The 144179-nt window shown below is 39.0% G+C and overlaps 2 protein-coding genes across 2 annotated transcripts in view; both read right to left on the bottom strand.

Moving 5' to 3' along the window:
- ARID2 (AT-rich interaction domain 2) overlaps positions 1 to 16942 on the bottom strand; it is a 93614-nt gene extending 76672 nt beyond the window's left edge. Inside the window, exons 1-3 of the mRNA XM_062491950.1 lie at positions 16318 to 16942; positions 16064 to 16157; positions 14843 to 14940 (exon numbers count right to left, since the gene is read on the bottom strand). Coding sequence (XP_062347934.1) covers positions 14843 to 14940; positions 16064 to 16157; positions 16318 to 16409 — 284 coding nt within the window. The 5' untranslated portion in view covers positions 16410 to 16942. The remainder of the gene's footprint in view (positions 1 to 14842; positions 14941 to 16063; positions 16158 to 16317) is intronic.
- An 82908-nt stretch (positions 16943 to 99850) lies between these two features.
- Positions 99851 to 140691, bottom strand: ANO6 (anoctamin 6). The gene is made up of 19 exons (XM_062491155.1): positions 140291 to 140691; positions 131537 to 131665; positions 123570 to 123635; positions 121622 to 121900; positions 121152 to 121265; positions 119196 to 119311; positions 118639 to 118773; positions 117225 to 117330; positions 116002 to 116062; positions 112574 to 112719; positions 111047 to 111124; positions 109332 to 109557; positions 108281 to 108450; positions 107634 to 107731; positions 106887 to 107017; positions 105787 to 105992; positions 101514 to 101713; positions 100996 to 101101; positions 99851 to 100057 (listed from the first exon to the last, which is right to left on the bottom strand). The coding sequence occupies exons 1-19, from the start codon at positions 140402 to 140404 to the stop codon at positions 99851 to 99853; spliced, it is 2688 nt and encodes an 895-aa protein (XP_062347139.1). The 5' UTR covers positions 140405 to 140691.
- Between the last annotated feature and the right edge of the window lie 3488 nt (positions 140692 to 144179).

Below are 144179 nucleotides of genomic sequence, written 5' to 3'. Positions count from 1 at the left end.
TCCTTTTTGGCACTTCAGTTCCCACAGTAAGAAAGATCCACCTATCCAGGATTTGAGCCTTGGCAGCATCTAATTGAACAGTATTTGTTTTCAGATGCTTCTCTATTCCCTTTCTGACAAAAGGTCGAAAACTCAGTACTAAGGATTCTCCTGTTCCCTGTCCTGGGGCGACTGTATGGTCTGGTATTGTCTCAAACCAGGAGATTCCCTTACTGATGGTACATTACAAAATTTCCAAACAATTCCACATTTTACACTTGATTTCTTATGCTCTATTTTCAATCTTAGCTGTTTTATATTGTATATTCCTCATAATAACCTACACAACTCTACTGTAATTATTATTAACTCCATGCTATTTGCACTCTTTTTACCAAATACCCCCATGCTACTAAAATTATTTTCTTTGATTATGTGCCTTGATTACACAAGAATTTCTCATGGTCAAGGATGATGTTTTCAAGCATAATTCTTCTGCACTCATCCTACTCCATAAACCGACCCATCTCCCCACCTGCAACTTTTTGTAATCACCCTTTCCTTGATTAACTCTACTGTTTTACTTTCCTACTATAATCTAGCCTTGTCTCCTTGATCACCAGCACATAACATTCTCTCAATTATTATGGGTTTTGCGTATAAAATCTATATACACACACAACACTGTACAGGACAACCTGTGACTACAAAAGCTAGTGCCTACAAATTCCAGGATGAGTCCCAACAAAATGTTCCTACTCGGCTTTCTTGAAAATACCAGAGAAATAACAGCCTCTGTCATCATAATGTAACTCCATTTTAAAACTCACTAAGATCCTCTGATCTTTCTCTCTCTTCCTCATTTAGTATCCGCATACATACTACTGTGATGTTTTCTGAAGGTTTTACTAATTTAATCCATCATTCTCATCACACTGATGCCAACCCCCCTATTTATCTCCATTTGTAAAAAAAAATCCAAGGAGACAACAAAACTCGTAAGCCCTGAAAGTTATTTGACATGACCAGATCTCCTTCAGTAAAATCTAGTTTAAATGGTGTGAAGAATATACATTTCATTAACACATGTATAAATACATGTCCTTTCCTCTATATTCTCTGTGTTGTACCTCCTGCTTAGTCTGCAATGGGACTTCCCTGCACAAGAGTGGCAGCCTCCAGAAATGTAAAAGGCAGCAAACAAAAAACCCCTTTCTTTACAAAAGATTAACCACAAGGCCACATAAACAACTTAAAACACTTGATTAAAAATAAACAAATAAATAAGCAACAGCAGTAATAAACAATTCAAGACTAGAATCTGCTAGCTTGTCTCTCTAGCAGCAATGCAACCCTGATGCAGGTCTTCATGAAAGTAGACCTTTACAATTAAAAACAACACCAGTCCTCACCACTACTACAACCCTAAAAGCAGAGCTTTTATCACAAGCCATAGCCATATCACTACTGGGAGCCAACACCAGCAGCATAGCAGCCACTCAAGTGACAGCAGGACTGTCTGCTTGAAAAGGGATACCACAAGCTGCTATTTAAGATAACAGCAATAATTTCTGATATACATAAGCAAACAAGAATGATGACCTATGCTCTTTTTACCCTTCTCTATGCACTGAGGTAGGACAAGGGGTAGAAAAAGGAGATTATGTACTCCTTTTAAACAATTCTCTGGAAATATCAGGGTGGCTGACAACTCAAAACAGAGTGGCAATAAGGACTACTGTAAACACAAATTTACATTATCTTTGGCAAAAAAAATAGAAATTAATAGCTATTCCTATCCAATCCCAAAGAAATTCCAATCATAGCAGAATCAAAATCTATACAGCTGGATGACAGTATCTGTCTAGTATAGCAGAAATTGTAGAGTTGCATGAAAAATAGTTTGTCTACATCTTTGACTAATTCACCTGCCCTCTATTCACTTACTGTTTTGATCAGAGCAACTTACATTCCATAACTTGGAGTAGTTTTAAACAACAGACATTTTATATATATATTTTTAGAGAAGGTTGAATTTAAAAGCTGTCCTTACAAATTGCCTAAGTCTAAGGCCCAGGACAGGCAACCGTTTTCTATCACGTATGATCAGGAGATGTCACAAAGAAACAGTACTTTGCACCTGCTTCCACCTGTGAGATCCAAACTTGGTATCTAAACCTTTGTGTTGGTAGGTATAAAAATATTATTAGAGTTTTGGAATGTTTGTGCCATTAAATCTTCTTCTCTAGTTGAAAATTCATTCTTAACATATATGCAGGATTAGAAGTGGGACAGGAAATCTGTGCAATCTATCCCAAACTTAAGCTGACATCCAGACTCATAGATGTTCTCTCTATACACATATACAAAAAAATGTATTCACTTCTTATATAATCAATATATGAAATGAAGTATACATATACATTACTAATTTTCTCAAAGCGACAATGGCATTTGAAGAAATTCTCGCTGTTCCACAACAGTTTTCTTAGCTTTCTTAAGTGCAGCAGTGTCCATGAAAAACTATTTTCCAATAAGAGAATTCTCCCTGCCAGCTATTTAAGGAACAGGTAAAATCCTTTATTTGATTATATGTGACATTATGCCTTTATGACATTTTAATATAAGGACAAAAGTAACCGTAATTGTGATAATGGCAGATTTTTTTAAAACCAAAATGAAAAAGGTAAATTCAGTGTTAATGAAAAAATATAAACTAACAGAACAGAAATGAATTCTGCACATGCAGTACTGGTAGTGCAAGCAATGACACAGAAGAACCACTCTAAGGTTTGTACCAGTAAATCAGAACCTCACTGCAGGAAAGCAGATGGTGCAATTCAGTACTTTACAAATGACAGCCTTCACTCAGCAGCAACGCAGCATCTGGGCAATAAGTCAATTAATATCCAGTGAACAATTTAAATGAGGGAGTTGGCTATTAGCTTATCAGCATTTAATTACATAACCCCTCCTTTTCCTTCTATAGTATCTACACCATCCACCCTTCCAAAGTGTTCTCTCCAAAATTCCTGTCTTGTGACCCACTGCATGAATGCATCCAACTCACTCAACATTCGTATTTCTTCCATTTGCTATTCAACTACCTAGGCACTAAAGGTCTCCTCTCCTCAAAATGCCTCCAAACAGCTTGTCTTTCCTCTCCCTTGGCCTACAGGTGACTGAGAAGGAGCAGTGTTTTATCTGGCCCAGCTGGCGGCAGAGTTGGCATGTGCCTCCAGCTGGATACCTGACTATTCAGAGTACAAGTGTCTCCTGCCAGGCCAGCAACCCCGCAGTACCTGTGCACCTCACATCCTCCAAGCTGCACATCTGGATCAGCTGGCTGCCTGCTCAGGAGATGTGTGTCTTTGCAATTGGCAGCTGCTAAGTCAAGAAATATATGAAGTCTCTGAAGCCACAAACTACAGCAAACACATACCATCTGAGACAAAAAGAGCATGAGGAAAAAGACAAGGGAGTCACTTCCCCCTTGTACAGTAGAATCTTGTATTCGGCACCTTTTAAAGACTCATCCAGTAATGCAATCAGGTCCACAATCCTACATATTTATACAGTTACTGTATGTTACATGATATGTAAGCAATGATATTTATCTTGTGTCCATTACACTATAACTTTCCACCATTATTTCCACAATATAATAAATGTTTTATTCATATTTATTTTGATACTGTGAATACCAGAACTCAGCAATACCGGGGATTACACTATACCAGTGAAAACAAGACAAATAAGTAAACTCTTGGGTAAGTTTCTGAAAACAAGAAATAATGAAAATAGCCTTTTGTTTTTCTTATTTAAGTTATGCAGCTCACTTTCCCCACCAAGGAAAACAAGCTACTATTATTTTATGCATATAAAGAACAAAACCTGTAACTTTCATAAACCCTTTAAAATGGTAACAACTGCCAAAGTTGCAACTTTTCCTTATATGGAAAGACCTCCAGAAAATAACCAATAAACAGTATTTGCAACAATTTCAGTATCCTAAGTTTTGAATGTATCTTTATTGACTTCACTGGTTTACTTTCTACCCTTGCTAAGGCAGGCACATTCTGTGTTAATATACATGGTCCAGATGTAATACACCTGATCTTTATTATAAGTGCACTGCAGGACTGACACAGGATGCCACCAATTTCAGCCCAACTCCAAAGAGGCACAAATTCTACCTTAGTAAATCTAGAGGTAATTCAACATGGCCAAAAGCCTACAAACACAGCTCTTACAGCAAACCTAGAGAAGCATCAAATCACCATAAAACTAGGAAAATATTTTTGCTTTCTAACAGGCACATAAATTTATGGCACACAAATAGCCATATAGAAAAGTATCAGTATGCAAAGGAAAGCTGGGTGTTTGCTTAGTGTTAAGTGCAAAACAGTGTATCATTTTTAAGTCACCTTTTTCTTTGATCTTAAGAAGTACTTTCTTCAACAGCTGGACTAATCCTACTTACAATAGAATTAAACTGCTTATTAGGAGAATGAATGCTACTAGAGAAAAATTATATTTGCATACTGGTGGGATAAAATTCTAAGTAGGAAAAAACGTTTTATTTATCTACCACAAAACCTAACTTTCATAGGAACGTAACTGCATTTTACTAACAACAGCATATTGACTTCAAGACATATTAATGAAAAACCACTTAACATTATTAAATCATTGGCACTAAGTATTGTATTTTGATTTTCTAACCTTTTACATTTTTACTATACCATATGCATTGACTAACGTAACACCTTTCTAATGAATAACTTCATGCTACATAAACAGAAAAGCACACGGCATTAAACAAGATAACAAGCTGAGTAAAGTTGTAAGGAAATAAAATAATTTGAAGCATTTTGGCGGGAAAAAATACTCAAAAACCCTACTTACTAAAAGTTTTCCAAGCTGTATGGTAGGAAGGGTCCTGTATATTCTTCAAATCCAACTACATAGAGTATTTCACTACAGGGGTCAGCCTTTGCACATACCACTGCCCAGAAACAATATTTTCACTAAAAAAAAATTCGTATTTCTATGCCTTAGAATTACAAAAATGACCTTGGAAGAACAAGCAGAATGTACCCAACGCTGCAATGCCTGACTAGGTCCTGCAGAGCACCTGAAAACACATTTTTCAGGTGTGTGAAATACCCTTTATACATTCATCTGGATCCTGTGAATGAAGCATGCCCACAGCTGCAGAATTTGTTTTTCAGGTACCACAGAATCTATTAGTGTTTTGCTGTAAAATTCACTATTTTACTGTTGCTAGGCACCTGACATTTAGTGCTTTGTCCTCTTGCCCTTTTACTCGCATACATCCTTTTTTTCTTTCAATCTTCTTACAATTAGAAATTTGTTTGATTACAGTAAATACCCCATGTGCAGACAGTGGGTACAGGCATCAAGGTGATAAGGAACAGAGAATTAATCATGGCCAGTAGTCAAAAGATTGAGATGATGATGATTAGAAGAGAATGAGAGACAGAAAGACAGAAAGAAGTACACTGCCAGGATAAACAGTATCTCAACAGTGAATCCCCCTTAGTCCACAAGCAAAGGAAAATGATTTCTCAGTTGGTAACACCAACATGGTAACACCACAGAAGGCAGGATAGTGGAGAACAGATGCCCAGAAAGCAAACTCAAAACCTTTTTAGAAATAACTAATATTAATCAATTACCACATTAAATGATGAGTCAGAATTATGTGTACATTGATACAACAGATTAATACTGCCCTGGAATTTATTCCCATTTCTCACAGAGAGCACAAGGCTGTACTGTAAAGAATACGCTCTAGAAACACAAATGCAGTTGCACATTCATACTTAAATTAAGGCAGTTCCTGATTTTTTCAGGTATTTACTGTATACCTGTAGTATTATATGAACATGTACTGTTATAATTATTTTCCTGGGGTTTCATGGATGGTATTGGGGAGTGAAAAGCAGCCAAGAAGCAGCTCCATAATCTACAACATTTCAGAGCTATACTATCACCCCAAAATTAGAGCACATCTGTGAATTCTGTAATATGGCACTGTTTACCTGGCCAGTGCCTGGATTTCATGGAGGTCACTAGAAAATGGATACTCCTGATGAAAAAAATCAGGTAAGGAAAGAACTGCTCCTAAGAGCATTTCCACAAGTTTTCATCTAACATATAGATTTGAAATCCAAATGAACACACACACATAGTTCTACATCTATCCTACATAATAATAATTATTAATATACTCAAAACATGCTGGATTTATCTCCAGAGTAAACTATTTTAATTTTAGCTTAATTAAGCCCCTGGGATGCACCCCAAACAGAAAGATCCTCCCATACATTATGCTCCAGTAACACAGGTTGTTATTGCACTTGGAAGAAACTGAACAGAGCTACCCTAAGTTAGTCATACGATTTGGTGATCTACGGACCTGAGAATCTCTGCACATGGTTTGTCGCAGAAACATAGCAACCCTTGGACTGGGAGGCAGAGGCCAACCAGCAGACGCCACAGCACGCAACAATGAAGAAACATACGCAACCAGAAGTATGGTCCATCTAAACTTCAGCAGCCACGTCAGAAGTCCACCAAACTCTGAGAGAAAAGGTTTCTGAAACAGCACGACTGCCTTACTTTACAAAATTTTTATGTATCTTAAGCAGCGACAGATTGGCAAGTAATAATGTAAATTGTTCTGAGAGACTAACAATCTCAACAGTTGCTCCTTCCGCACCAACAGAAAATAGTTGAATAGTATGAAGAAAGTTCAGTCTTACAGACAAACATGCTCCAGTGCATCATTCAACAAAACTACATTCTATTATAACTCTATTACATATGAACCTTCTTGCAGCACTAGCTGCCTTGGTACAATTTATCTGGAGTTAAAATAAGTGCATGCACATTCAGTTTAAAGACAGGAAAACAAAAAGTGGAGTACTCAGCTTCACTACCTTACTGCTTAAAATGCAATTCAGGTCTGGTTAAGACTTGAACTTGTTGCTTCAAAGAAACAGTACTTGAGATGTGATACCTAGCTCACTAATCTAGTACTTCAGGCAAAGCCTAAGCTCACTGTTCTGGGTACCATCTTGCTGTTTTCTTATCCTTCCTCAAGATAAGCTTCTTTCTTTCAACTGTTTCAATATTTCTCTTTTTAGGTATCCTGAGTTTATTTATTCCCTAAGGAATAAAGACTGTTCTTCCTCTCATCTGTGCTGTATTTGCTGCTTCTCAACACTGTAGAGGGCAAACAACCTTATGAATAGTTGTACTTTTTTCATATATTCCTAATTTATATTCATTTTCAAATATTTAAGATCTGACATAGAATCATGAAGAGACACAAATCTGCATTAAAGAGCTTACAGCCTCATACTTCTCTTTGAGATAGGTAAACAAACATCAGTATAGCCACTTCATAAATATGAATAAAGAGATGGCAAATGATTTAACTAAGGCCATAGAATCAATATGTATCAGACTGGTAACCAGAAACACGATCATGTGATGGGATCTCCAGCCTATACCCAATTCCCTCTGTGAACTGTGTTGACCTGTAATAATATAGACTAATTCTACAGTAACTCCAAGCAGTCCCATTTAAGCGGTAAAACACCACTCCAACACTCAGAACAGCATTTTAAAACAAAACACAGCAAAACAGAATACAAACAGCTCATTCTCATGATCTTACATATTTAGTTCTCAGTTCTCCAATTCACAGAATGTAACATTAGCACCATTCGAAAAATAAAACAGGATTTCTCAGCTATTGATGAAACAGGAATTTTTTAAAAAGTACAGTAATAGTAGCCTCTTTTTATGGATAGTTTAACTAACACTCAAAATGAAGACATATTCCTGTCAGAACTGAGTCTATAAAAAAAATTATTAAAAATTAGAACTGGATTATTATAAAAACAACTGGCTTTAATGTATTTGGGTTTCATCATATTTGACATGCACTCTCAAAGTAATAACATAAATCTCTGTGTATGTCTGGTACCTCATCTGTAAAAACTAACTAATTGTATTTCTCCATTTCACTACTGGGAGAAGTGGGGAAAGGGTTAAGAAAGAAAGAAAAAAATTAGTATAAAAGTCTTATCTATTGAGGTTTAACTGCAAATAAGCAAGGTAATTAAAGCCTACTAGCTCCAGAATAAAATTAAACAAACAAAGAAACAAAACCAAAAAACTTTTCTTAGCCCAGGCTTATTCCATCTCACAAGGAAAGAAGTAATACCCCTGCATTCCATATGTATTCTTGATCATAATGTAATTAAGCTTAGCATTCATTCAAATTTAAGACATTACAACAGATACTAATAATTTTAAGGCATAAATTCATTTAAATACTGTTTCAGTTAAAGAATAGAAAACAGTCTTAAATAAAAGTTTCCACCCATTCTTAGAAGATTTAGCAGGTCCTAAAAGTCACCACAATTATTACAGTGTTGCCAGAAACTTGCTCTTTGTAGATTATTAGTTCTGACATATACCCAGATAAGCTTTCACGTTAAACAATCAAAATTTTGAACTAAAACTGAAGAACAACATTCGCCCCTCCCCAAATAAACCAGTGTAGCTCAGCGTAACAGCAGCAACTTAGGTAATTTCTAGAAAAAGCCTGCAGAAAATAATCAAGATATGTTACTGTTCATCGCATTAATTTTTCACTACATTTTCCAGCAATAAAAAGGAGTCAACCCTCTGAAAGAAAAGCTGAGAAACTTTGATAAAGGCTCATCTGCACAGTAAACTGGTATCACAATGTAATTCTAGCAAAGAGCAATTTTAAGGTAGCTATGTCCCCTTTCACCTACTGCTTGCTCCCCTCAGATGAGTCCTAATGCAAATGTTACTATAGAACAAAATTTCTGTTTTCCTTTGAGCAGATTCCCAGCAACCATGACAAGACCACATCCATCCAAATAAGTAACTTCTATTGAGAGACATTCTGAGATTTTAACAACCAGCATATTTAATTTCCCTAAATAAAGCTTTATTGCATGAACAGTAACTAGTCTTGATTTATGTTTGCTGTATCATTCAGTATAACTAAAACAAATTTCCCCCTTCAACTAAGTAAAATATTCACTTCAGACTTCAAAAGAAAGGCCTTAGACATCTGACTGAAACATGCATTACAATTTTTGTCTTGAGAAGGGAAAAGCAAATTTTAAGAAGAAATCATGAAAATGTCATCCATGTATTTGTTTCCTGTCTTGCCAGTTACTGCATTATTCGGGACAAAATTAAGTGCAAAAGATTCCACAGAGTCAAGTCCATAGGTATGCAAGATGAAAGCCTTCATTAAGGTATTATTCAAGGATGGACAAAACCTGTAAGATCAGCTGCTCTCTTTCTCTATGCCATTCCTGGCTCATTACCTGATGCACATGTATTGATGTCTTGGCCAGGCTAGTGTCTGGTGTGGGGGTTCCCCTGTACTCTGCTTGGCCCCCTATTCCTACCAGAAGGTATTCAGGTATATCTTGGGGGTTTTGGGCTGCTTTCTGCTCTGAATACTCTCCTTCAGTTTTATCTCAGCTAACACATTAACACCAACTCTTATTTAAAATTACCTCCCTTTTAACTGTTTAGACCCTTCAAAATGCTTGGAAGATATAATTTCTCCTTCTCACACAAACTGTTAATTGAGCCAAGCAAAATATATTTATCTTTTTTTTAATCAATTAGTCCCTTCAGTTTTCTTAACATTTTGTTTCTCTTCTCTAAGTTTCTCTTAAGTTACCTCACCTGTTGCAAAGGCTCTGAAGTAAAACAATACTTCAAACACAGTCCCATAATCCTGTACAAAAATCCATCTCCTATTTGTCTAATGTTTGCTCAATGCCACTGCGGATACAACCTAAAGTCGTTCTGAATTTTACAAAGCCTATATATCATATTGCAAACTGGGGCCTGTCCTTCCTGTCAGAAGCATGCACAAATTCCTTTCATATGAAAAGGAATTGGGTTCACACAACTGACAGGATTATCAGGCCCATGGTATCACTCCTATCCCTTTTTCAGCAATACTGCTTTCCAGGTTATTCCCTCCCAATGAATACCTGTTTTGGATTACGGGCCCTCAACTGTTTTATCTTGCATTTTTCAAACTAAATTTCACTTGTACTTTCCAACAATGTGCCTAATTTCTTTAGATTACCTTTGCTTTTCTGCGCTGACTTGTGTTTATCTTCTTGTCTTCTATCATTGCCTGCTAATTCTGCAAGTGTAGTATTCAACCTCTCATAAAGTTAAGCAAAGCAGACACTAAATATACCAAAATGGCTAAACTTGTATTACTACGTGCATATGTAAGCACTGATGATACTCTTTTAGCACCTAAAACTGCTGTGACTCACCGCATCTATTCTTGTTCATGGTCCTTCATCCAATCTTTCATTAAGATAACTATCCATATACATACATAATTTCTTAACAAGAGATTTTGAGATGTATTTGAATTTCAGAAAACACATAAAATTTTACTATAGCTACAACTTTCTATTCATGTACTGGGGCCTTGAATCAGATTTGGCAAACAAGCCAATCCTGTCCTTCACCATACTCACTGAACTGTGTGCAGATGCTGTTGCAGTATCAGATCCTAATTTTAAACACTAAGCAAGAATAACAAAAAAACCTCTCTTAAAGTAATTTTTGCTTAGAAAATTCCAGGCTTCTTATTATTGTTTCCCTGATATTTTTGCCAGTATATTACTAAGAACAGAATCCCTTTTATCTAGTTCTTAAGCTCAAGCTTTTTTTTTTCCCTTTTTAATTATTTTTTAAGAAATCAGTACTATTGCTTAATTTCTTAGAGGCATCTTGAAGATCAAATGATTTATAAATATCTTCAGATCTTTCAAGAACCCCCTCTATTTGTCATCAATAACTACTTCATATGGTTCTGATTTTTAACTGCTCACTGTTTTTCATCCTACTATATATGGAATTTCAGGAAAATCAGCATAATGGCTTAATAACCCTATGCAACTTCTCATTCATGAACTGACCACTTTCCTCTCTATCTAACTTCCCCACAATTTACAACAGCAAATTTTTATTCACCTTAAACTATTATTAGCTAATTACTACTGCCTTTGCCAAAAGCTTACAATATGCACATGCTGTCCATCTTTCAGGAATTCTCTGCACAACTAAGACAAACTTATTTTACTTTACAACTAATTCTTTCACATAATTTATCTTAATGTAGATAAGTAACTTTGCTTTTCAAAGTGATTTTCACTTCAGTTAGGCATACTTCATTCACACATGTAAGCTTACAAGATCTCTCACTCCCCCAAAATAGATGAAGATCCACATCAGAAATAAATGTATAGCTTGCACTCACATGAAAACCAGCAGAACCTTATACCAACACATGAGGTCACATCAGCCCAATTTTTTGTAGGACTGTAATGTAAATCAACCAATAAGATATAGAACAGGCTACATTCCATGTTAGCTGTCTTTTTACCTACTGGGTGTTTACCAACAAAAACATAAATGTACGTCCACATTACTGATGTTTACATGCATTACCCCATACTAAAATATTTTCATTAATATTATAAAATAATTTTTCAAGAAGCATTGACAAAATGCTTTACTAATTCACTTCAATTGAAACGAAACATCCAATTTGCACTACATCCAAGGGAATTACACTCTCTGTTGCTGTAAAGTCTTACAGAACTACATTAACAAGTACAGTCTATCAATGGTTATCGGCACTGTGGCTTTTGACTGCTCACTAAGAACCACAGTGCATAAATTACTTCACCTGTCAAACAGCTCAAAGCAACAGAGAGACTAAGTTGGAATGGTTCAGACTTTGCCTATTATAAATTACTTCCAGCAAGATGAAAAGGGAGGGCAGTGCAAGGTAGAAGGGGTAGATAGTTGAATACATGATAACCTATCCCCTATCATAAAATCTATGGGAATTGTATCACAAGTTTACACACTTCACTTCTTTAATGAAGCCTAGCATAGATTCCCAAAGACACAGAGCAAAATTCCAGGACAGTCAAATGAAAAAGTTATTTAACCAAAAATATATACCTCAAGAAATACCACAACTCAATGACTGTTTTGCAAAACATCAGCTTAATCAAGCCAACAGGGTTACTGACCTCACACAAATAAATCAGTTTTCTAATTTGGTTACATAGTAACTTTAAGTAAAAAATAGCAGCATTATTAGTGGCAACACAGCAAAATGAGCAAATGGTCCATGTAGCTTGAGATCTTATCTCAGTCAACACACTATGACAGATGTTCCATAGAAAGAAGCAACTTTTATCACAAACCATCCCAAATACAAATCTGCAAACATATTCATGTAGGTGCACACCACTGAATCCCTCTGAATTCAACAGGATCTCCATCTGCCATTCAGATCCCTCACTTTACAGTACACATGACATACAATTGGATAAAAATTGAAATAAAAGTTGATAGGCCTCAATTTGTCTGGCTTTGCTTGGAAAGTCATTACAGTAGTGAGCCCAAGATTATAGTCATACTTGAGGTTCACAAGACACACTTTTTGTTTTCCAAAGGTAATTGCTCAGCAGTTCATGCAAATCTAGCCTTGTAAGAAACCTCAGATTATGTTCTTCAACACAGACAAGCTAGACCCTTTTAAGAAATTTATCATTAAAGCATTTTTTTCTTTCCCTAGAACCAAATACTGTCCCCCTTACACCTTCTAGGTTAAAGCTAAATTAATGCTAACCTAACACAGAGATGAGTACATACAGTCTTATTACTGCACATGGAAGACGGTGACCTCAGCTGGGAGATAGTTCACATCCAACTTACATTATGTGAGAAGCAACAGTGAGTAAAGCAGTAATTCAGAAGAAACAAAACCAAACAAAACCCGAAATGATCACTAAAAATCAATCTACCCCAAAACCAACAACCTTGCCAGTTTATTTCAGTATGGCTTAATCACAGAGATTATAATAAAGACATTTTTATAGAACCTTCATCTTAACCATTTATCAACTTTTCTCCTGAATTCCAAATAAACAAAAACTCTTCAAATTATTTGTATGCAATCAGTTATATATGTATTCAACAACTATATTTTAAATAATGTCAATACCAGTATGCCAATAATAAAAAATAACATTTTTGTATGTCAGATTCTAATTTTAAAATACCTTATTAAAAATTAATAGTCATTAGAAGGCTAAATTAACATTAATTGTGTTAATTGTCACAGCATATAATGGCTCTTGAAATACACATGAAAACAGAAATGATATACAATCTTCTACTGCAAAAAGTTAGGCCATTCAAACACTTACAAAATATGAAAATAGAAATAAAAGGGTAAAAACAAAAAAACTACCATTTTGCAAATTATATGTAAAATCCAGACAACTAACAAATGACATGGTCCAAAAGAAAAACTCGAGAAGCAAAAAACAGCCTTCCATGATGTGACAAATGTTCAGCAACACTATCGCAATACTATGTTGAAGGGAAAAAAAGGAAAAAAATAAAAAAAAAAAGGGAAGGATATCCTAAAGCCAGCTTCCCACTTAATGTCTAGGCCTGCCACCAATCATAAACTCTACTAATGCTATTAACAATGGTAGTTTCTTTTCTTAATGTGGATCTTAAAGCAATCACAGGCCATCACCAAAAAAAAAAAAAAAAATTTCAATAACTACAAATATCTGACTAAGGTTTTCCAGACATCACTGTAATTCAGTAACTGCTCCACTGTGCTATGAACTCTACAGCTTCAAGCTGGAAGTCAATCTAGGACAACCAATAGAAAGTGCACCTGTACAATTACTGCATTTCCTAATTCAGAAGGCCAAACTAGAGACAGTAAAGCTTGTGTGTACTCAGCTCATCAAAACAGAAATACAAAAGCTCATATTTATTTTGTACATACTGCACATCTATGTTATCATTAACTGCAATGAAAAAATATAATATTTATAATTCAGAAACAGAAAATTACATTTCTTAACCAACATACATATAACTTTATTCTAAATGAAATATAAGTATACATATATATAGCATCTAAAACAACTATATACACAATCATTTAAAGATCTTTCCACAAAGAATCATAACCCAAACTTAATAAAAATTAATTTTAAAAAAGTAATCTAGTAGGTGAATAGTGCCATACATAGTAATTTAAAATATTCAGCATGAACTCTATGCTACAATGAAAAATAACCTGTATCAAAAAAATAATATGTACTATTTCCAAGGAATGCAATCTTATTTTTAAAGCCTGAAAAAATTTACTATTTTACAAGTAATAAAAATATTATTTAGCTCTTTTTACCCTAAAAAAGAAGAGAATATAATATGCTGCTAGCAACTGATAACAATATAATTTGTGCAAAACAGTCTACCTTCCTGCAGATGTATTTTTATTCAACATCTGACCCCACTAAGCAGTAAACAAATTTACATATATCAACACATTTCAGTACTCCAAATATTAACCTAAGTTTCTACAACTACAATGACATGATCTCTTAGTAACAGTCCTTCAGTACCGTCATTCTACAACAATCAAAAAAAAATGGCCTCTGACATATATTGTTTGTATACTTGAGATCCCTTCAAAGTTTAAGGCTTGTAGATGTAAAATAAAAAAAACTACAGAACAGAATCACCTTTAACTGATCACTAGACCAGACGAGAAAGGAATTACAAGTTTTTTTCTGCTTTATTTTATAGCATTTTAAAAGAGTAGGAATATTTTTATTATTGCACACACTGAAAACTAAATATAACCCTTCACTCAAAAATACTACTGCAACAGCTTGATAGCACTCACCGCAAGTAATACTGTTTTAAAGCGAAGGCAGCGTTAGAACAACTTCTGGGAAAGTTAAACTCTTCTACAATTTCTCCCCACTGATTCTTCTCTGATACCTGTCAAAAACAACACACAAGCCGAGATACACAACGTACACGTAAACATGTTGCTGACAGCAAACATCACATAAAATCCACAGGCTGCCATGAAGAAAATAGATAAATATGTAAAAAGAAACAAACATGAATGTATATGGGATTTAGGATTATGTATTTTATTGACAGTCGGTAGTATTCCCCTTCCGGGAATAATCCCGCTTCTCAGGGGTCTTTTACTACATTTATTTTTTAACATACACATTATTTTTTTCGGGGGAAACGGCCGGGAGTGGTGGTATTGTTTTGGGGTTTGTTTGTTTTTGTTTTTACTGCCTGGACAATAACCAATCGGGAGTCCCTCTGTCGCCCCCTTTTAAATCCTAACGCGGTCCGTTAAAAACCCAAAGAAGTTTAAAATAATGCAGGGAAGTGCTGGCGGGGGGCGCCCCCTGGGCTGCGGGGCGCGGGGGCCCCTGCCCGGGGGGTCCCCCCAACACAGATCCGCAGACACAGAGAGGCCTTTCTTTTGAGGCCTACATTTCTGTCCCCAGCCTTGAAGCCTAAAGATGGCTATTTGATTACACACCGTCTTGGGTGCCCCTTTTGTTATTTTTCCCCGGGAAGGGCTCGGAGGGCAGCGCCCGGCCCCCCCCCGGCTTCGAGGATCGTTCCCTAGCCCATGCTCCGTGCCGATTATCGATGTTAAACATGCCCGCTAATTTTGAGTTGCACTAAAACTGCACTCAGACTCTCTCCTCTCTGTCTCTTCCTCTGCAAGAGAGACGTACAGAGCTGCCTCCACAGCCGAAAGAAGGCTGCTCTCGCCGCCCAGCAGCTCCCTGCTCCCCCCCTCGCCTTCCCTCGGGAGGGGGACATAGGCGAATGGGTCCAGCGGAGGCGGAGGAGGCAGGAGTGGGGTGCGCGCCGTACCCCCGGGTCCCCCTCCATCGCTCCGCCGACAAGGCCGAGCCACCAACCTGCCTATCTGCTAGCTTCCTCCTTCCACCCCCCACCTTCGCTAACCGGCTTTAAATAGGACGGTTCCCGGCCATCCCGGCTCCCCCCGCCACCCCCGGGGGTCAGAGGAGACTTTTGGGAAGAGGTTAGTGGGAGGGAAACCCAAATTAAAACTTCCACTCACCTTCCCAAATCCGCCTAAAGTGGTGACTCTGGTATAGAGAGCGTGAAGATCCAGCTCCTTCCCACCCACCACGGGGATCTTCTTAAAAGGAGACCTGCCAAAGGAGATACACACAAAACACCACAACTTGTCAGCTCTGCCCCCTTTTCTCCCCTCGCTGGGGCTGCCGTGTCCTTCAGGGAAGGGGCTGGAAGTTGGATCTGGTCGATTTAAAAGCCTCCCCCCCTCCCGTTCCATCTCCCCATTTTCCTCACCCTCTGCTGTGGTGAAACTGCCGCAGCTCGTCCAGGAAAGCGAGTCCCTTTCTCCGCTGGTCTGCGTGGTTTTTACCCGTCGAATTTGCCATTTTTGTAATAAAAAAGGTTCTCGTAAAAAAAAAAAATCCAATTAAAAAAAAAAAAAACGGCCGACAACAACAACAATCCCCGGCTCCTCCTTGTCTTTTAAGAGACCCAGGTGCCCGTGCTCGGCCGGGGATCAGCCATGGAGAGGGGCTTGTTTAAAAAAAAGTTTAAAAGGAATAAGGGAGCCCCGAGAGTGTGGTAATTGCGAGTCCTGTCTCCACACAACACACGGGCGAAGAGGCAGGGAGGGAGAGGGGCACCTCTCAGTAATTCCTCCTCCCGCGGCTGCTGCCTCTCTCAGCACCACAAACCCAGCCGATCCAGCCTGCACATGAGACTCAACATGGTGCTGCTGGATCACACAATGAATTGGGTTACTGTTGTGGTGGGGCGGGGGGGGAGCCGGAGTGAGGTATTGACAGTGTGTGTGTGTTACAGCCGCGGCTCCATGCGATCTCCCTCCCTCGCTCGCTCGCTCCCTCGCTCGCTCCCTTACACACACACACTGTACAGCTACGGCGGCGGCGGCGGCGGTGGCGGCGGCAGCGGGATTCACTTCTCTTCTCGCTCAGACAAAAAGATCTGAGGCCGCCGTGCTTCTGCCTGGACGAGAGCGCGACACAGCGGGCCCCGGAGGCCGGTTCCGGTACTGCAGGAGGCAGCTCCAAAGGCAAAAGCCAGCACAGCCCCAGCAAGCAGTTCCTGGCGGGGAACAATAGGCTCCTCTCGCCGCTAAGGGCTCATCTGCAATGTGCCGCAAACTTCACACAAAGCCGGGCGGAAAGAGGCGAGGGAGAGGGAGAAGAGGGAGGAAAAAAACGGCTACTACCGGCTGTTCCGGGGCGCGGGGCCGGTGCGGGGCCCTCCCGTGCCAGGCTCGCGCCGACCGGCCTCTCTCCGCTGGCTGCCGGCGGGGGGGGGGGGGGGGGAGGTGGGGGGGGGCGGGGGGGGCGGGAAAGGTGGATTTGGAAAGCGGGGACGAATTTTTTAATTGGACTAAACCCAACGCCCTGAGTTCAAGGGGAGAGAAAACAACAACCGAAGGGGGCACTGGTGGGATTGTGGACTTTAGGAAAACTTTCCGAGTCCCCCAGGCCGAGGTGTTTCCAAGGGCAGGAAGTCGCCCCGGATGGCACGGCGGGGGCGGGGAGGGCAGCAGGAACCCCCCATTTCGAGGCATGAGGGCTTTAAAACTCCCCAAAGGAGATTGCCGGGTGCTCCCCCGAGTAGGAGGTGTCCTGGAGAGGTTTGTCAGCAGGAGCGTAGGCTCTCAGGGTCACTCCATGAATATTTCTTTTTTCTTCTTGAGATACTATGGCCTGTAATCTAAGTGCCTCAAGACTGCTGTATACAATATAAACAGCTCGTATCTTTCTGTACATTGACAAATGGAACACGCGGCACTAGTAATGGGGGAGGAAGGTCTTGGCCCTCGCCCTGGGTGGGCAGCAGCCCCCAGTGGCACTGCAAGCCGCTTCCCCTCTGCCTGTAGTGTGCGCAGTGTTTGTAAACACTAACCTCCTGACGTGTTTCCACATGGGAAACCAGGAGAAGACCTGCATGCCGACCATGGTGGAGCTTGGTGCCACTTGCACTAAACGGGAAAGGGCCCATGGGGTGAAGCGTGCCTTCCACCAAACCTGAGCTACTCAGGTAAAGCAAGCGGTGCCTGGGCAGACATTTGTCCTTCCCTGGCATGCAAACAGCTGCAGGTGAGTGCTTGCTCCAGTTTAATAGACTCTGAAGGAATATTTGCCCCTCACAACCCTATATTGAAATCCAAAGCTAGATCAGGCCTACAGGGTTGGGTTTTTTTAAGCAGAACTCAATAAAGTCAGTAAGGAGCTGTGTTTTAGAATCAATGGCACATGATGGCCTCCAGTGAGCAGTTAAAGAAGGAAATCTGTAATTCCTTTCTACTCCGTGCCCTAACTTCAGATAACGTTTTTTTTTTTGCAAAGAATATTTTTTCCCTTTTGACTTGTGTGATGTTTCAGCTTGAACATAGAGACAGATTGAATAATGCTTGGTAAGATTTGCCCTGGGCTCATGATTTTTTGGGGGGAAGGATGGAGAAATACCTGTGTTTCAAATTAATACTCTGTACTGAAAGTTGGTGGTGTGTGGATTGCAGAGTATGAAATGCACAGTGTCTTATTCACTGTAGCATTAAGAGCCTTCCCCTAAAATTAGACCAGATCTTGGTTTGCAGCTCCTGTCTCTGACACTCTGAGCTTCTGCTATTTCAGCTACATATGCGTAAGACTGGCAAAGCCAGGATAATACAAATCAGAGAGGTTTAAAACAAGCGACTGGGGGCCTAAATCGCTGTTTCAGACACACAGTCAAACCTCCCCTCACGGGAGGGCGGTGTTTTTTAATCATGCCTTAAAAATTCCTTAAAAGCAGGGGGTCTCCCCTCCGCGAGGGGCGGTCGGCAGAGGTGAGTCACCGCTCGCCCGGGCGCTCTGTGAGGGGAGCGGGAGGCAGAGAGGAGGACAGGCAAGTTGCGTAGCAGGGCTAGGTGGGTTTCCATGCTAAGCACAGCAATTGCGCACGGTCCCTTACGTAACTGTCAGCCGGGGATTCCCTAGACGGGGTCACTTTATTCAACCATTACACGGACCCCGGCCGCCGCTCCGGCGCGCCTGGGACGCCGCGACTGAGGCTGCGGCTGCTGCAAGGGAGCGCGGCGGCTCCTCACAAAATGGCGGCGCCCATGGAAGCGGCAGCCCCATTTTGTGCCCGGCAGAGCCTGTCAACAAACGCCGACTTGGCCGAGGCTGAAGAACAGAAGGCGGCGGCTCGTTCGCGTTGCGGAGCGCGGAGGGAGGAGAGCGGAGGATTTCACCGCCCTCCTGCCGCCGAGAGGAGACTCTCGAGCGCGCGGGTTGGGGGAGGGAGAAGAGGGAGGTGAAGGGGGACGCGAGCCGTGAGCGAGTCAGAGGCTGCGTTATCCCAGCGCGGAGCTGCCGGAGCTGCGGCGCGGGGGAGGGGAAGGCGAAGGCCAAGGCAGGCGGCCTTGACGCTGCCCTCGCCGGGGCGTAGCTCCCGGAGATCCGGGGGCTGCGGAGATCGGGCGGCTGCAGGAGCGGCTGCCGACGCCGGGCCGGAGCCCGGGGCTGCCCGCACGGGGGGCGCTGCGCGCCGCTCCCGCGCTGCCCGAGTGGACGGGACCGTTCCTGTCGGATTCCGGCGAACCTGTAATGAATGGCAGGACGATCTAGCTCCTTGTAGCTAACTAGGTCACTGTCAGCACTTAATTACTGTTTGTTTCATTTTAGTGCGTGCCTTATGAATAAACCGGCTATTAGGCTGATGCTTCAAGTAACATTATCCAGCACCAAGGTACAAAATGTCTGTATTGGTCTCTGATCTTGCGATGCCAGCTTGGTAATAATTACTATTTTACATTAACGATGTCTTGGTTCTTAGAGCTTGGTTATTCGGCTTATAGCTGAAACAGGTGGAGATCCCTTACGATAAGGTCGTGAAGCTGATTCTAGTATGACAACACCGGGTTTGTTTGCTTCATGTTTGTAAACGGGGTTCCTCCGTTTTTAGAGGTAGAAAAGGGGCTTGTGCATTAAGACCTTTTTTTTTTCTGATCTGTCTTAATATGCATGCTTTTTAATAGTATTAAATAAAGAAAATTACCTGTTTCTGGTGGAAGTTATGCTTTTTAAATGTACAAAAATTACCTTGATGTTAAGGAATTATGAAATATCTTGTTGCATATTAAAGAGTCAAAGATTAAAAGTAGGGAAAACGAAAAAAATCTTGCTATATAGAAAAATGTCCTTTTATTCATCTCTGTATAGTATTTGTCAGTGCATTTTGAGTTTATTTGTGAAATAAAACCTGTACTGTTTTTAAATGTTATCATATAGAGTGAATTTCAATGTATAAATGTTACGCAATTCTTGCAGACAGACATGATAGGTCCAGTACCTGAATTGTCACTATTCAGTGCTGTTAGCGTGGGTTTTCAGCCTCTCTGTTGGCTGGGGTTTTTTAAGTACAGCTATGTTAAGGTAATGTTCTAGTGGCTGTATCCTGTGTTACACATTCAATTTTTTTTAAAATCTTTTATGCTAAATTTTGTGCTTATTAGTTATCTGCATTATTGCTGTTTTACAGAGAGCAGGCCACAGTTGCTTTTGTCAGTGTGCCACTAGCTCTGCATTTGCTTTCTGGTGGTTGAAATATTCTCACTCATTTCCATTTTTGCTTGTGCTGCTCTTGAATTGTGGCAACATCATGTTCTGATGAGTGTAACTAGTATCACTAGCTATATGCTACTTGTATTAAACAGTAAACAGTAAATTCTTAGAAACAGAAGTTAATTTTGGATGTATGTGCTATATACATGGTTTTTGAAAATGCAGCCTGTTGGAGTAGATGAGTAGATGGAGTAGAGAATCCAGTAAATTTCCTCTCAAGACTGCAGTCAGTATATATATAATAGAGGTGCAATGTAAAAATAAGCACAAGAATTACAGGATTAACTTCTGGTAGAGGAGAGGGTCAGAAAGACAAAATTGTCAAATTTTAGTAACATGTAGCTCAACCATATTCAATAAAAAATGTTCAAGTGTTGGAGGAACTGCATATGCTGGGCTAAAGACTTCACTGTTTGCTTAACTTTCTGTGGCAAATGTGCACGTGAACAAGGGGCGTTTACTCAGTAAGCCCTACCCCTGCTTACTGAATAATACTTTAAATTTCTTTATTACGTTTTACTGTGCTAGTTTCTTTTAAAGATTCTGCTGCTTACTGTAGACCATAAGTGACTATTCTTCAATAGTACACCATTAAATCATAAGTAAAAGGTCTTATGTGTGAAATTAAATGCTAAACAGCATAACAATGGTGGAAAAGTGGAGGTCCAGCATTGCAGGCTACTTCTTCACGATTGTTCACAATTTTCAGTAGTTACTGGAACTTAACTACATCAGGAGGCTTGGGTTAGATAATCTTTAAAAAAAAATTAAGAACACTTTTACATAGAAAAGACCTACCTTCTCAAGCTGTTTATTTAAATAATTTATTACACCCTCCTAAATCTTCCAACAGCATGTGCACCTTCCTCATTTCAACCTTATGGTATTACCATTCAGGAAATAAAACAGGGAAATTTTGACTACATAAGCACTATAGAAAAATACCCAACCAAATTGATTAAACACTTTAAAAATGTTATCTGTAATTATTGCAATTTTTTAATACTTGCTGTTCTTCACAAAGGTCCACCTCTTGGAATTAGTGAATTTTATGGTCATCTAAACTCTTAAATTATAAGCACTTCAAAGTTGATGGCTTTTCAGTTGTGCAATGAAGTATGAAACACAAAGCAGGAAAACCCTAAACGCAACTGAAGGAGAAGTAAAAATGAATACATAAATGCATTCCCACTTCATTTTAAAACTGTCATACCTCTGAAATCCTAATTCTTTTGTGGGTCCTGACTTAGGTGTTTTGAACACTCTGGGTTGGCAATACTTCAGCAGTAAATTTAGTAAGATTGTCAAATTCATATTGTTTTCTTGCAGGCAAAAAATATTAAATTTCTGCTTTAAGTTATCATAACTGTAATGCGGATTAGGGCCTCAATAGCAAAAAATGTTTTGATGTTCTAGCAAGCATTGGTCTGTAGCACAGAAGTCATGAATGTCCTCACATCAAATGGGTGCAGGTTTTTTCTTTAAAAAAAATAAAGTATTTGGTCTTAGTAAATTACCTTTACCTTTAATCTCACACATTAGTCTATGATGACCTCTGTGTCAGTATGATCTGGTAGATGGCACACTTCCCCCTGCCACTATAGCTATACACTGTTCCCTGAAATAGCACTAGTGTGATTCATGTTTCTGGTTGAATGTGTGAAAGTTTGATTGAGATGCAAAACAGAGAGTTCTTCTGAATTTTAAAAAGGAACCATGCTCAGAAATACAGAAATGATCAGATTAAATTTGGCAAAGGTTTTCTGTAGATTAAGAATTACAATGTCATACTTGGATGGGGAAGGTCCAGTTAACCTAAAGCAAAAACAAACCTAATAACTTCATGGTGTTTGTTATAAGTAAAATTGGTGAAATTCTACTAGTAGGAGAGTTCTCAGTATTGTAGATTTGCCAGCAATATTTCCTTGTCACGTAGCACTGTCTCATCTTTATATTTTTACCAATTCAAATGACAGTCAACAGTAACTAAAATTATGTTGAAATTTCTCTGAGTAAGCAGTTGCCTTACCTAACTTTTATATGGGCATAAATGAAAAGAGAAGTAATTTGTGCAGTTGTGAACATGTGGACAGACAATACTCGTGGCAATTTATGCATTTCAAGATATGTGCTGGAAGAACACTTCAGAAGACTTTAGTAGTAAATAAAAGAAATACTGGCCAAATAACATATAAACTAAGTAATCTATTAAAACTGCCCAAGCAAATCAAGAACTTAAAGCAGTGAAAACACATGAATACCCACAAGTAATTTAAAAGGAATAAATTTGTCATTGTTTAATTATGATTCTCAATGTATCTGTTTGTGATATGTTTAATCTGGATATGGCCTTGCAGACTGCTGATAGAGAGGTGCATTGCATTGAGTGCTGTTGTGATGACCAGATAAAAGGAAGTATATTTATTTTCAGAATAACTGGAAAACAAATCCCCTCAAACTTAGTGCATTGTTCAAATGCTGATATGATAGCTAATTTGAATATCACACTTTAAAAAATGTAGGACTTAAATTTTTAACTACAGTTGTGTCTAATATAACTGTGAAAAAAAGCTAATGAGAAATAGTTTTTGAAGTTGTTTACTACAAAGGGTTATCAAATGTAGTCGAGTATCAGTTCCTGTTCCTTGCAGAAATAGGATAGCATTTAAAGCTCTGAGGGGAATCTATGACTGTTAATCTCCAGATATTATAAAAATGTTTATTGGGCTGAACTGCTACTACTTCTGAATTTCGAACCTCAACGTGAGATCTGTCTTACCCAGAATCTCACTGTAAACTCTCTTTATAAAGGAAAATGCAGAAATGGTGTGCATATACATGCTCCTGTATCTGCTATCAGTTCTTGATTTTGGGGCTTCTGAGGGTCTTTACGTTTCAGAGCAGCTGATGCACAGAGCAGGGTCAGTGTCTGGTTCTGAGCTGCGGTGCACTTAATTGTGTTCGGAGAAGAGTGACCATAGTCCCCTAACTCTTTACCAAAAGGCAAAAGTGCAGTCTGGGTATTTGGGGTGTAGCCGTGTTCAAATGTGTTACGCAAGTCAGTCTGCTTAGCCTTGTCCTTATCTAGCTTACTTGCGGGGCGGGGAACCGCCACACTGGGGAAAGGTCTCTTCCCTCCGTGAAATTCCCTCACATGTAACAGAAAACAGTCAAGAAGCTGGAAAAATTCTAACAGTCCTGCTGAAGAACAAAACAGGGAGATGAAAGAAAATGAGGACCTGAGCGAGAGAGTGAGGAAAATCTGATCTTTTTGAGCAGGACATCTCCCTCTCTGTGCTTTCAAGCAGTGCCACAAGTGACTTTAGATACAGATCTCCTTAGGTGTTTTTACCCTAAAGTTTGTTTCTATCTTTTGCTGATTCTGGAATTTTAAGTACTATTCACACTTTATTCCAAATCGAGAAATGAGACTTCTTTATTGTTCTAAGTATTTTATTCCAGTTTGTTGAACACTAACTTCCCAGTGGCGTGAGTCACATGCTGCACCACAGACTGCTTGTAGTAAATTCCCCAGCATAAACAGGAGTGGCCTGAATTTACAGAGTGGTCTCTCAGAATGAAACTTCTTCCTGTCTTTTATTCTTCACACAGCTACTCTTGTGATACTTTACAAAGTCAAAATAGATTATTTTTTTCATTAATGCTGCAAGTTTGGCTAGATTTATAAGATAATAAAAGTGAAGTAAGCCTATCTGTGAATGAAACCCTGAGAATACTGTGTTTCATCTGTTACCTCTATTTTAATAAGTCCGGGCTCATTCTTCACTTTGCTTTAGGAAAATTAAATAATGTCACAGCTTTTCCTTTGAGAGGTTGCCAAGCTATTACAGAGCCTCCATGGTGTTCCATTGGAATTAATTGTGCTTAGAAGTTATGAAAATGAAGTTGTGTATCCTTGAGCCAGGTGTTTGTGTCATGTTTGCAGTAATATACAGATATTATAGTATGTGTTTGATAATGTGAATTTCCCCATGTAATTTAATTTTTGTTCTAAGGACTCATCTCCTTTTGCCAAAATATGCTAATTTGCAAAGATGTTTTTATTTTTTTTTAATATTTGGGTAACTAGCTGCAGCCAAATTAATCTCAGGATCAATTTATTTATTTATAGAAGAAAACACGTAGACTATTCAATTTACTAATTTTTTATCTGCCAGAGTGTTCTTGACATTAAATACAAGTCTAATAGTTTCTGTTGGCATCTGAACATAAAATTATGTATAATTGCACGCAAACCTTAACATATATGAAAATTAAGTTGAAGAATTCAATGCTCATTGCTTAAGTTTTCCATCTGTGACATCATGCATGTGTACCATGATAATCCTTAATTATATTACCATTTTTAATGCATGCATGATACCTCAGTTTGAGATGGAAACTTCTCACTTAATTAAAAAACCCAGAAAAGTTATTTCTCTGTATCTGCATGATGTTAAGTGTTTATCTGAGTACAGGTGGTTTTTTTTTTTCTTTTCCTGCAGGCTTTTCTAGAGTAATCATTAGGAGAGTATCTGAATGCTCATACTAATGAGTTCCCAAAATTCTGAACCAGTAGCATTATCATTACTATATTGCTGAGAAAGCTAAGGCATAAAGTGATTCAATAAAAGAATGGCTGCTAAATTGGGTTGTTTTTTATTTAATCAGAGCATAGTTTCACTGAATATAATGTACAGGTTATTGGAGGGTAGAGGTTGTTCAGCAGGTAGGAGTTACAGCCATAATTTTAAAGCTGTGTTAAATTCAACAATAGGCTTTTTCTTGAACTTGAGAGTATATGCTGTGGTCCTATCTTCATTATTAGGGCTTTTCCTGGTGCAGCAGTTATTGGGATGCTCTATTCCTCAGAGGGTTTGCAGTGCTGAGAAGGCTGTATTAATACTGTAGATTCTGCTTGTTATTTCTGCATTTATTTTCCAGTGACTTGAATTTAGAACTCCGAAAATGGGAAGCACTTCGTTAGAGGCCACCAGTTTGATACAAGAAACTCACTGTTCTGTAAATCCCTGATAAAGACAGAAATAGAAGTGGTGTGTGGCCAACAGGATGCATTTGCGGTAGTCTCCCAACATCCCCTATCCCTCCCTCCCCCCGAGGCTGCTGCTGGCTTTTGGCGGGGTCTGGGTACCAGAAGAGGGAGCACGGAACACAGCAGAACCCCAGCCTGAATGTCCCTGCTTGCTGCCTCAGGTAGGAGGAACTCTGCAAGGACCATCAGTCAAAGAATGGAATAGTTTTGTTAACTAGCTAAATGGCATGGGAGAATTCCCAAAAGGTTACTTAGTTTGCTAATCTCTGCTCAAGAGGTTCTGGTGGCTTCATTGTTACCAAAGGCTTAGCCTCCTAAGTACTGTCTGCCTTTTTAATTTTTATTTATTTAAGTTTTTAAGGAAGGACTGACTGATGAATGGCTAGCATTTATAATGTTGAAGGGGTTTTTTGTTCTCACTTTGGTAGTACTAGCTTCAGTTAGGTCTGAGAATGATAGAAGAGCTTTACACAGCTGCTTGCTTTCTTTCTCCTTACCCCCTCCACATATCATTGTCACAAAATGTTTGAGACAGGTCCTGTGATTAGAACATCAAGGGTTACTCCATGGTCACATGCCTCTTTCTTGAGGGGAGGGGAAAACATAAAAAACCTCAAAAAAAACAACCAACCAAAAAAAAAATAATTAAACCAACCCCACCCCCCAAAAAAAAAAAAAACAACAAAAAAAAAGAAAAACACAACAAATAAAAAACCCTAAACCCCAAAAACCACAGACCCAACCTATAGTTGGGGGGGAGGTAAGAGTTTCCAATGCCAGTATATGATCTTCATAAGCACAATTACTGTAGAATTAAGAGGTATATGGCTTGAATTCAATAACACTGTCCTGTAAAAAAAGTTTTTCGGTAAATACTCCACTCAGTATTTGGATGATATACTGAATATCTGTTGTTATGAAGAGTAACCAAAAGACTGCTTTTTGGTGCTCTTCTGGTTCCGGGGAAGTGGCAGAAAGAAAGAGATGCTTTCTGTTTGTTCTTGCTGGTTTCAATGGCCAGTTGTGGTTCCTAAGTATAGAGGTCAGTGAAGCTGACTTTTATGCCTACAACTGCTTCACTGCTGGCTGGAGAGAAACAGGCACTTCTGAAATTGTTGAAGTAACTTCAGTATCCTTCACCATCTTTTAATGGAAAGTGAGGGGATGTGATGTTAGCAAATTTTCGAAGTAAATACTGGCAGGCAGGATTTTATATGGCCTTTTAGGTAGCTCAGCACATCTCCCCCTGCCTTGGTGCATGACAAAACTCCACCAGAAAACAAGCTGTGCAGTCACCAGCATTTTATAAAGCTGTCATGCACTTTGAAACACTGAAGCTTTTTTTTTAAAGTGTGTGTCCTGTGTGATGGAGTTTTGTCCATTGCCATAACAGCACACTGTGCACTGAATTTTAGGAACAAATTTTTAAATTAGCTAAAGCAAAGCCACTGATCTTCTAACTGGGTTGTTATTGCCTTAGTAAAGCTTGCTGTTCTTAATATGGAGTAGCTGTAAATATTAACACCAGCAGCTTTGTAAATGCAAATAAAGTTATAGGAAGTTTAACATTTGGAAAGGAAGTAGTGAATAGGCATGTGCAGGAGCCTGGGTGTGTCAGGAGGAGAGGCCACTGCAGGCCAGCTATCTCGGGTGGCACGTTTGGAGCACAAACTATCAAATGCAGCACTGTACCAGCCTTGCTTGTGCACTGTTCTTTGTGCTGGTGCCCCCACCTATCAGCCGGAGAACAGGAGCTCTGTAAGTCACAGCTGCCAGCATTGCTCCCAAACCTGAACTCAACTACCTAAAAGGGGTTTGTACATACATGTATAACTGATGGAACTGGACTCCAGGAGTTGAGCACTGTTTCTCAGAAAGTGTTGGATCATCTCTTAAAACTTGAGTACTAGTATTCTGTGTAATGTCTTATGGATGTTTAAAAGTACTGTTTAAGCACTGATGTTTAAGCACTGATTAATCAGTTTGCTTTATCATCTTTCATTCATGTCAAAATTAATTGGACAAAACTGCTGCCAATTCACTACTCAAAGATGGTAAGTAGAGATACTTGCAAAGAAGCTCACCAGTTGAGTTCATATTCTGCAGCAGTTTTGCCAATTAACTTTTACTAAGGGTTTGCAACTTCATATCTATCTTGATCTCTAAAAAACGAGTTTTCAGTGGTTGTGTGAAGTTGGAAGAGAGAAATAGATTGTTAACATATTTTTGTCTGAATATAAGATACAAAGCACAGTTTGAATGTATGTGTATTTGTCATGTTTGATATGAGAGCATATCAATATCCATATTAAGCTCTTTCTCATATACTCCACGATGACCCACTTAGACAAGAAATAAGGGGTGTGTGGAGAGGAGATGGGAGACTTGCAAGCAGATGGTACTTGTGTTACTCCTTTGCACATCAGTCACTTCTGAAAGTACACTGTAATTTCAGTAGAACTTAGCAGCGTTTTGCACATTGTTACATTGATTTAAAAATGTTTTCTTCTTTGCAGTTGTTATTTAACTTACAGACATGAACAATAAAGTTTTGTTGTTTGAACTTCTGCCTGATTGTAATGAAAGGAGAAGTACAAGCTCTGCAAACAGATTTTATTGAAGTATGAAAACAGCCAGCAGTTTACACAATCTACAAAAATGACATGTCATTACCACAAACTAGCTACTACAGGAAGTAACTCTTGAATTGTGCGCCAGATTATGTATTAACTTAAGACTATGCATACATAAAATTATCTGGGAACAAATATTCCATGTTCTTTAAGAGCCCCTTAAACCTCTGGGGAAGAAAGATCTTAACAGACAACTCCTAACTTTTATTGGATGTGTTTTGATAGAAAAGTTCACATCACCTCAAAATACGGGATGTAATGTAACTAAGTTGTTTCATGGAATCACCTCTGAGACATGAAAATATATGTGCACAGTACCCACATCTTCTCTTGACCAACATGGGTCTCTCATGGTGCTGTTTCCTTATAGGAGTAACTGAGATTTTGGGTAAATCCCTGGTGCTGAAAATCTGCAGGTAAATAATATAAATAATGAAGTTGCTAACTTAATGCAGTAGTTGACTTGCTAAACTAGTAGCTCATGAATTTGCAGCATTTGTAGTCAGAGTAGCCAGCTTCTGAATGTTAGTGATAGTTTTTCCCTCCCAACAGAGTGGCTTTCTACAGTTATGCACTACATACTCAAAACTGATGGCAAGTTCTGGAACCACTCCTCGTAGTTAGGTAACAACAAGTTGTTCCACAATTTCTTAATAGCTTAAACTAGGTGCTGCCTCCAAAAAGAAGCATATCATACCTCCTCATCCTTTTCTCCTCTGTTCCTCTTGGCATTAGCATTTCACACACCTGAACTGTGACATAGTTAAAGATTAATTCGGCTGAAAATTTACAGGACAAAAAATTGTCTTTTAAGTGGACTTGCTACCTCTGTGTGAAGGACAGCATTAGTACAAGAGAATGTAGAAATAAGAATCAGAGGAAGACAGGACTCCTTCTTCCTCTAGTCCTCCAAAGGCTCCAGCATCCACACTATTCAGATAACAGCAGGAGAGAACATTGTTCCCCTTGTTATCACTGGTGAGGGAGTAGAAGAAATCTGAAGCCCAGGCAATTAGGTGCTGTTAGCACTTCCTTGTTGCTCTTTAAAAGGATGGTAATGTGGTGACTCTTGATAAATATTTCCTCTAGTTTACTTAGCCCAGTTGCCACTTTGTGGCATTTTGAAAGAAGTGCACCTGGCTGAATTGTTAACTGTGATGTTACTTATTTTTCAGGGGAGGTGGGGTATGACTGTTATCTTGTGGTGTTTTTAAGAAAAAAGGAATAGAAAATTGACTTTCATTTTATTTGCAGCATGTCCATGTGGGATGGACACAGATGATACAAAAATGAGTTAGAAAAGGCTTTTTGGCTGATAACAGTCATGTTACATTTTCCTTCTGTTTCCAGCTTTCCATCTGTTTGCCCCCAAACTTTGCACTGTATCCAAACACCTAAAATTTGGACTCTGCAGGCCTTGGAGAAAGTTGAGGAAGTGAGGTTGATGGAGGGAAGTGGAGCATAAAGAGAGCCTGCTGGATATTTTCAAGACTGAGGTTTGGAAATAAATTTCTCTCCTCCACTTATGAAGAATCTAATATAGGACCTTTTGGACCATAGCATATCTATATTTAGATTTTTTTTACCTATATGCTTTTTTTTCCCCCCACTTTATTTTTATGTTTTAAAATCAATGCATATATGAAATAAGTTCCACATGTAAAGTCTTGTAAATAAGGAATGTTGTAAGAATGGTATGCTTCCTACATGTTTTCATGTAGATGAGAGGGACAGAGGACATGTATCACAGGCTTGATTTTGGTAAGATTAATGTTTTCAGTCAATATTAAACCTGAATGCTGAAGTACCAAAACACTGCCTTGTCTACTGCTGCCCTCCCGTAGACCCATTGGTTTTAACCCTTGGTAATTCTCATCCATTTTAGACTTCTTTCCATATTCCACTTCCTTGACCTCCTCTCACCAGCACTTTGCCAGTGGAGCTACAGAATATCTGTCTGGAGATTAATGACATTCCCCCGTAAGTGTGGAGGGGAGAACGAAATTGCAATTAATCCCAGATTACCATTTTATGTTGAAAACAGTAAATTCAAGCAACTGAAAAAGAAGTACAGACTTTTAACTGTTGATTTTCAGTTAGGACTCCTCCCTTTTCTCATGCAATTATATCAAATCCATGCCATGCTTAAGAAAAATGGGGAGAGGTAGCTCTTCTAACAGGTCACAGTGGAAATTTTACCATTACAGTGATGCAAAAGGGTTTGTCTGGAGACCAGAATAGTGCATCATCATCCTCACACCTCCTCTGTCTTCAACAGCTAATGGCTTGGTTTCTGCAGAGTAACACAATGGCTAATCCTGTGTAAGAGTCCCAGTACAGGTATGACCTTTAAATTGTTGAAAGCCTTGGAAGGCTCTAGAAGGACAAGCCAAATGCCTCTGCATATGAGTGAAGAAGAATTGTGCAGTTTAGACCTTGAGACAAGCTCAGAGTAGTCAAAGTTAAGTAAATTCATGTTATTCAGTGAAAACTCTTTTTTTACAATAAGACATTATAAAAAAGAATTTGCATTTATTGTGCAAGTAAAACCGAAGATATGGAAAGTCAGGAATGGAAATGAAGAAACAGGATAACTTGCTTTTCCCTCTTTTAAAAGCAAAAGTGTCATATTTTATGTACAAGTCCATACTTTCTAGCCCAGCTGTTGTGCTTCACATGCAACTGAGAAACACTATACAAAGCACTTGCTGTTACAATAGAATTTCTCTCTTGCTTTACTGCAGTTTCCTTCTAAACCGGGTTCTAGTTCCGCATTTCATATCAAATAAAAGGAGCCAGGTGCTTCAAAACTGCCAAGACTGAATTGGGAGGGCAGCATCACAATTTTTCTTCAACTGTAGCCATTGGTGTTTCACATACAGTTAACATCCATTAAAGTTTTTAATTTAATTTAAAATCCTTTAAATCCTTTTAATATTTGTTTTCCAAATAGCTATTAGAAGTTTTATTTGTTTTAAATGGTAAAAAAAAAATCAGAAACAGCTAATTATTAAAAATGGACATACTAGACATGACTCTTCAACTGACACCAAACTCCATTTTCACACAGAGTATTTTCCTATTTCAAGAGAACTTTCCTGTAATCTAAAAACAACTGCATATTTATGAAATCTTCAATAACATTATGGGATTTTTAATGTATAAAGTTGTGCATGGAGATAACTGAAAGAGCTTAGCTTAAGAATGTAAATGCTTCCTGGTAGAGATTCTGTTATGTTTAGGACCAACCATTTCTTTCCCATTACTCAAGCTCAGAGACTTTTTCCCCCTTTGCTTTAGGGGGAAAGATATGACTCGAGGAATGCCCCACACATGTTTCTCATGGGACAGTGCTGAGGTGCGTGATTATCAGACAGGGAGAGAGCTGTTTTGTGTTTATTAGACATTAAAGATATGGATGTGCCTCTACAAGTTCACTCCAAAGCCAACTTTTCACTCAGCATGGCTTAAAAAGCCTAGGTCCTGTCATCTCCTGTGCAAACCAGGTCATGTATTTCTGATAAATGTTCTTCATTATTTTAGAGCAAGAAGAGTTCAGGAGCTTGAATAGCAGAATCACAGACTTGGAAAATTATGAAGACATCATTAAATTAAGAATTCTATGACAACATTAAATAGCAGGAGCTGTGAACTGAAAAAACTCTTCATTGCTGAATCAATATAAGGCCATTCTCCTAAGGAGTCTTCCCTCAAGGAAGCAGCTCTGATACTCTCTATGTCAAGATCTTGGGCACGTGAAATTATAAAGGAAGCTCATTGACAAGTGAAATACGGCAACACGGAGTTATATCCAGTACTGTTGCACCTGGTAAAAGCCTAAAAAGGTAAAAGCCTGCAAACATGCCAGCCTTGGCACTGTGAGTCTTGGTGTGCTGTGTGTTCCTTGGACACTGGTGAATGGATAGGACTCAACATGAGTAGGACTGTTCTGCAAGCTAGCACCAACAACCTGAGAATGCTCCCTTAGTCTCCTTGTCCACTCTTAGCCTCAGTACAGGTGATGAAGGTAGCACCTGTCACAAGAAGTCTTGACCACATTTTTAACCTCCTTATCGTATTTATCCTTGGAATATGTTACTAGCACTTGCATCAGAGCCACAGTATTCCTCAGCACTACAGCTGTGCTAGAGGAACCTTCTCCCCAAGATTCCCTGTGGCAGGTGCTAAGGATATTCAGTTTTTGAAGGTGAAGTGAGATCTCTGCTGTCAAAACAGTGAAAGTGCAATTCCTTGTTCTATGAACACCAGGTTCCAAACATGTCAGCACTTGAAGCATGGATTAAGTGCAGAAAATTCAATGACAATTTCCTGACATAGGTGATTGGTGAGGTAACTGGAGGAGGTGCCCTGGTTGGAGTTCACTCATGAACAGTCTGAGGGTATAGAGGTTGAAGGTAGTTTTGGCTACAACTCGGAGTTTTTATAGTTTAAAATCCTGAGATAAACAAGAAAAATCATAAAATTGCCAGTCTTGACTTCCAAAGGGCAAATTTCAACTTGTTTGGGGATCTGCTGGACAGGATCACGTAAGAGGTAGTCAGTTGTCCTGGCACACCTAGTTGACCTTCAAGAACAGCCTTCTCAAAACACAGAACTGATCCCTTCCAAGTCAAGAAAGGTAAGCAAAAGTGTTGCAAGGCCAGTATGGAACACTCTAGACTGACTGCAAATACAAAATCTAGCCAATGGCAGCATGAGTGTTCTGCCCATCAACTTTGCTATGGTGACTGGAGAGATCCATGATGGACAGAAGAAGCAAAGGTCATACCCGTCTTCAAGAAGTCTGAAAAAGAGGATCCAGGAAACTACAAGCTAAGAACTCTAACCTCAGCCTCCTGGAAACAATTTCTGAGCTCATGAAGTGCAAGGAGGTGATTAAAAATAGGCTGCATGAATTTACCGTGGGCAAATTGCCCATGAGGAACCTGATTGATTGATCATTGTGAGGTGGATTGATTCTGTGGATGAGGGAAGACTAGTGAATGATGTTTACCTTGACTTTAGCAGAACTTTTCCCAAGGTCTTTGATAGTATTGTACCAGTCAAAATGGTGAGATATGAACAGGATAAGCAGATTATAAGGTTGATGGAAAAGTGGTTGAAATTTCAGGTCAGACAGGTTGTGATTGGCAGTACAAAGTCCATCTCACAGCTGGTTGCTAGTGGCAGTCCTCAGGGACAGATTCTGGGGTAAATGCAGTTTGGTGTCTTCACTGCTAATGGGAGAGCTTGCACTATCAGCAGATTCGTGGATGATACCAGCCTGCAGGGAAGGAGTTGATATGCCAGAGGACAGGGCTGTTCCTCAGAGGGACAAAGACAGGCTGGAGGAATTCATTTCCTGGAGTCTCACCAAGTTCAGCAAAGACAAGTGAGAAGTCTTGGACTTGCTGGAGATGAACTGACTGAAGAGCAGCTTTGTAGAAAGGGACCTGTGGTACTGGTGGACAAAATGAACACAAGTCTGCAGTTGGGGCAAACAAAGTCAGCCTCATCCATACAGCTTGTATTAGCAAGCTGTAACCATCAGGTCTAGGGAAGTAATTGTTCCCTCTCTCTAATGTTTGAGACTGCTTCTGGAGTACTGTTTTTGCTGCTCAGCACAAGAGACTGACACATGGTTTTGAATGCAGCAGTATTACTAAGATCACACAGGCTGAACGTGTGTATTAGCCAAGTGTGATAGGGTGAACACAGGAAAGAGATCTAAACTCTTCTTGGTGTATGGTGACAGGGGAAGAGCTAATGGACACAAGTTTCAATACAGGAAATTCTGCCTGTAAGGAAAAACATTCTCACTGTTAATATAATCACATTCTGGAAAGGATTTTCAGTCAATATTGTGGAATCTCAGTCCCTGAAGAAGTTCAAAACCTAAGCAAGATACTTTAGTTGGAGATGCTTTGAATGAGAAGCTGAACTAGCAGACCTCCAGGGATCACTTTCAGCCTGTCCACCAGAGAAGAGGAGCAAAGACCAGCAAGTGGCAATGATTTACCACTGCAGACCTGCTTGAACCCTTATCATCAGAGAGCTGTAGTGCCAAAGATTAGGCACCTACACATCTCAACACTGAAAGATGGCAGCTGAGTTTTCCTTTGAGAACTGCAAGATTCAATTAAGAACCTAAGTCTCAATGTGTTTTTTAATCTGGTTCTTAATAGTCAACTTAAAAAGGAATGCATCTGTTTTAAAAGAGTGCAGGCTTCTCTCCTGAAGACATGAAAGACATAAGAAGATGATCAGAATTGCTTTGAGGGACGTTTTCTTTCCTGTTGTCCTAAAACGAGATTGGAGGTTGTAGGAGGTGGCTGATGTTTTGGAGTGGCCTTGTTGTTTTCAGGACTTTAAATTTTTGTTTTCCTATGTCAGTTTCCTATCTGCTAATAGTTTATGCATACTTGTAGCTAGCAGTGCACATTCTACACATAGTGGTTGGGAAAAAAGTCATTATCTCTTCATGACTGATCAAATTCTATACATTTTATAGGAAAACTTCTTTGTCACTGAAAATTAACATGAGACATACTTTCATTGAATATATGACTTTTCTTCTAGTGTAATTGTTCACAGTTTTGTAGCAGCTTCCACAAGTATGGGTAACGGGACAAATACAAGCAAGTGGATAATCATAATCCTTATATTTAAGAAAAAATCCTTGTTTTTAACTTTTGGTAACTTGAAAATGTTTCTTGTATTTTGTCTTAAATACAGTATTTCATCATTAGTTTGCTAATGTCTCTCTCTCTATGATAAAACAGTTAGAATATAGACCTTCCTTTCCTCAGCGGTATGGTAACAAATCAACATGCTGGTTTATATTTTATTAGAATTATGGGGAAGGGGAAATGATATTTGCAAATGGAGAAGGAAAAAATACTTATCAAATTACAATCCTTGGATTGAATTATATCATGCTCTGTAAGAAAATTTATGTGGCTCTTCAATTTTTTTTGGAAGAGGTTCTATGATCCAAAAAACATGCCATATTCAGTGCATATATTAAAAGTATCACTCACATGCTGGTCACAAGAATATGGTTCTGTAAAAAAAAGTTGTCACTTAAAAGTCTTTTTCCCTATAGTTAAGAAAATAATTTCTATTTGAATAGCTTTGAAATTTCAAGATCAGAATCGTTTTATAAACAATAGTTTAAAGCCTATGATGTAATCTGAAAACTATCAAACATACAATCTTCCTAATGTGCCAGGACTTTGATTACATAAAAATACTTAGTTGGTTCTTAGTGAATATTCACAAATGGTATATATATGGTTGGTATGCATATACACAGTATAAAATAATGTAAAAAATGCAGCTTTGTACTTATGGAAGATTTTAAAAATAAGTCATTTATTTCTACCTCTTTTTTCACCCTAATTTTTAATTAATGCCTATTTAATGACTATCTAGATTAACTTAGTGTAATTTCTGCTGTGGTGATGTCTCTGTAGAATCACAGATATTTCCTCTAAAATAAGAACTGGAAGACAGTATATATTAGCTACTAGTTTACTTGATCATGTTGTGGAATATCCCTGCCTTCAGTCAAACTCATTGAATTTCTCTCCTGTTTTAGAGTGTGTAGAGGCAGTTGATAGGCCTGAAGTCATGGTCAATGGGGATCTAGTCAAAACAATCGATATTATCCATAAAGTGAGTCAACTCATTTTAAAGCAGACATCTACTTTTAGTCAGATGAATCACTCTCTAAAACTTCATTGATGTAGGTATGTCAAGGTGGATGAGATGGATTCCACCCTCACATTCCCTTGATATTTCTCCTCACTTGTTTGAGACTGAATTGAAGCACTTAAAAAGAAGTTTGCAGTGCAGTTTGCATTGCATTTACAATTGGGACAACAACTCTCGGCCTTGCTGAATTAGCTGTAAGTTACCAGCTTAGTAATGCCAGCTGTGTATGGGGACTGTGTATGTATGAACTGGTCATGGTTGATACATGAGTCAGTGGTGCATTCAGCATTTAAATGCAATAAGTGCCTTTGGTGTTCTTACTGAAAAATGGCTCTAATGAGAGCCATATTTACACTTTAGCAAGCTTGCTTTTCAAATAGCTCCAGAACTTTTAGATTAAGTTGTCTGACAGATTCTAAACAATTTTTCAAGTGTTGTGCCAAATCCATACTGGGTACAAATTCTGACTGCATGTCATTATATAATGCATGCTAAGTTCTGTCTATAAATTTGTTTAATGGCATGTGAACGGAGGAACAACCTCATCTTCATATTCTGGACCTCATCCCACTATGCCCCTTCTCAGGAACAGAGAAAAACTTGAAAAGATTGGGTTAAAGTTGCAAGCACGTGTAAGATAAAAGAAAAAAAAAAAGTCTGATGAATCAACATGTACAAGAAAGAGGAAAATGACCTCGAACTTCTAAGCCATATTGTATTCTCCAAACATCATGCCATTTTCTATCTCTGTCCCTCATCTCAGTTGGGTTGTTTGTCTAATGCCCAATTCCATTTTTTCTTTGGCGTGTTGTTGGCAGGTAGGTGAAAATGACAAAAAAGTGAATGGCCCAAAGTAGTGGCGAGCTGCTGTGGGTCTTTATAGCAACCACTAGCACCATGTTTTGGCACAGATGGAGTGGCCCTTGAAGCTTTTATCTTGCAGATGAAGATTAGAGAATAAATTAGCAGAAACATTAAATGTAAGGAATTTATATCCTCTTTGGTTGTCTGTTGTGTTTTGGGTTTTTTTTGTTTGTTTTTGTTGGGTTTTTTTGGGGGGGGCGTTTTTTAAAATCATCTCAAGCAGCATGAATTAGGATGAGAGCTGCTCTTTCCTCTGGAGTCGTGTCAACAGGCAGGTCATGATAGGAATGCTTCCACCCCCACTTACTCTACAGTTGAAATGCTGGAGACAGGTTATTTGTTCCTCTGCTCTGCATCACACTGTGTAATTCTAGATGCCCTTTGCCTAGAGGAAGTCACAGCCCAGCTCAAGGTTCAGAGGCTTCCTTAGCAGTGTGGGAGGAGAAGTGGGAGTGGATTTCACAGAAACCTCTGATCAGGAAGCTGCCCAAGCAAGCTAGTGGGGAATGGCTGCATTCCAGGGGAGTTTCCTACTTGCTGTGCCACTGGGGCATGCTGAGGAGCATATCTTGGCCTGTGCCAAGTGCTCTTGTCTTCAGCTGCCTTTTTCCAAGCTCTTGATGGAGGGGTTGTGCTTCAGCCTGCAGGTGAGGCAGGGTGGGAGCTTCCTGTACTGGGAATTTCATTTAGGCTTAAGAGGTGAGCTAGCAGATTTCAAAGGATATCAAAATAATAAAACTAAGATGCCTTGCCTTGTGGCAAAAGTTTAGGTTATAGAAATGCAAGTAACTACCAACAAGTGCCTCACTGGGATGGTGAAGCTCTGCAGTACCTTTGAACCTTCCAAGAACTGGTACCAAGTAAAAAAGTCTCGTATCTCTGCCTTGTTCCAAATTCACAGGTTAAAGCAGGTTGTACACTTGCAGGAATATTTTTTCACTGAATTAATTTAGTAGGCTGGTTTTGCACCTGTAAGAAGCTGATGAGCTACTTGCCTTTTCCCTGGTCTTTAACTAAAAGCAATTTGAAAAATGTTTTACAATGTCCTTAACAGTGACTTTATCATAAGTAAACATTACATCCTGTTTACATGGTCACATCCAGTAAAACCCAAATACTGAAATTTCTGCAAATTCATCCCACATTTTATTTAGTTACATTATATTCATTCAATGTATTTAAAGATTAAACAATATTAAAACAATTTGCTACAGTGTTTTAAGCAAAACTTTATGGGTTCTTTGTCCACAGTCTTGTCTACTTTAGAAATTTGCCCCATTCGCAGGAAGAGATTTGAAAGAAAAGAAAGAAATGGTAGGATATGTGAATTTGCTTCTTTATTGTTGGTGTGTAAATATCTTTATGGAATTAATGTTGTGAAGACAGAAGCTTGCTTGCACCAAGTAATTTTATGGGTAGAACAGAATGGTTACATGCATAGAAATAAAAGGTGTGCAAAGTGCCAATGTTTCAAAATTAAAGTCAAATTCAGATAGGAATGGTGTGAAAATTTTAAATAGTGTAACCACCAATCCTGTATCCATCTTCAAATACAAACTCAAACATAAATGTTGCAGTCATTACTGAGAGAGAGTCTGATGTTCATGTAGATGTGAGACCAAAGTAGGTAACCTAGCAGCTTTATCTACCTCTAGAAGCTTTGCCTTCACCACACTTCTGCTAGCTGGATGTGAAGGAATAGCTCGTAAGTAGTCTACTCTTCTTATGTGGCCAACTTCAGTGGTAATGAAACTCACATTTTCTAATAACTAATAAATCTGGAGGCTGAGACAACTTTCTACCTTTTTTCCACTGATAGGTGTTTGTCTGACGCTGTCTCCTCAGCTTCTGCCAGTCTGCTCTAATACCTGTCCCTGTGTCTTGCTCCGATTTTCCTAATTTAGTTTATAAGGTTTTTAATCTGGGCTTCTGTTTAACATCTTTTTATTTAGTAAAACCCTGACCTAGCAGCTCAACGCTCCAGTTGTTTTGCCAATCACTTCCAGTTCCTCCAGTAATATCCCAGTCCTTATGTCTGTTCTTACATAGCCAAGACAAACTGATTTTCTCTCTCACTATAATATTTATATGTTTCTGCCTGCTCCATTTGTCAGCCTGTTTTAGCAGCTTTGTCTCTGGTCTTGCTCTGATTTATTTGTCAAGTCAGTCACTGTTTGCTGTGTAGAAAATCTTCTCCTGAGATTATACATCTCTCCCATTTGGTCTCTTGGCTTCCACCTTTCACTGGTTACATTATGTACTGTTTTTGAAGTGTCTTAACTCTGGCAAAGAAAAAAACGGGAGGCCGTGTTAAGTACCTAATGTTGGATAGTTCATGGCAGGAATAGCCTCCAAAGTTCCTCTGTAAACACTAGGAAAGAAAGTAGATGCCTTTGAAGAGGTGATTCATAATAGCAAGACAGCTTCTTGAAATTAACAGTGTGTGTAGTCCGGAATATCAAAGTTATCAGAGTAACTATAGGCAAGTGTGGCAATTCCTCAATAGGTTGAAGCAGCTTTTTAAGGCTGATGTACTGTTCAAGCTTCATGGCATTGTTCCTGAAGTCTCCAGTATTCATGTAACCTGAAATATCAAACACATTTTAAAACAGTGATTATATAAAATGTTGCCTGCTGCAGAAGTTTTTCAAATTAATGCAAATAGAAATACCATTGCCGTCTTACTTATTTATGACCAAAATCCTAGAGTCACAATCATAACTCTTAACAGTGTAATTGATACCATCGTTGGTGACAGAAGTATTCATTTCTTAGTCCTCCAGGAATGAATAAATAAGCTGACCTTTTGTCTCACACAATGAGTATCTTACGTAATCCTTGAGTGGCACCACCTGTATACAACAGAATTTATTACTAAAACTACTGTAAGAACAAAATAAATGACAGCATGTTGAATATCGGGATCCTGATTTCAAAAGCACAGATATTTTTCTTTGGGAGAAGAGTAGAGCAATTAAATGAGGGAGGACAGATAAGAAAAAAGAAAGGGAATAGATATTCTCACATGCATGTCTCATTTAAAACTTTAAAACACTTGAATACAACAGGAGGTCTTAAATCTATAGACCAAGTTAGGGTGTAATAAGGCATTGTTTATATAACCCACAATTGTTGCAAGGAAGCCAAGTAGTCTCTTTGAGAAGTAGGGCTTAGGAACTCATGCTGTAGTTCAGAATAGCTGGTGAGGTGGCCTTATGGTAGGGGCTGTTTTGTCAGAGTCAACAGAAGTAGTTGTAAAATCACAGTGTAATCCTGAATCAGCTATTAAAACCTACACCAGCTGCTTTTGGTCCAGTTGCTGTCACCTCCTGCTCCTTCTTCCTCCATCTATTCCTGCTGTCATCTCAGAGGCTCATATCTGGTCAGATTCCATATTTGTGTTCATCATGAATCTGGAAGTATGCTCTTACAGGAAGATAAACAGCACTGAGGGAAAGACTTCATAGGAGTTTCACTCTTAGTGGACACCAGAAAGCTCATAGATATAGTGTAATGCAAAAGAACTTGAATCAGTGTTTGTGTTTTCTTAGATGTTTGGTCAGTCAGGCTTAAGACACAAATCCAAAAGGAAAACAAGCTCCCTTAGATAGATTAATTAAAGCACAGTTCAGTGAAAATCAAACTTTCAACTTTGGTTTCCAGCACAGTTGCTAGAATGAGAGCTTTGGTATCCTTCTCCTGGGAGATTATTAGCTTCATTATTTAAATAATCAGATGAAATCTGGGACTAACAAATCTTAATTTCCTACTGAACCATGTCCAGTTTTAGACCCCAAACTTGAGGAAAGATGATAATCAATTGGAAACAGTCTAACAGAGATTGAAAAAAAAGAAGTGTAGAAATTATAAACTAAAAGAAAAAAATATAAATTATGTTCATTTAGTCTGACAGAAAAGATAGAATGAAGACACTGTAATACAAGAGGTTGCTCCAAGGAGGAAAAGAGCAATCTATTTCCTTTGCTTCTGTTTGATAGAACAAGAAGTAATAGGCTAAATTACAGCAGAGAAGATTTATCTTTAAAATTACAGAAAACTTTAATGGTGAGGATAGGGAATAGATTGCTTGGCAAGCCTTTGGAGTTTCCATCTCAATTGGAGATCTGTAAGATCAGAGCACTTGAAAAACTGCTTCCTGCATGCAGGAGGATGTATTAGGTGTCATCTGGAGGTCCCTTCTAGTTCTTCTATGTGTTTTATTCTTGTAGTAAAACTAGTTTGAAAGATACTTCTTATACTATCTTCATCTTCATTGTGTCTTCAAGCAGTGATAAAATCCTGTAGAAAACAGTAAACAATGCTGTTACTCCAGTGATTTTGTAATGAAAAATGGAAATACATCTTGGAACAAAGTACTTTTTGATACACCTTCATTTAGGTAATTGCATAGAAGTATTTGGAAAGTTGGCTGTAATAGGGAAAAAACAGATAATGTGATAAAAATAACTTGTTTAAAATTACTTTTTCCACACCTGTTACTGTTGTACTGAATGATATCACTGTAGATCATTCATGTGAGAACTTCAGAAATCAACTGAATGCCCTAATTGCATTCAGAATGCTAAATATAATTTTAGATTTTTATTTTATTATTCCTTCTATTTTAAAAATTTCATTTAAGTGGAAATATTAGAAGTAGTACTTCAGTTCTCAAAAACGGTATGTATCATGTGAAATCCATTAAAAATCTAAAAGGATGAAGTGCAGACACTTCAGAGATAACTTTGAAAGTCCTTATTACCATATTTGCAGTTGAGTCTTCCAGAATAAAGTGATTGGGCCAGGGCAACTGACTGACACCTTGTAAATCACGATTCTCAAACACATACTCCTGACACAAATTTTAGAATTTATTTATTTGTTTGATTCTGGGCATTCTTTATTTTTCAGATTATAACTTGAATGCAAGTTCTTTACATTGCCTGTGATATAACTGGAACATAGCACTTCTACTGCAGAATTTCACAGATATTTGACTTGACTGTTCCTTCTCTTTCAGCTGCTTAGACCTCAGAAGACCTTGATCCTGAGGAAGGTCACCATCAACCATCAGGGCTGAGCAACAAACTGCACTTGGTGCCACTGGAACCATGCTCATATGGGTCTTGGATCCTGGCTCATGGGAAACACTATCCTTCCTTGGGTTTTGCAGGTGTAGACTTCAAAGATTTTTGTTATATTTTTAAAATCAGTACCTCTGTTCTGGGCATTCATGTCCTCTAATGGAGCTCAGGCACATGTTCAAAGTGGTTTTACAGGTACATTTCCTTACATTCAATAGACACAATAAATTTTAAACAGTTTCTTAGCAACAGATGGTTCATTATAACCATTAACCTAGATAAGTGAGTATCAGTTTGGCACATCCTTAGTGGTCCATAGTGGTCTGTGGGTAAAACATTCTTTCTCTTCATCTGAGTACCTTCCAAGAGGTACTTTTTCAGTTTTGGTTTTGGCTCTGTTTTTTTTCCCTAGACTGTGTTTTACAAAGCAGGTTCATGTAAATTCTTGCATTCAGAAAAAAAAAAAAATTACCCAAGAGCTTTGTGGCAAGAACATTTACCACAAAAAGATTTGTTTTTCTGAAGTGTAGTAGCCATAGTATATCCTATCAGGTAATCAGAAACTTTAAAAGCTGAACATATACCTTGATAGCAGCTAAACAGATATTCCTAAATAGCAGAGATTTTTAGATGATTGTCGCTATACACATTAGAATTTAGAAAGGTGGTTTCATTTGCTGGTTTTATTATTAAATCCCTCTATGCTGCTGGGACATGTCATAGCTCTTCTGTGAGACAAAATACTACTAATGGCATGGTAGAGGATGAGCCCACTGCAATACCCGATGATGGAGCTGACGAAGCCTTGGGAAGAGCAGAACCTAAGTGTTGTGGGAAGTGCAGAGCTGGGATGTAAGGATCAGAGCTGAGATGCTGTGTTCCCTAGAGCCACAGATATCTTGGCACCAGACCAGTTGTGTTGTCCAGGGCTTCTGATGCAGGCATGGCACTTGCTGTTGGAAGAAGACAGTACATCTTGGAGGGAAAGACCTATTCATACCACACATTAGGTTTTGATAGTGGCCACCATGGAGCTGAAAATGAGCTGGGCTTTTAAGGAGCCTGCCTGTACGAGACATTTTGTTGGCTGTTGTGGGATAATAGGGATTGTCTTGGCCTAGCAAAAGGTATTTGTATTTGTCAGATGGAAAAAAGACAGTAAAACCTTCTAAAAGTAACTGTGTTGAATTTATATGACTATAGAGGATCATGAGAACAGTTTGGTCATTGTTGAGGGTTAGTTCTCTCCCTTTTTCCCCTCTGTGGAATTTTCCCCATTGTCATGCTAAGATACCTGTTGACTGGGCCCTGGTGACAAGGGGGAGGGGACGGGAGGGAAGAGGGAACCCCTCGAGATTCAAACAGCCAGAAGAGGAAGAGGAAGGCTGGGCCTCGGCCCATTTCCCCCGCGGAGTTCGGACAAGAAGGACGATCGCTGCCTCTCCTCCATCCCAGCGTCGGGAAACCACCATCGGACCCTGCCCGGCTGTCTTCTCGCTGTGAACTACCACCATCCAGCACTCTGCTGAGCATCAGGACCCACACCGTGAGCGGAGAGCTCTCTCCATCTCTCTCTCCCCCTGGGACAGCTCTGCCATCACCCCCAGCCCTCCTGCAGCTCTGCGGGACCCGCCCGCCCCCAGCACCGGGAACTGCAGCTCAGGGAAAAGGTGCCTGCAGCCAAAAAACACTGGGACTGAGTTACTGTTCTCTTTGTGGGTAATCTCATAGCTGTTGTTGTTCTTGTTTGTCGTGTTAGATACACTAGTAAAGAACTGTTATTCCTACCCCCATATCTTTGCCTGAGAGCTCTCTTAATTCCAAAATTATAATAATTGGAAGAATCACATTTTTTTTCAGTCCAAAGGGAAGCTTCTGCTTTCCTTAGCAAACACCTGTCTTTCAAACCAAGACAGTCATAAACAGTAAGGAACTTCTAATGAGACGTTTTTGAATTTAGGCCGTTTGGACTACAAGTTTAATATCCTTAGTGAAGTCATAATGTTTTTAGAATAATTTAATAAGTTTATTGCGATCTTAACACATTACCAAAATACAATTATGTAAAAATAAATGCATTTATGTTGGATTGGTAAAATAAGATATTCTTGAACAGCAGTGGAATACACAAGTATGTAAGCAAAACAGTTTCACTTTTAGTATGCTCAAGAAATAATTCTTCAGACTTTTTCCCAAGATGACACCTTCGCTTTCTGTGGATGAACTTGTCCTATCAGTGTAGAGATGCTGTGTCTTTAAACCATTATTGCTGTTGTGGTTTAGGAATGACATTTCCCAGTTCAGTGTTGCCACTGAAACACTCTAAACCTTGTGCCACTAACTCATTCTCCTGTTGCCCTCTCCCCACCCTGTGGTGGGATGGAGAGACCTGGAAGCACAAAAGGTGAACATCACAGATTGAGATAAGAATAATTTACTGGAAAAAGCAATGAAATTTAAAGAACACTCTATAACCAACTGTAACAGTAACAATGTCAAACATGAATGCTCACCATACTTCACCAACAACATCCAACCACTCCCTCCACCACACTACTTCCCTGCTCCAGGAATCATGTGAGGTGGTACAGAATGACCTCTGTGTCTGGCCCATGTCCCTCTTGGTTGCTACAACAAGTAGCCCTTTCCCTTGCCAGAACCAGGACAAATGGGGATGGGAAACCTCTTGCAATGCCCTACTTCCAGTGTACTTCTGGAATTATTTTTAGTGAGCAGAGACAAGTGCAACTGGCAAGTGTATCAAGTGTCCATTAAACTTCATACAATCTCAGTTGGATCTGGTGGTCAAAAGTCTTTAACATCCCTATGACTTCCACTGTTCTAGATTTGGTTGAAATTGTCCAAGAGGTTGAAAAATTACCAGGTAATTGGGGTAATAGTTGAGTGAATGGATAATGCGCCTGCATAACCCTCATTTCCTTAGGACATTATACAGCAAAATGAAAAGTCTGCTTGATGGGAACATCTTCAATATTTAGCAGTATACATGTTTTGTTTCAGTTGTTAATGCTAGTTTGAGGAGAGAAATTTGGTTTCTTTAACAGGAAATACAGTTAACCAGTCTTCATCATGCTTGGCTTTTTCTTTGGAAAACAAATAAGAGTTAAACTGAAAATATTTTCTCTCAAGTTCTCTCAAGTTAGCTTTTCTGATCAGAACACCCAGTTCTTTCTTCTCACTTTCCTTTTAAAATTATGTTTTTATTTCAACCACTTTCTACCAGCAGGCAAAGCTGCTGTTACACTGTACCCAGCTGTGAAATCAATATGATTTTCATTACAAAGATAACAGAAACTCTCTTAGAAAGACTGTGAATTGCCAAAGGTCAAATAACAGTCAGTAGCACAGCTTAGAATTTAGATACACTAATTAAAAAATCCTGTGGTATAAATATATTAATGAAATGCACCCTGAGAAATGTTTGCATTTAAGATGACAACAATTTTAAGATATTACATTGTTTCTTTAATTACTGTAGTTAATGTAAGTCACATCAAAATGTGATGGCTTCTTTCTGTGGTTTATGATAATTTATTAGCTCTTGTTTCTTTTTTTAATTCACAAATATTTGAGCTTGATTAGACTAGAAGGTGTAGCAGGCACAGAAGACAGAACCGATCTAGAAAGATTTCTGTCATATTGGACTCTAAGAATTTCACATATTAATGGGTGCATCATTAATTTCTGTGATGTATGACTTCATCAGGAGCAAGAGGAAGTACACCATCAAAGTGAAAGCAGTACTTGAGTCTTTCAGCTAAAGCAGCCAGTTCTATTAAGTTAAAAGCAGCATTTTTAAATAAATGTTATTACTCTTCTCAAGATCATCCTTGATCTCTTCTTTTAAACCTCAATTTTTCCAGCAGTTAAGCTACATTTGCCTTATTACAAGTAAAAATATCAGGAAATAAATTATTTTACTACTTGTATTTGTTTGATATTCGTCTCTCACATATCTCTATTTTTTATTTAAATTCTTCCTTTTCCATGCCATGTGCTAAAACAGTAAACTCAGATTGCCATCTATTGTGGTTTTTAATAGAAAATTTCCACACATTACAGCTGAGGGGTTTTTGCGTTACTGTGCTCCCTCTGCTGGATAGTGCCTGTTAATTCTTTGTTCCCTGAGCTATACTAGTATCCATGTTCCGTAAACAAGCAATCACACCACCTTAAAGAAAGAGGTACAAAAAGTGGGAACGCATCATTTTTATCTCAGATAACATGAAAGGTGTCATCTGTAGGCTGGGAAAAAGCCTATTGTCGGGCAGCTCAAAAAGCCTTCAGCAGACATTTAAGGAACAATAATTTGCTATCTCTTGAGCAAAACCAGATGAACATTAAATAACCTTTCATTTGTAACTTAGAGAGGGTGATGTTGCTTCTCATACTTTGGTAAGTACAACAATATCCTCAGATGTCCCTGTAATGTTATTAGTGTCTCAGTTTTAGTGGCATGGTTCTCGTAACTTGCTTCATCCTTTGGTGAATCTTAGAGAGGCACTGCTGGGCCAGTAGAGCAAGCAAACATGCTCTCATGCTCAGTGCCAACCCCACAGCAAGGTAGTGAGATTACAATCCTTTCCTGTCCCCACTGCAAAAATGGGGGAGAACAATACTCCAGTTTTATTTCTAGATGTGATTTTGGTCGTTGTGGCCTTTGAGTTCATGGGGTGCTTTGGGCTTGTTCTGCTCACCTTTCTCCCACTGCTGTCACACAGTCAATCTAGTTTTGTCTGTTCTTTCTTTCTTTCTCTCTTTCTCTCTTCTTTCCTTCTTTCCTTCTTTCCTTCTTGCCTGCGTTCCTCCTTTCGTTCCTTCCTTCCTTTCCTTCCTTCCTTTCCTCCTTTCCTTTCCTTTCCTTTCCTTTCCTTTCCTTTCCTTTCCTTTCCTTTCCTTTCCTTTCCTTTCCTTTCCTTTCCTTTCCTTTCCTTTCCTTTCCTTTCCTTTCCTTTCCTTTCCTTTCCTTTCCTTTCCTTTCCTTTCCTTTCCTTTCCTTTCCTTTCCTTTCCTTTCCTTTCCTTTCCTTTCCTTTCCTTTCCTTTCCTTTCCTTTCCTTTCCTTTCCGAAACTTTCCTTTCCTTTCCTTTCCTTTCCGAAACTTTCCTTTCCGAAACTTTCCTTTCCTTTCCTTTCCTTTCCGAAACTTTCCTTTCCGAAACTTTCCTTTCCGAAACTTTCCTTTCCGAAACTTTCCTTTCCTTTCCTTTCCGAAACTTTCCTGAAACTTTCCTGAAACTTTCCTGAAACTTTCCTTTCCTGAAACTTTCCTGAAACTTTCCTGAAACTTTCCTTTCCTGAAACTTTCCTTTCCTGAAACTTTCCTTTCCTGAAACTTTCCTGAAACTTTCCTGAAACTTTCCTGAAACTTTCCTGAAACTTTCCTTTCCTGAAACTTTCCTTTCCTGAAACTTTCCTTTCCTGAAACTTTCCTGAAACTTTCCTGAAACTTTCCTGAAACTTTCCTGAAACTTTCCTTTCCTGAAACTTTCCTGAAACTTTCCTGAAACTTTCCTTTCCTGAAACTTTCCTGAAACTTTCCTTTCCTGAAACTTTCCTTTCCTGAAACTTTCCTGAAACTTTCCTGAAACTTTCCTGAAACTTTCCTGAAACTTTCCTTTCCTGAAACTTTCCTTTCCTGAAACTTTCCTGAAACTTTCCTGAAACTTTCCTTTCCTTTCCTGCACTTTCCTTTCCTGCACTTTCCTTCCTCCCTTCCATCGGGATGTGGTTTGGGTAGACACCCCTGACATTAATGTCTTTAATGTCCCAGTCCTCTCTTAGTTGACCCTGGAACCTCCTGACACTCCACCTACCCTGGCCCCCCAGAGACCACCCAGGCTTCCCCACGGAGTCCTGACTAGATCATCACAACCTCCCAGCACTTCTCTCTGTGCTGGCTGACCCAGTTGGTTCTATGGAACAGCGATGGAAGCTCAACATCCACTTCAGTTGCAGGTGGATTTTTCCCATCTAAGCTGCTTCTTCCCAGATCTTGAGCAGCAGTTTTTCCAAATAAGCTGGATACCTTTCCTTCAAATTTAATGTAATGTTATAAATTCCACTGCATATTAGTAACAGCAAACTGGAATTTTCTTTTTAATTTGGCATGGCTGCCCTTACAGATTAGTCCACATCTCTCCTATGTTTTAAACTAGATCAAGCTGGTAGCCTATTCTTGAAAATAAATAGAAAATTGCCAATTGTTGGAGGCAACAAATTATTTTGTTTAATTTACCATTTATTTACCATTATTATATAATGGTAATGTAAATTAAATATAGTTATTTGCCATTAACATTTATTTAATTTAGCATTGTTATATGATGGTAACTATTTGACTCATGGTTCAACTAGGAGACTTGTTTTGGGAAAAGGTATTACGGGCAAATTCTATTTAAGAATTTTTTTCTGAGGTCAGTTTTAAATTTCAACATCTGGATATATAAGTTAATCTTCCAGGTTTAAGTCTTCCATACAGTCCTACAGCGAAGTAGTCAGCATAATTATTTTCTCTGATTCTCACTAATAAATAAAAAACTTCTGTCTACATGTACACCTTCTTTTACTAAAGAAAGTGCTGTTTGAAACAATTTTTAAGAGAAAAAACTGGGTAGAAGAATAACTTTCCAATTCCTAAAACCTTATGTTCTTCCTGTTTAGAAGAAAAGACAGTTGCTTGGCACATTCTTCTTTTGCTAAATAATAAAAGCTGATGAATAAATATTTTTCCTTAATTTTGCAAGGTCAAAATAAAATCAGCATTGTCATTTGCAGGACAGCTTGTCCTAGGGACAATTGATGACAGTTTTGCTGGTGATGGGGCTGGGAAGGACTTCTGCAAAGGGGACATTTTATGCAGGGACTTCCAGGATGAGGTTGGAAATATTTTGCCTCAGATGTCCATTAAATTACAGCAGCTAAAACACTTGACAGTGCTTGTCTCAGCAAGAGTATACACCATATGCTTTGGGAACATTCCCAAGCAGAATATTATCCTCCTAGTGCCACAGCAATCTCATTAGTACCCCAGTTACCCATTCACTGGGACTAATCCAGCAGCCGCTGAAATCAGTGAGAAGATTCCAGTGGTCTTTAGGGTGCTTGAATAAAACCTTAGATGGAGTTTGCATAATTTAAGTCACACCACAGGAAATATTTTCCAAAGTTTAAAATGCTTGCTTATTGCCATTTTCTTTATTCCAAGCTACTTGTTTTCCTCCATCTTACAAGTAGCAATGATGTGAAGTGGCAAAAAGTAATATGTTTTTGAAGACTTTGTGTACATTTCTGCTATCTTCCTAAGTTTTTCCAGAGAAGGACTAGAATAAGCTTGCATTGGAATTTCATATAATACTAACTCTAATGCAAATATACGTTTGAACAGGGTTTTTCTCCAAATATGTGACCAGTTCATGGAAAGAACTGTGGAAATTTCATAGTTGATGTGGATAAAGAGAGTGCCAGTTTAAGCTGTTGTAGTTCTCAGTCAATTCCAGTCATTCTTTATTGCTCTCTGGTCACATAATAAATTTAGTCTAAAAATAATCTTTTCTAAAATACCTTATTATTTGCCAAAAAGAACCCATCTTTCTTGGGAAAGGGGACCTCCTAAAAGGTTCCAATATTTTTCTAGACTGTTTCTTCATATATTGTAGAACTTTCTTTTCACTCCTATGCATTTTAACCGCCACTTTAGTTTTTTTTTGTCTAGAAAAAAGAGAATTAGATATGTGGGAAGTGAGAAAGAATAAACCTACAAGCTATACAGACAAAATATATTAGTTCACATAAGAGTATTTATGGTAGTAGGAGGGAAACAGATCAAACAAGAAGAAAAGACTGGAGAGGATCTACTCCAGATTCCACTGATGTGATAACTGCTATTACAGTACTCAGCTTTTTAAATTCAATATTGATAGAAATAAATGAAAAAAGTCTGAGTAAACTGAAAAGTGCATTCTGTCTTTGTAAAGTGAGCTTTTTTTTTAGCATGTGGAGTACCAGAATCAACACCTTTTTATACAATTAATAGTACTAAATAAGGATATCAGCTGACAGGAAATAAGAAAGTTCCTATGGCAACTAAAAATAAGCACAGGAGGAAAAATGCATCAAATGCTGTCAGCACACAGAATAAAAGGTGACTTCATGTCGATAATACAATACAAGCAGAACTAAACCCTATTTGTAAACATACACATTTTAATCGCTTTTACTGGTACTTTTTTGGTTTGTTTGTTTTGGATTTCTTTCCCCCCAAATAGGACTGTGATACCTTGGTTATAGAGTCTATTTACCAATATCTCAGATTGGTTTGCTGGCATAGGATTTTGTTTTAAAGCCTATGAAACACAGGGACAGAGCCCTGCATCTTCAGGAGAGCAGCTGTATCCCCTCAGATTTGTACACTGATTTAAGAAAGCCTTGGGGTGCTTTAAGTCTTGTGCACCTCTGGTACTTTCTCTCCATGTTGCTCTTTGGTTCCTGAGTAGAAAATGTTTGAGAAAAATTTTGGGTAGAAGCAGAATGTCTGGTAGAGCTGTGCCTTGTGGAAGAAATAGAATTGTACACATCATGTAGATAATATTTACATTCATTTAAAGTTGGATTGAGCTTGAAAAGCTGTAGATGATAAAATCCCTGGTGGAGGGGAAACCTGAGTGTGCAGCTGCACTGCTGAGGCCACGTGCAAGCTGCTCCTTTCATCTCAGTGGGAGAACTAGTTTTAAGGACAGTTTAACTCTTGACATTCCTGAGTTATCTGTTTTTCCTTCCTCTCTGATCTTCCTACCTTCACCTCTCTCATAAAAAGCAAAACTAAACCCCCTCCCACACCCCCCACCAGACGTGTGCATGGCAGAAAATTCTGCATTGCTCCCTCTTTGCTCTCTGAAGTTGTTGTTGCCCTTGCAGACACATCCAGGCTCTCCCTTCTGATGCACAGATGTGATTTTCATAGTAGACCTGTTCTGCTGAGCAGCACAGGACCCTGCCATAGTGGCTTTGTGCACCATGGCTTGTGGGGTTGACAAACCTACTGTCAGTTTCTTGGCTAGCTCAGGAAACCTGGTTTCTGAGACAGAATATTCAGCCTTGCAGGTAGCAATGGGATTGTATTTCACCCCTATTATTTCTATCCTGTTAAGTGATAAAAATGTAAGAGAATGCCAAAGCAAGACCAAAAGTAAGAACTGGGAGAAATGTATACTGCCTTAATGCCAGTAAAGGTTCTTATATTTACTCAGGACTTCTGTAATTTCTGGGTTTTTATATGACTGTTCTGATTGATGACCCAAATTTTGAATTCAGTACTCAAATTGTAAAAGGAATTCCATTGTTCCAAAAACAACTTTCAGTTTTAATATTCTGCAACTTACAGGACCTTCTGCGGCAAGAAGCCCACTCCTCACCTATAGTAAGCAGCTATGTCATATAAATGCTTCCATAAAACCAATTTGGGTGTGTTGCTGTATCTATATTTGTATATGCTTCCTAATCCTGTTGTTCCATGCATATGTGATAGCATATGTCAGTTGTAACCCATCATTATGTGATTCAGGCTGCAAGTCCACACATGTAACCACAGGCATGTGGAGTATGAGTAGATACCAGGCACCGATACTATTATAGCTTACTCTGCAGTTTGGGTATGTACAGGCTGCTGTGAACAATACCCAGCCCTCTGTGGACTATACTTGCACTGCCTGCATGTCACTGCATGCACAGCTCCGGAGAAATTTAGGAACAGATAGATCATTAGGTAGTCCTCAACCAAAACATCAGAAACTAGGTGATAGAGTCACTCAAAGGGAATCACTCTCTCAAAGTGGCTGACAAGAACAAGCATAAACATGTTGTGTTTTGCTCTGACATGATTAGCACAGCAAAGAAATTAGCTGTCTTCTGATTGAGTAAAGATGGATACTACATGTAAATACTCCACCAAACAAAATGCGTCTGAAATTATCTGAACCATGATGTCACTGTAAAGTGAAATTGCACATTATGTTGTAACAGAAATTCAGGAGATGGCAGCTGAGTGTTGGCAATTACCTCTAGATTCATAACAAACTCATTGTTATTCATATTGTGGCTACTGGGGCAGACCAGCCAGTGTCTGTGGGAGCTGCAGGCCTTGCGATAGGAAACATTTGGTCTCTGAGCCGCCCGTTCCTGCTAACAGTGTCAGGCAGGCACAGCCTGAAGCAGGAGCAAGGCACAACCTGTTCTGTCCTTCCCTCCTGTTTGTGAGTGCACTGTGCTCTTCAACAGCTAGAGGAACTTATTGACCACTTCCCTGGTGCTGCTACAGAGCTGGGTAATTGCAGTGATTACAGTGATCAGATTGCAATGCAGTTTTTCCTGCTATGCTTGTGAAATGCTGCAGCTCATCCCACCTTTTATTCAAGCAGACGGTCGATTTGCTGAGTGTATGAATGGGTGCTGCAGGACTAATCCTCTTCCTCCCCTCCCCCCCACCCCACTAGGTTTTATTCTTCACCTTGTGTGAACTAGGGCAGTAAAACGGAGAGCGTGTCTACTTTGTGCAAGTCAGACGTGATATTTAGTTTATCCTCTCATGTTCAACAGCTCTCTGCTGAGTTGAAATAACAGCAATCAGCGGCAAGAAAAAGAGCATTCGTAATTTTTGTTCCTTAGGTGAACAGATACTCTTGACTGGCTGAATCTAAAGACAAGTATTCAGAAAGAAATAGAAGAAACTAAACATCTAATCTGAATGTTTGCATCAAATAAGCTTTAAAGAGTACTTTGGGATATTGGAATTAAAAAGTTTAGGTTGGGTTTTGTTTTGTTTTTTGGGTTTTTAAAAGACATCTTTGATGCATGAAAGTCAATGTATCTCTTACAAAATTAGTTCAGTTGTAACACAGAATGAACTAAGGTGTTGTACTTATACTTGTAAGACCTGTACTAAAGAGTGCTTCTCGTGGCTCAGAACATGATTGCTGAAATGCTGACTGCTCAAAATGCCAAAATTTATGGAAGTTTAGGTCTTAAATATATCCACAAAGCACAAAAGCCAGTTTTCATATGATGAATGTGCTTCAAACAATTGAAGTGCTAAAAGAATTTCAGAAGTCTTATTCGTGGAAAGGCTAAATGAAATGTCTTTCCTCTCTGCTGTGACATTTGTTATCTTTTGCTCTAATAAAGTCAACCTCCACTGGACATGGTAAACTTCTTGGTAACGTAAGTTTTTGGCTTACTTATACTGATCCAAAATTTTTTCTTCTAGCAATGGCAACAACTCTTTTGACAAGTGCAGTCAGATTAGTGTGCGCTAATCCAGCACTGGCCACTGTGTAGACCCTGAAGATGAGAAGGAGCCTGCATTGTTTATCACTGTTTCAGCAAAGTCCATTGTTGAAAATGTGTCAGGTGTCAGACAGGGAAGGCAGAGGCACTCACACAGGGTCTGAAGTTCAGGTAACTCCTGCTGACCAAGGATGTGAGCAAACTCCTAAAAGAAAAGCACTTTTCAGCTGAAAATAAGTGAAAATGGGGAAAAAAAGAGAAAATGGGAATTCCTATGCAGTATTAGTGTAATGTATAGTGTAATGGATTTTTTCTTTATATAGCATGTTCTGAGTAAATGTTTAGAGTAGGATCTTCCATGTGCTTATTCCTAAAAAAGGTGAGACACTTTTGGCTACTACTGAAATGAAAGTCAAAGTTGTTTAGTACCTCACAGGACTGAGATAAGAGTAATCAGGGGTGATTGCAATTCCTGGGGCCTCAGGCAATGAAGTATGTCATACTTAATGACCTGCTATACTTAATAAATATAGCTGTCCCACAGGAAATTCATTGCATACATCCAATCTGAGAATAATCAGAAATATTTTATTAGTAAATTAAAACCAGGAATTCATTGCATCTTCAAAACTGAGAGTACTTTTCTTTTTGAGTACATATATTTTTTTTCTTGCTCAACATGTTTCTGTTTCTTCAGCAAGTGTAATTTGGAAGAGGAAAAATATGACTGATGCATTAAAATCAATCATGCTAGAAAATGCAATATTCAAAAAGTTCTCCAGATATTCTGGAAAAAAAACTAAGTGGTGACAAAATGTAGCGCAATGATTAATACTCATTTGCCATTATTGAACACAGAAATATTTGGTAGTTTAATTTTACTCATGATTATAGATGGTTCTTGACTTCACTGGAAAGTCCAGCCATATCACAGCTTTTAAGATAACCAGGTTATCTTGCACATGCAGCTTAAAGTGTGTGTGGCAGGAGGGTGTATGGCATGCATAAGTCACTGTCCCAAACAGTGCAGCGCATATCATTTGCATGTCACAGAACATATTTATCATGTTATGCTAATATATGGTAACAAATTTTTTCAAAGAAGTATAGCAGGAGTGTTTGAAATCTTCTTATTGTAAGTCACTGGATTAATTTATTAAGGATGGGCTCCAAATCCCTGTTCCAAGTTCAGGCCCTTCAAGGGTAGGCACACATAGGTGACGAGTGCCTGGGAATGTCTTGATTACAAAGGACACAGAGGGTAAGCTGCCAGAAACCTCCATTTCGTTGAAGGCTGTGGTAAGAAGAGTGAAAACCTTTGGGGCTTGTATCCATAATCAGCTACTGATGGTTTGAGCTGAGGAATGAGAGCTTCAAGGCTGCCATCTTCCCCAGTGAGAGGCATGAACTGGGGAAGCCCTTAGCCCCTATTAGCAATCTGGTCCCTCAGATGGCACAGGGTCCTTGGACTACCCCTGCACTGCTAAATGAAGTGAGACCACAGAAGATGCTTGACCTTTTGACCAGTGGGCATAGGCTGCCCCTGTCCACCCTACACACTTGGCTCTACATCTCTTCCAGTTGCCCAATGGCATTCCCATGACCCCACCTCACAGCTGCTGTCTGAAATGCTGCTGTTGCCTTGCTGTGAAGATGAAGTTGCACCTTGGGTTCTCAGGGCCATGGCATGGTGCAGAGAGGCTGTCCAAGGGTGGCCAGTGTTCTGGGACAGTGGTGGAGGCCATGTCTGGTGGAGGTATTGCTGGGGGATACTGGAAACATTAAATAATATGGGTGATCTCCAGCCTGGAAGCCTTGGCCCTCTTATTTACTAGGGAAGAGACTCTTAACCAAAGTCTTAGGTTTGGCCTGACTTTTTCTTCAGCTGAAACCTTGTGTTCATAGGAAACCTGCTTCTAAAGAGGACTGCTTTGTGAAATTGCATCAAAGACAGATTTTTACTCTTTGTCATTGGGTTGTATTTCAGTACTAAATCACATCAAATCCATAAAGATATCAGGAAAAATGGAAAACTTATTGCTGCTGTCATTCCAAGTTTTGTTGCAGTTTTTACATTAAAGCTCTTGTTCTGCAAGAATTTTGAAGTTGATTTTATTCTTGGTCTGTGCTAGGTTTCAGGAATATATTGTTAGGTACTAAATCAGATCTTGGTTTTGTGTTTTTTTGTATGTTTATGTATTGTAAAATCATCTGGTCTAAATGGTGCTCCTAGAGAAGCATATCAGCACTTCAAACCATAAGAGTATAATTTTCACTGTAGCCATTCTGCATTTTGTTACTATTTTCATGTGTTAACATTATGTATTTTTAAAAATGCTAAAAGGACACAACGTTTAGAAAATCAAGCAGTACAACATAATTCTTTTTCTTTCTGGCAGTAATCTGTTCATTTTTGACTAGTTTCCTTTCCATTTATGCCCTGTGATCAGCTTTAATTAAAAGAACACACACTTTTTTTTCTTCTTGTCAATGAACCTCTTCTGCTGGAACTCTTTGAAGTCAGACCTCTGGCATGGAAGCATGTTTCATATAGATAGTCCATTGATGAACTCCCTATTTGATTTTACCCTTGTTTTCAAGGAGCATCCAATGCTGATTCATTTCACATTGTGCAAGGCTGACGTAATATAGAATTACTTGTTTCCTTACAACCATTTCTTTTATGTTCATCATTAGTGTACTCAGCTGTTTTGCAAGCAGTAATGAACTTCTTGCCATACTTGTTTGATGCAATGAAGAATACTATTAGTCCCATTTTTCAGATAAGCTGAAGCAGACGAATATGAATAATAACTTCAACTACAAATTTTGGACACGGAATAAGAAAATAATAGACAACTATTCTTCAGACTTTATTAGTTCACAGTACAACCCTCCCCAAAGTCAAGTGTGGGTGTGAGAACCCCACACTTCTGCAAGACCATCACAGTCTTCTTTTCAAGCTGATGCACAGCTAAAGGGGCTGAGGAAGGATGCTTTGGGGAATGGCTTTGTGAGGCTAGCCAGCAATAAGGTCTAGAAAGGAGACCCATGCCTTTCCCTTACCAACCACAGGGAGTGATCCCATTGATGCAACCACCTTGTGTAACCTCCACCTTAGTTTGGTTTGTGCTTCTGCCACAGCATAGCTGGGAAAGGCAATTGTAGAGATAGTCTGGGCTTAGCCTCCTTTACCCTGGGGTCAGAAAGAAAATAGGCTTAGCATGGACAGAATCCTTGGAAATGCTATTTATCAACTGCTACTAAGCATATGCAATTAGCTATTTTCTCTATTATTTATAACTTGGCTATATTTGTGTGTTATACCCATCCATACACATTGATGCACAATAGAAGACTTACCCACCACACAAAGACTATTGAGTGCCAAATTTCACTTCCTTGCCTCAAGATATCATACTATCTGGAAATTATTTAAAAACCGTTGAAGTAATGACTGGTAAATAGTATGATTAGCAAATAATATATTTTCTTCTGATTTTATTATTGAAAACAACTGGACAATTTCTCCTAACACTCTTTTGGAAATCAGACATGGAACATTTCAGCCCCAACAGTTAAATTTATAATTCATTGAGTTAACGGCTGAAATGAAAGGTTTCTAATGAGAAGAGTTTGGCAGCATTAACTACAAAAAACCTTCACCATTCATTCTGCAAATGTTTCTCCCAAATTGTGAGTTGCAAATCACCTCCACCCCTAATTCTTGCCAGAGTTACAGTCCCTGGTAAGAAGGGAACCCAGAAATTTTATTTTTTTTATTTGGATCATGGCAGTAGAGAGATTGAGTAGCTCTAGTATATAGTATTTGTATGAAGACCCCACTGCTAAAAGCATTTATGGAAGTATTTGAGTACAAATTAAGGAGCAGAAATTATTTGTATGTACAATGTACACAATGCCTGTAATGAAATTTTTCAGTTTATTAATCTTTCTGGAATGAGCAAGAATAGTGTTATCTGTTATTTGCATAGTTGATAACTTCCAGCTGTAGAATCAATCTGTTTACTGTTTTGGTTTGGTTTGATTTTAGTCATATGAATTTAATGTGAGAAAGATGCAGACTTAGGTTAACATGAGTCCTGCCACAAATAAAGAAATCACTGTGTACTTGTCAGGGCAAATAAGTTATAAAGGGCTTATACAAGGGAGTAGGTATGATTGTGATACAATTGATTTTGGGTTTTTTTTTACTTTGCACATAGAAATACCAAGTGCAACAATGCCATTACTTTTTTTAGTAAGTTTACCATTATAAAGTTTAGCATTTATTATAAGTTTATCATTATTAGCCTGGGCTTAAAAAGAAAGCCAAAAGGCCTCACCTTCAAAGTGTTTCTTTAGCTTCAGGTAAAGGCAATTCTTTGAACAATTCATGCAGGAACTATTTTAACAGCATGGGGCTAAAATGAGCTTATTTTTACATCTTTGGGAATTGTCAGTCATTTTGTACCTGTTTATTTCACAGTCACATTCCAGTTATAACCTGTCTCTAAAAGCTGGAAAATATGGCGTGGAAGACATTACTATGTATTGAGATATTCATTAGAATATCTGGTGTGTGTATTTGGGAGTGGGTGAGGAAGAGCATCAGCAGGGAAGTGTTTTCCCCTACTTTTGTAATACATGAGCCAGTGAACTTCTTGTGACTGGGAAGTTTATACCAGCATATTGCAGAAAACAGATTTTCACTATGAGCACAGTCATCCCCCAACTGCAGATGTCAGGGGACAATAGAAAAGACAGATTTTTGTGATTGACAATGCAGAATTGATTTGACATACCATAAGAGTCAACATCCTGAGTCATGTTTTACCAGTGTCGTGGTAAAATGATTGATATTTCAGAGTATTGATATTTGAGAGATTTGACTAATGAGTTCATCCTAAGTAAAAGAACAAGCCTTTCAACCAGGAGCTTGTAGTCTGTTTGTTTCCCTTCCCCACTGCTAATTGAAGGCAACACAGGGTATACCTGCTAATAAAGGCTCCTTACCTTATTTACTTTGTGAGTCTGTCTTGGAGCTATGGCAGCTAGCAAGCTACTGAAGCAGTCTGTCCCTGTTGGAGATGGATACTGTAATTTGTTAACACCACAATGACCTTTTTTTCTCTCATTTTATTTTATTTTATTTTATTTTATTTTATTTTATTTTATTTTATTTTATTTTATTTTATTTCCCTGATGCAGCCTATATTACAATGATTATAGGCTGCAATCATTTAGCAGAGCATAGGGGAGTAGTGAGGGTGATACTGTCCATGTTATCTCACTGTGATCATAGTTAATAAAGCTCCTGTGTGACCTGTTCCAAACTGTACTTCTGTTACACACTTGGATTTTCCAGATCTCCCACTCCAACCTGTTGCCCCAATCTTCGATGGTAACAAGGTTTTTATGATACAAAAACAACAAAGTCACTTGTGTATTAAAAAAAAAAAAAAAGTGCTTCGTTTTCCCCTTCTTCAGTTTTAAGTCTTTCAGAGGTCTTTACATGACATTTCAGTTATCTTTGTCTTCAAGAATTCAAGCAGCTTTTTTAGCCCAAACAACATTCAAAGGTAATATTTTTCTTAGCAAGACCACATCTCCTCTGAACAGAAATATACTACTTGGAACTTACAATGTAAGACTGTTTCTCTGCATCATCATAATGAATCCACATTAGTTTATTATCACTTAAACTCAGCCCCAACACATTATATGAATGATGTTGGGTAGCTTGCGTATCTGAATACCAAAGTCTACACCAATGCTTCTGTGGTCCTGTCCTGTGTTGATTAAGATAATAATTGCTGCTGCTCCTGGACTAGTGCTGTTGTCACTATACATGCACCTATAACTACACAACACCATCTACTCAGATAGTATGGAACTGGGTACATTTTATATTTGTAGATATTATCACTTACAATTAAAATATTTATAGTCTCGAGGTACAACCCAAAAACCTAAGAGTTTATGTTCATGCTTACCAACATAAAAAAGCTATCCTTTTTTCTTTAAATTGAAAGGTGTCCATTTAAATACAATTTTCTTTAAAAATGCTGTTTATATTCATGGCAATGACAGTCTGTTCTAAGGCCTCATTTTGCTCTTACTATTCTCAGATGTTAATGAGTTCAAAAGTGCATTTTGCCTAATAAATCTTCACATTCTATAAGTCTTTCAGAAAAGAGGGTTTATTTCATGTGTTGTGGTTTGTTGGTTTTTTTAAACTTTGGAGCTTTTTCAGTTTCTGCTGTATTGGTTGAAGCTTTCCCGAATTACTTCCAGTGGAATTTTTAGTTGTAAGTTGAAAACACAATATTTTCTTCATTTGTGTTATTTCATTGAAAGCTGATAGACTGAGTTTAAAAAGCTCTAAAAAAGTTTAAAAAGTTGATTTTGTCTCTCCATTTACAAACAAACTCCCAAATGGACAAGAAAAACATCAGTTGAATCTGAAAATTAAAGAATATGTCGCATAAAGAATTAAAGAATTTTAAAAGAATAATTAAAAAATTATTAAAGAATAATGTCACATATTTGTGACAATATTCTTGCATTTATAGCTGCTTTTCAGAAGTACCTCAGCATCTTAATGGCACTGATTTTGGTGGGGAAAAACAGCTGGCCTACTGCAGTAATTCTTAATTCCCACAAGGCAATGAACTGCTTTATTAGGCAGCAAATACCTTTAGAAGTAAGGCCCATGATGACCAGAAGCAATATGTTATTTCACTAAATACAATTAATATTTCTTTTGCATAATAATGTAACTTTAAATACAAAACATAGCCTAAAAGCTTCATTTTTATGAAACAGCAATAAGGGGTCATTTATTTTACCTGTCGAAGTGATTTTAACAGGCTCTTTTTGTGTATTCTTAAAATTTTAGTTCCATCTTTTATCTGAATGAGGCTTATAAAAATCTTAAGACAAAATAATCACCAGGAAGTGTGTCCATCTCTATTACCTGACATATTTATATAGATATATGTACAATAATCATCTAAATAAATGTACCTGGGACAGATCAAATAAATGTGAACAGGTTAAAAATGCCAAGTTCAACGTATCTATAACAAAAATAGAAAATGGTCATGCCAACCAATGAAAATTAGACTTTATGCCTGCTCTGATGGTCCCCATAGTTAGAGCTGCTGTCGAATGCAGCCCAAGCAGGGCTGGAGCCCAGCTGTGCAGTCAGTGAGCCAGGACACTGCCAGTTACATCCCCCTGGGCACGGGGAGCCCAGCTTGTCATGGGGAACGTCCTGAGTGGCCTGCAGTACACACAGGCCTGTTGAATAATGAGCCAATTTTCACTTCTTAGCTTCAAACGGGACTTCCTTTTTAGTAAATCACTCAGGGTTATTTTTGATATTTTGTTCTTGACATCTTTTTGGGGGCACAGAAAGGAAAAAAATCAAGAGATATTTGCTATTTATACAAATACTCCATGCTTATTGCTCATAAGGAGCAATTTAAAATGATAAATCATTATTCTATAAATCAGATATAGACAGACAACTTACTGGACTCCTTCCAATGTACACTGAGACATGCACCAAAATATCAGAGTGTAATTACTTTCATTATGTATTCCAATTAATCTGGAAACAACTGAATCTGTAAAGATCGCATGCCACTAATTTTTAGTCACATAAACCCCAATATTATTTATAGAATTTGGTTGTCCTCTGTTTACTTGATTAAAATGTGGACTAATCAGGCACTGCTTTTCCAGAAATAGATCTTGACTATGATAATTTGCCAGCTTCTGAAATTTTCTTTATTTAGCCAAAATACAAGTGCATATTTTACTTCATAGTAATACTTTTAACTTACATCTGCTTTGGAACCAATGACTTAACTAAAAAAAACCTAAACAAAAAAGCTATTTTAATATGTATCTGAAAGTATATTCTCTTGTGTGAACCCATGTTCTGATATTCCAAGGACATTTTGTTGTTTGACCACAGTGCTTTTCCAATAAGCATAATATTTTGTTTTTATTTTCAAGATTATTTTATAATGAACTCATCTTCACCTTTGACATTGCTTCAATCGGGAAAAGGATATGTGACCACTGCAGGGATATAACTGTTTCTGACACTGTATTGTCAATGATTTAGACATTCTTCTTGTTTTTCAAAAGCAATGGCTTTTTTGTCTTTATTGTTTGTTTCAAAATCTGCTTCTTCCTTCCTTTAAAATGGAGATTAATTTTTGCATATTTGGAGTTCTCTATAAAGGAAAAGAAATCACACAAATCTTAAAATGTTGTAAGATGTAAATATTAGCTAAGAATTACTATTAATGTAGCAACTTTTCATAAAAACCCTTTAGCTCTCGTAAAGGATTGGACAGTTAAAGGAAGAAGCTCAAGTGCACCTCCCTGGAAAATATGTTGTAAGTGATAGAAGAGAAGTGTATAGCAAAACTTGAGCTCTGGGATGATCACATGAGGCCAAGAACTTTCTCCAACCTTGGGGCAGTTGTGTAGGGAAGGTACAGAGTTGACGAAAGTTGGTGCAGTGTGGGCTGGAGACAGCTCTGCTTTGGTAAGTGGGCTTTTCCTGGACAAGTGGAACCTGCACAGACAAGATCACTGAAGACAAGGATATCTTGACTTGGTGGCCAATGTGCAGCAGGCCACAGAGCTCTTCTGTGGAGGGAGGAAGGATATAATTTTGCCTACTCCTGATCCCCCAGCTTCCCAAATTTGAATTAATTAATTACACTTGTAATCCTCTCCTCCTCTGTCAGTATAAATCTTCTCTTCTAACCTTGCTCCTCCCTCTTGGCCCCTTCTTCACTGGCACCATGCTTCATTCTGTGCTTAATTACTCCACTGCACTTCGTGTTCCTTAGTTTCAAACCCCTGTTCTTTGTTTTGTCATATTTTGGTAATGCAAATAATCCTCTTCCTTTGAAGGTATTTATATTCTGTGATCTTGTCTCCCCTGAGACTTCTCTTTGACAGACTGTAGAAAATGAGTTTTGTCTCTGTAACCAAAGTCACTATATGCTTTTTAATGATGTTTTCTCTGTATGTGTTTTCTGTACTTTCATGGCATTTCCAAGCAGTGGGCAGCAGAGTAGACCCAAAATAAGGTCCCAGTGCACTTACCTACTTAAAGCATGCCATATCCTGTGTTATTTTTACAAAATAACAGTGTACAATCATTCATCCCTCCTGAACTTTTACTACAACTCTTCATGTGAAGGACAGTGCCAAGGAGAAGGGGTTTCCATTAACCTATCAACAGTTTGTTGATTTAAAATCTGTGCCCGGTCTAAAATCTGTAAGTCTGTGATTCACCATGCCAGGCAGTACTGTTTAGAGATCTTTTGGCTGTACCTTGTCTAAACTGCACTGGCTGAACACATTGATTCTAATGAAGATATTTGTGGCTTGCATTGACTGACTTAGAGTCATTGTCTTTCCTGAACCTTTTCTTACAGATGCAAAGTTGATGGAGAGTCTGGTTATCCGTGTCAGTAAAGATACATTGGAGAAGATAACAACCAGAAGTTGTGAGGCTTCTTCATGTCCTGGACCCTTCTCAACAAGAGACTGTGTAATAACTTACAGAATGAGTTAATTGAAGAAGCTATGGAAGTACAGTGATCAGAAAACGTGCAATGGTCTCTGATGTACAAAGGTACTGTCTGCAAACATTAATGCCTCAGCTGGTTTTACTCCACCATCTCATGTGCTATTTATTTTTGACCCTGATTGTTTAATTGGTGCCACATGGACTGAGTGCTTCATGTACCTGGAGCTCACAGAGGGCTAACAACATCAGGTTGCAAGAAGCTTATGGTAATGACTGCCATTCAGCTCTGTGCAATCTGTTTTTATTGGAAATTATTTGTTACAAGTAGATATCTCAAATCATCAACCATCTTCAATCCCTCTTTGTCTGAGATATCTTGCATCCACTAGTCATGACTTCAAAAGTTAAAGACTAAAACCTGTGCCAAAAATATACCTCACTTTTTTTTCCTGCACATCTCATTGTTTAGTAAATATTTCTGGAAAAATAAAAGTAAACTTAGGACAATGCTCTTTCTAGAATATTTGTTTATCTCAGTACCTCCTTGTTTTGCTTTAATATCATAAGTGATAATTACACCCCTTGGGTACATCTTGTCTGATACCTCTACCACATCTAGAGCAGTTTTCATTTTACTATGAAAAATTGTTTGAAGTGAGAGGCCATGGATGCTTTAATACCAGGACCACAAAATGAGCTATCAATAAACTTCTCTCATTAAAAAAAGCTAAGTGATGCTGTGATTTATTAAATACCAAGTATCATTTCACTGTTACCAAATACCATAGCTATTATGTTGCATTAAAAACAAAGGAGAAAATATAAAAATAATTAGCTTTATGCATTCAGAAATCTCATAGACCCCAAATAATAACACTGAGGCTTGGTAGTACACAAAGTATCTACTCTGTGCCACAAGATCTCCCAAAAACTTGCTGCTACTAATAATGTTTAATGGCTTCAGTAGAACTAGAACTTCTCCCTAAGAAAATTACTTTCTCCTGCTGTTATTGCAAAGTCCAAACCAAAGAACTTCATTAAAATTACGTTATGCTTTCTAGCACAAATGATGGTGTATTTTGTAGCCTTCTCCAAAAGAGGTAAGCAACATGGATGGATCTAACCTAGTCCTTGCAGGACAGACAACCTGGGAAACCCATAAGATACAGTAGGCATAGCATAATAACTTGTGATTTATCATCTGACAAGGAATGCCAACAGGCAAGTATACTGGAAAACACCATTTGGCTGTAACACAGGTCCTCAGGGGACAAGTAGGGAAAAATTGAAGGGAGCGCAACAGGTAAATTCATATTTGAAAAACGATCCTCTTCCAAGCCTGCGTCTCACGTCATAAAGCAGTTCGAGGTGTCCATAACTGCCTCACTAGCTTTGTGCAGGCTCTGCACAGGAATGTGTTTAGTGTGAAGAAGATACTCTAAAATATAAGTACTGATAATTATTCTCAGTCCCTCTCTTCTAAAATTATAAGCATTTCTAACTGAACAGAGTTGAAAGAGTCTTTACATGCTAGTCTAAATAAATTCAGATTTACTATGGAAGAAAATGAAGCAACTTTCCTTACAAGACTCCATGGATTCCAAGACTATGGTATCAAATTCGACATTCTGTTTCAAAATCCATTCTTTTAATTTCAGCACAATAGTTTATTAGAACATGTTGCAATCATTTTTCTTTCCTATCCTTCTCCTGGAGGAGGGGGCCAAAGAAGAAAGCCATGCAATGTGTGTGGTTAAATGTATTTTTTTGACATTACATTTATTAATGATTTTTCCACAATCCTTCACTTTGAAGATATTTTTTTCTTAAGATTTCTGACAAGAGTTTAATGCAAAAGGTGGCTGAGCAGAGTTACTCAACAGGATCTGGAAGCTGTAGACTGACTTTGCTGCTAATGTTGAGCCTGGGGCCAGCACACTGCCGGTCAACTGGGCACTGTCTGGCACCAGCCTGCAGTCCCAGCTCAGGGAGAAAGCACCTCTGCTTTTTGCACTTTTGGGGTTTTCTCTTTTTTTGCCACAAGGTCTAAAACCATTACATCAAAAAAAAATCCAAAAACACAATTAAAATTTTATATCTCTTAAATATTAAACATTAGGTTTTGGTAAACTGAATTACCAGAAAATCTGTAGATTTTTTCTACTCATTTCATATGCAAGAAGATAGATACTTGCATGTATCTGTTGTCAGCCTTTAACAGGTTGCTTGGTGCAACAGGAAAACTTTGAAAGTGTCTCTAGTCACAAATCTCAAAAATGCAAAAGACAATGCCAACCATCTGCATCTGTGATTCAACAGTCCACTATTTGTTTGCTAAATAATGATACATTGTAGAAACTAATCCAAAGCATACAACTCTTAAGAGTATGAAAAGAAAGAAGCAAAACAAATATGGTACGAAATGTGTGATGGGCAGTCTTCTGAGGAGTGAGAAAAACGTGAAAAGAAAATGCAATTTTATATTTGGTGCATTCTGGTTCTTAAAAGCCATCTGAGCAAAACATCTACTGTTAGCTGCCCTATAAAGAACGGGAAATGGGTGGCTAAAATATGTGAAAGGAACAACAGTATAAAAGCTAATTGCTCGTATTTCCATATAATTAAAAAATATAAAATTGCCTGAGAAAAATGACAGAAATGATTTATTCCTAGCCTGTGAATAACCTAAGGCTTACTTGTTTCCCCCTTCTAGAAAAGCTTGCGTAGGAAAGCTGGAACAGGAAGCTCATGTATGCATTTCTTTGCAGGGTGAGGCTTGCCATTCAGAGATGGTACGTAGCTCTCAAGCCTGAGCAGGGACAGGTTGTATTTGGAGATGCACCCTCCCATTGCACAGGCCTCAGGTTCCCCACTAAAGCTTAAAAGTCTATAAAAAGCACCCCCTTTTTATACTAGGAAGAACTGCTGCTCTCCCCAAAAGCATCCTGGAGAGGGTCTTTGTGCCAGAATATGTATTGTACTGTCTCCCCCACAGCAGGGGTGTTTGGGGTGACTGACAAGCCAAAGGTTCATGATGCCACAGCTTCCCTCAGTGCTGGTCCATCAACCTGAACTGCTGGATCTCTGCTTTGTCTCACAAAAGCAGAGGACAGCATCTCATGCCTTAGCAGGAGACTTCAGTAGCAAGGAACACTGCTGTAACTGGAAGTAGCAATTAAACTCAATACTGGCAGTGCTACATAGCAGGACTTCAAGTTTAATAGCTCAAAAGTTAGGAGAGTAAGCATCACTCACAAAAAAAGCACACATCAAATGCATTTCTTTGAAAAACTAAAGCAATTAATCTAAAATTACCAGAATAGAAAAGAAAAAATCTATAGAACCGAGTTAAAGGCAGTATTTTCACTAGTATCATAGGCTCATAGCATTATTCAGGATGAAAAGGATCTCAGAAGGTCACTAGGCCAGCCTCCTGCTCAAAGCAGGGTCACTTCTGAGCCCAGACCAGGTTGCTCAGGGATATACGCATTTGGGTCCTGAAAACCTCCAGAGATGAAGACTGTATAGCCTCTCTAGGCAGCCTCTTCCACAGCATGCTGGGGAAAATGCATTCCCTTTCAACTAACCTGAATGTCTCTTATTTCAAATTGTGCCTCTTGTCTCTTGTTGTCCTGCTATGTACCACTATGAAGAATCCAGATCTCTCTTCTTACTAATACCCCCCCAACACACCCCCCAGTGCTGGAGGTCTGCTCCTGGGTCCTTCTATAGCTTTGTCTCTTCCAGGCTGATCAAGTGGGTTCTTTCATTCTGTCCTCAAAAGAAAAATTCTCCAGTCCCCACCCAGCCTAGGGGTTTCTGCCGAACTCAATCCACTTTTCCCATGTTGTTCTTTGTTCAGAATCTGGATAATCCCTTCCCTCAAACTACTGACTAATGCAGCCCAGGAGAGTTCTTCTTGTGTCAGAAGTGCTCTCCATGAGGACTCACTGAATGATTTCCTGAGGAAACAGTAGGCTGAACAGTCTGCAGTTCCCTGGGTTGGTTTTTGTGCCCTTTTGAAGATGTATGAAACATTTTATGTCAAAGGAAGGGAGTAGAGGAAATAAAATAGAAGAATGGGCCATTTTAAGCTCTGGTTTACAGCTTTTCAGTTTACAGATTTTCAGCTGTCAGAAAGAATCAGAAAGAACCCTGAAAGATCCATTAATTGTCTTCTGGATTGTGAGAACAACAAATTAGGTCAAATTATGACTCTGCTACATAATGCTAAATCTAATAGTGATTAGTGTAGTATGCCTAGGGTTTGGGTATTGGAAAGAATGTGAGTGAAGGGTTCTCTTGTCTGGAGCACCATCTGGTACTCCAGGACACCATCTCATCTTCAGCAGTCATTGAATTTGGACTGGTGGTCTCAGTTGCACCTAAAACACTCTGCTAAACAGCCTTGGTAATCCCATTGTTTATAAACTCATTAAATTCCTGTATAGCTCATTATAACTTTGGTAGCAATAAATTACATAATTAAATTCTCTGTTATGTTGGAAAAATGCTTCCTTGTATTTGACTTAAACATACAGTTGGGAGTGTACCCTAGCTCTTGTGTAACAGGAAACAATGGGAAATTATCAACTCCCCATTCACCTTCTTTCCACGGTATGTAGTTCTCTTAGATCCCATCAAAGCTGCTCTTGAACATTTTCTTTCCTGACGGACTTCCTTTGGGATACATTTCATATGTCCATCTGTCTCTCATCCCCTTCCCATGTGTCCCTCCCACAAACACTAGTTTGAGAACTGTTTACAAAACAGTCCACAGATCTCCTGGCAGACTCTTAAGCAAAACACAGCCTCTAGCCAAAGTCTGTGTTTTGGAAACTGGTTTTCTTTAGTAAGTATAGTTTCATTTTTATTTTATTGTCTCCATTTGCTAAATGTGGTTAGCTATCATTTTAAAACAGCTACATTTCATCAGCTAAGAGAGACTCTTGTGCTGTATTTGGAAATGGCAGTGAAACATGTCAGGAATGGCCTTCACCAAGGTCTTTCGAGTTTTTTTGTATTCAAAGGGCTCCCTACATCCCATGTCAAGGTGACTGCCCCGTGGAGGCCATTGCTGCCACTCAGGAATTCAGGTGGGAGGCTTTGGAGGAGGACTTGGAGATGGGAGAGAGAGGCAGGGCAAGGATGCTGGGGTGTGAGTGCTTGCACAGAGCACCTGGTGGCATCTGCCCTCTGGGCTGTGGGCATCCTCCCAGAGCAGTGACTGCTCACAGTCCTGGCTGCCTCATTCCCTTAGGAGCTGGAATCCTGCCTTCCACACCACCACCTTTGCCTCTGCTTGGGGCTGGGTGCAGCACCTTTGCTGTGCCAGCACTAGGTGCCAACTCTTCCTCTGTATCAGTGCTCCTGCAGAGTACAAGGCAGTCTTAAAATATTACCCTTGGTGCTGCCAGTATTTTGGTTTTAGTGACCTTAGGATCAACAGTGTTATAAATATGTGCCGGAAAATTATTTCTTGCTGTGAAGTGAGAGCTTCAGCACACTGAGGTGATGAAGCAGCATGTCCTGAACCAAGTTTGTCATTTTATGTGTATCTAACTTACCTTGAGCAGAAGTGTGAGCCTCCAAGACACATGTTTGTAGTTTGTGGATGCAGAGAACCAGTGGGGATCTTCCTCAGATAAAGCCTCTGAATTTTCCTTTTCAGGAGTCATATACCCTTTAACATTTTCTTAGTATGTAGTTTTGTGAAGTAAGATTGGGACTGTTCATCCTGGAGAAGAGAAGGTTGTGTGGACCAACCTCCTCAGCAACCTCCCAGTATCTGAAGGGGGCCTACAGAGCAGACTGCAGGAACACTTCATCAGGAACTGTAGTGGTGAGACAAGGAGTAATGGGTACAAATTGAAAGACAATAGGTTTAGATTAGATGTTAGGAAGAAATTCTTTACTGTGAGGGTGGTGAGGCACTGGAACAGGTTGCCCAGAGAAGCTGTGGATGCCTCATCCCTGGAAGTGTTCAAGGACATGTTGGATGGGCTTTTTAGTAGGAAATGCCCATGCCCATGGCGGTGGAATTGGAACAAGATAATCATTGAGATCCCTTCTAACTCAAACTATTCCAAGATTCTATGATTTTATATCAACACTCCAACACTTATGTTTTCTCTTTCACAAATAAAGCCTTTTGTTTTTTAGCACCTCCATTGCTGTGACAAGCCACATAGACGGATAGTATCTGGATCTAGAAAATTGATACTATTCTATTTTCCCATCACAGTAAAAGGAGAAAGCTGAAGGTACTTAACAAAGTTGATGTGCATTTTCTTCAGCAGTATTGTCAATACTCTGAAGATCTTTCACTTTCCTTTGATTCAGCCATTTAGTACATTGTATTAGTTTTCTTTAATACCATTTTGTGGTAGACTTTTTCTTCTTGTCTTATCCAGACCTTTCTTCTAATGGCCACAAGCCTTAATTGCGTAAAGTTAAAAAGAGAAGGCCATAATGCATTCATTTTGCCAGTGAAGATAGCATACAGAAGATAAGAGCATTTACCTATGGCTTACTCCACTGCAATCTTTTACATACTATGTTGAAAATATGCTGACAGGCAATCTGCATAAGGTTTCTGGGAGTGCTCTGGATAATATTTCTGACTAGATCTTCAGCTAACTTAAGTCGGCATGCATGTGTAAACCACACTTCAAAATTATTTTAGTTATGTGCAGTGAACATGTTTATCTAAAGTTTAAACAAAATTTAAAGATGGACAGACATCACAAGCTCTATTAACCAAAAACCAATTTATTTCTACTTGAGTGATAGAAATTTTAGAGCTGGGTAAAACTATTATGCAGCCAAATGCTTTGCACTGGTCAAACTTAAAAACCTGGTTCAGAAAAGCTTCCAGTATATATTCAGTCTCTTTTATACTCTATAGAAAGAATTAATACAGTACAGAAATGTTGCACAAGTTTTAATAAAAAAAATTTCCATATTAATTCCAGGGAACTCATATGGGGAAGAAGAAAGAGTAGAATCTGATTTAAAATAAATTTTCATGTGGCCCATAGAATTACAACCATTACCAGTGAAAGAAACAGACAAATATTTAAAACATGCTTTCTGTAGGCAGTGTTTCAGATTATGATACTTTATTTCAAAATTTTTCAGTTTATAATTACAATTCCTATTCCTATTCCTAAGGTTACTCTTTAAAGTAATTCTATTTAACTATATTATGACGAATAGGAATTAATCATAAATAGGAAATAGGAACTATATTATGACTAATAGGAATACCATGGGTATTTTGAAAAATATTCTCTATAGATGTCTGTATTCCATTATGTCTATTGTTACATCAGGTTAAATTCAGTTAAATCCTCTCATGACCCTACAAGTGATATTATTTTCATTTATGATTAGAAATTATTGATGGTTTCTGTTTTCAAAATTTTTCAAGAGATAAATTTATAAACCTTAGTTCATATACATCTTCATCTCTAATACTAGGGGTATAATTCATTAAATAGAAATAAATAATATACACATTACTTTTGTGTACTAATTTCTCTCGGTTTATACTATCTAAATTACACATGATAATTTTTTTCTCTGAGATATACATACCATTTACTTTCCACTTTGGTTAGTTTTATTTAGCAAGAAACTATTACAGATTTTATTTATTCACACCTCTGTTTTTCAATGTAGGTATTTCCTCTCAAAATTACACTTATGCAGTTTTTTATGTGTAGCTGTAGATGGACCTGTAGTGCTGGATAAATCAGCAAAGTTGAGGTATTCTCCTTCATCAATGCTCTTGGTGGGCGTACTTTGTTTTTAAAGGACTTGTCGAAAATGTGGATATAATATAACAGGAAACAGTCAGTTTAGGATTTAGACTTCGTTAGAGCTTGAAAAAAAATTGAGGAAACTACAGTACTTAATCAAAGTGCTTGAAGATCCTATTTCCTAAAGTATGGGAAAGAAAAGAAGTCAATATTTTATTAAATAAGCTGTTAACCACAAAGGTTTACATCATCTAGCATGAGTCTCTGAACAAGAGAAAGGTTAAAAAAAAAAAAAAGGCAGACTCTGTGCTGTACATCTCCATGGAGGGCCTGGGCAAATTCCTGCCTCCCACAGCCGGTGCCACTGACACTACTGTCCCACTGCCACAGCCCCTCTGCCCCTATCCTCCTGCCCCTGCCCAGCTCCTGCTCTCTCTCCTGCTCTGGGAGCAAGTACAAGAGGCTCCATAAAGAAAACTGAGCATGTGCCTCTTTACAGCAAGCATTACCTCTGCATTTCTCCAGTCTCTGCAAAGGTTGTAGTTGCAATATTGTGCTTAAGCCCACATGAGTACGGGACGGTTGATTATTTAGTTGGCTCTATTATTTTCTTTCAAGCAGGACAGAATAGAATCTGATGCATTTCTAAGTGATTGCGGTATCTGGAAATACGTCTTTCTTTCCTTCATGGAGCTGTTGTATACCCATTCTGAAGTACATGGAAGAAGATTTCTGCGTTTTTTTAATTCTTCTTCTGACACTTTTTGTAGTCTTACTGTGTTTGGAAAGTCTTCAACATGGAAACTGCTAATTCACAAATTTTTGCTGTGTGTTGTTAGATTTTTAGTTTTTGGCAGTCCTGAAGAATCAATCTTCAATCAACAGCTTAAACATTTTCCCAAATGCCTATATTCAGACTGTTAAAATATTCTATATTTATATATAAATATATATTTATATCACATATGCTATATATCAAACATAATTTGGTTTTGCAGGGTTTTTTTTGAGGTCATTTGCTATGGAAAGATCACAGTTCTGATCAATCTGTTAGATCTGCCGGTCTTCCAGTGTTTTTTACCCTTTGTCAAAATTTTGTTTCACAGTGAATTATTAGGACCCTTTTAAGCTTTGCTCCTTAAACAATGTCTTAAGCTCCTTGTCCTTGTGCTAAAGCTAACTCTGGTTGCTCAACCTCAGCAAGGGAACATGATTCCCTGGGACCCACATTCAACAGTCCAGCAAGTATGCTCTCTTTCTGCTTTGACACTATGCTGTTAGAGGGTTAAGAAGCTATGTTTATTTGATTAATCTTCCATTACACGCAGCAGTTATCCAAGATCCACATATCTCTAAATCCTTCACTGTGCACAGCCTTCCTGGTAGTCCCCTGCCTCTCCAGTCTCATGCTGTATGGTTTTGGCTCCTTTTAACTTTCTGTTTGCTCTCTTAATCTCTAGTTTCCCCTAAAGGTTGCCGTGGAACACCTTCCTTATGATGATCCCACCCACACCCCCTTCCTGAGAGCTGCCTGCAGTGCATTAGTGTTTCATGGCTTTCACTACTCTAGGTGTCACATGATGCTGTTGTCCACATGTCCTGTGGTGACAAGTCAGTTTTGTCATTGACAGAATTGCAAAAGTGAATAACCCAGAACTTCTCCACACCACTCCTCATTTCATTACCCTTAAATGTCTTTTTGTGCATAATGAGTTCTGCTGGTTTAATATTTCCCCATTTGGAAGATGTTCCCACTTTTGGACCATCCCCACAGTGTTTCTCCTGTACCTGCAACATTTCTACAATAATTTTTTTAAAAGCTGGACCTGCACTGTCACCAGTAAGGGGTAATTTCACACTATCTACACAACACCAAAATTTCTGGTTTGACTTTTATTCCTTTCTTACGTACTGACTCGGCCTATAGGCTGGTTCTCTGCAATCACTTGACAGAGCACAGGGGAGCAGAGAGACCAGTGCTGTCCAAATGTTTGCTCCCTGCGATCATGGTTAATAAAGCTCCCTTCTGACCTGTCCTATACTCTACTTACGTTATGAAGCATTTGGTGTCCCCACACATGACACTTGACAAAACTATGTGCCTTACTGACCCCTGTTAACAGTCAACTGAGTGCTTCCCACAGACCTACCAGCAGTGACTCCTACTTCCCTTTTCTGTATGGTAATAGCCAATTTAAAATCCATTAATTTATATATGCCTAGTAAAAACTCTTTGACTCCATATTCATTATTTTGCATTTATTGACATTAAATTTTTGTCTTTTATTTTACAGCCTGAATATCTAGAGCCTGTTCATCAGACTAAATGTAGAAAAACATCATCTGAGCCAGGTACCATGTGATCCCATTATAGGCAAAAAAGAGAAAGAGGCATCTCCAGGGCCATGGCTCCTCCAAGTTTAATGCATGCGTCCTAAACAGATCAGGAGAATCCAGCTTGCTTCTTTCCACTGAGTGCAAAATGAGCCTCAGGTGGTTCTTTGTTTCTCTAACAGCTATGCTGTGGTTAGGTAAAATAAATCCCACCTGTTGTGAACTGTCTCTTTCACATTGCAGACAGCCTTTGTTTATATTGCCCTAAACTATTTTGTGTCATCTACAAACCCTGCCATGCTGCTATTTGCTTTTCTCAGATGATTTTTGCGTGAATGGGGCAAGCATGCAAATCCACAGATGCTGGTGGGACTGCCCTGGAAATCTCCCTTAAAAAAAAAAAAAGCAAGAAAACCCCCATGGCATTTTGTTCCTACCCTTTCTTTTTTTATTTTAAGAGCTTTTTTTATTTAACAACTTTTTGGGAAGAACGTTCTCAAAACCTCTTTGGAAGCACAAGCATGGTGCATTAACAGCATCACCACAATCCATGCTCTCAGTGACTATTTCCAAGGAGTTAAGTGGATTTATTTTTCTTCCTACAGAAGTTCTAGGCTTTATTATAAGTTTCCTGTGTTGGTGTTCCTGCATCAGGATTACACACCTATAGCCGTTTGGACCTTTTCTAATTTTCTTTGGCAGAACTGAATTCACATCCACTTTTAAGGGTAGGGTTGAGCAGTTTCAGCAGTACTTTTACAACTCCTGGGAAATACCATAGGTTTCTGCTGATTCATTACTACCTATTTTATTGTTCTGTCCTAAATATTCCCCTACTACATTTGAGCTGCTTGTATTTGTTGTCATCAGGAAAGCCCGTGCAGTAGGAATGTCCCTGAGTTCTTCTTTATGGTTACCCATCCCACGTAGCTTTCCTCTTTCTGGAAACCCCATTTGCTCTGTTGATTCCCTGATTGCCCACAGCAAGTTTGAGAGAGATTTGATTGCGTCTTTTGGTTCTTTTGAGCAAATTGTCTTCAAAATGTTTTTTAGACCTGACTCCTTATGATCTTACTTTTTGCTTACCAGAACACAATCTACACCTGCTTCCTGGAGATTTGTCTTTGATGCTGTTCATATTGATAAAATATTTTTGTTTTGTTTAGTAAAAAAAACCCGGTATTTTGATCACAGTTGATTAGATTAAGTGAAGCTATGACTAATATTATGCACATATCTGATTATTATGGTGAAGGTGTAGTTTGCCTATTTCTGCTCACAGTTGGTAGTTTTGGTAACAAGGAAGAGAGTAATTTCCATTAGTCTGAGATGGCCCAAGGTAGGCAGCAGAGGTATTTGTGCTCTGATACCCTTCCTTTTCATGGCATTTTTAGCATGCTTTCTGCTTCATTAAAAAAAAGAAGAAACACCTTCCATTTTTAAATTAGTTAAATTAATACTGTTTTCATGAGAGAGGAGATTACTCAGAGGAAGGTCAATAACATAATTAGCAAAAGGTAATTAAGATGGTGGTGCTGAAGAACAAGAACCAAGTCACTGGCCAGATGCTTCCCATAGTACAGCTGGTAGGTTGGTTCTGTTCTTTGGCTAGGCTTGTAGAAAAGACAGAATTTAACAAGAAAAAAAAAGGCTCTTGGGTCTGAATATCTGGCGCTTGAAATTCAGCACATACTGTGATTTGGTTTTCTAAGCACTCGATTTTTTGCAACTTTGCATCATGAGCAAGAAAATAGGCAATGTTTATGTTCTTCATGTCAAAAGTTAATTTTACGTCATGTATTAATTTGTAATATTCTGTGCTCTCAATTTACCCTTTCACATATATTTGCAGATATGAGCCCAACTGAAGCCTGAAACAATGGCATTGGTGTAGCCTACTAATGCAGTCCATATTCTCAATTATTTTACCTTAATGAATACTCTAATCTCTGGGACATTTTATAGAAATGAAAACTAATTTTAAACCACAGCTATATTTGGAAGCTTGAACTTTTGTTTGTGACTCTTTGTAAAGAGAAAATCAAGAATTATCCGGTAAATTACTGGCAATGAGTTATTGTTCTTGCTCTGTTGATAATCATGGGAACAGAAGAATTGCTGCATTTTAGCAGATGTCTAGTGTGATGAGTCTGTTACCATTTCTTGCACAGTGATCAATTCCTTATGTTTCAAAGGCATATTATGTAGTAACTCACACAAAGAAACAGTTTCTAATCTCTGGAAACTACTGCCTGATTTAGAGCCTCAAACATACAGTGGAAGTCCCAAGTGTTTTAACTCATCTTTTCTTAAAATGACTCCTTTGAATTCCTAAAATGCCAAGACCTGGTTCCACCTGCACATTGTGGGTTTTGTTCTTAGCTTTTAAAGAAGAGCTAATGGTATTTCATATATTTACTTGGCATCTCTAGAAAAAGTATATCTCTTTATCTCTTTGACAGATCCTGGGAAGGCAGGAGTTTCCCCACACAGTTTTATGGGGGCAAAGTAACCACAGCATTAACAGAGGGAATGAAATGTGTCTTACCTCCTCTTTTTTTGTTTTTCAAACCAAAAAGCTTTTTTTTCTATCAGAGCACAAAATGCAGCTACTTTCTCACTGCTGCTAACTGGCTTAAGACTAACAACTAATTTTATATACAGAAATGTAATTTCCAATTCCTAAGCACTATTATCTTTCAGCAGATTTTTTTTGTATTAACAAGTGGAAATCACTGTGCATTTTTTATTGTTTGTAACCCATTTTTTTCATATGATCCAATTCTCACTTGGGTATGTAATTCCAGAAAGACTGTAAACTCCAGTAATTCAGTCATGTGGAGTGCATCTTTGGGTGTTTGAATGCTCTAAATATGTTTTCCTGAAGTTCATTGATTAACACATGGCTCCAGATTTTGTTTAGTGGCCTGTGATTGTTTCTATAAATACGTGTTTAGCCTTGACATTAATTCTTTTGGAAACCCTTCTTAAGCATGGATGACTGATGGACCATTACAAGTCCTTGACTGTGGAGAAGATTAATCAGACAAATCTTCTCATTAACCTGAATCTGATTCTCTTCTTCATTATTGAAAGACAGATAATTTACTTTTTCAGAGTGAGGTTAAGGAATGCATTATTTTATTATAAAATATGTCTATATATTAAGCATGTGAGAGTGTATAGCGCAGAAGAATTTTGCAGTGCTATTCAATCAGAAAAAAACACAATACACATAAATGAATAGAAGACTTTTCCAGTGTACAAGTGTTCTTTTCCAGTGTACAAGTGCATTAAAAATGACCTTGCTAGCTCTTCTAATTTTCTCTCTTTTCTGCTTCTGTGTTCCTATATTGTCTTTTTTTTCATTCTACCAATACATTTTTCATTGTTTTACCTTGATGTTTCATTTTCGTTGGGCTGCTTACTTGCTTAAATATATGACTTTCCATTCCCCTCAATGGTGATCCCTATATTACTTTGTCTAGCCTTTTCCCAGTCTTGCACATTGCCCTAGTAACCTTATATATGGCACAATGTTGTCCCCAAGTAGTATGTCCACATTTTTGAAACAGATCTAAATATTTGAGCTTTATTTCATTGAGCTTTATTTCTCAGACTAATATGTAAACCTCTATTTATTTCTCTTTTTTGGCAAACATACTATGCCAATATGCCATGAGGAGTGGTATGTAGATAGCAGGCCAACTCATTCCTTATGTCATTCAAAAACGACATACTTACTTATATTATTTTGAATTATGAATGGCAGTGTGCTACATGTATGCCTCCATCTGTATGTGGGAGAGGGAATAAGTCCAGCATGTCCTCTTTCTTCGCAGTCACTGGACTTTCCCTTAAGATTCATGTTGTAGAGCAGTCTGGAAGCAGTAGGATTTCCTAGCACATCCCACATACTTTCAGGGATGTCAAACTTATATGTTTTATTTATGTTAATACATACTCGAAGTCTTGTTTCTGTTGCTACATGACCCTGACAGAATCATATGTCTCTAGGCATCTACATTTCTGCCAGAAGAGTCCTTAATTTTTTGAAAGATATGTTGCGAACATGACCAACACCATCTTGTTGCTGAGAGTAACTAGGTGTTCTCATATATCCACTAAACATGGTAATTTCTTCTGTTAGATCAATGTTTTGATTTCTTCTCCAATCAATGTTTTATATAAAATAACTGATAATCTTGAGAGCAGAAGCTGTAATGACATACTCTTCCATGCCTACTCCAAGTGGCTAGATTAGAGAGTCACTTTCTGGCTTGCTAGCTCAACAGACGTACAATCATTTAAGTAAAACTGGAAAAATTACCCTGAAGAAACTGGTGAATGACATACAGAGACATGTTGCTGGCCACAAGATTTAAGTTAAAACTGCCTTGGCAAAGGTGAATGGGCAAGGCTCCCACAGACCTGGGTGGGTCCTCATTGCTCCTAGAATGCAAGGAAACCAAGAAGGTTGCATCAGCAACTTCCTGGGGCTGAGGGAGAAAAGGTTTTCCCCCCCAGCTCAGTGCCAAGAGTTCTCTAATACTTCTGGTGGCTTTCCTAGATCCTGCTCAGAGACATGAGGATGTCCCCACATATATAACAGGGAACCTAGGTATATAACCCAGGGCTGGATATTTCTCTATGGGACAAGATACTGGAGCCAGCCTGAATTATTACTCAGAGTTCTCCATTAACTTCAGAGGAGCTCTGCAAGATCTTTATTTCTGGCTAAGGTTCCCAAAGTGTGCGGGATGAAGCCAGCTGAAAGTGTCAGAAGTTCAGAATTGCAACCCTTGATACTGCAACTTCTAAAGGCTTTTGTGGACTGATCTGGTGGGGAAATTTTGGTTAGATAAATGCAGAGGTATTTTACAATTGACTTTAATAGCCCTGGAAGTAATTTAAAGAATTCTGTAAAAGAGCTAATGCTGCTACTCTAGAAGCAGGTATTAACTGCCTTTGGTCCAATAATATTGAGGGATCAAAGCCATTCCTCCTAGGTCTTGCTGTAATGAAAGATGGGGTTTTAACCATTCTTTAAAAGCAGTGAATCGTTTCAATTCTTTCTCTCCTGAAAGCTCTTTCTATCAGATGTATTTTGATAGAGTTAGAATCATGTCCCTGTTTTCTTACTAAATGTTCCTATTTATATGTTAAAAAAGCTGGCAGGTTTGCAAGTACTGAAAAAAAAACCCCAAGGGGACAGCATTTTTAAAATGGAATGGGATTCAAAGCAAGAATTCATGAATATGCCTTTGGCTGGCTATGACTGTAATTCTTAGAGAGATCTGTGGCACTCTTATTCAGCAGAGTCCAGCTGGGAACTGGCATGTTGTGTCTGTGTAGCCCTTTGCTCTCTGCATCTGCAGAGAAGGAGGTCAGTCTCGAGCCCTGTGGAGGAGGAGGACATGGGAGCTCTGGTGCAGTGTGGGGAGGGGCTGTGGTTATAGCTGGAGAGTAGGCTCTCTGCCAGGGGTCATGAAACCAGGATCACTGGCATGAAACTGGGATATTGGGCTATTGGATTCTTGGGGAAACCTTCCTGAGCTCAGTACTAACATACACGTAACTAGAAATCTGTTTTGGCATTTGCTGGTTTCTTCTCTTTAAACACTGACTCTAGAATAGAAATTACCATATTGCACTGTCCATCTTTAATACAGAAAGCAATTATGGTCACTGCCATGTCAAAATCATGTGCCTGAGGGAAGATCTTGCTGGTCCAGCTATGAAGCTGTTGCTGTGAGGTAGAGCACTGATGATTATTCCATCACTATTCTGTTATGTGACTCAGTTCACTTCTTCTGATCGTGCTTCCATCTTACTTTTTTTCTACATTCCCATAAACTGTTGGATGAAAAAGGCCTTAGGAGCTGAGAAGGTCTGGAAGAGCTACCATCAGCTGCCAGACATTAGATAAAGCACTGCAAGGGCTATAGGATGGTAGGGAAGATGGCACCAATCAAGATACTGGTCTAATTTTTTTTTTGCCTGATGGAAAGTCACTAAAGCCTAAGAACATACACAAAGAAAATTCATTATTATACTTAATGGGCAGTTAGTTGTATTGCATCAGGTTTCCTTTATGTTACAGAGTAATTGGACAAAGCAGAGTCGTGTCGTACCAACAGGCATCATCTAAAAGCCAGTAAATATTTCTGTATAGAGAGATGGAGGGACCACAGCTGCTTGATTCAGAAAGAGAATAAAAAAAGTGAATTTATGAATAGAGTCAATAGGGAGTGGAAGATGAACAAAATAATAAATGTTATAGAAAATCAAGGTCTCCTATTTATTTTTGAGCATAATGGCAAAACAAGGCAATTTGAAATGGAAGTGAAAAGCAGCATATCCTGAGTGGTATATTATTAATTTATGGTATTGATTGGCGCATCAAAATGAAGGATTTAGTAAAAAATAAAAGCAAGGAAAAGTCTATGTACAGATAATGACAAGATCTAAAACCTGTCAGACAGCACTGAATGACACAAGCCATGGGAACAAAAGGCAGGGCATTAATTAATTGGCAGTAGATTTCTTGTCCCTTCATTTTGGCAGTAATCTGAACAGGAGTTTCAGACAGCCAGATCATTTCTCTGGTCATGTGTTTCAATGCTGTACAGACAAGTTGAGGCATTATTTTGCTAAACTGCTCAGAAAGGCTTTTGTGTGTCCACATTTCCAGCTAAAATATTTTTAATGTGACTTCAATTGCATGTGCTGTGGTGTCAGCCACAGCTGCTTTTCAGAGCCTAAGTAGTATTAAGGAACGTGAATTTGACAAGAAAGAACTGAAGAGGAGTGCACTCATTCCTAAGGTGACTTCACTGACCTTGCTAGAGCTGTTCCAAAGTTCAGTTTAGCCTTGACCTGTTTTTCTGTAGTTCACAAGCTGTGTGTCTGGAGAACTGCTTCTACTTCTGCTGTTCTATCCATCTTTGTTCAAGGTAATAACAAAAGAAGTAAAAAAGGGTTCAGGGAGCGGTGACAAGCATAATTGGAGCACAGGAAAACTCTCATATTAAGAGAGATTAATAAGGTTGGAGTTGTTTCTCTTAGAGATGAGACAAATAAAAAGGAGGCAAAATAAAAAGAAATCTGGAAGGACTCATCCACATACCCCTTCTGATCCACTAAAGGGCTTTTAGAGGTCCACAACCATGGAGTTGAGCTAAGCTGCTGCTACCTGCTGCTCTCTGCCTGCTGGATGTGCAGTTGGGCTCTCTGCTCTGTGCCTTTTGGGGTATAAATGCTAAAAATAATTCATAAAGGGGAGGAGCAGCTGTTGTCTGTTTCCCATCCAAGAGAAAATAGGGGGAGTCACTGAAAATCTGAGAATATTCCAAGTCAAAGGAAACAGAGATACCTTTCCACATAATACGTGAACACCCGTAGAACTAGGCAATAGTGTTTGAAGAGATTATGGTGTGTAACAAGACTTTGCTGGGTCATAAGAAGTACTGGTAAAGCTGGGTGCAGTTGTGCAGCCTAAGGGATGCTGGATGCTCCAGGGCTGGGAAGGGGGATACACAAAGACTGGCAGTGAGTGTGCTTTCCAGCAAGAAGCTGAGGTGTCTGAGGCTTCAGCCACACTGGGGAGTCAACTGCTTGAGTCCAGTCATCATCCTGCATCATCTACCGAGAGAGTCAGCCCAGCTTGTGAACATTGCCTGTGGTCAGTGTGGACAGCAGTATCACAGAGGGATGAAACGGGGTCAGAGCAAACACAGTTTCTCACCCATCTGCAGTAGACAGGCAGCAGAAACAAGTAATCAGTTACCAGGGTTCAGATGGTGTTTAGTAACTCGGGGGTGATGGTGTAGTATCACAAGACCAAGTCCTAAAAACATGCCAGCTAGTGCTGCTGTAGCTCATAGGCAACAGCCATTGTAACGAACTCTGAGGACTCACCAAACAAATTCCTTAAGCAGCTGATGATAGTGCTGTACTTTCTCAGTAAATTCAATTTCATGACAGTGTACTTTATTTGATGAGTATTTCTTTTTGTTGCTGCGGGATTTCAGCAGCAGTGGGGATGGAGACTCCCATGCCCTTGCTTATTACCATGTGGTTCACTCACAGCATACCTAGGTTTGCCAGCAACCCCCAGAAACTGTATAAATGCATCTTTTGTGCCTGGGCTGGCTGCTCTGGTGGGTTTCTTACTGCCCAGCAAACACTCACAGACTTGGCTGTCATTTGGAAAATGGGAAGGATCAAGACAGTTCCTGGGACACTGCAGGAACCAAGCCCCAGAGATGACAGTGGATCCCTGCTCCCAAGCATAGTGAGAGATCTGTGTATCTGGAGATTTCCTTTCTAAATTTTATTTCTTCCTTAGAAAGTCTTTGAATTACAGTTTATTCTTCACTTAATATGAAGGGATTTACACTGATCACTCTTGTTAATAGCTGTTAATGAGAATTTTATTCTTGAATCTCCTGTGTTTGGAAGTATCATTTTGTGTTCAGAGCAATTTAAATTTGTGAGTGTTCATGGGAAGAAAAAGTTATCAGACCACCCTCTGCACTTCCTAGATTATGTTATACAGCCCACTCTGATTAGCTTTTAACAACTATTTTTAGCTTAAATATGTAGCATAGAGCCCTAGACACAAAGCTTGATGGTGCTTATCACTTCAAATACATTATCAACAACCTCCTCCCAAAATGGGCAATTGTAGGTGTGTAAAGGACTCCCTTTGTTCCTCCTGCAGACAGTCTTCAGTTTTGATATCAAAAACCTTGGCTGCAGCAAGTCCCTCAGCTGCTTCAGCCTGACTCCAGAGATGGCTGAGGCTGCAGGTGAGCTCCCTGCAAAAACTGGGGCAACCCTAAGTTCAAAGTGAAGCAGCTGGAGGTGGATGGGATGCATTCCACAGACACTTTTCCTTATTTAAAAAAAAAAAATCCCTTTGCTATATTGTATTATTATATTTCTCTTATACGTCTCGTTTTTTCTGACCCAATTAATGTCTTTCCACTTGAAATGGTTTGCACAGTCGTTAGGATTTGAGGAGAGATAGCAGCTGTAATGCTATAAAAGCTGGGAGACTTTATCCTGTAACCCTCTATGAGTGCCCCTCTTTGTGCTTTCAGAGGCCTTTATACATGGTAACCTTATTTAAAGAAGTTTATTTAAGGAATTTAGGCTGTTATACAGATCTTAGTTTCTGGGAATGGTTGAGTGGATTTGGGATGCTTGTATGAAATTGAGTATAGATATGTGGGCAAAAATAATAGTAGAATATAAGAATATGTGAAGTAATAGCCTTTCTAACACCCAGGGAAAAATATGTATCTTGAAGTGCATAGGAAGAGCTTTCTGATGACTAGGTATAGGAATGTTTACTTATACCCCAAATATCACACTGCCTTTTGCTTTTTCTTTTTTATTTTCTTTTAACGCATGTGAAAGTCATTTGCAAAGTCAATTCTAAAAATAATAGTGTTGTGCAACAACTCCAGTATTTTTTCAGGTGAGTTTTGAAATTTAGTGTTTGTGTATATAGTTAAGAACATAGAATTTTTTCCATCCCTGCCTGTATCTCACATCTGTTGAGCTGATGTCTTGTATATTTGCTCTTTTCTAGAATGAATGTCACTTTTAGGCTGGGCAAAAGTTTCTCAAGGACCTTAAGTAGGAAAATGGTATGAAATATGGTACAATCATCTTTGTTTCTTTTATGATTCTTCCAATTTGAGAGGTTCCTAAGCCACTCTTCAGATTATGGATGCAAAGGTCAAGTTATAAAGGTATCTGGCAAATTATTTTTATAATGGATTTAGGAAACTGCCCTGCATTGCTGCAAGTGAGGAGGGATAGGTATTTACCATTTCTGCCATACCTGCCAATCTCTAGAAATTGGTCTGGCCATTTCATCTTCCTTATAGAAGAAGGAAGACAAGTGTAACAATCTGTGTTTTATTAACATTCAAAGTTGATCGGGTTTTCATGTTGACAGGCTTTTAGTGATTTTGCATTGGAGAATATCCTGTTTAAAGAAAGAGGGAACAGCTGTTAAGTTTAAATATAGGAAAAATAATTTAATAAATAACCTAATTTTTGCCTCTGGGGGTGCTTGTCCAGGCCAGTGGGAGACTGGTCAGCTGCTGGGTGTGGACGGTGTGGTGGGCAGGTGGTTGGTTGTGTCTGTTCCCTCTGAGCAGCCACTGTGCAGGCTCTGCTGGGGAGGTGTGGGAAATGGATTTGTAGAGAGTTGGAGGGTTTTCTCACACACCCCCCTCATCCACCAGAAGCAGCTGCCCCACTGTCCTTAGCTCTGCATCACTTGGGAACACACTGATGGATGACAGCATGTTTTCCTCTGATCTAGAGACATTTCCAAACCTTACTAAAGCTGCCTTTTGCTTCAGCTAAGGGGCAACTAAATTCACAAAAGAGGAAGCACCTAAAATCAGAAGTGCAGTAGATAAATGAGTACAGAAAAAAATAATTCAGTTGCTGTCTTGCTCTTGTTCACCCTGCCTTTGGAAATTGTAGTGAAATTCCACACTGCACTTTCAGGTGAAGAGCAGAGCAGTCTGTGACTTATGGGCTTTACACAAGGAGGGATTGCTCTCCTAATCCATCAGACAAGTGAACTGCATTGCATTTAGCCAGTAAAAGGTGGATATTGGAGGAAATAGCCCATTAAATTACCATTACCTAGTCCTAGAGAGATATTCCTGAGGAAACAGATCACGAAGATGTGAAAGAGTAGCCAAGTCTCTCCTCAGTTTCTAGTTTTTTGGGTTTGGAAAAGAGACAGCACCCGTGCCTTGTCTGTGGGTGAGTCATGCAGCTTAGATCAAGGACCTTTAAAATCTTCTTATCCATTAGAAAGAGACGTGTGTGTTACACCTGCTGTGTGTTATGTGCAAGTTGTAAAGCAGATGCTGTAGGGGACTTTTCCACAATCAAACCCCAAAATACCTCTTGATAGGCAGGGTCAGACACAAGGGCAGAGGAGAATGACAGCCGGCCATCGGCAAGTGCATCTCCCCTCAGCCATCCCTTCCCCAGACCTGGAAGTGAAGTTGTCCCCTTTCTACTCCTGATTTTGGTTTTGTGGTGTTTCCAGTCCCGCTGCGGTCTGGGTGCACGGCTCGGTGAAGGCTTTGGGTGGGAGAGCAGGAGCCAGGCTGGCAGCATGGGGCTGCCTTCTCATCTCACACATTTTTGCTCCTCGGATCACCCTGGCCCTCAGGCTTGCTCAGCCCCACCTGGGTCCCTTCAGAGACCTCTTAGCTCATTATCCTACCAAAAGACAAATAAAGAAGTTGCATTGCTTTCTTTTCTATCTGCAGGAAAAAAACCCCAAAAACTTAATTTGGATTCTGGTTTGGAGACTGTCTTTACAATGAAGAAAATGGGTTTTAACACAAATCCAGGCTTTACAAAGCAATGCAAACCAGTACTTCATTTCATGCAGTATCCGTACATCTCATTTTATTGGTAAGCTAAACTATCATTCACAAGTGTAAGCTATAGATCAGAAAATATTGCGTACATTTGTAAACGGTGTAATTAACAAAGTAATTTGGTTTTTTCAAATGGAGAGATTCTTTGGAACTGTGCTTTTTCCTAATTTAAAATCCTGAAAATTTGTTCAGCTAAATTTGATACGTTCCTAAGATCCAGATCTAAAACCACTCAGATATGTCAACTGAAAATTCCACTAACACTTAAGTTGAAAATTGTGAATTTTAAAATCCAACTAACATCTATGTAGCTTTTTTTTACTAATTGGTTCAAAAGGGATAGAACTTAACCACCCTTCTATAAGTTATACTACCCATATAAGGCACTGGTTAGGTTTTCATCAAACCTCTCAGCGAGGATAAAACACACTTCTTGACAGATTCAGACCACTGAAATTCTGCCTAAAAGTGAAATTGAAACAATCATAAAATCAACTTTTTTGACAATTAAAATTTTTAGTCCTAGCCAGGATCAGCTTTTGGATTGCAAATGGTCTCAAAACATATATTAATGTCACTAAGTGGACAGAGTCACATAAAAACTGGATGTTTTTTATTTCCATCAAATTGCATGACAAAAACCAGGAAAAGTTAGGTCTCAGCTGTTATCTGCTCTATGTTATGAACTTAGATGTGTCTTAGTGGCACTATTTTAGTCTTACGTTAATTTTCACACTGTAAGATCTATAGATTAATGTTTTTTCCCTCATTGACACACTTTCCAAGGAGTTAATTTTTTTTTTGTCTCTTAAGCTAATTATTCTAAATTGACGCTGTTAAGAAAAATATTATTTTTCTTATGAATGCACACAATTCCTTACAGAAAGGCTCCTGGCTAAAGTGAGGTGTTTCTGGTCCAAGCTAGGAGGAAGAGGGAGGAGGAGGGGAAGGTCCAAGCTAGGAGGAAGAGGGAGGAGGAGGGGAAAGAAGTGAGCTGGGGGGGGGGGGGGGGAACATTTCTTTTCTTCCTTTCAGCACGGGGGAGTGTCCCAGGCCGCACCCTGGGATTATGAAATCTTTGACTGAAGTCAAGCTTCCCTAGTTTCAAACTTGGCAGGAGTGTGCCCAGATGTTGGATGGTAGCTGGGATAAGAATTAGCTGGGAAGGACTCACTGAGTTACTTCTAATGAAGTAATTTTGTACTGTCATTTTAGATAATTGCACATTGGCATAGAAACTCAGTCTGCTTTCCCCAAACCCCTGGTGGAAAAGCTTTGCTTCAGCCCTTTCCAGACTTTTAAATATGTTTGTGGAAAACTTCCCAGGGTCTTGGGTTTTCCTTTGGTTTCAAAATATATAACTTTGGACTCTTAGGAACTATCTGGGGAGGGAAATTGTTTCCTATTCAGTTCCTGTAACAAAACAAAACATTTTTTTTCTTTTTTATATAATTATGAAGATTGCTAAGAGATAGATACTAAGTTCCTTAAAATTGTTTTTTCATGGAACAGTACAAATGTTAGCAGACAAAACAAGCTGTATTGTCTTGCTGTATTGTAAGGTGCTGCAGAGAACAGGCCAATAAATAGATTGAAAAGAAAAAATGCTGGGAAATATTTGCTATGAAATTAATTAGATATTTAAATAGGAGGAGCTGATTTCTGTAAAAGCAAGAGGATTTCTGTAAAACCAAGAGTGCTTTTTAATCTTTCATAGTGGTTCAGAGATTCAGTCCTCTAGTGAAGAAGTCCTAGAGGGCAGCTGCAATGTGTGGTAAGCAAAAAACATGGACCAGTGAATAAGAAGGCAGTATCTGTTTTATAAATACATAGAGACAGCTTCACCTCTCTAATGTATTCATCATGAAGCATTAAAAGCCATGTCTTGAGAAAGATTAAAGTGTTACTGTTAGTGCAGTGCATTGCCTGTCCTGCTTAGTGTGACTGCATGTTCAGTGTATCTTTTGGGCTTGAAGTCCTGGTATGTTGCAGGGTATTTCTTTAGATTTAAATAATCATGGGCCTAATTTTCAGAGAGTGTCAACATGGCTGGCTGAAATGGAATCAATGGTACCAAACTCCTTTATACTAGCTGGTCCTATGTGCTCAAAAATAGCCTAATGAGGGAAGGACCGGTCTACGTACTGAGAGGTTTTGTGACCTACTTCTGCAGCTCTCCTACTCTTTTGGGAAAGCTCAACTGAGCTTCTGGTTCTTCATCTCCTTGGTCTCTCCCAAGTCAGTCACAAAAACAAATTCCACCAGAGAGGGAGAGAGAGAGAGAGACAGCTGCTTCTGCATATATTAATAATACACAGCTCTGTAAATGATTAATAAAAGATACTGCTGACTTTGAATTATGGTGCAGTAATTCACGCTTAGCAGTTTAGATGGCTCTCAGCCTTCATCCTGGCGGTGCACGAGGCACCCGGGATGAGTGATTATCCTGTCATGCAGACTGTTGTTTCTAGTTGCTTAAATTGAGAACTGCACATATCGGACAGGATCATGCATCTGATTATGGCCCACCACATGGATGGTCATAATCAGACTGATTAACTTCTAAAATTGCTCAAAGTTGCATCTATGAGAATGGTGTCAGCCAGACTGTGAGGGCTTCATCCTTTGACATGCTGGAACCTAGAACTAGTCCAAAGAAGTGTCTTAACTTGTGATCATATTTAATTTAATCACATGTGCAGATATTCTGGTTAATCCTATGGAGTGCCTAGTACAGAGCAAAGTCCTGTTGCTCCTCTGATGGTGGATATGTTCATGTCATCATTCTCCAGTTGTTCACTCCGTGGGAAGCCATTGCATTCTCTGCTGTACCTCTCTGAGTTCTCCATGGTGATTACATTTGTGTGAGATCTATCCCTAAAACGGTAGTATTCACTTTTAAAAAGCCATGCAAAAATAAGATTGTATTTAAAACAAACAAACAAACAACAAACAAACAAACAAACAAACCCCCAAAAAACCCAAGCCCCAAACTGAGAAGCTGGGCATTAACTGAGTAGCTGGGAGCTGAGTAAAAGAAGTTGTCCATGGGAGAGAGAGAACAGGAGCAGAAATACATCCCTGTCTAGTCACCTGCAGACAAGTCAGACAGTTCTCCTTTACTTCCAGGTGATTCACCACATCCTAATGTCAGTCAAAATGAATCAGAAGGATGACACTTTAAAAGTGCCAGCTTTTCTCTGTTAATTACAAAGGGATCCTGAGGTGACTTGCTCAAGAATAGATATTTACCCTCCAGAGCCCTAAAACTTGGGGAGGTGAGGTTTACCTTCCAAATCCCTGTATTCTCTGTTCTCTGTAGCATTCTGTTAGGCTGCCAGTACACAGAAGAGTGGAAGTCCAGAGCATCACTAACAACCGGTTCCTCAAATAAATGTGTTAAAATGTTATAGTGGAGAAATGACTGCTGATGTGGAGCTTGCAGGGGTGTAAAATCCCCACAGAAACCTTGTTTCTGGCTATGGCCTGTAAAGGGGAGGTGGAAAACCTGGTTGGGTTATCCCATATAGAAGGAAAAACATAAAAGTATTTCGATCCACAAGTGAGGCCTCCCTCCTCTTCAGGGGAAAAAATGGGGCCCCAGAAGGAGTTTGGTGCCTTTGTGCTGGTTTCTGAGTGAAGCAAACCTTTGAGGGGGAACAGTGCTAATAGAGTCATTGCTTTGGCACATGAGCCCTGCTAGAAAGAAAGCCTGTTAATCCCCTCTATAGTCTCTCTATTTATACCCTTAGGCTGCACATAAACTGGCCAAGTACAAGAACAAAAGCTGACTAGAAAAATCACTCCTGTGATTGTTGTTCTCATGAGCTATTACCCCTTTATTAAGGAGAAGGCTCAGAACAACCTCTCTTAAGGACAATGTTCTGTGAAGAAATGTGATTATCATGCTGATTTAGGTGAAACTTGGCCCTCTGGCTGCCTCTCCCTCTGCCCTCCCTGTCCATTTTATTTACTGTGCTTTTAAGTGGTGGTGCCATCAGCCAAGAAGGGGAGGAATGCCCCGACCCCAGCCCTGCCCCTTGCTTCTTCGGGAGATCAGTATCAACCTACAAGCTAAGTTTGTCTTCCCAAACATTACTTTAAAATATTTGGATATATAAGTTCTCCAATAAAAAGAGAAAAAAAATATTTTGGACTATGCATTTGAGTTCCATTTTAAAGGTGGGGTCTTCTAGAGAAGGGCAAGGTTGTTGTGTAATCTGGACTGTTCACCAGATTACAGGTGTCCTTTCTGGTATTTCTTTAATTATGATCATTTAGAAATTAATGTATGTGATATTTCACTTGTTTCTTTTGTGTATCTGAAGCTCATAAATAATTGGGATCATCTCTGCAGTTTTTATTTGAGAATAAAAACCCTCACCAAAGTCCTTTTTCACCATGAATGAATGGAGATGCACCTTCTTGACCTGGAAGGCAATATAGCCCAGGTTCTTTTGTATCAGTCAAGTTAAGAGAGGAAAAAGCACTTCTGATCTTTCTCCAAAGTACATTTCCAAAGGCTTTTGGAGAAAATCATCCTTCATTGAAATGCACTTGACTGAGAAGGTACTTTGAAAATATAGAGTGCAAACAACTCCTCCTCCAGTAGTTTTGTTGGAGAAAAAGGAGCAGGAGAGACTCATCATACTTGGCTATACCAAGCATGGAATGTTTTCTTTGGAAAATTGTCTGCATCAAAGAACTGCTGTGTTGCAGCTTATGTTCCTGCAATTAAAATTGTTAAAAAGATCAAGTTAAACTTATCTGTAAGAATTTTACAAATTTTGACTAAATGTAACATTTCCACTAATGTATTGCCAGTATGATTGAGGGTAATTTATTAGATAACATGGACTTAAGGGGCCTATGGACTGAATAATGGAGATTCTTGAAGTAAAGTAGTAAATATCTTTTTTGGACTACATATTTACAGATTTCTAACCCTTCCAGTGTTGGGCAATCAATTTTTTTTTTTTTGCAGTATACCCTGATGTTTCAAGTCACAATCCTATTTAAGGCCAGACAACAGGAATAAATGAAATCAATGCAAATAGCCACACATTAATTTGTGGGATTTTTTTATACTCTATAAGCTATCTGTGAAATGAAATTAAGTTACTCTAATAATGGTTTAACTATAGGTAGGCCAGATGAGAGTGTTGATATTTAAAGACAGGGAATGTGTATATTTGAACAGATGAAACTCCTGTCACACTGGAAAGATAAAGCAAAAAAAGGATGATAAGATAGAGTGGTGTTTAGGCTGATGTCTGAGGCTGACTGGAGGCAGATGTTGGATTTAGATGTGGTGGTTGCTGGACTCTTATGAGCTTTCTGCTGCTGAGACTGCACCACAGTGGGGCACAGAAGAACTGCCCTGATGCTGTTGTGACCATAAGCTACAAAGTACAAGTATAGTCAGTCCTCCTTCTTTGGAAGGCCAGGTAAAAATCAGAAGCAACAAGAGAAAGCAAAGGTCTGGGAATTTTTGCAAAAATTAGATTCATTATGGGATATCTGAGTGAGCAAATTGGACACCTCTAATTGTTGCAAAAGCCAGACAAGTAGGAGGATGTTTATTAGGTCACATGTACAAAACAGGCACTCCTGAAGCTGGAGGGAAGGAAAACCTTTCCAGTTCAGAACTGACGTTCGGGCAGGCTTATATCTTATTCCAGGGTGAAGTAGAGGGAATTCAGAGACTGTCTTGTCCACCATGCTGAATATAGTCTCTTTGAGCTTGGCTGCCTGAACCTACAGATTTTGCACATTTAATAAGGAATAATCAAGGAATGTGTTGCAAAAAGCTGCTAGCACCCATGTAGGACCTATGGTAGAAAAAATGAGAGAAGAACCAGTGGGAATGTCCTGACTCATTATTCTAAGAATTTATTTCTCTATTAAAATATCTATTTAAATATTTCATAAGTTTTTACTTTCCTGAGAATTCATCTGTAATTGAAGAGGGATATCTGAGAAACCGAAGCAGTATTCCTGAACCAGACGTTTGCCAGCATTATTAGTGGCTTTTTGAGAAGCCAGTCGTGAGAACAAGCCTTGCTCTGTCACAGGTCCTTCAACATTCTCCTGGCCGAGCCTTGGTAGATGTTCACCTTCCTCAGAGGGCTTGAATTTGTTCCCCTTCCACTTTCCTTCTGGCCTCACTGATGCATTTTGAAGATGAATATTCACAAGTTAAGACATCATATATTGCTTTCTCCTGCTCTAGCACAAACAAGATTTCATATTAATCTTTGTTTACTCAACAGTGTAAGTTGTATTTAATCTAAGATCTGTTAAGTTTAATACTGATAAATTGAGCACTTTCTTAATGTATGTTCACATTCTGTCTTAGTCTGTTATGTATGTGGTGTATATATGTGATGCATTGGCTTTATGAACACAAAAACAAAGACAACAATAAAAAAAGCATTTGCAAACCAAGTAACTACTCTGTGAAGTAATGGAACTTTGAGAGCTGCAATTCATTCCATAGGCTCAGTTGATCTAATACATCATAAATCCTGAAAGGGCAGGTTTGATTCCCCAGCTTTTGACTGTGTGTTTCTTCAGCTCTTGCTCTGGTTCTGGTGGTGTTTGGATGTGTAATGAACCAGGCTGACTCATCCAGAATAAAATTGAATAGATAAAAATGGGGGAATTTTGTCTTGGGTTAATGAGTTGAATCATCTTCACAAAGGGCCTGAGGAATGTTGTGCATAGTGAAGGTTGATGGAGAGGGAGAATGATGACTCTTAGGTAGTAGAGATCTGTTAGACCCACCTAGCTGCCTCTTCCACCTCTCCAGCCAGGACACCAGGACATGGATCTACAAGACTTTAAAGCACTCCAGCTGGGTCTTGCTGTCCTACTCTGCTGTGCCGTGACACGGTGCCCTGCTCTTTCTGTGCACCAGCACTTGTGTCCACTGGCCCTGTGATGAGCTGGTAGAAGAATATTCAGTATTTGTATGATTGTAGTTAGGTCTCTCCCAGTTTTGCATCTTGAGCTGATTCTTCAGGATGTCAAATACAAGTGATAGTTGAAAAATGTGCAGGAAAGCTTGGGGACAAAGGATGTGCTTGTGCTCTGACAGGGGTAGTTTAGATTACTTGAAGTTGTAGGCTTCAGTGCTACAACAACTGGTTTTCTGCATTTTTGTTTCCCCTTTCCTTGGGTGAATTTGAGAGGCACAGTTACATTTTCTGTGACTGAGCAATTATTCATCTGTACAAAAGCATATGTATATAATGGACCTAACTCTGATATCTCTTTGTACCCACAAGATACTGAGAGCAGGCTACAAGAAGGTGAATCTATCTAAAGAGTAAAGGTACATTGATAATTTTAATAAGATCATAAACAGACATGACAACCAAAACCCAAATCACCAACTCATGTTTGCTCATCAAAAATATCTGCAGCTGATCTAAAGAATTTGATGAGGTACAGAAATCAGTAAATCATTTGTCATAGACTCTGACAAGACTAAATCAGATTGTAAGAAATTGATGGACCTGTATTTCCAGGCTACTCTGTATGTCAAGTATGGTGTTGTGGAAAACTTCCAGCACTGTTCCCATATGTACCATAGATCATACTTTAACTACTTGCTACTTTGGTCATACTTCTTGTAGTAAAGACTGTACTTGACTGAGTTAGTGGTGCAGGTGATATCTCGGTGAACTATGCCCACCTTCGGTGTGCCTGGGACTGCAAAGGCCATTGGAGAACTAGAGGAGACATTGTCTCAGATTTAGCAGTAAAACCTGTTTTGTTTTCATTACTAGGTCTCAGGTCCTGAGGGCAGCCCAAATCCTCCAGCACTAGAGCTTTCAATAAGACATTGTTTGTTCTGCTGCACTGTCAATAAGATGTCATTACTTTAACTGCAAGATAAGAAGGAATTTGTTAATGGCTTCTCTTGGGGGATGGTGGCATGTTTTCCCCCTTATAGATCACTGGGGAAAAAACACAGGAGCAGGCTGACAAGAAAAGAAAATCAGTGTGGTGCATTTTTTCACTATTTTTTGTTTGTTGGTTTGTTTTGTTTTGTTTTAATTTACTTAGGCTTCTAAGTAAAAGCTTTAATTAATGGAAAACACAATTTATTTAATTTGTACTCATGTGCAAAAAACAGTGATATAATGTTCATGTGCATACACCTGTTTAAGAGAGAAAAAGAAATGCTTTAGTGTCTTTTAAAAAGAAAGCTGCTCTGAGCAGAATCAGGTCTATAACCTATCATTAATCTGGAGGTACCTCGGCCTCTCCAGGAGAGGCAGATTAGTTTTTATCTTCCCCAGGTCTAAGTAAGTGGTTACTAATTAACAGCAGATACTGCACAAAGTTTTCAGTCCTTGCTTTGGCGTAGCTGTCAGTGCTGTAAGCTGGGGGTGGCGTGGCTGTGCTTGGGGCTGCTGCTGCCCTCGCCCTGCAACCTCTGCCTCTGGCCAAAACCTCCTGCAAATACCCTTGTCTGGTGTCACCCCTGTCCCAGGCTGCACAGCTGGCTCCAGGGTGCTGTCATGATACTCCCTCATTGTCCTGGGGCTTTCAGAGTCCAGGTGACATTTTGGCAATCTCTGATAGAACAATCCCGTATTTTTTGCAGAACCACATTTAGCACAGTGATAAAGGGCCTGATCTTGTGAGTTTTTAGCCATCTATATACTCTGCTATATAGTTAAAGATATGAGCACACAGACAGCATGTCTGAACTTGGAAAATTCTCTTGGCTTCAGGTGAAGCCTGAGCTCAAAGCACAATAGCTACACCTGAATAGGGATATTCAGAGGACACAGAGCAGGTGCCAAGACCAGACCTGCTTGTTCGCAGTTATGCAGGGGATTCTTAAAGGCACAACCCTGCCCATTCATCTGTGTAACCAGCTTAGGCAGGCAGGCAAGTTCCTCTTTTTTAAACTCAGTAAAATAACCATGGGATGAGGAGTCCATTTGGCTGTGTTTTGGTAGATTTTTTGGGCCAGAGCCTTCCCTGAAGCTGGGCTACCTCTCCCACCATCTCCCCTTCCCACCCTGCATGACCCTCTGTCAGGCTGCCCATGTGGCCACAGCCACCCGTGCCAGCACATCCATCCTTGTGGTTGCATTCCCCTGCCCAGTGGACAGCTGCATAAACATGTGGGTTGGCAGGAGGCAGCTCCAGTGTGGCAGGGAGAAGGCAGAGTCCCTGACTCCTTATGCTGGCATGGCTGCCAAAATATTGTGACAGGACAAGTAATCTTAACCCCTGGCAGCCTGGGCACTCTGAGCTCTATAAAACCCCAAGCACCCTCAATCCTCAGTGGAGGGGACGGATGTTCAGGGCTGAATGCCAGGCTGGGGGTGTTGGTCACAATTTCCATTGCCTTGGCTGGCTCCTGCAAGCAAAGATCCTGCAGTGCCCGTCCAGAGTGGCTCACAAGTTACTGCTCACTTTGAGCAGTCAGACCAGTTTAGAACATGACTGCATGAATGAGCACAGTATGGCTGTAACAGGAGACCAAGAGGGATCCCAGAGAATGGGAGGTAAGGCAATCGCTGCAGGTGGCTGTGGCTCCCAGCACAGCTTATTTAGGCACTTGTAGGCATCACAATTTCTCAAAAAGCTGAGAAATTATGTGAGAGGCTTACATGGATACCATACAAATACATTGCCTGCCCTGATATTGCATTAATGCTCTCAGAGTTGGTTGTAATTTCTATTCTGCCACACAATTTAAAAGGTGAGTTTTTCCCCCACCTTGTCCTTCCCCCAACTCTCTCTTTGTATGCTAGAGGTGGCTTTTTGGTGTCTTGGCCTGTGTGTGCTGCACTGTGGAATGCAGTGGGATTTTCTCCTTGGTTCTGTATTGTGTACTTTTTCTTCTTTTTCTTTCTCTTCAGCATTCAGGATATTACAATATCCCACATATTTTTAGAACATAGTGTATCTTGATACAATTTATATAATTCCAGACTGATTAACTGTTACTTTAATCTCAGCAATTAGCATTGCTTTTACAGGATGTATCAGAGAATGTGGCAGAAATTGTAGAAAGCAATTTCAAAAGACTCTAGTTTTGAGACACTTCCAGCTTGTAAATAAAAACCACTTTCTTCAATTTTCCTAAAAATAATATTTTACTATTATCAGGCTATTAAAACACATTATTTTGTTATGGGGAAAATATTGCTCCAAGCTGTGTTGAGGTTATTTATGTCAAACTGCATCCATATCTTTTCAGTGTTTTACATACCTGCTACTGATCCATGCTAGACTTCCACAAAAATGCAAATGAAAAGAAAGCTTGCAGCCACCATTACTTGCTCCCCTGTATTGGAAAAGCAGCCTTATGTAATAGACTGGAAATGACAGGTTGTCATACCAGAGAAAAATCTAGACTTGGTGTGAATTTCTCATACCTTTGCTGACATCTCTGGTGATGTGCAGGCAGAGCACATTAACAGGGTTGGGTGTTCCAGGTGGGGCAGGACACAGTGTGCTTTCACCTGGTATATACTGACTATTCAAAATAAGTGCATTTCCTCTGCTCTGCAACAGAAATAATTACATTCTAGCATCACCAGAAATAAAATGCTGTGCTTTGACTATTTGTATATTAAGTAGAAAAATAGCTAGAGCCTGTTGTTTGAACAGTTTTAAATGTATAAGTCAATTTAAAACTGCACAATCCTCATATGGATTTGGGCTATGATGATACTATATCTTTCTGCTTGTGGGGCAATAATCCTTGTTATGCTTTATTCTAAAGTTTCTTCTGTTCTTGCTCTGACAAATCCAAATAGAAGCAAGAGTGGCAGGGCAATGTGGGTACTGGAATTGGTGACACACATAGCCCTTAGTCAGCAGAAAACAGGTTAGAAGCAGTAGTTGTTCTGCTTCTACAGCTGTCATAAAGCTGCTGAAAGCAGATCCTGAGAATCTCTCTGTGAAATAAAACCAACACACAGCAGTGCAAAGAAGGTCTCTATTTAAAACTACCCTCTAACCTTCCTGTTCTCTAAGTCATAGAAAGGGATTTCCCCAAAGCAGAGAGCAGGACCCAGAGCAGAAGCAGAAGAAAACTGATGGTTGGATGGCAGGGAGAGACAGAGTGGACTGCCTGGAGGTGGGAGCACCCCAGACTCGATCCAGATGAAGAAATAAATGATGACTCTGAAACATAACACAGGGTTTTTCATGACTGGAGTGACAGGTTATAAAGACCTAAACTGTTTATTTGTATGAGAACATAATGGTCCTTGTCACTGACATGATGTTGAATGGAATTACTTCCATGTAGGGGATGCAGAAAAACACAGGAGATAAATTTCAGCACTAGTAACAGTTTAATAGAATAAGATTGAAAAAGAGGATGAATATGGAAATTAGACAGGGATGACACTTTAATAATGTAAGTGTAGCATTTGGCAGCAGCAGTATCGTTCAAGGAAAAACAAATAATACTAATCAACATCAGATATATTGATATTTTAAAATATATTTTATTTAATGACAATAAATATAAAGAAATCTTAATATTCAGAAAGTAACTGCAAACATTCTTAGAAAAAATACAAAAAATGCACTCTTACATTCTGAATTTTTTTGACACACACAGAGTCTAAAACAGTGGTGATAGTCTGTAATTCATGGAGCTTGTTAAGGCAATGAAACGATCACTGGTCTAAATTCACCCTGACTTCAATAGATCTGTACAAAGGAGGAGTCTGGCCTACATATCAAGTGTAGAAAAAAGGTTAAATGGGTTCAGAGTTTAGAAGAAATTCTGATTTTCTCTTCAAGCAGATCTTTAATTAAAGTGACCAAGCTTAAAAAAAAAAAAAGATAAATACAAATATGCTGCCAACAGGCCCCCAGCATTTTGTCCTTATGCCTCCGTAGAGCTTCCTGTGCACAAGCAGAGCACATTTCAGCAGCTGGAAGTAGAGGCTTCAGAAACTGCACAGCTTAAATCAAACTATTAAAACACAATTATTAGGCACTGTGTTGCTTTCCATCTTCTTTCTCTGGTTCAGAACTCTGCTGTGAATTACACTGAGCACATGGCAAACTGAACTAAATTCCTGATGTAATGTCTTCTGAAATGAAATGTTGCAGCTACATTAGCAAGGAGCCCGGCATTTCAGAAGCAAATCTCTAGAGCAAAAAGTTAAGGTTGGCTAGGTGATGCCCATGCAGAGCTCACCACTCTCTTCAGCCCAGCTCTGGTTTCAGCTCTGAAGACTAAGTGTCTGTCAGCTACCCTTAAGTGTGTATCTAAAAGCTGCCTTCTGGGTCAGTTTGAACCAAAAGAAACTCAGTCCACGTGTGCCCAGACTAGTCTGTGGTGTCTCCCAGAAAATGGAGACAAGTGGAAGACAGGTTTTAAAACCACATTTATCATCGGAACCAAAAAAGGTTACATAGAAACACACTCAGGGCTGATCAGGATTTTATTATGGGAGGAGCCCAAGCCATAGGCACATAGGCTTTGCTGATGTAGCAGGTTTTTTAATTGTTATTTTAAAGGCAGGAATATAAACTCTTTATGACACTGAGGGCTAGCTCCCCCTCTAGGAAATTATGCCAAGTGATGTAGGAAGAAACAACTTAGAGAGTTCCCAGGTATCAAACAAGGAGCAAAAGTCTAGGCACTCCTGAAAATGAGCCTTAGGCTCTGCCACTGCTCACAGTATGACAATTAGTTTGTTTCCTAGACTCTTTAACTCTCAAAGAGCTTCCTTAAAGCAAATAATTACCTGAAATGGTCCATTTTGTGCTGCATTATTCCCTCTTTATCACAGGATGCCTCCTTACCTGCCCCAGCTCTCTAACACCACACCTGGAAAAGTATTTAAGGCACACTCTGCTGTGGTCACTAATGAGGGAATAAAAATGGCATCTCATCTGAACACAGCTACAAATGGGAAAGGTCCAGTTGAAAAATGAAGTCAAAAGCTCCAAGTATGAAAGGAGCTGACTGTCCTTTCTAACCCAACTCATTTTGCACAGAGAAATCCTGAGTACTTCACTACAATTGTTTCTTGAAACAGTTTTTTGGACAAAACTTTGTTTTAACTGAAAGTTTGGTATATTATGCAGTGACAGGACCAGAGGTAGTGGGCACAAACTGAAACACTTTTTCACTGTGAGGGTAACTGGGCAGTGGCACAAGTGGCCCAGAGAGGTTGTTGAGTCTCCATCCCTGGAAATATTTAAAAGAAGACAACCAGCCTTACTGAACAGAGCTTTGGCTGGAACTCAGGTGAAAAAGGAGACCTGATGACCTTTGGAAGAAAGGGCAGACAGCTCAGGAAGACTAATGGTATGAGGTTATGCAGGGAGAAAATTAGAAGGGTCAAAGCCCAACTAGAAATCTGGCTACTGCTTCAAAAGATAATAATAATGTTTCTATAAACATATTAGAGACAAAAGGAGGGCTAAGGAGACTCTCGATCCTTTACTGGATGTGGTGAAAAACTCACAGACAAGGGATGAGGAAAAGGCTGAAGTACTCAATGCCTTCCTTGCCTCAGTCTTAAGTAGTCAGACCAGGTGTTCTCTGAGTACCCAGCCCCCTGAGGTGGGAGATAGGGGCAGGGAGCAGAATGAAGCCTTCATAATCCAAGGGGAAATAATCAGTGACTTGCTACATCACTTAGACAGACACAAATCCCTGGGGCTGAACAGGTGCTGATCTGCTCACAGCTAGGACTGACCTACTGTTCACTAGATAAAAAGTTGGCTGGATGGCCAGGCTCAGAGATGGTATTTAAAAGACGTGTAGATGTGGCACTCAGGGACATGGTTTAGTTGAGGACATGGCAGTGTCAGGTTAATGACTGGACTTGATGATCTTAAAGGTCTTTTCCAGTCTGAATGATCTTATGATTCTGTAAGGTTTGCTTCAAAAGATAGGCTTGAGTTACATAGCACTCAATATTTGGGGATTTTTCTGCACAACTCATATGTTTTATTCCTTCTGATAATTGACTGGATAAAATATATCTTCTAAATGTTAGTTTCTGTAAATGGACTGCATACATAAAAAAAGCTATATGAATAATCTGCCTAAAAATTCTGCATATCTATTGCATTTAAGAGAACAAAATTACAAACATAAAATAATCACCTGGTTTATAGAGTACAGACGTATTTTGCTTTTTTAGAAAGGTTTGATTTTCATGATTTATATAAATTGGTCCATTAAAATTTTTAAAAGAGAAAGCAAGTGAATAATCTGCAGTATCACTGCTTCAGGCACAAAATAGCCCTCCACATACATGCCTAATCTGTAATTCCCTAATTCCCAGTTTATAGCTGGAGCCAAAATAAGCAAGCAGACTGGCAGCCTGATCGGAAGATGACTGGTGACTGTAGCACATGCCTCCACACCTCTGACATCCTTCTGTATTATTTAAAGCTTCATAGCATGGTTAAGGCCTATTAAATGGTTTATTCCAATGTCTAGTCTCAACAGATTCATAGTCTTGTCAGAATTCACTTTATCACACAATGTTGTATCAAAATGTTCAGCTGCACATTTGTCCTGTATCAAAACCTCAGGGAAGAGCACATTCTGGTGTGAGAGAAATGCAAAAGACAGCCCTCCACAAATACTGATTTTGTATGTAAAAGTACTTTTAACACCTATTGTTTTTACAGGTGGGAGACTTTCAAGGCTATAAGCATTTAGCTCAGAGTGGGTGAATGAAGTAAGGAAAGTACATTGACTGGGGAAAGATAAAATGCCTGAGTTTTCTACTCACTTGGAGTGCTGTAAGGTCAGTTTTTATGCATTGATTTCAAAGGCAATTCTCCTGTTTACACAGAGATTGATGAACAGGATGAGCTTACAGTCCTGTTGCTTCTTGTGATCCAAGTCCATGAGTAATTGAAATATCTTGTTATCCATTTAAGTCTCAGTATGCATGGCTAATTCAGAGTAGCAAACAACAACATTTAGTATGTCAATTCCAATGCTTAACAATGGGATCTGGAGTTGTATTTTCTTTCTTTTTTCTTCATGTTTGGCTTTTCCTCTTCATTTTATAGCTGAGGTTTGCATTAGCAAGCAATCAAAACTCCTTCATTAGATGTGATGATATTCTTACAGCAAATTGTTCTTTTTCTTAAGGTTTTATTCAAGTCAGACTAGTTATCTAATAGAGGATGCCTAAAAAAGTAGAAAGCAGGCTAGGTGTTTGGGAATTAATCTACATTTTCTTAAGAGGATAAATAATTTTCACCTTCATCTTATTTTTATTTTTTTAAAAAAATAATATGTCCTAAAAAGCTGTTCTAAAAAATGATAGTTCTTATGTGCATTGCAGTGGTTGCATTTGTCCAAGGGAAGCTGGTAAATGAGAACGTAAGAGTTGCAAGAAACAATGCTTAGTAATTCCAAAGTGCTTGATAGCTACTGGTAATATCTGGATAGGTATTAGTTATCCAAGTACTGTTATACCACATGAAAAAGTACTTATTCGTCTTTATGTTGGAAAGTGCTGTCTGCTCCTTTGATGATTTTGTCAGCTATTTTGCCCATGTTTTTTGTCACACCTTTGAGATTATTCTCGTGTAATAGTTTCTGTGTGAGGTACTTCTCTCGTTTGACCTTGCTCTTGGTCTTTTGTGATACATCCGGAATTATATATGAAATAATAAACTTCACAAAGTATATGACATGCTGGGAAAGGTGAAAATGAAAAAATGTCAGTCAGACCGAACAGGACATTATTATGATTATAAATGCAATGTTGCTTTTTGTCTTAAGACTGAGCTGATTCAGTACTGGTATCTAGCATGGTAGGAAAAGATTTTAAAAAGGTAAGACTAATAAGATAGAATAATTGTCTGATAAACAAGAATTTTTGACTTTCCAATCCTGATTTCAGCAAAGATTTCTCTGCCTGCTTCAGGGAAACCCACTGGCACACAGTGCTTCCCTCCCACATGAAAACACTCTCTATAGCTTCCTGTAAGATTTTTTAGGTTTCTTCAAATTACTCTGGGGCAATTACTTTTCTCCGATACAGGGAATCTGCTCTAACCAGTTCCTGATGAATCCAGTAGTCTCAGGATCAGGCCCTAAATACATTTTATAATTAAATAATACCCAATCTCTCTCTCTCTCTTCATCTTGGATTGATTCCCATCTTTCATAAGCCCAGGCTGTAGCTGCAGAGGAAGGAGCAATTGCTTTTTGATGATCATCTAGAGACTCACTTCTTACAGTGACTGTATTTATAGACTTCACTCTGCCATGTATTGCACCTGTATTATGTGCATGTGTTGCATACAGGTATCATGTATATGTATATGCATTCAGGACGCTGTGTGCAAACTTTCTCCTAAGTGCATATATTCTATTTCTGCTATTGAAAATTATTCTACAGTTCTTGAGAAAAGATGCTGCAGATATGTGGGACAATCCTCAGCTGATGTCATGATTTGAGGGAATTCTTTTTCTAATGCTGTTACTCTTAACTTACATCTCCCAAGTTCTTGCTCATGCTAGCAGACATCACCAGCACTGCTAGCTGTGCCTGGACAGAATGCTTCCGAAGGATTTTCTGCAGGGAGTAAAGAGACTAAATAAGAATGCTCAAAGCCCCATACACTGACCTCCATGACAATGATGAAAGCCAGCTTGGCTGCAATGACATGCCAGTAGTATATGTTGTGCTCATATTGCTGCTGGTGACCAGGAGGGTAGCGGAGATCCCGGTACCTGAAAGCAATACAGAAAAGTCAGGAGCTGCTCCCTCGCATCTCTGTAGTTCGGCACTGTGGCCAGAGGATGGAGCACAACATGGCCCTGCTTAATCTGTCCCGGAACAGTTAGCTCGGGGAACTGAAACGTCGTATTTTTGCCATTTTACTAATAAAAATTTTAAGGTGCCTTTTTTTTTAAAAAAACAACTAACAGCTAGGAGAAAGCCATATTAAAATAAGAATTTTCTGAGTAGCTCAAAGTTATGGGTGGATATTTCCACTCCATTCTGCCATTCAAAATAAGTTGGGTTTTCCTGTGTTTTAATATTTCTTATGGGATATTGTTAACTGAACTAGATAGCTTAGATATAAAAGACTTTTTTTTTTTTTAATTGGAAATGAAAGAAAAATGCTTCTTTGACACTTGCCTGCATGTCGTTTGGTTCCTGAACCAAGGGGAAAAGGGCTTGCTTGCATTCTTGAAGTCTGATATATTGAAGACAGAAAGTGTGCTGTTTATATAGCCCTTCATAGTGGGACTGCTGTAGCTCCCGTAAGGAGGGACCGAAAAGGACCAGTAATAAACCAGACGAGGAATCATGTCAGATGTGAAAGCAATGATCATAGCCTGCATTTCAGAAAGATGAAAAAGCAGAGCAGCATTAAAGAAATAAGCTTTAATATGCATTCCTTTGCCATATACTTATAATCTCAAAAGTTACCATATGAGCTAAAAATAGGAAATATATTCTTTTCGTGTCAGTGGTTGTTCATTCTGTAAATGAGCATGTAGTCTCTCATGGGCACAAAACAATCCCTTTCTGGCATGTGCACTCTGTATAGTTTCTAAATTATGCTAGCTCTGCTGAATGCCTTAAAAGAGTTTCACTATAAAACACTTTTTTCATGTGCATGCAGAGGAGATCAGCAAATGTGCTTCTTATGAGTACTTCTGAGATGCTTAAAGAAATTCTGCCTGATGAAACTAATGGAAACAACAGAAGAGTTCTTCAGTAACAGAAAATTAAATGTCCTCAGGTTCTCTGATGTCTGAGTAAAGGAATTAAATAAATTAGATATACACCTAATCCATCTCTGGTCCTAGCACCTTTCTGAGGTGCTAGCCAGCTCAAGTTCATCTTGGTACTTGCTGTCTCCTACTATAGTGTAGTACATGTGGAAACTGCTCTTGATGCCAAGATAATTTTTTTAGTAGCAGCTGCATAGTTCTGTTTTATATGACGCGACCATTTGTTTTTATCTTGTTCCCAAGAGAGTCCCTGTCCTACTCAGTCTGCTAGTAACAAACTGAGTAGGAAATATGATCTGTGGGTTTGTTGTGGGAAGTCTTTTCTAAACTCATGTACTTCCCAAAACATCCTATTCTGGAGTACAGGTTAACTATGTTTAATCCAATTTCCCCCCCTGCTACTGCAAGTTCAAAAGGTTTCCCTGTGAGGAAGACTTTCCACTGGCAAGATCTGCAGCTGAGTATTTAGCAAGAGGCTGCTCAGCCAACTCATGACAACAGGCGTCTCTGCTGCCCAGCACCTGGGAAGGAGTGACTAGCTGCACTCTAGGACTGAAAGAGAAGTGTTTTGTCCCATACCAGGATAAAAATATTCACTTGACAACATGGACGGGAAGAACCAGGAAAGAGACATGGAGGAGAAAGGTGTGAAGTAGGGATCTGATGAGATCAGTGGGAAGGAGGCAGAGATGTATAAAAGAGGCAGAAAAAACTACAGGAAAATTGTGGGACAGAGTTAGGGGCAAAGTCAAGTAGTAATGGGTAACACAGAAACATAAAACTTGATTAATATCTGTACTTTATTCCCCATCATGCCAGTCTGCAATTAATGAGGTCTGGATTTCCTTATTTTGATGACATGGGACAAAAAAATTCTGCTTTCGTGCAGCATTCCCAGACAGACAGTCCCAGCCTGAAGAGGTATTCATAACAGTTGTAGAAAAAGGGAAGGGGAGAGAGGAGAAAGGGGGGAAAAAAATTGGATACCTCTTCTACAGTTCCTTGAACAATGCTTTGGTGGCAGTGCTAGCTAAAACAACCTCCTGCCTCTGCCTCTAGAAGTTGACTCGTGCTCTGCGCTAGCTTGGGCATTCCTGGCCCTATGCAGATAACAATGCTGATCTGACTGGGAATCACCACTGGATCCTTTCGCTGGTCTGATTCATCATGTGTTCATACAGTGCTGCTGCCAGCACAATGCAAGAGACAGCACTGAGGGGGAAAGACAACGAAGGGAAAGAGCAGGGAGTTGAAAAGGGAGCAAGACCCGCTCTACCTCAAGTGGCACCACTGCCAAGTGATGAATGATAACCCAGTGTCTTACCTCTTGAGTTGGTTTACTTTGAAGAACCTGAGAAGCTGAACTGTAGTTAAGATAAAAGTTGTAGGAACAATCCTTTTGAGACTGTGGTCTAAGATTGGTTATTTAATTCTCCAGAATGTTGTTACAAGTGGGTTCAGTTGAGAGACAGTTTGGCTGATGAGAAATAAAAGTGAGGAGTCCTAGGTCTAAAACTCTGAAAATTTTCAAGGATAAGGTGTTTGTTTTTCTTGTCCTGCACTTTGGCTTAAATCAAATGTAGTTGGCATGCACTTTAAAATACTGTTTTTAAGCATTACATGCCAGTGTGAAATGAAGTGAAAATTATGTGTTGTTTATATTTACATGCTGAGTAGGTGTTTTTGACTGACAAGAAGTATATATTACTGTCTTGCAGTTGCAGGGAGACGACCTCACAGCTAAATTACTCTGTTTTTAACTCTGAAGTAGAGTTAAAAGTAGAGTACAAGCAGAGTATTTGTAGTCTGAATTACAAGCATAGAAAATTTTTGTTAAATAAACTTTCTTTCTGTTCATTAGCTCATCTAGTCAGACCATAAATTAATTAATATCAACTTAACAGTAATGCAAAAAAAATTCCTTCTCCCTTTGGACCAAATGAGCTTGATGCTGCTTCTTTGTATGAGAAAGATGCTGGAATATGGTATTTACAGAGCTTAATACTTGATCTTACAGAATCTTTTTTGCCAGGTCCCAGATCTCTCATCATCCTAAATCTGAACCCTGTCTCACTCTCCTCCCTCTCTCAGAATGATCTCCAGATGTGCTCCGGAGAGCTTCAAGGACAGAAATACGAGAGCTAATCCAACACCATCCTCTCAAAGGAAAAACTTTTTTTCCTCTTGAATTATGGGCTGCATTTCAGAGTATTGCACTGGAGAACTACAAACAAACAGCCCATTCTTTGCTTCCCAAGCTTTACTGCACACAGTTTTCCATTTATACCATAACTAATTAAAATCAGTCTTCAAATCAACAACAGATGCAATAGCAAGTCCAGTGCCTCATGGCAACTCTCAAAACTGGTAGCTTTGTGCAAAAGTTGCTTGCAAGTACTAGCAGCTGCTGTGAAGGTAACATGCATGTAGGAGAAGATGCATGAAGGAGAAGGTGATACTCTACCCAAGTATAATCAGCTGTAACAAGTCATGTAGAAGAGAAGAAACACTTTCTGTGTACTAAGGTAAAATCAAGGCAGGGTTAGTAAAGGAAACACTGATGACCTGGATCAGTTCCTGGATGTCTAACAATAAAAGAAACACATTTAAAAGAGGAAGACGGCTTCTAGAATTTGCTCAAGCCCATGGCTTTATGGCCCACAATTCATTAGCAATAAACAGCAACCTTTTTGAGGTCCTCAGATCATGTGTAGCAGGGCTGTTTGAACGTGAGAGTTCTGGAGCTGAGCCCCTGGCACACCAACAACCCCATGGAGGTGAGCGGCTGATACCCTCTTTGCTCTGACATTAAGTGAAGAAAGCAGGGCATGAACACATCCCTAACAGAAGCCTACTCATAGCCGAGTCAACATGAGGTCACCAAAGTCACTTTAACTCTGCCCTGAATACCAGGAGAACTGTGATAAGGTACAATATTTTAAAGTAACCTTAAGATACATGTTCAACTTCTAGTCTCATATTGGTATGACAAGATTCAGCTGGATTGACTAGGCAATACACATATCTTATCCAATAAGCACAACATATTTGGATCTCTCTGATAACAGGAGAAAGCTTTGTTGAAGCAACTTTGTTGAGAAAGGCTATTTCCCATGGATAGTCTGTGGTGTTATTGTCCCTGCAGGAGAAAGCAGTGGTCATTTCTCCTTTTATAAAAGGCCAGCAGCAAGAATTTTCTGTGGGTTAATACATAGTAGCTACTGTTCATGAATAAGCAATCAAATAATCCCCGGTGATAAAAAACAATGGCTTATTTTTCTTCCCACAATATGCAGCCTACAAATAGAATATTGGTGAATTGATGCAAAAATATGAAAGGTCTGAATTTCATTGTAAGAAGTATATTAATCAGAATTTTTCTCTTATCTTCAGGAAATTCTCTTAAAATTCTGCTTCTTTGTTGTGTACTTAAAAAAATTAAGTACAACTGAAGAACAGATTAGTGTCCAAATTCTCAGAAAATTAATTCTGATCTGCAATTTTGAGAACATGTGGTATTTTTAAGTACACAAGGAAGAAGCTGAATTTCTGTTTTAAGGTGTGCCTTAAGGATCATTTCAGTTGATTGCCACACACAGCATTCTCACATTTGGATATAGCACCTGCAGTGAAGGCATTTTATCTTTTGCAGCTGTTGGCACTGTACTTACATTGGTGACCACGGCCAAAATGGCTATGCCCTGCAGGATGGGTTGCCAGGCACCAATGTCTTGTGCCTTCTGTGGAACCATGCGCCTGAACTGGGTTGTCAGCTTCCAGGCATCCAACCGGATCTCCAACATGTTGTTCATAAGAGCCAGGAGAGGAGCCAGGGGGAACGATGCCACAAACAGGGTCACAAAGCCAAACTGTATAACTGTGAAAGGGAGAGGCTACATGCATTGATGAGGCTTCCACTTATGGAGATAAGCAAGTTTAGGTATGTATAGTTTATATGCTCCAAATACATACATATAGTATATATACTCCAAACATGCTACAAATTTATGCTACAATTTAGATGGGAGAAACAAGAAAGAATAGATGGGTTCCTAGTGAATCTTCTGGATGAGAAAATTGTAGCACAACACTCTTGGAAAAACCTGCTAGGTGAAGGGGACAGGAAAATATTACAAATCACAACACGGCATGAGGAACTATTCTGGGTGTTCAAATATCCATTTTTTTCTTATGTCTTTATCATGAAGACCTGTAAATCTCATGAATATCTGTGTCCATACTGAACTGGAAGGCACAAACCAACAATCATCTTATTGGTGTCTGGATACCGTCTTAAGTATACTGGCAACATTGTCACAGAATGGATGGTGGCAACAAACCAGCCAGGGCCTGCCAGCTCCCAAGTTACCAGCAATGGGTCCTGGTGACTGCAGAGCTCCAGCAGAGCAGTCGGTTTTATTCCTTTTGCTCTGTCTAGTCTCTATTCCAGGTCAGCCTTTCCAGGCATCAGCTATGCAACACCAGAACATGACAGGTTCATACAGAACATGAATGCATTTCTCACAGGATTAGCAAGGAAACAGTATTACTCCTTGTACAATCACATGCTGTTTCCTAGTTATAAAATGGATTAAGGCTTAGCTGCTTAATAAAAGCTTGTAAAACCATCTGTAATGGCTCAATCAAAACTTGTCTCAGAAAACATTAATGCCTCTTTTGTCCAATATTAGGCATTGCTTGTATGAAGAGTTTCTTTAGAACACATCTGTATCCAGCAGCAGCCGTGAATCCAGACTAAACTGTTCCTTACCCATTTCAAGATACTCATAAAATAGTCCAAGTTTTCCAATGGGTTGGAGGTGGTAGTCATGTTCCCAACGTGGAACAACTTTTTCTGATCTAGCAGCTGCAAAATATCTTCCAATTAGATTCTTGACCAAACTATCAGACAGGGAGAAAAGGAACACTAATGTTGGTAAAAGAACCTAAAAAGTCCACTAAATAAAAAAAAAAAAAAAAATTAAAGGCATTTCTGTTATTACAGGTTTAAACAATGGATTTATTTATTTCTGAATTATTCAAAATTTCCTTCCTTCCTTTTGTTGCCTTATCTGAAAAGTGCGTTTTTACAAACCATAAATAAGAGTGGAAAGGGGCAATATGCCAGAATCACAGTGATTTATATTTGCTAAATGAGTTAAAGTAGTAATTTATACATGCCTTTTAAAAGCCCAGTGTATAGTAACAAATCATTCCAATCAGTATTAAGCAAGTCTTCAGTTTAATATTCTCATAGCTTCTGCTACCTCAGTTTTGAATATTCAACCTGAAACATATCAAGTTTGACTTGCAGGGGAAGGGAGAATTTCTGATTAGAATTAAAATCAGTTAAAACAACAGACAGGAACCAGACCAAAAACTACTCCAAAGACAAGTCTTATTCTTTCAGAATACAATATGCACTTACCAAACTCAGTGACCAAGTGCCTGACTGCATCAGGCAAAATAGTTTTTTTTCAAATATGGAAGAGCAGATTACTTAATAGTTTGAACTTACGGAAGAAGCACTTCTTGAATGTTGTTCCAGATAGCTTTCCCTCCTACTATGATGGCAAGCTGGGTTGTGAGCTCGAGGAGACATCCACCTGGATCACACTGAAGGTCGGGAGAGACAGGAAAATTTTTTGAATTCGGGTAACTTTCCAGGCATTAATGAAGCATTTAAAATTATGCATTCCTGGTTTATTATAATAACATTACTGAAAGCAATTGAAGAAGACTGTCTAGGCAAACCTCTCCAGTAAGGTATGCAAAACCCATTTCCAGGCCACAATTCTGTAGGTTGACAGAATACCAGTGAAAGAGTGTAATACCATGTGAGGTCATGCAGCTTTTGCTATTACCAGGTGAGGGTCACCCAGTAAAATAGGAATGCTTCTTCTGATATTCTCTCCTTTCTGTGTGCCCAGTCACAGATTGCAAGACCAGGGTAAAATATACTTTTCTGGGTATGTGAAATACATTTCTAAGCCCAACTGGTCTTGTGCCATATTCTTTTATGCCAGGTGTTAATGAGGAGTCAATTAGCTTGGAAGGCAGTCACTTTTTAAACCTTAATGTTAAATATGTACAACTATGTTTTTACTTTATACAATCCTAACTGCAGCACAATACCTGGACTAATTCCACATTCTACATTCTTACCTCTTCATTGCGATACTTTCCTAGCCAATAAACTGGACTTCCAGGGTGACCGACAAATTTACCCTTAAAGAAGGCTATGTAGAAGCATGAAGAATAGTAGTTGACAAACTGGAACAAGAACATCTTTGTGGTCAGACTGTTTTCATAATCAGTCTGTGTCCTTGGAAGTTCTGCAATGAAAGGAAAGTAAATAAATTTAAAAAACCCCAACTCAACCTACAAGTAACCTACAAGCTGTTGTAGAGACTCAGCTGCAAAGTATCTCTATGCCTTATATTCCTTTATAAACTGAGAGCATTATCATTTAGATTGTACATAATCCCCATGTATACTGTAACCATCATATAATTCTAAAGCTGTATGGATTGTAAAAAGAAAAGGACTTGTTCCCTGACAATAAAGAATGAGAAGTATAAAAAATTCTAATAACTCAGGGAAAGCAAAAGCACCCAAATCCAGCAGACTCGGGAAAGATCCAAATGAAGCACTTTGAATTGATGAAACAGTCTTAAATGAAAACATCACACTACTTCATGCATCTAAAGTAAAAGAGCTACTTAAATGCTGATGGCCTGGATATAGAGAATAATATTATTCGTGACTGTTTATCTGTTTAACAACATCAGAGTGGTATGTAGCTTTGGAATGGTGACCTTAGTTCACTTATTTACAAGAAAATAGCTATTTTCCCCATAAACAAAAGCTAAGATAATTGAATGTGTTATGCCTTGCTGGTCTGTTTTCATAAAGCTTGGTTGTTGTAGTAATTTTCTTTGCTTTGTATGTTTCACAGGCACGAAACTATAAACAATTGATCTTTCATGCTGCCTAGGTAAGGACTTTTCAGGCAAAGAGTTGAATATAATATTTCTCTGATATTGAGAAAAATCTATATTGGAAAATTTCTAGGTGGTATTGTGTGATTTTGTGGGAAAATTCTGAAAGATGTGGTACAGGTGTTCATTTACTGTAATACCTACTATACATATAAATGGTAATTTTTCTAGCTATTTTATGCCACGTTTCCACCTGAGGTACAGCAGCAGCATACCGAAGTCAGTGATCACGACTGCCACTTTTTCATAGATGATGTTGAGAATCATAATGACAACAAAGCTGATGAGTGAAGCAGTTACTGACGTGGCTGTCTGTGGAGTCAGGTACTTGCGGATCGCCTCCGTTCCACTGATGTGCTGTGACAACTTTGCAGAGAACACCAGGAAAACTGAGAGCCTGTAGACAATGATTCCAACAACTGAGGCAATAATCAAAAGGATCTGCCAAGGGAATGCAAGAAAGATGTTCATGTTCAACCACTGGCATTAGGAAAAAGTGAGTTCAAAGCACTTTTTATGATAGGCAAAAGGAAAGCAATTTTGTGCCTGTCATTCCATTGCAAGAGGATGATCAAATAAGATTCAAAGCAATAAATAGCAAATCCATAAAAGAAGCCTTTTTCATGTAGCATAGTAAATCTACAGGAAAAAAGAAGAGATGGTCTGTTTTACAACTAATAACAAGGTTTGTACTGATGTAATCCACTATAATGAGAAGTGTAATCAAATCTTGCATCTTGAGGCATATGATGGGAGAAAACTCTTCATATCAGTCAGTTGGCAGGATGGAAAATTTAGTAGAGAGTCAACACTGATTATGGAGGGGTTGCACCTTCTCTTCCACATGATACTATTAAAGACTACAGACCCCTCAAAGGAATAGAAAAATTTTAAGCCAAGTCATGTAGACTGCAGTTGCAATAATGACCCAGGTACTGATCCAGATAATGATCCAGGTCTTGCTTGCCATCTATTTTTTCTGCTTCTCCTCCTGCTTTTGTTTCTGGCTAGTTCTCTAGCTATTATTCAGCTTAAGGTCCACAGGCTGTGTATCTTATTTTCACTATCTCAGCAAAATCCAATTAACTACCTTCCCTGACCCCACACAGAGTGACAGTGCAGTAACACAAGTGACAAACCCAGAATCCAGAAATCTCTTTCCTCTAACATGAAGTCTGACCTATTGAAGTCCAACTGCAAATCAGTATTATTTCCTTTGTGTTTCAAATGTGTCAATGATGAGGCTCTCCTGGGCTGCCAGACACCACTCTATCTCCTATCTGCATCCTATTACCAAGAACGAGGTCTTTTCCAGCTGCTTTTTGTGCTACAGATGAGGAAGACTTGCAGCATGGTAAAACAGAGCTTTTCAAGGCAATCTTTCTGAGCCTGCCCATTGTGTTATATATTGTGTCATGGTTGACTGGACTGCTTTCAATGTTTAGTTTTAATTAAAGTAGCAGCTCTGGAAGATTAAAGAGCACTCAGCTTTGCTCTGTTAAGTGAAACACAAAACCTGAAAGAGGTCAGGGACTGTGAGACACAATATGAAGGAACACAGCTGGAACAGATCAGACAGAAACTAGCAGGGAGGAGAGCATATAAACCAAAATCTTCCCCTTACTGCCCCTCTAAAAGCAAAGACATTTGTCTTAAAATAATGAGGGGAAAATAAATGGACCACCTTCACAAGCATAACTCACAAACTGCAGCTGCAGGATATTTTGACACTGTATGCTAATGAGTATTGGGTTACTACAGCTACCTTCTCCATGTGAGTCCACACCTTATGGGCTTGATTTATGCATGAGATGGAAATCCAACTGAACCTGTTCCATCCTCTTTTTTTGTTCAGTTCAGGAGGATCATTTTTTAGACACTTACTAGAAAAGTAAATTTGTGACGGGAAAGAATAAGAGAAGAACTTTACCCAGAAGAAGATGGCGCTTGTACAGAACGTCATCCGTACGCACTTCCCACATGCAGTGTATGGCACGTATTCTTCTTGCTGTAAAAGATTAAGAAACAGATCAAGGATGCACAGCATCTTCTTTCATATTTTTGCATACTCCAATTAAACTATTATACTGAGGGCAGAAGAAAAAAGGAAAAAGTACCTTGTTTTGTTTCCTGGAAACTCAATGTTTATTCATGATTTCAGAAGTTTTACCTGATTACAAGTGTCTTTATTGCTGCCCCTTCTAAGATAAAAATTACTTCCATAGAGGTAGAGGGTCCTCAGCTCTTATTGACTTCAGCCATGACAGGGTGCATAGTCCTTTTTGAATGGACCCATCCTTCTTGGCTGATCATGGTCATTATCTTTCAAACTTCAATGGCTAAATTCAGCAGGCACTTAAATTTTGATCCTTGATGTCTGTATTTCTCAATGCATTCCATAAGAATAACGGGATGGCTTCCCCAAGGAAAATAACTACCTCAATGTGGTACTGTGAAAATTCACTGAGTCTTTAAAGAATCTCTGAGGATAAATATAAAATATTTTAGCATATTTGTCATTCTTTGAACTGTCTGAAAGGACCTTTCTAGCTATGACTTTATATATTCAAGGTGGCATAGGTTTATAAGCTTTTAAAGAGGAGGAGTTTTTTGATAGTACAAGATATAAAAAGAAGATCTATATAGGGTATTTTCAACTATGGCAGTTAATTTTGAAACTTTTCAAGTGCCCTCTAATAAACATCAGTATAATGTGGATGGAATGTTAAAGCAATGCAAATGATTAGATAAAAGACAAAGCAATCTATTGACAGAGAATAATAAAAAGTGCAACTGACCTTGAGTAAGCTGCCAAAGCTAAAGATACTCAAATGTATAATAAATAGACATCTAAACTAAGATCCTCATAAACATGAATCCCCTGTCATTGAAATGAGGTTTATCCTTGTCTCTGCAATCTTTTTGTTATTAATCATAATTTCATCCACATACACTTAACAACAATAGCTATTTATACATGTTTCAAACAGAAACATGTTCCTTTAAAAAACCCCAAACATATAAAATAATGCAATGTTTCCCTTTATTCACCTTTTTTTTCCTGATTCATTCCTAGACATAGATAGCAAATACTCTGTGATCTTGGCCTTTGGCAGCAACAATTAATAGTTTCTCGGGTGATTTAGTAACGTAGACTTAAGTCTTCTAAGCCGGGGACAATGCCTACTTCTGTTTATTTAAGACAGAGGAACGTCAGCAGTGCAAGGTCCTCAAACAGGTAACAACTTTAAATATCAGTTGGATATATTGGATATATTTGGATATCAGTTCCCTCTCCCTGCATCTGTACTTTATTAAGTCACTGTTTCCAGGCCAGCTTATCAATTTGAGGCACTGCTGATTTATAAGGCTCCAGTCCCAATTCACCATTTTCATCGTGTCTGCTCACAGCATGTCTATAGCAGTAACCATCACCAGTTATCAAAATATTTCTTACCTGTGTGATTTCATTCATCACTACGTGAGTGCAGCGAGCTTCGTATTCTGGGCGAACTTGCTCTTCTTGCTCTAAGTACTCAACTGTGTCCCATTCATACTCCAGTTCAGCCTGCCGTCGCTTCCAAAACTCCAAGAAAAAAGTAACTATCCAAAGGATAGACAAAATGAGCAATACCACGTGAGTATTGGATACTACTTGACCCCTCTGGGCTATATAACACACAGCTCAGTATTCCATACAGCTTTTCACAGACATGGAATAAAACCTTTATTGGCTAATGCAATGGATCTACTGCTTTATGCAATTATGCTTTTGGATGTACATGTACTTTAACACGAAAAACTTGAGGTAAATGGTGGCGTAACCACGTGCTAAAAAATGTGTATACTTCACCTAAGTATTTTTTTCTGCCTAAGGCCAAAATATCAGTGCTTTGGATTTCATATTACAGACTGCTTTGAAAAAGTTTAACCTGGGATGCTTAAGAAACTTAAACATTTTGAAGACAAAATGCTGGAAAGTGCAGGACTTCTAGAAAAATTAAGCTCTGTTTGCTAAAAATTGTTGCAGGGAAAAGCTTATGCTCGTTAATGCTGCAATTTTTGTGTTATCAATTTGCAGGCTACAAAAACAATGTTTGTTCGGGTAAAACTGCTAAAATACAGCTGTCTTTCCTCCTCTGCTAGCACAGACCCGAAGTGACTGCCGCTCTTTTGTATGGCATGAAGTTCAGAAACTGCCTGGGCTGGGCCGTTTCCCTGAACTGTGCTCCTGCAGCTGGAAGTGTTGAGGGATCAGGTACACAGATACCTAAGTGGTAACAGTTAAACATGAATCCAGCCAAACTCATTACCTTGTCCCAAGACATTACACAGGCAGATCTGGCAGCAGAGGCAATGACAAACCCAGATGGGAAGGCTGGGAGGAGCTCAAGATGCTGGATGTCAGTACCATGCTCCCTGGCACACCTGGATGCCTCATTCTTGAAGAGGGTGCAGTCTCAGATTAAATGAGTGGTGTGGGTCTGCAGCACTGTTTCCAGGAGGAGGAGTATCCAATCACTGCAGTCTCATTTCTCTCATTGTCTGGGAGTAATTAACCCTAATTTTTTTTTTGTTTTTACTAGTTTGGCCCCTCATTCTGAATGATGAAACCTCAGCGGCATGCAGTTACAGGTCCAAACATTAAAGGTTATGTCTAAAATCAGGTGTGGCTCAAAAATCCCAAACGGAAACATTTTAAACCTAGGAAACTCCATGGGCTGGGTTGTGAGATGACCTTGGCATCTGCAAACAGGCGAAACTCCAGAAAACCCCACTCCCCTGATTATTCAGGGGCCTCTTTCAAAAGGACTTCTCTCCTTCATGCCTAGAAGCAGCAAGGACATCGTAAGTAGTGGAGCAGAGGGTCTCATCTGCTTTCTCCTGCCAAGCAAGGACATTAGTCTTCCATAAACCTCTAATTGCTGCCCAGCCCAAATCACAGGAACCTACAGACTATACTGATTTGTTCCAGCAGCAAATTCAGCTGCTGCTGGAGAGGCCAGAAGTGCAGGGACTCCTGTGATGACAGCCTCATGTGCTAACTGTGACAGAAGGTCACATAACACAGGGAGAGGTCTCCCAGCCCCTTATCAGCCAAGTTGCGTCTTTCAGAGCAGGAAAGGAGCTCCTACTGGATTTGCCATTTTCCTTTTATTTTGAAGTGAGATTGTTTCAACAGTGGAAACAAACGACATTTCAGAATCAGGAGATCAAAGCAGTCATTTCACATCATATTGAATGGTGTCCTTTTCGTGTGTCTCCCAACACTGCCCTTCAGGCTGGCCCAGGTAATCTGCCTCTGAAGCTGTGACACCAAGATCTGAGAAGAAGTGCCTCCATTGGAGAACATTTCTTGGTTTAACTGATCTTGCTCAGGGAGGGGAACCAGGAATGGCAGCAAGTGAAGTGGAAACTGCCTCTTGTTCTTGACCTTTGCCAGTCTAGTCTAACCATCAAAGGAAGAATTGGCAAAGCATTAATGCATAAAAAGGGCTAACTCCTGAGGCCAAATTCCCTGGTGTTTTATAGTGTTTTAAGATTTGTGAAGGGAATACACACAAGAAATTTGCACTTATTAGAAGTGTATTGATGATAATGATGCAATAATATATCTAAGAGTCTAATATTAATTTTAATTGTTTTGGACAAGAAAGTCTAAAAAAGTAATAGACCAAGATGAAAATTACAGCTGGAATTACACCATTTGGATTCAGTACAATTTTGGTTGAATTTCTGTAATACAACTCACCTCTTTATATAGTGGACTTACAACAAGAATACTAATAGACCTTGCAGCCACCTCTATAGCCATGAAGCTTAACTTTGTAATTACTGTTCCTGGAACCATTCTTCAAAACAGGAAGCACAATTTTAATTAAAAACCAAATAGACAATAAATTAACTCTTGACATGATGGCAGAAGATTACATTAGTATCAAACTTCTAATAACTTCTATTTTATTGAATTCCCTGCTGGTATTTTGACTTTGGCATATGTTTTGGAAGAAAACTTCTTTTTGAAATTATACACTTCATCTTAGATTTCTTTAGAGAAAGAGTTATTTTGAAGCACTTTTGGCCATCACAGAGAAATAAAAAAACCCCAATATATTTTACAAAGAAAGCAAATTTTGCATTCTTGTCAGCCTATATATGAATTCAAAATATTATATGAGATACATTCTCTACAGCACCCTGTCTACAGACCTAACATGGAACTTACTTCTGTAATTACTGGATAAGACACTGCAAAAGCCAGCTAACAAAATTGGTAATGTGAATAAAATAAATTATTTCTAGGAAAATAAACCTTGTCTAATCCCTTGAATATAGCACCAAGTGTTTTCACCTGTGGGAAACATCCTGGTTTCATATACATTTTCTCTGCTAAAAGAGAAATCTAGTGCTTGTAACCTACAACACTTTTTACAATCAGCTTCTTAAATAAAGACAGCAGGAAAAAAGGCCTGGGAAATATAAAAAAATACCATTTTTTATTGCATTGTGCAGTTACACAGATGTTAATAGCACAAGCATCTCCACAAATTTTTGGGAAAAAACCCCAGATCCTGTGACAGATATACTTAAGCATGTGGCTGGCTCCTGCTGGATGAACACGTGGCAGCCTTAACCACTTCCCTCAGACTTTTCTTCAAGTCATCAAAACAGAATAGATCCTGAAGACTAATTTTTAAGACTGCAGTTTTTTGTTTGCTTATGATGAGTTCCTGTGAATGTGCTTGTTTTCTATAGAATTACTTTCCAGTGAATTCCTAAGTGCTATCAAAGGAAGTCAGTGCAAATTTATCCACGTTTTCTTGGCTAATGCTGGAGGCTTGGCCAAAATGAGATAACAAACCACAGTTGTTGAAATCGACTTACCCCATATTCCCATGAATACTGCGAACACCAGTGTTCCAAAGCTATCAAATATACAGAGTTTCTGGAAAAGTGGAAAAGGAAAAAAAAGTCTTAAAATACAACCGACCATTTTTATTCTTCTACACCAACCCAGAAGAGAACCCAGAAGCTGCTTACTGACTGCTGATTTTCAGTTTTTATGTAGTTTCATAAACAACTCTTTGGGAGACTGTTTCCTCAATTTCTGTCCATGCACACTGCTCTCCAGTAAATCACAGAAATTAAATGCAAAGTTAAGAATTAAAAATAAAAGCCATATATGCATTATGAGGGATACTAAAATGGTGTGCTATCAAACTTCCATCTGTTGCATACTAAGAGGAAAACCAGTGCTTCTGGTCCGGGAACTCAGTATAGAATTATGGATTTTTAGTACAGCCACTAAGGCAATGGATACATCTGGTTCTCATAAGCAGGATAACAAATAAGTTAGTTAGTAAAACCACAGTGATGAAATACCTCTGTGGTCACTATCTCCCTTTTTTTCCACCATAGCCTTTTCCCTGCATTCTCATTTCTTTTACCACGGAAGTGTGCTGATGCAACACAATAAAGTTGGGCAAAATATTTTTTGATGAATAGCTGAAAAATCACAGTTTTGGGACTGAATCTATGGAGAGGAATGATGAAAGGCTAACATTAACTTAATGAGACAAGGTAATGGGGAAAGAAAGTGAGGTTTTGACAGGAATAAAGAGCAGGCAACAGGACACGGCTGTGTCACAGCTCCTGTCATAGCCAATGCCAGCCTCTCCTTGTACCCATCTTCTCCTTGGCAACATGGATCAAATTCAAGGCATAGATCCAGATAACTTCTTCATGCAGGGAGGAGGCAGAAATTAGAAATGTCAAAACAAGCTTTAAATGTTTCCTTAGAAAAACTGATTCAGAGCTACTGAATCAAGGCTTTAACTGAATCTTCCCTTCCCTCAAAAAGAAAGTACCTCCCAAATGAAACCAATTTTCAATCAAAATAACATTTTATTCTCATACCAAATATCAGCAGATATATGAAATAGAAAAATTTAAATTTTTCATCTTAGATCAAATTGGAGCAAATAATGTTGTTTTTACTTTTAGCAGTTCTTCAGGACTTTAATGGAGTACCAACATTGTTTTATGTGTAGTACTAGAGAAAGTACAACTAAAGTTCAAGTGTATTTTCAAGCTGAAAATGTAGTTACCTTGGATGATTCACAAGTGATGGTGAGGTTCCAGTAGGTACATACTTTATCACACTGAGGGCACATTATGATATTACCTCCTATGTTGGGGTCACACACTTCTTGGCTAAAAACAAAACTAGTCAGTCACTCACCAACACTAAATTCTTTAGTCCTTTTTCACATGTGAACATAGTGTAATAATGTCAAGGAATTAAGGAATAATTCACCAGTGATCTGCACTCAAGAATTCCAACCCCACCCCTTGCCGTGGCACCATATCCCCATTTCCATTCACAGTCCTCATCTCAAAAATGGATAGCACATGAGGAAATGAATTTCCATCCCTTGTACATGGTGGTAATTTTCAAAACGGCCCACACTAAAAATAAAACATCTCTTAAAAGATCTCACAGCTTTCAATAGGAAACCCACAGTTGCATGCTCACACATGCTACCGTAGCAGGTCTGAAGAGAGAAGGAAGAGCAGCACTGCCTAGGAGAACAAGGAATAGCTGCAGAGCCCAAAGGACTGCCTGGTCCCTGTGGTCTTCTAAACAGGATCAGACTGGAAATTGTGCAGAGAGGAGCTGCTGCTCACGATTCATGGGTTTGCAGATCTGTCTCCTAAGAGATGACAAAGGAGCTGCCATCTCGTACATACTAACCCAGCATGGGGGAGGCTGAAAGGTGACAAAATTACTTTCAGAGTGTACATCAGCGGGGAAACACCAGGGAGGGAGCTGAGCTGTTTAACTAAATTATAATACTGGCCAAAAGCTACATGGGTACAAATTGGGTACAGGAGTGGAGTTGTGAAATGGATTCATCATGGATTGTGAACCCCTTTCCAGGAGGAAGTATACAACTGCATGGCCTGTATGTCCTTTGACACAATGCCATGTTTTTTTTTCCCTGCATCATTTGGCCATGATTGAATTTTGTTGTGCTGTGATGAGAGAATCTGTGTCATGGCTGTGCCTTGCTTCCAAGGTATCCTAAGAAGCTGAAGGCCCCTGTGCTGTTGCTTTTTCTATATTTTTCCAAAATCAGAGGAAAGAAATTTTTAATGTCTTTGGATATCTAGTTTAAGAATTACCACAGTGAAAATTATGTCCTATGGCAATTTGTATTGACTTCTGATTGTCACTCTTTCCTTTGTGTTTCTACACTAGGTATGGTGAACCTCATGCAAAATATAAATAAAATTATGAAATAGCAAAATCCTGGATGTCTATTACTGTAATGGTCTGTGGATATCCATTATTTATCTAATATTTTATGCCTTTGCTTTCATATTCACCATGGCAGTTGTTCGCAGGCCCTTTGATTTTGCCTCCTTCATTAAGCAGTGTCTTGCAAACCCTGTACTGTACCCCTGTGTACAGGACTGACCAAAACTGCACTTGATATTTAACCAGGCCTGATCAGGTACCTCCATGTGCAGTTGTCCTTTGTCAGACATCCATACAGGAAACAGCCAACTCCTACAACTGCAGCCACAGTCAGCATATTTGTGTAAAAGCCCAGCCAAGCAAAGTAGATGCCAATTTTCTCTCCATAGTATTTCCTGTGGAGGAGAAAGGTGGGGATTTTTTGTTTGTTTGTTTGTTTTCTGAAATGCAAGTAGATTTGCATTTCTGTTTCAAATGGCTCTTCGTACATTTTATGCCAACCCATACTGTAATATTTCTGTGGTTTCAACTTTGGGATTGCAGTAGTATTGCGTGCTTTTGTAAAAGGATAAAAATGGGGAGAAAAAAGGAAAAAGAGAAAAGATCATGCTTTGCAAAGAAATATTTTCAGTGGTTGGCTTTTTGTAAATCACCTCATCATTAAACCAATCTCAAATTATGCTCCTGTGCATGACCTGATCAGGGTGTATGTATCTTCCGTCAGAACTAACCTATGTCTCTTTGAATTCCCCAAAACCAGACCTATTATGCAGACTTCTTTTTGTCCCTGCATTAGTCCAGTGCCAGTTACACCAACCTGATGAAATCCAGGGGTTGCAGTTTGAAAATGTTTTTAGGATGAGCCCATTCTCTGTAGAGGAGATACCGTTCACTTGGGCAGTTGGGATCCATTGACAGGTGCCTAAAACTTGACTGCAAAACAGCATCAGCATGAGAAGATACCACTAAAATCTAACCAGTGCAGCTCATGTCTCGTCTCTACAGACGATCTCTATGCCATGAAGCTAGAGTCTGGAGTAGCCTTTTAGACAGTCCTACTGCAAGCCAAGAAAAGGAGCAGCAGCTCTGAGATCACACCAGGATGCAGGATAGAAGATTGTCAGAAAGGCACTGAATGCTAAAGTAAATCCTGTACATATGTGAGCTGAAAATAACAGAGACTCATCATGAACTTAATCTAAGCACATCTTGGCACTTAGGAATAGAAAATAAAAAAGGATCCTTTCTAATTGGAGAACAGGACTGAACTAAAATGGATTTTAAGTAGCTTTAACACACTATACATGCTTTGCTTCAAAATAATACTGTACTAGAATACAGGCTGGAAAGACTGAAGGAAAAATCCAAGGCCTCTAGTCTGTTTTAAATTTAAAAGTCAAGATAATCTTTGTATTTCTTAGTAGGCTATTTAAAAAGCTATTTCAATAAAACCTGTTTTATTTGAGACATTTTTCCATTGTATATCTTGATGCAACAAGATAAATGGTGTTTGTAGAAATCTATCTGCTACTTTTCATTTTCAGTGTAGCTGTGATGTCTAATTTCAACTGTATCAAAAGACAGTCATTCATTACTAGTCATACTGAGTCCAAATTCCAATGCCACAATAGAAATAGGCTACAAGGCAGGTTTTAAATCTTTAAAAGGAAACCTTAAAAATGGCTAGTCACAAATTATATGAATTCTATTCTGTAAAACTTTGATTACTTACAAGAAACATGGTTTGTCTTGATTATGCCTTAAAAAATTCTTTGAAAACCTTGGAGGCCTCCTAAATATTTTAAGCCAAGTCCATGCAGTTGAAGCAGTTATCATTCCTGACCTCCCATGTTCTCAGTGTCTCCTTGACAGAACACACCTTGGGCACAGAATGGTGGCTCTGAGGGGGACAAGTTGGGATGTTGTTATGCAATAGATAGAATACAGAAAATCAGCCCTCAGTGTTTGCTCACTTTGCATTCACAGTTTCACATGGAGTTTTTTCTTTGTCAAATATTCTGAAATCTATTTTTTTTCTCCTTGATTCTTTTTTTGTGTGCTATTGGTACGCAAAACAATTTTCAGCATAACGTTTTATTCAAATGATATAATTTAAAGACCTTCAGAAGTGTAGCTGCAAAAGCTGGATTTGTTATTATTGGGAGGTGAAATTGAAAACAGTGAAGCTTTTCTCTGCAAGATTCTGACAACACCTGTGAGGCATTGGACTGGCTGGGCAGAGTCTTCCTGTAGAAACCTGAGTCTCATGCATGTATGCTGCAATATTTGGGAAACCAAGGGACGGTTTCTTACTGTGCAAGATTTTCACACAACCTAAAATGAAATTTATAGTCTACATCTTTATCAACAATGTTGATAGGAATTTTAATATTGGAAAATTGCATGCTATTGCAACATTGATTTAGGACTGATAATGCAGTGTGTCATGGAAACTATCTCTCGGTCCAGCTACTTTACTCAAATATATCTCTCAGAGAATACAAGTTTAAGAACTCTCAAGTGAAATATATTGTTTTTCATTTACAGAAATTCATTTTTAACCAACAGTGCTTTGGAAGAATATCTGTTTAGCAAAACTATGTCCTATTCTTCTATGTGGATGTAATACCAGTCCAGGAATAAGGCAATGAATAGTGCTTGTATCCTTTGATATATCTAGAAGATATATACACCTAGATATAGTTCAGACCTATAGATATAGTATAGTTACCTCTATTTCAAAGTGTATTTTCGCTACAAGCACCAGACTTACATCATGAAGGGGAAATGCTGCTTTGTAGATTCCAGCGTCCAGTAATTTGTTAATGCCAAACTTTTTCACATTATTTTTTGTTGCATATTCCACACGGGACAAGATAAAATGAACCTGAAATTTAAAAAAATATTTTTGTGCCCTTGCAACCTGAAAGAAATTATATATAGCTATACCTGTCTCAGCATACAATCAAGTTAGGAAAGAGTAAGAAGCGTAGACAAAATTAATTGCACAGGGTATACAAACCATTCAAATCACTCCTTTAAATTAAAGTGGAAAAGAAATAGGGCAAATGTAAATAATGTTTTCCATCTGGATTGCCCAGGCTGTTTCATAAATTACACAGGACTATTGCATCCCAAGCATTCTAAATTTTTTGGATGTTTTAGTGAAGGTAATTACGCTGATTTGATAAAAGGAATAGTTTCTTTTTAAGAGTAAATGCTGGAAATACTCCATGGACTTACGATTCGGCTTCTAGTTGCAGGATTGAAAAATGTGTCTTTGTCTTGGATATAGAAGTTGGACAAGAGCTCCTTTTGAAAAGGAGCAGTGAAAAACTCTTGCTCAGGTTTGATGATATTTTCATCCACCCTGAAGAGTCTACTGAACCAGTTGAAAGCTGAGTCTCGGGTTTTCAGGTCATTGTGTTGCAGAGGCAATTTGATGTGCATAACCTCAGCGTACGTGCACAGCACTTCCCAAGGTGCATGCACTTTCACAAAAATTAGTTTCTCATCCAAAACCTGAGATGAAAGAACACTGAAAATAAGTATGTAAGCAAAGAAATTCTCATTTATTTTCTTGAAAATACCTAATTCTTGAAATACCTAGAATTTTCTTTCCCTTTACAGCTTACAGATGACTTACTCAAAGTTGCATTCATTGTCCACTCAGCAAATATATCACTAGCTCCTGTAAAAGCGCTGACATGAGGAAACACTCAGGCAGATGAAGGCATATAAAGTTATATAAAAAAAGACAGCTAACTGTTCCCTTAATGCTCATTTACATCTCTGCAAAGTATCTTACAAAGCAATTTAAGTGTAACACTTTCCCTATACGGGGTCATTAGGACTCTTTTACTTGTAGTTTGACAGGCCAAACACGGCTCTGGAGCTGCCAGTGACTCCCCAGCAGCTCAGATAGAGCCCCAGGGTTATGGGAGCAGGCTAGGCACCCATGGGTGCTCCTGGGCAACAAGAATTCCAAGCTTCCTAGAGAGAATGGGAAGCAGGAAAGGGAAATTAGATGAAAGTGCAGAAAGAGACAGCATGGAGCAGAAAAAGACAGCATTTGCTCCCAGTGGAATGCCCAAACCAGCAGCAGTGTGCTGTGGGAACCCTGACAGCCACTCCTGCCTCCTGTCTACACATGGCCTGTAGACCTACTGCTGTCCCACCTTAGTGTCAGCCACATGAAATTTCCTCATGTAGCTAATTGACTCAGGAACACTGGTCAGATATCTGATCTAGCCTGAGGAAATGTCCAGTTTCAAATGTTTTTCAGTCATAATCACAGCAGAACTAGTGAAGACTGAAATATGTAAGTATTGCACCAGGTCTGCAGCAGCCTTCCAGACAGCAAGCATTTACTTCTTACGAATGTGAAGAACCAGACTGCATTTTTGGACATGCAGCAGAAGCCCTCACTGCAGACAAATAAGTACTGTGATGCCATAGATTGTGAGACTAATTTGGGAGGAAGTGGCAAGGCGACCATTCCTGGAGCTCACTATAGACTACCAAACAATAACAAATTTAGACTGGAAGTGATTGTCCTGGAGAGGGAGACACAGATGGAGCACTGCAGCCCTGCAGGGTAGGAAGAAAGAGAAGGGATTTGGAGGGGCTCTAACCCTCCCTGCCCAAGCTAGCAGCTCAGGCAGCTGGTGTGCATTACCACAGTGCTATTGAGCTGCCTTCAGGCGACACTGAAGCCCAAAATACACAAAGTGTGATAGAACCTCTTGCACAGTGCCAGGCCTTGTGAGAAGCAGGGTCGTGTGCAGGAGCCCTGCACTGCTTTTCTGGCAGGGGCATTCTGTATGCCCCAGACACACACTGGCTTCCCACCTGCACTATGCAGCCAGAGTACGGGAAGTACCTCTCTTTGCAAGATACAGACAGTAATTTTTATCTTCCAGGCTCTGAGCAAACATGACATATGTAATCTCCCAGCTTCATGATGTAATCTTCCAGCTTCCCATCTTTTATTTTGCAGAGGAAGGAGCAGACATAAAGTCTAAAAAGATTTTGCATCAGATCACAAACACACTGCTAACAGAAGAAAGATGTGCCTTTTTTTCTTGAGGGGAGATAAATTTTACAGTGAGTTCATATATCCAGTTTCCTTAATCCCACAGGGGCAGCTCTGCTCTCAGAACAGCCATTTACACAGAGAACAGCAACTCACCGATCTCGTCGCTTCTAGTTCCAAGCCATTGTTTATCAGGTTTGATTCATACACTTGTCTCTTCCTCTGTAAAAAGATAATGAACACTGTAAACACCTGTTCCAAATTCAAAAATATGCATGCATAGAAAAATGGAATTTCCCCCCAAAACCATCATTACGCTATCTCTATAGCCCACTTGATAGCTACTGTGGTGATACGTACAGTCCTACCTACTAATTAATCCCGATAAGTTTTTTATCTGATATGCAATTTTGTCCTCAAATGCAATTGTGGATAACTTATCCTCTCAGTTCCTGGTACATTGCAGAGGTGTAGGTGTGACACAGGTTTTGAAAATTTTGAAATCTACCTGTGAAATTGTGGTCTCTTTCACCTTTAGTCACTAAGTGAATTACATTAATCTCGCTTTAGAAAGTCTTCATCTCAGCTGCTTTCCATCCCACAGTTCTTCCAGAAACCTGTAACTTTATGCTTCTTTCACAGTAATTATATGAGTTCACACACTGGTTCAAACTGTAGTATCCTAACATATTTTAGTCCATGGATTACACCTCCAAAGGAAGAAGCTGAGAGCTGTAGCACTTGTAGCGTCAGTGGTGCTATTCCAGGAGCATTTAATGTCCCCAGAAGGACACAACAAGTTTTCCTCAGAAAAGATCAAATTTGTGGATCATTTTAATTTCATCTCATAATTACCAACACTTGGCAGATAGTGAGTTAAAATAACCCTGAAATATCTTACCAATCTTGAATCTGTTTCTCCAAAAAAAAAATATTACCTCCTCCCAAGAAACACAAAAACATCCCCTTTCCCCTCAAAAACAAAACATATAACTCCAAAAAGGATTTATAAGAAATTTTGAAACTTCATGTGAAGCAATCAAACTTAAAATCTATCTTTGCCAATCGGGTAGCTCCTCAATGATTTATTTGTTTATGTGAGTCAAGTGTAGCCAGCTCTCCCTGAACTACAGACTACATGTCAAAAGCAAAATATCAGCATGGGTAATGGGGGCACGTGTAGGTGGCTGGGGGTTCTTAAGTGAGCAGTTTGCTGGAAGAAGATGACTTCAATGCACTGGGGACTGAGAACTTCATTCCTGTACCAGGTTAGGCTAGGACTGCTGCGGGGTTCGTGAAGTGACTTGGGGATACTTCTTTCTTACTCCTAGATTCCTTTCATGCCACTGGCCAATTTCTGTGTGCTTAAATAACTTGGCACCTCCTACATGAACTTAAAGAAGAAGGACCTGGTGTTTTTTGTCGTGTGGTTCTCTATGGTGATTCTAGCTGCCTTAAGGTCTGTGCACAGAATCCAGACCTGCTGCTACCATTAAGGACAAGAGTCAATGAATGACCCTCTGGATAAAATCTTAGGAACTTTGATAGGTACATAGAAATGGTCCTTAGGGCTAGACTCAAGGCTCACTCACTCTAGGGGCAAAAAGATGCTTCAGCAAAAGACTAAAAATCTTCAGAAGTTAAAGAGGAACAAGTCAGTTGTATACCCAAATAAGTTTCATCCTGTTCTTGAATATTTTAAGATGGTTTTAAGTCCCCAGAAAAGAAAATTCAGTTTTCCCAAAACTCTAGCAAGTCTTGAAATTAATAATTATAGAACTGAATAACAATATGAACAGCCTATTCCATTTAGAGTTTGTTAGCTCTCAGCTGCAGCAGCTACATGTGGCAATGATCTCAATGGACTAATTTCATATTTTGTGAAAAAGTGTTTTTCCTATCTGTTTTGGGTTTTCTGGCGTTTTGTTTCAGTGAATATCACCTTCTACTTGAGCTAGGCACAAGAAGAGCCAAATAAGTCAATCTGGTTTTTTTTTATCTCATCAATATTTATCACCTTTCTCCTTATTCCTTGCTTTTCTCAGGATAAAACCACAAATCCAGACTTTGATAGTTGTCTCCATGGAGGGATCTCTCCATGTCTCAGTAATTCACTTGGCTATTGGTGACGGTATAATGCTGTTTATATTTTTTCATATATATATATGTGTGTGTGTGTGTCTATAATACAGATATTTATAATGTGTACATCTAATTATCTTTGTTGTACTGATACCTCTAACTTAAAATCACAAATGTGAATGAGTGCTTTTCTTGCAGCAATATATTTTCTTGTGTTTTCCATGTTTCATAGATAATAGTGTTCTCCAGTCTCCTTTAAAGCTAAAGGTTTTCAGCCACCTTGGCCTCTAACTATATAATGATTTTCTGTGCAATTTTTGTTTCACCAAAACTCAACTCTCTTACCAGTTCATTAATATATGTAGTACAGAACACACAGGAGTTTGTCACTCTAGCAGTAACTCTTCTGCCATCTCATCCCACCTCTTTGCTTCTTCCATATTCACATGGTTGTTTCTAAAGTGAATACTGCTCAATCATGAAAATATTTCACCCAAGTTCTGCTTTGTTCCAGCAAATAAAACATGCAAGGGGCTAAATAAATACCTGTTTAATTTTCTTTCTAAATAGTATAAAAATAGATGCAGAGCAATTCTCATTTGTAGAAGTCTAACACTGTTTTAAAAAAATCTTTAAATCAGAATTATTTTACAATTTATTATGGCAAGGAGTTCCCAAAATTAATTTTGCCCTCAAAATCTTAGATGAATTTATTGACAATATTAAGATTTCTAATAATGCATGAATTCAAGTTGTGAGAAACAAAGCTTCTGGAAGGCTTTACTAATTAAGGCCGTTGCTATTTTATATAAATGATTGAATTATGCATATAATGATCAATGGAGGAGCTAGACTTTTACCTAGAGGAGTCTATAGTGGTTTTGCATTGACTAGGGAATACAGTATATAGATAAAATAGTTTATTAGTCTGGAAGGTGGATACCATCCAAAGTTTATTTTAGTATCTGGCATTTTGCTCAGCTACCTGCAAGGCTAAGTTGCAATAATAAAGCAATCATGGTAATGCTGCTGATCTAAATCGGACATAGGTTTTGATGATTGAAGGGCTAGTCAATAGACTAAGACACCACAGGATGTATAATCATACGCAGTGTTAAGAAAATGAAAGCAGAATGTAAGTAAATGCCCTGTATTACAGGCATGTGGAAGGATCAGCTTTTGTGAGCTGCTTTTTCACCATGGTGCTCTCAATCTCTGGTGATTGTCTTGACAAGTGGAGGAGATTAATGAGATTGTGGGTCTGGAAATTGGTAGCAGACCAGTAGCACTTTTCCCCCTGTGTGCTGTAAATGGTAGGGAAGACTTGCTTTGATTACAGTGACAGAAGAACACCAACTCATATCTTTGCTAAGTTTCTTTAGTGCAAAGAGAAAAGCTCCCTACCACAGTATCCATGTGGGTTCAGGGGAAAAATCTTAACAAGAAAAGAGAGCTTGAATGGCCTCCTCTACCTTACCTGACAAGCAACAGATAAATCACAGTCAGTAAGAGAAAAAACATGGGGCCAAAGCCTCCCCTATGAAAATCAGCTGAAGGGAGTGAAGAGGATCATTATATCAATATTAGATGCCTCACTGTTTCTTTGATGGTATTTGGAAGCTTTCCTCAAAGTCCCAGCTGTCACCATCAGAAAATTAATTGATTGAGAAGCTCTGCTCTGTAAGCTTCTTTGCCTTATGTTTGAAGACAATCATAAAAATGTGAAGCAGGACATGCTATAGAGGATAAGCCCCCAAAAACACAAACCCAAAGAACTCCAAATACATATTTTCTGATATACCCTTAGATTTTAAGCCAGCTTCATGGTTTACTGAAGCCTGATCTGTGACTGCACAGAAGTGGTAATACTGCAGTCTAGTCCTGCCCTCAACAAGGGCAGCCGCCCTGTTTGGAAAAACCCAGTTCTGTCCTACAAATATATGTAGTAACTGCAGAGTAACTCCCTCCTTCTATATGTCTTCATATTCTTCTGTCATCCTGCCTTCCAATGTAGTAAAATTTGGGTTTAGGGTTGCCTCAGGAACAGAGGTTTTATTTCAGTGAGTTTCTGCTTCAAAACCAAACTATCCAGCAGAGATGAAGGCAGGAGTGGCCGCCCTCCTCCCAGTGCCAAAGGTCCCTTCCATACTCGTTTATCAGACTTCCTGAGTAGGCTGGCTGAGCACACCACAGGCATGCAGAGCCTGTCATTCTCTACTGCCTCAAATCACTGCATAAAATGGCACAGAGATACCCTTTTACCTGTAAACCCAGGTGCTGCTCTCTCACTGTAGGTATGACATATGCTAAGCAGTGGGGTAAGTATAATTCTTGTTTGAAATGTTGCCCAAGCTTTTTTTTTTTTGTGGGTTTATTAAATTAATTTTGGTTGTTTTATTGTTGTTGGTTATGTGAAATAGACAAGTATAAAGGCAGGAAATGTTCACTGTTTGCTTATGGAAACAAAATTCTCTGGCTCTGCTGAAGTTCTCAGTAACACAGTACTTAAAAAAACCCAGTGTGATGTGTGTAATGCTCTCCACGAGTGATAGTTTCATTCAATTTGAAAAAAAAAAAAAATCCGTCTATTTCTGAGAAGAAGGTACTCCTTCATGACTGGAAAAGAAGATTTTGCCCACATTCCAATTTAAATTACTGACTGTCTTTCTGTTGGGGGGGGGGGGGTGGGTGGGTGGGAATAGATGGACTAAAACTAAAATCTGCATTGATTTATTTTGAATTTACCTTTCTGGCCCTGATCCTTTGACTTTCAATGGTGAGCTACTTGAGGACCCCAACAGATGAAACTGGTATTTTGGGAGCATTCCTGAAAAGACTGGTGATATTTAAATTCTATTCTGATGGTAAGCTACCCTGACAAATAGAGTACATTTATTGCAGGTTTAAAAGAGATGCTTTGAGCAAGAATTTCAAATGCTTGCAAGGTACAGTTTCTGGAATCTTTTCCTGGCAGTCTCATTTTTTGCTAGTGCTTAAAAAATTAATTGCACACCAACTTTAAAAAGTTTGACGTTTGAATTGAGTTGCATATTTGAAACATACCTACTAGCTTTTGGATCTATAAATTATGTTTGACACTTCCCTGGGGTTGTCATTTCATTAGTTTGACTTTGCCTCCCCTAGACCAGATTTCAGAAACAGATGAAAATAAGAGAAGACCTGTGGATCTCCAAGAGCTTCAGAACCCCATATTTTTCTTCCTTCTATCAGATCACACCCATATTTTATTTCCCGCTGTCCTCTGAGATATTTTCCCAATAATATTGCTTATGACTATAAACTAATGCTGGACTATTCAGTTACACTTATCCGATTCTTGGGAAAAAGAGCAGAAAGCCATTCAAATCCAACACAATGACAATCCCAGCATCTGAGTCTTCTCTTGCTGCAGAAGAACACGTGGATTTGTGCCCTGTTTCTCTGAATCTGGGAAACTGGATACCCAGGTTGTGGCCTGATTTTCAAATCCTTCTGTCTAAATTCAGTAAGAATTTGGGGAATGCTCCACATTCAATATCATAAAAAAACCCCACCCACTGCAGAACACAAAACATTTTGCTTCAGAAATCTACAGATGTCCACTAATAATTTGAACTCTGAAGTGACTTCCACATCATGCAATTGGGTGGGATGCTGTGTGTGTCAGACAGAATTTTTCCCAGTGACAAATCTCTAGATTTCCCAGACCTGTAACATCACACACACTACCAGTGGAAAACTTCCTCCTGACTCCAGTGAGATGAGGATGTCACCCTATGAGATCAGACTACACTGAACCTATTTTTCAGTAAGCTGGAGTTTCCAAATTTTGTGCACAATAAAGCTCTGGACAATAGCTCTATGAAACTGACAGGGAAGTCAAAGAAAGATTAGCATGGGCAAGGAACCTATCCATGCCTAAAGCACCCTGAATTACACAAGATACTACTTAAAAAATTTGGCATTTTCAGTTCATCATTGGTCAGGCAGTGATATAGGCAGTATTTAAAACATGGCAATGCTCCTTATTTTGGTTGCATTTCATCACAGGGGTAGAAGTAATTTGTCTCAGAAAAAATTACAACCAAATAAACAACAGTGTTGGGAAAGACAAGCTATCAAGTAGGTTTTATGCCAGATTGATGGAATCTGAGTATCTTGGGCAGCACTAACCCCACACCATTGGGGAACTGTGGTAGGCCAAAATACTAATTTCCTTCCTGGAATTCTAGGGATGTAAAGCTTCACCATAAATGTCATCTTAATTTTAATCTCGGATATAAGGTATATGTGTACAGTCCCCCTGTTGCTTCAGCTTCTGCTTTTCCGTGGAAATACTGTTTCTGGCTTCCTTCTGTCATATCCACATCACCCTAGTCTCACGTGTCACTCTCCTGGCTGTCCTTCTGTCCATACAAGATTTGTTGGCCACTTCGCTGTCAGGCTGCACAGCTGGCTCTTGTTCAGCTTGCTCTCCACAAAAAACACTAGGGCCTCTTCCACAGAACTGTTCCCCAGGTGCTCAATCTTCCCCTTATCTGGTCATTTGTCTAATATGGTCTTGTCCTCACATTTGTTGCATGTAGGTAGATTGCTTCCTCCTCCTCCTCAGCACACCACAGAGTCAATGTGGCTGCAGACCTTTGAAAGTAAAGTTTTTATGCAAGCACCTACCCACAATCTCCTTGTCTAATTATTAATAGTTTCATTCTGGCTAATGTCTTAACATTAATGCTGCACTGAAAATACTAGTTCACTGCTCACATTTAATTTCCATCACTACTTAGAAAAGATGCTCATTATATTTTTAATATATTTGGGCAATGGCCAAGTATTACAAACATAAATGTAAAATGCTAATTGATAAAAACAATTCTTTCCAAAGGGGCAGCTTTTTCTGTCTAATTACCTCTTTCAATTGATTTATATTGCTGATCCTGTGATCATGTGTAATACAACATCCACCCACGGCAGGACTCCCTCAAACCATACTAATGACATTCCTTATGGCTGTCCTGTTAATGCCAACAACAACACTATGTAATGAGTATCAACCAACTTAGCTACAGGCTTTTTTACTCCTACTCCTCTATTTCCCAACTGAAAATTATTATTTGTATATGAGATTCTTTCTATGATATCTTTGTCCCTGCCTGTCTCTACCAGAGGCTGCTGCTGGGACATGGATTATTCTTAAATCAGAGGAGGATGTGGGTAGGTGGGGGAGTGCAGATGCCAAGGGAACTACAATCTCATGGATGCATATTTCTCAGACAGTTCAGGGGCATGGCTGAACTCATTTTTGTGACCCTGTGTGTCATAATGAATGTATTATTCTGATGGAACTGATGAAATTATGAAAGAATAATAGTTAATCTATTATTGTGCTTCATTGCTAAGGAGCTGTGGAGCTGTGAGTGCTAAGGAGCATCAAGAAGTCACTGGCTTGAGTAAGAAACTTTGCAAGGTCTCTAGCAAGGGCAAAGCTGCTGAAGTGCCAAGGGAAAGAATTGTACAGGGAGAAATTCTGGTGGCAGGTCTACAATTATTTCCCTTAAACAACTTAGCTATCTTATCAGAAGTCAGCAGAATGTTGGCAGCTGTGTTCATAACTGTGATCTGGAGCAACTGGTCAGGTGCCTCCTTTGGGTTCTTCTGAATACTCTGATTTTATTACCAAAGCCCATTAGGGGAAAAATTGAATCACTGTAAGTACAGAAAACTGTCCCAGTGTGAAGATCTTGGTGTCTAACTCTTAACTTGACACCGGCATTTTCCTGCTCACATCTTCTGAAGGGTGGCCTCCCTGCTGGATGCCCTGAGGTCACCAAGTACACACTGACAGACACGATGTGCAGTGCGCTGCCCATTTACACAGCAATCTTCTGGTTTGAGCCCTGTTCCCTGCTCAGTTTGATAGGCTTCTGTCTCTCAGCTCCCAAGAGTACTCTGAGGATAAGGCAAAGCAATTGCTGTTCTGGGTGAGGGCACTGTCCTTTCTGCCCACAGCTCTGACAACCAATATGTGAAAAATAACTTACCTTTTGCTTTTTACGATCACTCCTCTTATGAGTCATTTTTTTACCTTCATCTTCATACACCAAAACAAAGTCAATTCTTCGCTGCCCATCTTTGAAGAACAAGGAGTCAGGCTTATCATCAAAATCCACCTGAAAGGCAGGTGGCATAGGTTAATATTAAGATCTTGACTTGCCAGCTCCTTTCTTGCTTCCCTTTACACAGTATTTCAGTGAACTTAGAAATTCAATATATATCAGCCTTGTGTAACAGGAAACGCAAAATGACAAAGTTGCACAGAGTAGAATGAAGAAAAATAAATTATCCAGAGGAATCTGTCAGGCCTCTTCATGACATCAAATCAACAGAACTTTGACCTAACTGTCTTCTTTAAAACTTGTACATTATCTTTTCATAATGAGAGAACCATTGTGATGTAGGACCAGTACCAAATAATGCATCTGTCTAGTAATTTGTACACCATAATGGACATGTAATTAGATGGTTTGATGGTTTGTCTACAAGATTGTTGTTGCCTGGTGGGAGTCTCAGAATTAGTGCATTCTTCCCATCTGTTCCCTTACCTGAAGAACTTTAAGCATCTCTGAATTACAAAAAAAAAAAAACAAACTAAACCAAACCAAACAAAAAAAACAAACAAAAAAAACCAAAACAAACAAAAACCAACCAACCAAACAAAAAATCCCCCAGACTTTTGTGCATGCTTATACTTAAACCCACCCACCACTGCCAGGAGAGCAAAGAACACAGTCAGAGCAGAGATGAGATCTTCAAACAGACACATATTATGTGAATTTATTTCTCATATCTGCAACAACTCAGCAAGCAAAAACACATTGTTGTGTGCCACACATCCATCATGTTATAACAGATGCCAAAATCAAAAGTTTTAATATATCCATAAGCCATTATCTAGTCCCTGGAGGAAAGTAGGATAGATTATCATATCCACTAATAACATCTTAATGTGTTATTTCATGCGTGAAACGATACAGACACACTGGTGACAAGGAAACCTGAATGCTTGAATAATGATTTTGTAGTTTTTTAGAGTACTCTGAGGGCAGTACCACACATTACCATGCCCCTCCTTTCAGGTAAAATACAGCTGTAATTCTATCTGAATCATGCTATGTAATGTGCACCAACTTCTCAGGTACTTGGCCAAATCCATCCATGAGGAGGTGGTGCCACTGAAGTTAGCACCTAAAGCCTGAAGTGGGGCTCTGCATGGCATTAGAGACAGGAACATCTCCAAAGCTGGCAGGGCTCCCAAACACAACTGCAGAGCAGCCTTGTCCTCCCACTGACTGGTCGTGGAAGGTGGGCCAAGTCAGGATCAGGTCAGGCAAAATGGCACAGAATAATCTCTTGCATTTTCTGTGGACATGGCAATGATCCCCAGATGTTCCATCCCTGGAATTTCCCTGTCAGTTCAGACCAAATTTTGTGAGACATGCCAGGTCAGGTTTTGGAGCTCTAGGATATGTGATCTACAGAAAGGTCATGGAAATGTGGTTGTGGTGTCAGAAACCCCAGAAATGCAGCCTGAAATGGTTGTTATTCAACTGTGAAGAACCAGGAAGAATGTCAGTCTTGAGTCCCCAAGTTCCAGGGAGCATACAGTGTTTTAGGAACCACATGTCAGATTTTCCAAAACAATTTTTCTCATGGCTTTTTTTTTCCCAAAACCTCTCCCTGTAGATTATTTTGTAACTGTTTATTCGCTTAACCAAAACAGGCGACCAAGATGTGTCTCCCCGTAATTATGACAAAATTTCCATATTTTAAATAAATTCAGGGGAGTGTAAACTCACATTTTTTTTACGTTGCATGTGCAAAGGCTAGGACCTGCTGCAAAGAGGTCCTGTTAACTTAGCTACCTCAAAAGACTGAGCAGATTCTTGAATAGAACAGTTTTCTTTGAATGCCACCTGTGCTTTGGGATTTGTGACAAACTGGACAGCAAGCAGCTGCTGACACACATACACATATGGCCAGCATACACACATTCTGCATGTTAGTTTCACAGCCTGGGATAGGATTTAGAGACTACCTTGGCAGTTCCCAGATCAACATAGAATTGCATAATGTGAATAAAATTTTAAGGAAAAAAGGCATTGCATTTCCAGATGACATCACTAGACCACAATGACACTGGGTATCTCTATCAGCCAAAGAAAGTCACAGGTGTGAATTTCTAAATTCCTGAGAGATGAAATTGGCATAGTCATATTAAGAGATCAGAACTGGCTGTGACAAGCTTTTCTCCTGCTGAGGACTAGTCACAGGTATAAAACACAGCCTTCCTTCTTTCATTCCCAGTCTCATTTGAAACATAACCATTACAGTCTGACATGGACAAGATTCACTGTTGGCAGGAAAGCACCACCAAGAGGCAACAGCCCCTGTTGGGAGGCAGCCTGGGAGGTGCCTGAGCAGCAGCACGGAGCCCAGCCTGGGAGCTGCTGCTCTACCCTGAGATCCCAGCAGGCTCTGGCACATCATGGGATGCCATGGCTCCGTGTTGCAATGCTGGAAACACAGCCCAGATCCTGCAGTAATAAAGAACAGGGAGAAGGGCTGCCACTACATAAAGCATGAGGTCTTTTAATTAGGCTTTTTCCTCTTTGGAATCTGAGAAACATCATTATAATAACTTCTGTTTAAAGACACAAAATTTAGTTGCCAAAGTCAAACACTTGAAAGCATAAAAGTAGTAATAGCTTTAACTTTTTTTTCACTGCAGCTTTTAGCACTTTTTCTGATATGACCTGTCCTCAGGACAGAGAAGAAAGACATGGAAAAAGGAAAAAGCAAATCACGTTTTGATAGAAGAAAATTTGATCATAATTTGTTTGCGCAATTTCACTGAAAAATTTTCCTTTCAATGTAGTCCTTTTTAATCTTAAAAAGCAGTGATAACTGGATTACCAATAATAATTTATGATAATTACCAATAATAATTGGTAAAAACCTATGAATAGTTGTAAAAAACCTGTTTTTACGATAAATTCTGCCTGTTAACCAGCATTCTGACTGATAAATTTACTTACATAAGTGTTGTCACTCACATGTGTGTGTAACTGTTATTGTATACATACACCTTTATCTCTCACACATTATGCACATATACATTGAATATAGTTGAAAGATTAATAAATATTGAACTGCATGAATCCAGATAGACAGAGGTTCATACTTTTGCAGCTAATTTCCTATATGTAATCTCCATTGCTTTTAATCACAAGGGCAATGTTCAGTTGACCTTTCCATAGACACTTTATATACCAATAAAATAATAAAAAATTGACTCATTAAGCCTGAATACTTAAGAGATCAAGATTAAAACCCACAAAAATAGATTGCTATGTAGCTCATATTAAATAAATTCAATATTGCTCAATTAAAATTATGAAGTAAAATTTAAAAGAGAAGGTAATAGCCAAGTTTCCAACAGCCACATTAACTTACGTGTGTGATGTATTTTGTAATCCCTGCTGGATAGCTGGTAAGGAAAATTAAATATTATTCAACATAATTACCCAGGGAAAAACAGCACTGGAAACCAAAATATGTGGTGTACTTTGAAGTTAGTATTTCCTTTGAGATAATGTTTGTTTTGGGTTTTTTATAATATGTAATATTATTTGACAGTTTTACAAATGATACTATCATACTAATGCACACAAGCTTGCATGCATAGAAAAATTAATGGGGCTGAAATTTCAATACATAGTTTTTTAAAGTATCAGTAGCAAATTATAGCCCCAAATAATGAACAGGCCCATTGACACCTCTTTTTCTTTTTGGAAGAACAAGCACATTTACTGCACTACTTAATTTTTCTACCCTTTGCATAAACACGATTTTAAGTACTGGACGCAGTCAGTTATACTCTCTAATACTTTAAAAATACCCTAATGGACAGCATGTTAATAGTGATTAACACCACCAATAAAAACAAATATATATGTATATATGTGAAATACTAATTGATACTAATTATACTTAGCACACAATCTGCAGCCTGTAATAACTGTCCAAGTGCTGTACAACCAACTGCCTTCCTACCAGGGAACTAGCAGTTACTTTAACAGAAGGAATGTGAAGGAGAGAAGGACCTGGCCAGAATAAAGATTTTTGTAACGCTGAGGTTACACTCAGATGGGCTAGCCTAGAGGCACCATGGCCACATCCATGTGGGCGCACCTCTGTGTTTCGTTTGGAACAGGGCGGATAGCTGAGCATCAGAGGCTGTTCACTGCAGGGAATGAGGCCGGAGGAGATTGCAGTAAAAAAAGCCCAGCAATGTGCGTAATGCAGACACCTCCTCCTCAGCACCAAGTGCCTTCTGCACAGACCCCCTGCTCGGGCCCTCACTGCCAGCAGATGTTCACACAGGTTGCGGAATCCTGCTGGAGCTGGGAAGTGCTGCACTGATGCAGTCACACTGGAGGTGCTGGTCACCTCTGCCATGAACTCCCCTTCCCTTAGACACCTTCCTAACCCCTGAGCGTGTCCCCCTGTGGCCAGCTCAGCAGAGGAACAAGGAGCTTCATGCACTCTGGTGATCCAGCACAGTCCATCAGCAGCCAACAGCACTGGCTCTCCCAGACCCCCAGACACAGCAGCACTTGGAAAAGGGGCAAGAGGGACACAAAAATAAGCTTGCCCCAGCACACAAGGCTTCAAATGCCCACACCCTCAGCCCCTTGACTCAGAGTTTGTCAGGAGGAAGAGTTCTGTGTGCCCCTCCACAGGTATCACTAGGCTTGCTGGTGTCTAAAGGCAGCTGCTGTGTCTCACGCTTGAGAGCTGCTCCTGTAGTCATGGCTACATGCGATGCCTGCAGTAGATTAAAGGAGAATGTGCAGGAGGAAAGCTCCCTTCAGCAACAGCCGTGTTCCCACGAGGAAAAATGTGTGCACTACCAAGAAACCTGCCTCACTTCTCCAGGCTTCTCTAGGCATGACATAGTTAAATATTCAGTGGGGGTAATGGTGGGATGGGCAGCGCAGAGATAAGCATGAAGAAAAATATGCGCACAGGAATTGCAGCTATTTATTGTTTACTATACCCTGAACAAGCACAGTATTGTAAGCTGGATTTTTCAAATAACAAGAGGTTCTGCAGGAATGATTTATCTAACTGGAAAGATGAAAGAAGTGCTTTATTTTGCCTGCAAGAGCCTTTGGTGTGACTGTCAATAGCATCAAATGTAATCATTACTGGAGGGATAAACTACTTGTCTGCAACCTCACATAATTTTCAGATATGCTTCAAAATGGCTTTCTGAAGCATGCTAGTGAATAAATCAGTACTGGGAAAGAAGAGAGCAGAGCAGAGCCTGTGTAACATTGCCTCTGCTGATAGGCACCTGTAAAAACTCCTCCCACTGGGACACAGACACAGGGGGATCTGCAGGCTGCACTTAAGTTGTGGGTTTTATGAAGGGGAAAATTTCAGAGTGCTTAATTAGGAGCACAGTTATTTCTCTCTGCCTGCTTCAGGAAACTTTAAAACAAGTAAATAAAAAGAAAACAAACTGTATTACCAGGGTATCAGGAAACAAAATTATTTATAAAGGATTTTGAGATCATCTGAAGAAAATGTTACAGAAATACAAAGTTCTTCTTACAATGGCAGCCATGTAAAAATATTTTTTTATTGCTTTAGGTTCTGAAAAACCAATAGAGACAACTTTCTGACATTAGGACCAACACAAGCATCTGCTTCTGTATTATATTCATACATATAATATAAAAGATAGTACTGGAAGATGTAAGTTTATTTGCATATTGCATAATAATATTGGTCTGTCTCTGGAGGGCCATAAAACTGTTGTGCCTTTAACGTTTTCCTTTATTATTCATATTTTAAAATAACAATATAAGACTGTTTTAGTTCTCTTTTTAGCAATAATGTGAATATTAGCAAGCACTTCAGAAGAAGAAGGTTGGTTGTTTTTCATTTCCTCAACACACAAAGGAATTTCAGCTATGTAACAAATTGAAATACACTGAGATTAAGGACAAGTAGAAAAAAATATGGGGTGTCACTACAGTCATGCATTTCTTCAGCAGAAAGCAGCTGGTAACTGGCCAGGCATTGGGATGCCTTGTCCCCTGAGCTAAGTTTGGACCAGACACCCACTTGACTTCCTGTCTGAGCGTCAGGTTGCTGCTGGCTGCAGGAGGAATTCCAGTCACTCCAGATTAGAGAGAGACCAAGTGGCCTTACTTTTAAAGAAAGTGAAGAATGTGCTCACTGAAAACCTGCTTTTCAGCAGCTCCCATCTTTCCTGGGATGCAAGAGCTGGGAAAATTAACTCTTTTGAACTGCCCAGAAGCCTTCTTGCTTCAAGAATACAAGGATTTGTATGTGAGGGGCAGCAGTAACAGAAAGTTTGAAGAAGTTACCTTCTCTCTGCAGATACTCACTTGAAAAAAAAAATCTTATTGTTACCTGCCAATTCAAATTATCTACCTCCAAAGTGGATACGCTGCAAAATGAAACATGAGCTGGAAAAAGCTTAATTAATGCTGTCTGTGCAGTTTTGTATTCCTTGTACCTGTTGTTTATGATGTGTGATTAAATTGTAGCATCACATGCCATATTTCTGTGTTCCATGTAGTAGCTATGGAATACTCCTTATTATCTTCTTTATTTATTGTCTGGTGGGGTTTTTTTGTTTTGTTGGTTTTTCTTGGGTTTTTTTTTGTGTGTGTTTTTTGTTTGCTTGTTTGTTGGTTGGTTGGTTGGTTGGTTTTTTGTTTTTTTCTTGTTACACTTCATGTAAATTGCTCAAATGCTTAAAATAGGTATTTCCTTTTGACTATGTCTTTGGTATTCTTCTCATAGAATCTCAGTGCTCTGTGAATGTTGTGAAACTTAATTTTAAGACATCCCCTAGGACAGAAAGTAACAGTATAACTCTCATTTTAATGGTCATCACTTAAGGCATCTAAACATCTAAAACATGCCAAAACCTGTTCACTGTCTCCTAAATTTAGTTACAGTGTTATACAGCAGGACAGTGACATCTTTCCAGAGAGCTCAGCAATTCTCTCTCTTCAAAGAGCAATACACTCAATTCCAGGTCCATATGTCACTCTCTTGCAAATGCAAACAGGGCCATGGATGTTCTCCTTTGGCACACAGGATAAAGAAAAGCTGGCTGCAACTTTACAAGTCTTGCACAAACATCTTACAGCAGAGCTTGTCTAATTATCTAGGACTGAACTCAGTTTTTCTAGTGGTAAGAGCCTTTCATTCCTTTGCTGCAATTTTCTGCCACATTTAAAGCTTTCTGAAGTACCACAAACAATATCCTCATAGATTTTTGGCTTTTTGGAGGTAATTGTCCTATTCATGTGCCAAACGAGGCATGGATCTTGTGGCAAACTTAGCATATGATCCTGTAATTAGAGAAAGTACCAAAAGAAGAACAGGACTGTTTCTATTAGCCAATAATTTACTTAGTTTCGCCTCCTCAGAAGAGCTTGCAAGATAAGTCAAATTTCCAAAATACTTCCGCCTGCAATGCATGATCTAAGTTTAGACAAAAGGCACTTCCTTTCTATTCAACCATTTCAGGTTAGGCTTCCTCTTCAGTTTCTCTTTCTACAGAACTGTTTCTACAATTAGCCCTAATTCATTTAGCAGAGGTTCAGCAGATCTCAATTTTATCTTTCTGTCTGCTCCAACCCACTGAAACTATCCATTGATCAACAAGGAGGACTTGACAGAGAAAGAGCAGTGCAGAGATGCTGCTGAAACTGAGAAGAAACTAAAACTGCTGGTGAATATGAGTAACTAAAAATAAAAAATTGATTTTGACTGTTAATTTTCAGTAGAAATAAAAATAAATTCTACCAAGACTGTTCAGAGGAGGCTGTTCTAACAACAAGGTATATGACATTCCAGCTGTTTTGATGCTATTTCACATCATTAAAATATATTTTAAAAAATCAGTGAACCACAAGGAGACTCTAAGAAGGATTTTTACAACATCCAGGTCGAGGCACTCAGCTGGGAAATGGAAGCTCTTTGTTGCACCTCATGCTTCAAAAATGTTTAAGCAACTTCAAATCAACACCTTGCTGCAAAACACAGGGTCAGGGGAGTCAAGGGTGTCCACTTCCCAGAAGGAAACTAATTTCCAGTTACTTTGGATATTGGTTTCCTATGAGATCTGAGGCAGGGGTTCTTGAGCCAGCAGCCTGCTAGCTGCAGAAAATCTTAGGTCAGCTGGTTTGGGAACCTCGAACTTTGGACAAAGGGAGTGGACACCTCTAGGTCTCTCTGTTTCTTGTCAGTTCAGTCTCTGGAGAAAGGAATTTATTGGTGCCTCCAAGCTTTCTTGGAGCTTTCTTGGGTATGTGTGTTTATATTTAGGGTGTGTTCAGAACTATTTATTCTTATAAACACACACAAAAATCCTATATACTTGTGAACAAAATTACTTAGAGTGAGGAGCTGTATGTGTATGTATCAGTTTATAGTGAGTTTTTATTGGTCACTTCTAATTGAGTCCAGTGCCTGTGACAACCTGTACATTCAGAGCTGAGTCAATTATTTCAGGTACCTTTAGGGAAAGGGGGATAACAGCAACTGAGATTTAATCACAAAGATGAACTGTATGTGATGCAAATGCAAAGGAATGCTAGTCTTCTGGAACAGCTACTGGACTATTACATACCTACAAGAGAAAATTTTACAGGTATTCACAGTTAAAGTAAACAGGTACCCACCCATTCAGGAGTATGAAGGTTTTGCTGGTCTGGCACAGTTCCATAAGAGGGAATAACCATCTGGTTCAGTTCCAAGACTAAAATGAAACATAAAAAATGAAAACATTTTAGCATTTCTTGTGGTATGGGGTTTTTATGGGTTTTTATAGTTTTTATTTTTTTTATTAATGCTTTGTGGAGAAGCCAGTTTATTGCACTTATTTAGTGTTTCAGAAATTGAACGATTGTGTGTCACACTTCAGTTACAGTCAGCAGGTGGAAAGAGAGTGAAACACCAGGATGATAAGGTAATGTTAGGAGAACATTTTGGCAGTGATGCATCCCTACAGTGATGCCAACAGCATCCTTTTACTAGTATTTTACTATCTATTTAGTGTTTCAGAAACTCTTTGGACATTGTAGCAAAAGTTTATTTTTCAATGAATAAGGCTACCAGAATTGGCTCCAGCTGCGCAAATAAACCTAGCTCATGCTGGCTGTACTCATCAGGCAGGAACAAATAACAATAGCAAAGAATTCTTCACAAGGCTTGGAATGGGTGTTCTGCAGGCTGTGATACTATAACATGCACTAAATAACACATAACCTAAAAACACGCCTAAAACTTCAGTATGTATTAATGCCTCAGCTACTTCTCACCTGTTTCATCAATACCTGTTAAAAATTAACAACCTGGAAACTGAACTGGTTTCGTGAAAATACAACATAAAGTAAAAATGACTGTGTCAAATATGCTACTGCGTGAAGCCATTATCAAGCACACTGGGAATACTGGTTACTAAATCAAGCACCGGATAACACACAAATTCATCCTAATAAAGTTACTGGAAATAAGTTACAGAAGCTCTACATTTACTGCAAGGTATTTGCAAGGTTTTCTTTCTTTTTTGTTTCTCCACAACTATTTTTGTATCTTAAGAAGTCAGATAACATCCCGAGGCTGAAGATAACATCAAGTAGCTGAAGGGAACAGGCTGCTTTCTGTCTATGCATGGCAGGCAAATGGATCCCATCTGTTTAATTTTAGATACTTAAAGCTCAGAAATATCTTACTTAAGCCTGTCCTGCACTGAGGAAGGATCATGGATAACACAGGTACAAGAATTTCAGTGCCATCTGGAAAGGATAGCCTCAACCTACCAAAAAATACTATAATACTAAAAGAAGATCTGCAAACTCTAAAATAATTAACCTAACCCTTTAGAATAGCTGAACATCCATTAGATCCAAAGCCAAGAAGAACACATCTGATATGCCTGGTTATGTTTTGGATTAGTTTAGTTTTTTTGGTTGGTTGGTTTTGTTTTTGGGTTTTTTAATTTTTTATTTTATTTTTTGGTTTAAAAACCTTCATTGCTAAATGGCCGTATTTTCAAGATACTTTAAGCAGCTTTTCTTTTTCACTGATGATGCTCATTTATACCAGCTGAAGATTGTCAAAACAATTAGAAAAAGAGCATAACAAGATTACAAATCAAGAGAACTCTCTCATGGCCTCCAAGCAGAAAATTCTCATTTAAATACTCTTCCACAGAGTTTGGTAGGGACTTAGTTCCAGGTGGCATTGTCAGTTTTCACATCTCTGCTGTGGTGATAGTAAATGCTCCAGGGAGAAAAAAAAATAGCAGGTCCATGAATATTTTTTGAAATATTAGAGCCAGAACACAAAGGCCTTCCCAGCTGAATAATCAAGGTTTTTGAGCTCTCAACAACATTAAGATCTTCAGAAACATTTCGCAGAATTTAAAAAAAAAATATGGAAAAAGTGGACTAGTGCAGCACTCAAACATCACACGGTGAGACAACAACATGAGGATTCAGAAAACACAAGCACCTCTCAGCAGCTGCTGAAAAATTGCTGAACATATGCATCATTATGGTTTATTGGATTCAGCTTAGACTAGGGTGAAAAGGGGATATACATATTCTCAGTGTCAGTGTAATGGGCATCTGCCTGCATTTCCTTCATTCCTTATTCTCTGTGTGGACACAAAGATATCCATATACTAAGTATTTCTGAAAACCCACAGAAGGAATGTTTCTGCCCACGTGTAATGGGCAGAGAGAAGTAGAAATAGAAGCATCTTGCTTTGACATATAAACAGTTGCTCTGAAACTGTATGCCATTACAAAAAGCACGCAGGTATGGACACAGACATGAAGACTCTCAGCCAGTGAAATGCAGAATCAGGAGTTAAAGTGGCCTTTTTGCTAAGTAGCCACACCCCCATCATCAGTCCAGTCTAGAAAACCCTTCAGACAGAGCTGAAGGTGGAAACATGGCTTTCACAGGAAGAAGATTTCCAATCCTCCCAAATCCTGATGGATCTGGGGCTGGTCAGAAATATCCTTGTGAAATTTTTATGTGAGTACAGTTTGCTTCTGCAGCAGGGTCTCTGTCCAGAATACCTTCCTCCTGATGTGGTGAATGCCATGGAAACTTTATAATTGTGTCTGTATTTAACATCTCAATATTTGTACTTGAAATAATGCTCAAGAGAGTCCCTGGGTCATTGTCCCTATGGAAGAACTTACATAAAAGGGACCTGCCACTCTCACCTCTCATGAGACAATAGCCAAGAACTTCTCTGAAGTTAATTACAGATTAATGTTCATGTGAATACAAAATTACAAAGCTTTGACACTACCTGAGTGGGTACTTAGATAAGATTTGTTCTGACAGTGGTTGACAAGGGCAGCTGTGTCAATTTGTGCAGTTTTTACCTGGAAGAGACTATTCTAGTTTCTCAGAAATACAAAAACAGTACTGCAAAAACTCAACGTTGCCAGAAAAAGCTGCACCTACACAAAGCTCTGTTTATACCCCCAAAATCACTTATTTTATTTCTCCCACCTCCCCACCAGCATTATGCTAAAGTCAGTTTTAAGTACAGAGGAAAAAAAAAATTGCAGCATAAAAGTTTGTTGCTAGACACTAAGAAAAACCTCCTAACAGCAAGAACAGTGGAAGAGAGCTCCTGAGAAGGCAGGTGAGGTCATGTGAGGTCTTTAACATCAGAGATTGTTTAGTACAGATGAATTAAATGCCCTGAAACAATTTAGGCCATGTTGAATCTGGCATAAATTTTACAAGGCTGGCCTAGCAGAGCTTTTGAGCTCTGGGTCCCCAGACCTAGTTTGCACTGAGTGTAAGTCTGGTCATCGTATTCTCATAGTTATGTCTAAAGACCACTGTGCTGAGATTTTATATTAAAATAATAGTTCTGCTTACTCATATCTTCTCCAGAAATGTTATTACTCCTGTTAATATTTGAGTCAAGGCTAGATGCTTGTGTTCTGTCACCCAACCAAGTAAAGCAAAGGAGGTTCAAGGGAACAAAGAAATCTACTGGCTTTGTGCCAGCATACTCTGATTTTAATTGACAGATACATCAAATTCTGTCTCCAAGCAATCCAGGCAACATATGCTTTTGTTTTAACAAAGGACAAACACTTAACCTAATTTGTTTGTATTGTACTCATAGTTCTGGGTTTCTGCTCAAGGATACCAGCTGGTCTTTGACCTAGTCCTCTCAAAAGATGCTGTTGTAAAAATTTTAAGTACTGAAAAATGTGTAAACTACTTTACAAGAATATCTTTGTGGTATTTGAGCTTTCAGGAGTGATGCTCACTGTGATGCTCACATCATCAGTGATATTTCCAGCTGCCTGGATATTGCTCTGGAGAACTGAACTGAGCTGTTAACACCTCACACCTTCCCTGAAATATGCCTATGCAGAAGTGCTAAGATGTCCATGCTAATCCCACAGTACTACTTTACAACATATGTACATCCCATTTTTTTGGCCAGGCAATTGGAGATGAATCCTGCTGTTTATTCTACCAGTAAATTTTAAAACAAGTTTTCTCTACATCTTTGCTTTCTTG

The sequence above is a fragment of the Cinclus cinclus genome, chromosome 4, assembly GCF_963662255.1.
Source record: "Cinclus cinclus chromosome 4, bCinCin1.1, whole genome shotgun sequence".
NCBI classification, from domain to species: Eukaryota; Metazoa; Chordata; class Aves; order Passeriformes; family Cinclidae; genus Cinclus; species Cinclus cinclus.
This window is presented reverse-complemented; position numbering and strand designations above follow the sequence as displayed.

Excerpts from the sequence above, each read along its gene's own strand:
- ANO6 (XM_062491155.1), bottom strand. The coding sequence starts at position 140,404 with ATGCTAAAATGTTTTCATTTTTTATGTTTCATTTTAGTCTTGGAACTG. Across the intron at positions 116,063-117,224 it reads TCACTTGTGAATCATCCAAG|AAACTCTGTATATTTGATAG; the intron begins GTAACTACATTT and ends CCACTTTTCCAG. Across the intron at positions 108,451-109,331 it reads AGTCGTGATCACTGACTTCG|AACTTCCAAGGACACAGACT; the intron begins GTATGCTGCTGC and ends CTTTCATTGCAG.